Source organism: Natrix helvetica, assembly GCF_964273705.1.
Source record: "Natrix helvetica genome assembly, chromosome: 4".
In the NCBI taxonomy this organism is placed as follows: Eukaryota; Metazoa; Chordata; class Lepidosauria; order Squamata; family Natricidae; genus Natrix; species Natrix helvetica.
Window position 1 is genome coordinate 58,775,000 of NC_138550.1, and position 121,896 is coordinate 58,896,895.

Sequence of the window (121,896 nt, forward strand, 5' to 3'; positions counted from 1 at the left end):
CCCTGAAGGCTCCAGAGGGATAAAACCGCCCCTATGAGCAAACCGGAAGTCCATTCCTGAGCTTCTGATTTGCCCGTAGGGCCGGGTTTTTTTGCACTCCGGAGGCTTCAGGGAAGCTCCTTAAGTCTCTAGAGGGCGTCCTGGGGGAGGGAGGCTGTTTTCGCCCTCCCCAGGCTCCTATAAAGCCTCTGGAGCCTGGACGGGGCGAAAAATGGCCTCAAAAAAAGGCTGAAGTTAGCTGGCCAGCTGACAGGACAATGCCTCGTGTGCCCTGACAAATGGCTCTGCGTACCACCTGTGGCACACGTGCCATAGATTCGCCATCCCGGACCTAGGGGTTATGGCATCTTTTCCATAACACATCTTTGCCAGTGCAGCAATTCACTCAATTGTATAGTAGAGCAGAGTAGGAAAATCCCCAACACTTTCCAGATTTGGTTGTAGGGCCTCTGTACCTGGTTTCTGAATGTTCCTGTTATAATCCTGCCACCCCTGAAGAGCTCTGTACACCTTGCATGGATGCAGCCATCTTTATCAATGCTAGACACTGTTCTGAGGGCTCTTTTCTCTATACCTGAAGGAATTGTGCATGTATAAATAGGGTAGGTGAGTTCAAGCACATGTATGGTTTGATGTATACTGGCTTGGGATGTTCGTGTTCCCATTTATTTTAGGATATGGCCTTCTGTGGCATAGAGTCTCCAATGCACTTGCCTAAAATTGAGGCAGCCCATTACTTTCAATAATTAATGTTATTCATTACCTAAATTAATGCAGCCTTTGGAATAGAAAAAGTTTTCCATCCCAGCTGTAAAGAAACATTGTGATTCTGCCAAAGAGCCTTCTATAGACTGGAAAGATCAGGTACAAAAGGTTTATGAGATTAAAATAAACGGAATGAGTACCATTGTTCCTAAATTCTACCCTTTACAACAATGTGTGGAATTAAAACACAGGATTCAAAACAATTTAAGACTCACTGAGATGTTTATTATATGAGCAGTATGTACTGGCGCAGACCCCACCAAAAGATAGATAGATAGATAGATAGATAGATAGATAGATAGATAGATAGATAGATAGGTGGGTGCACATATATCATACTTCCTGCCTTTCTACCATTATTGTCTTTAAAAAGACAGCAATTGTCTAAGTGAAAAGAAACAGGTCAAAGGGTTGTCATGGGAATATCCTGGTAAGACATACCAGGCTGGTTCCAAGGCTAGATTCCTTGTTTTCTATTTTATTAACACGGTCCCATTCATTTGAAAATTCACTCTTTCCACAAATGTTTAGATGCATGTATTGCAATTCTACTTTTTGGTTTTGTACTGATTAATCATTGTCTCACATGGTCCTGTTCTTATTCTTATTAATTCTTATAATAATATTATTCTTTAATATTCCAGTGTGTGACAGGGAGATTCAACAGAATACCTTACATCATAAAAATGGCATACAAATCATGAATTGTGCAATGAAACCTGTACTTGGCTAATCTTCAGGACATTTAAACACATATCTTACCTAAGTAAGGTACAGGTGAAACTCAAAAAATTAGAATATTGTGCAAAAGTTCATTTATTTCAGTAATGCAACTTAAAAGGTGAAACTAATATATGAGATAGACTCATTACATGCAAAGCAAGATAGTTCAAGCTGTGATTTGTCATAATTGTGATGATAATGGCTTACAGCTCACGAAAACCACAAATCCACAATCTCAGAAAATTAGAATATTGTGAAAAGGTGCAATATTCTAGGCTCAAAGTGTCCCACTCTAATCAGCTAATTAAGCCATAACACCTGCAAAGGGTTCCTGAGCCTTTAAATGGTCTCTCTGTCTGGTACAGTAGGAATCACACTCATGGGAAAGACTGCTGACCTGACAGTTGTGCAGAAAACCATCATTGACACCCTCCATAAGGAGGGAAATCCTCAAAAGGCAATTGCAAAAAAAGTTGGATGTTCCCAAAGTGCTGTATCAAAGCACATTAATAGAAAGTTATGTGGCAGGGAAAAGTGTGGAAGAAAAAGGTGCACAAGCTGCAGGGATGACCGCAGCCTGTAGAGGATTGTCAGCAAAAGGCCATTCAAAAGTGTTGGGGACTTTCACAAGGAGTGGACTGAGGCTGGAGTCAGTGCATCAAGCGCCACCACACACAGACGGATCCTGGACATGGGCTTCAAATGTCGTATTCCTCTTGTCAAGCCACTCCTGAACAACAAACAATGTCAGAAGCATCTTACCTGGGCTAAAGAAAAATGAACCTGGTCTGTTGCTCAGTGGTCCAAGATCCTCTTTTCTGATGAAAGCAACTTTTGCATCTCATTTGGAAACCATTTGGACCCAGAGTATGGAGGAAGAATGGAGAGGCACATACTGCAAGATGCTTGAAGTCCAGTGTGAAGTTTCCAGTCTGTGTTGATTTGGGGAGCCATGTCATCTGCTGGTGTTCGTCCACTGTGCTTCATTAAGTCCAGGGTCAATGCAGCCGTCTACCAGGAGATTTTGGAGCACTTCATGCTTCCTTCTGCAGACAAGCTTTATGGGGATGCTGACTTCATTTTCCAGCAGGACTTGGCACCTGCCCACACTGCCAAAAGCACTAAAACCTGGTTCAATGACCGTGGGATTACAGCGCCTGATTGGCCAGCAAACTCGCCTGACCTGAACCCCATAGAGAATCTATGTGGCATTTCCAAGAGAAAGATGAGAGACATAAGACCAAACAATGCATAAGAGCTGACGGCTGCTATTGAAGCATCCTGGTCTTCCATAACACCTCAGCAGTGCCACAGGCTGATAGCTTCCATGCCACGCCGCATTGAGGCAGTGATTGCTGCAAAAGGGGCCCAAATCAAGTACTGAATACGTATGCATGCTTATATTTTTCAGAGGTTCGATATTGTTCTATGTACAATCCTTGTTTTATTGATTGCAAGTAATATTCTAATTTCTGAGATTGTGGATTTGGGGTTTTCATGAGCTGTAAGCCATAATAAATCACAATTATGACAAATCACGGCTTGAACTATCTTGCTTTGCATGTAATGAGTCTATCTCATGTATTAGTTTCACCTTTTAAGTTGCACTACTGAAATAAATGAACTTTTGCACGATATTCTAATTTTTTGAGTTTCACCTGTACTATTACCACTGACCTCCATCATGTCTACTCAACCTTCTAGTTGTGCCTAGATTAAAAGTTCTATTTCCTAGTGCAGAATCCTATTGGGAAACTCAAACTATCTACTCTTCATTCAACAGATTAATTCTACAGATTATATTCCAGCAGAAACATGAGCAGCAGAGCAAAGTTGATGACAAAGCCTTACTCACACTCAAGCCATTTATATTTCCATGTAGAACTTGCCTGTGCTAAGACAAGCATCTTCTATTAACAATGACTCTCTAATTTTAGAAGTAGCTTCCTATCGCTTCAAAGACTTTTGCTGTACTCTGCAAATCCGCAGCCAAAAAACTCATAAAAACAACCACCATGAACTGGATAAACTTTTCACTAATCCTGCATTCCTAAATGTGAAAGATGAATTACAAAATGTATTTTAATTTAGCGTACAATAGACACTGAAAACTGCTTACGGTGATTCCATAATTATATTTTAAAAAGCTATTTGCCAATAACAGTCTATCCTTTGTATTAGTTTCAGATCTTCTGGGTTCATGTCAAATATGAGATACTTCAGAAGTGTCTTAACTTTAAAATTATCTGCCAATTAAAACAATTACAGAGTATGAGTTCTACAACTGATATGAATGCTCCTTACTAATGTTGACTAGCTTCAATTTTTCCAATCTGTCATTCCAGAAGGGATGGAACTTTAATTCCAGGATTTCCAATTAGCATAAAGTAGGTAATCCTAACCCATTTGGAAGATACTGTAGCAGGTTGGGGAAGCCTGGTTTAACTGGTTTAACATTAATTTGGAAGCAAGGAAGGCAGGTGCAATTAATCAATTTGTTTTTGTATCCTGCTTCTATGTGCCTGGAAACATCTCTCTAGCCACAGTTGCGAAAAGAATGCTAGATTAGTTAGTTATTTGACCTGCAGAAGGAGGAGTCTATTTATATTCTGATCAAGAGAAAAAGTGCAAAGTACAGTACAGTATTACTGTGGCTGGCTGTGGTTGATTAAATTTAACCGAATGGGATTGCACTAAGCCAAACAAATTACACTTTTGATTAAACCTCAATCTCTTTGCAATTTGTTTTTAAAGGTGCATGTTTCCTGAATTAGCTGTCTCCATTAATTTACCCAAACCAGCTCTTAAAATTCAGCCTTTATTCATAGCTATTACACTTCATTGTGTATTCCTATTATCTTTTTTTTACTTTCATTTAACAATTAGTCAAATACAAAAGCTCATTGTGTGGTCAAACTAATTTGACAAAATGTTCCTGGGAAAACCAAATTCTATTTCACTGTAAGCCGCTCTTACCAAATCCCATAGCTGCCGTAATAAAAACTCTCCATTCAGTGCTTCCTATGAATGCGAGCAAAAGAAATAGTCTAACAGCCAAAACATTGATGCATAATGGAAAGGTTATGAGTCAGAGATATCTGAGATTAAGTGGAATGAAATACTTTAGAAAAGATGACCAATGTGATTTCGACATGCACTGGGTGCCTGTACTAAACCATTACCCATAGCCCCCAGAGCAGAACCTTGTCCTACCACAGGCACAATGACCTAATTGGTGGCACTTTTGTTGTTTCTCCCCACTCAGACCAAAATTATATCCTCTCAGTAAGTTAACACTGTCAATCATTATCCTTAAGGGACTGAGGCGGCGGCAAATGTTGACTCAGGTGGCTAGCCTGTTGTGCTTACGCATTTTTCCAAACCTACTCCAGGTGTTCAGTCCAGACAGCTGACAAACACTATGATGAAGCTGCAATGGGAACGGGTGAGGGCAACTGGTCAGGGTTCTTTTGAAGATGGGTTTAGTGTTCTTTTGGAAGAGCCCTAAGCCAACTTCCAGAGGAACCTGAGAGGTTGCACCCAGTGGCCAATTGGGAGACAATAGACCAGGGTGAAATGCCAATACAAAATTTATTAAATAACTATAGGAGAGTTACAGAGAAAGTTGTACCGATTTCCATCTCTTTAGCTTACCAGAAACCACAACGAAGATAGCGGACCACTTTTGAAGATGGTCAATGATTGCATAGAACCTCTTCTTCTTACAGGTGAAAGTGATATACAATATAATAATGCAACCCACAATGATTGCTAAGTAACTTTTTAAATGGGTATCTTGGGGAATTGACAAGTTGCAGATATATTGCCTCAGCTGGCTAAATCTTATAGGTGCAAAAGGAAAGATGAGTTGTTATCATTCTGTCTCCAGCAATCTTCTGGGATGCCAGTAGGACAGGCTAATCTCCTATTTGGCTGCTCCAAGAGCCTGAGAGATTGCATTGTTCTCCAAGCTCCTCCAATTCTTAAGGCAAGTTTTTTTAACAGCCAACAACATGATTCTTAGCTTTCTTTAAAAATTCTGTCAGCTTTCTCTTAATCCGTTTTCTTTTCCTTGTTAGAAGTCTGTATTTAGATTTGTTTTGCACTAACTGGTAGGTAAACAAATACAAACATGTAATTTCAACCAAAGAAACACAAGTGACAATATTGCTGCTAATATTTATCCCCTAATAAATATTCATGGCCACATGTATAAGAAATTCCAGCAACTTAGAGCTCCCTAGGTTTGATTAAAAATCCACAGTTGATCTTTTGAGTAAAGACACCAAATTTGTCTTTCATGCCATGGTTCAGCTAAAGAAATGAAGACTGAAAGATTTAAGAAGGTAATCTTCAAATGCAATTCTAAAATTGTCCTGAAAGCATGGTACAAATTAAAAGGCAGACCAAAATATTTTTCTTGATAGGATGTAAGGTGGGGTATTTTCAGCCTAGACCTAATTATAGTCTTTAATAAGCTTTGTTGTTGCAAGTTTATTCAAATTTTCCTAGACATAATTGTATTTTATTAGAGACTAATCCTAAAATAGGTGAATGTTACCTGGCCTCATTGTTTAATTCAAATTCTATCTACAGACACAGATGTACATAAATGGGAACAGCTTTCTGATAAAACAGAAGTGAAGATTGAATGATATTTGTCATTTGTTATTATAATGACATAATTTGTCATTATTGTTCATTGATAACATACCTGAACATTGATACTAATTATAAGATGAAATCAATCAAAATTATTTCAATACCCAAACAGACAGATCATATACACTGAGAAATCAGACACATTTCAGACCCAGATGTGACTAAATGTTACCAGTGAGAAATAAGGAATACCGATCTTATAATAACAGGAAAATCATTCTTAATATGACAAATCAGATTTGAGTCATTATCTCTTAGCATTCAAAACTTAATTTTAACCTTTTTCAAAGAACAAATTATTTTACAGCAGTAATTATTTATTCCTACAGCTACTACATTTGTTGTTCTTCATATGTATGTATATTGACATAAATGTGTCCATTTAAGGCTATTTTCCTAATCATACTTGCTTGGCAATTAATACTATTAAATGCATAAGGTTACTTGTGAATAGGCGTGCAGAAAAGCAATTGTTCAAAGTCTTGCACTTAAAGACTGAATAGAAGAGTGTCTTTACCAGCCTACAGTGGCAGGACCTGCTGGGCTGATCCCAACCCGAAAACCAAATAGTTTACAGAATTACATCAGATGGCAGAGAAAAAATAACTTCAACATCAGGAGAGACAGGGAAAACGTACAACTACTGTTATTATCAGATGAAGATGAAGTCATAACAACACAGCGACAACAATTAATTAATTAACAAGCAACAATTAACAATCACAGGATTCTTCTGTTCAATATAGGAATCTTAAAATAGCTCTGATAAATAGCAGCCTGGTACCTGCTTGAGGATATCCAATAGAGGAAAGTATCTGCTCTGTAGGGAGAACCAGGCAGACAAGGACTGAGGCCAGATAGGTTTTTAATAACAATAGTCTTTATTTGGCTAACAGCTAATAGCAACAGGGAACTTTCCATCTGACAGCTCTTTATATAGCAGCTGTCAAACAGGGTGGCCAATCACAAGGCTTCATTCTCCCGCGGATGGCTGTCAAATGATTAGTCAAACAGAGGAGTCTCTGCGTCAGCACATTAGTGAAACAAGGACATAACACTCCTTTCTCCTTGATGGTGCATGCATACTCTTGTAAGTACGCAGGGCGCCTGCGGCAGATTTGGTAGGAGGATGTTGCTGCCCATCCTCTGGAACTCCCAGCAACTGCGCGACAACTTCAACTGGAGACTCCACTCTCAGCGGAAGGCCCGATTCCAGGAGTGAGTCAGGTAAGAAGACAGTTTCTGTTGTCGGGGCGTAGTGCGGATTGCATGGACTGGAGTTGTTGGGGAGGCTGCAGCTTCTGCTGGGTCTGGTTGGGGCCAGCCGTGCTGCGGCTTGTTCTTTCAAGGAGGGGGGGCGGGTTCTCGAAAAGTAAGCTATTGGGGCTTCCGCCCCATTGGGCAGCCAGTGACTTAGGACGGCACCAATACCATAAGGCCAGGCATTGCACGCTAATGTCAGGGGTAGGCAATCACTGTATTGAACCAGTACCGCATTTGAAGTAAGCAGGTTCTTCACTGCCGCAAAAGCATTGGCTTCTCTGGTGCCCCATTTCCATGCTGTTTTATTATCCAAAAGCCTGTGGAGTGGCTCAGCCACTGAGGCTTTATGGGGTAAGAAAACAGCATAAAAATTCAATAGCCCTAAGAACACCTGCTGTTTGGTTTTATTTGTGGGAGTTGGCGCCTTTTTAATGGCTTCCATCTTTGATGGCATTGGGTGAAGGCTATGAGAATCAGTGAGGTACCCCAGGAATTCTACAGTGGGCACTCCTTTTTTACATTTCGACTGCTTAGGTTTGAGGCCAACCTGTTTAAAATGGATTAGCACAGTCCATAGTTTGCTGATCAATTCTGACTGGCTTTTAGCAGAAATCAACATGTCATTGAAATAAAGGGCAACACCAGGGATGTCTTGGAACAAACACTCCATTCGGCCCTGGAATATGCCAGGGGCTACGTTCACCCCGAATTGGAGGCGGCGGCATTTGAAAACTCCCCGATGCGTGACAATTGTTTGGGCCACATCTGTGGCATCGTCAACGGGGAGTTGCTGGTACGCTTGTGCTAAATCTAACTTTGCAAAGAAGGCACCCTGACCTAGAGAGTGCAACAGGTGTTGGACCACTGGGACAGGGTAGGGGTTAGCTTTTAAGGCTTTATTGAGGGAGCACATATAATCAGCACATATTCTAATAGAGCTATCAGGTTTGTTGGGAATCACAATAGGTGTTTCCCATCTTGCATGGTCAATGGGTTTGAAGATGCCCTGGAATATTAATTTATCCAATTCAGTATCCACTTTTGGACAGAGTGCAAGGGGCACCTTTCTAGGTTTGAGGCAGATTGGAGTGACCTGAGGGTCCAAGTTAAAAGAAATGGGATTCCCTTTATATTTACCTAAGGCAGTGATGGCGAACCTTTTTTGGCTCGCGTGCCAAAAGCGGGGGGAGCGCAGGGGGTTGGGCGTGGGCGTGCCACACCCATAATGCTTTGCGCACGACCCCAGCGTACATGCACGCACGACCAGCGCTCCCCCCATTTTTGGCATCCTTTTTTCGCCCTCCCAAGGTTCCAGAGGCTTTATAGGAGCCTGGGAAGGGTGAAAACACCCCCCCGCACCTGGCTAACAGCAATATGTGAGACAACTCCAGAACCGGTAACAGGGAACTTTCCATCTGACAGCTCTTTATATAGCAGCTGTTAAATGGGGCGGCCAATCACAAGGCTTCATTCTCCCACCAATGGCTGTCAAACAATTAGCCAATCAGAGGAGTCTCTGCATCAGCACGTTAGTGAAACAATGACATAACAATATCCTAACCCTAACCCACCCCAAGGTAAATTGCTCCTCTCAAATCACTTTTACTTACAGAATCCCCCCCCCCCCCGCCTCATCCCTTACATACAGACTTTTACTTACATAATCCCCCCCCCCCCCCGCCTCATCCCTTACATACAGTACATTCAGAATCTGCCTTCTGGTAACTTAAATCCATTACTTTGTGCCCTTTACTCAAGAATGATAAGAAAACAGCTCCTGACCTTCTTCCGTGTGTTCTACTTTCAGTATTTGAAGTGCTATCATGTTCCCTTTAGCTATCTTGATGTTACGGATGTCTTTTTATGGACTTTAAGTATCAAGTTCTTATGGGCATTGTGAATACGCAGAATTCTCCTCTACCAAGATCCTTGACAAGGTTAAAGTTTTCATGTCCAGAAGCTCTAGACATTTGTAGTTCATATTCATAGTTTACATAAAAATGCAGGCACTAGAAAAACATTTCTTTGCAGAGTGTAAGTAGAAAATTAAACAGCTTATTCACATGGTCAATTCACTGAATATATGAACGGAACAAATGTTTAGAGATGTCCCATTTTGATTTCTGCATAACTCACAGTATGAAATGCAGCTTACACTTGTTCAAACTTATGTATCTGTGTAGACAGCAAACAAAACCAAGTTTTGTTAGTTGATAAGATTGCGGACTAGTAAGCCTAGGGTTGTGTTCATACAAATTGGTAGCGGAAAGAACAGGGAAAAAGCCACTATCCCTCCATATTCTACATTGATTCAGTTACTGATGATTTTGCACTAACCTCCAAACCCAGGAGTCAAGTCTATTGAGTAGAATGAGATGTGTGAATGTTAATTGGGTCAAGTAAGCCACTAGCGGATAACTGACAATGTTGGCTGCTTTATACAACATACAAAACTAATGTTTAATATGGCCTATTGACTCATTGCACTAAACTAATGTTTAATATGGCCTATTGACTCATTGCACTAAGTCATAATTTATCATAATGCAAATGTGTGTACTTATTGCTATCAATTTAAACCACAAGATTAATAATATTTCAATGGCCTCCGTACTTCCATTTTTTATTCTTAATATTGTGACCACCCTGAAAATAGACTAGGTACCATCAAGTTAGTGTCAAATCTAAAAACAGCATGTAAATCTATGAAATAAGTAGTGACCAATATAAACCTACAAGATTCATAAACTTCAATATCTTGGAGGGGGGGGTAAGTAAAAACTATAAACGAGAAGGCTGTCTCTCATGCTTTCAGATATTCACGGAGGGGCGTGCAAATAGTGCCTATTGGAAGTTGAGGGTGGCACCCATGGTCCTTCCTCCTCTATTTCATTTTTCAGCTGCCAAACAAACCTAGTCGAGGTACATACTGAAAACCTCATATTAATTTTTATTCTATTCTAACCGAGATGTTCTTGACCCTCACCTTAAATAAGAGAGCAAAAAGGCAAAGTAATCCATTTCCTCGCATGAATGGGCGATGCCTACGAGTAGCAGGACCGGCGAGGTGAAAAAATCACGTGAAATTAACCACGCCGACCGAAGGCACCGACGCCTGCAACCCTGCCGCTTCCCCTTCCCGCATTCCGCGAGCCAGGGAAGGAGCAGCTGAAGCCCTGCTGTGCAGTGCGCCCGCCAGCAGGCCGTCGGCGGGGCTTCTCGTCCCATCTCTTGAAAGCGGGACGCGGGAACCGGGCTGCGGAGATCGCGCCTTTCCATCCTCCGCGGGTCCAACTTCCAATGAGGAAAGAAGAGCGGCGCGGAGGAACGATGCTCGCGGCGGAGAGACGCCTTTAAGCCAAACTCGCCCCCCCCCCGGACAATCTGCAAAGGCTGGAGCGCTCTCGCTTCCCTCAGTGCGACCGCCACCATACTCCCCACCCCCACCCCCCTTTTTCAGCCGACAGCCCCGTTCCCCTGCCTCCTGGTTCGGGAGGAACTGAACTGTCGTTGCACAGGAAGTAGCGGCTGCTGGGAGCAGATACGGACGCACGGACGGACACCCCCCCCACACACACACGCCAGAGGCACACTCGAACAGGCAGAGGCAGCTGGTACTGCCGCACTCTGGGCACAAGGCTTCATCCCGGCGCCGCTACAACAGGATTCCTTTGCGCCCTTCTCGGAGCGGCATCCCAGCTTCCGTAGAGGAGAGGAGAGGCGGCTGCTGCCCTGGTCGCTAGCGCCGAAGAAAAGTGTGGGCTGCTTAAACGGGGGAAGGACGAAGGGGCTGCGGCCGCGGGATCGAGGCTCTGGGAGCCGAGCTGGGGAGCAGCCGCGGAGCAGAAGTTCCGGGGGCGGCGAAGACTGCAGGTTTGTGCTGCTTCGGCAGGAACTCCTGATGCTGCAGCGAGGCCGGGCGGGCTGGTGGGAGCTCGCCTCTTTCCCTCTTTCCCCCAACCCCACCTCATCGGGAGATGGGCTTGACGGTCCCCCCGCCCCCTCCTCTGAGCGCTGGAGCCTCCTTTCTTCCTGCAAAGCCCTTCCACGCCGCCGTCTCTTTGCTGCAGTCCTCCCAGGATCCCCGCTCCCTACCCGGTCCGGTCCTTTCGCCCAGCTGCTGGCTCCCGTCGCACGCTTTTTCTTTGCGCGTGACCTTAATGGATTAATCCGCTTTTCCATCCTTCGCAAAACGGCGTGAGAGCTCCGCGTTTCGCTTCGGTGCGTTAAGGGCAGCGAGCGTCGCCTCCTCCCATAGTTGCGTCCCTTTCTACACCAGCTTCCACTCGGTGGGCGTATGTGGCTGCCTCTGAGGGGTGCGTGTATGTGTGTAAGGATGTGTGTTACTTTTGTATTGAGTTTTCCATTTAATTTGACGCGTCTGTCTTTAATTTGCGCAAACCCAGCGCTTCCTATGGTTTTACGCGCCACGCCTTGATCCTACAGCCGTCGTTCAACGCGTCTTCGTTTGCTGCCTCTGAAGCTATGCGTTTTATTTCTGCCCTTATTCGCTGCACGGCTGGCTTGAGTTTGCTGCTGCCAAGGGGCAGGCTTTTTGAGAGCTAGTTGGGACCATTACTTTGCATCTGATCTGTTTGCAGCCAAGGGCTGCACTGTGGAGAGAATACAATTACTGTAGGGAAAATGAGTGTTTTAGAATAATTAATGGCAAACTGAAAAAGATTGTCATCCTTCATTTGATCCTGGCAGACTCTCATTGTGTTCAGATGACATACATTATTAAATTAACCCAGTTGCTTTTGTTCACACAATACACTGAACTGAAAATTAATTATGTAGGCTAGAATCAAATGATACATTAAAACATTAACTAGCATGTAGTATGAACCCATCTATATAGATAATTTGTGGTTCCATATGTGCAACTCCCCCCCCCCCCCAGCTTCTGGTTTAACTTTAATGAATACCACAATAGCAATAGCACTTAGACTTATATACTGCTTCACAGTGCTTTACAGCCCTCTCTAAGCGGTTTACAGAGTCTGCATATTGCTTCCAACGATCTGGGTCTTCGTTTTACTGACCTTGGAAGGATGGGTGCATTTGTAATTAAAATTTTCATCTATGTCAATCAGCTGTGCTATACTAGGGTAGCCTTGTGGCCTGTACTATAGAACTAAGAGTTCTTGGAAGTGATTATACTTAGTACAGTAGTTGCTGATTTCTCTTACACACACACACACTCCGAGGATTAGGTGCTACTGTATTTTCCAACTTTCAGCCTTTTATGTAGACAGAAAATTTCTAAATAAATATAGTAAGTCATTCAGTGTTATCAGTAGCATAAACAAAGTTCTTTGATTACAATGTGTACCCAAAGATAGGGAATTCACATGAAGGCCTTGGTGTTACAACATACTTGCTTTCCAATTCTCTTTATGATAGAGAATCTTGTAATCAAATGCCATTCCACCCAAAATAAAAATAAAAATACACATGGAAATATAATATCTGAAAAAAAGGGATAGGACAATCTAGTTCTCTAATATTTAATTTTCTAAATGAAACAGTTTATGTGACAGGTGTTCTTATTTTTTTTTCATATTTAGCATGGCCAACTTGGATGGAAAACTGTCCATTCTGGACTCTGAAGTTGTGAGGATGCTCACAGATAGGGAGCTGATGTGAAGGACTACAGTGAGGTGGCAGTTTCCTAGGAAGTAGGGAGCATGTTAAAAAGAGAGGGGTGGTATATATTTTTACATTTTTTTCTTGAATGTTACTAGGGGTGTACATTTTATCCCGTGAGGCTCATGCAGCTAGAATTTTGGCCTAAAAATTTACTTCAGCAATTTTGAAGAAATTGTGGATTTTCAAGTTTTGATTTTAATTTAGTTCAATATGCTAACAAAAATGATATTTTCTATTTCTGAATTTCTAATTCTGAATTATCATTTGTGTACTCTAATTCATTTGACTTTCCAGATGATGTGTATGTGATTGCACTTTTTGCTTGCTACTAATGGATGCAATAGTTGCAGGCAATTCAATAAATCACATAAGAAATCTTCCAGAATCCTTACATAATTATATATTTCTCACTGTCGGAGATTAAAGTGTAATTAAAAAGTTCTGGGAAAGGAGTATTGGGAACACATTGACTGACATAACAACAACAATAATAACAACAACAACATGAGAGCCAGTTTAGTTTGTTGGTTTAAGGCACCAGGCTAGAAACCAGTAGACTGTGTTTTCTGTTCCTGCCTTAGACATGAAAGCTGGTTGATGACTTTGGGCCCAGTCATTCTCTCTGAGCCCATGATGTCAGGCTCTGGCGACAAGTCAGTCAGCCAGTTGCTGTTGCAACCAATGGATCAACACTTGGTTGACCTCCCCCATCCAAAAACAACAATAACAAAAAAACAGTGGCCCCTGCTTTTGTGGGGAAATGCTAGGAAGAAAGATGTGTGTATATTTGGAGTGTATTCCTCTATAGAGATAGCCTTATGAAGAAAGCTCTTTAAAGCTGCTGTATATCATTACTGAACTTTGGACATGACACAAGTAGTTAGCTAACTAAACATCTTGGATCAGATTGGTCACTGCATGGACAAATACCATTCAAACATCTATGACAATATGTAGTTCTTCTAGGATCAATCCTATAATCTCTTGGGTCCTAGCTATCTGTTCCTATTATCTCTTTGTTTTATTTTTATTTACTTTTCTGTTACAAATTTCTGTGTTTCCTTGTGTTTTTACAGTAGATTCTCATTCACTAAAGAGTCCTCAAAAATCAGATATCTAAGCATTCCTGTTAGCCTTAATAAATAATAATAATAATAATAAATTTAAATTTATTAGCCGCTCCCTTTCCAGACAGGACTCGGGGCGGCGTACAGTGGAGCATATAAAACATATACAACACATAAACATACATATATACAGGACATACATACATGGAGGAGGTAACAAATTTCATCACATTGGACAATTAAAAGTCACCATTAAAAATACCCCAATTGTAAAACACAATTTAAAATTTAAGGTTTTTAAAATTTAAAAGAACTGTCAGGAGGAGTAAGAAAAGTTTACGGTTGAGCCAGGCCAGATAATTGAAAGAGGTGGGTCTTCAGCTGTACACGGAAATTCTTCATTTGGGCATAAAATGAATAAAGCAAAATTAACATTTTTTCCTATCTTAGGTTAGCAATTTGATCTTGTATTCTTCTGCCTTTTCTGAAATTTGCCTGTTAATTTGACATCTCTATCTCTCCCCCCTCTCTCTCTTATGCTATTCTTTGTAAAATCTTAAGCAAAACCTTGATGAGAGAAATTAGTGCCGTGGTTTGATTATTCACACATTTTTCTTTCATTTTGGTTTTTGAGTATAGAATATATTTAATATACTTGAATGTTTTCATTCTCTATCCACGCAATCTTTATGCGTGTTTGTTGAAATAAAGCTATTAGTTTAACTTCTATGGCTTTAAACAATATTTCAGTGTTTTCTCATGTAACAACTTATTTATGTCCTGTTGTAAAGTTCTTTTAAATCATCTTTCCTGAACCTATTATCTCTATATAGTAATAATAATACCACCTCTACTACTTATTATTGCATTGATTCCTCTGAACAATACTGATCAAGTCAGGTTATGGTTAATGAACATTAAAAAAAAACTTCTGCAGGACTCTCCCGCATCCTTTACGTACATGATGATTTAAAGCTGAATAGATAACGCCATCTGAATTGGAATCTGTCTGAATATACAGCCAACATATTGCAGTGGAATTTGGACTGGACAAATGTGCCACCCTTACAATAAACGGGGGAAATAGTGAAAACTGAAGGAATCAATATACACTATGGAAATAAAATCAAGAGTCTGGATGAAGACGATCATTACCAATACTTGGTTATTCTTCAGGCTAAAGCATCAAGCAGATTGAAGTCAAAAAGAAGGTTATAAGTAAATACCGTATTTTTCACTCGATAAGATGCATCTGACCATAAGATACACCTAGGTTTAGAGGAGGAAAAAAAGAAAAAAATATATATCAGACACAGCCTGAGAGGACCACAGATAGGTATCCTCCCATGTGCCAGCTCTGCCTATTGACTTCTGCACTGAGGAAAAGGGACAGAAGAGATGGGCAATGACAAAGACAGAAGAGGCGGGGTTCAGCTCTGTAAAAGGACTCTACCACAGTGGCCCGGCTGCTATTCACGAAAGGATGGCACAGACGCACAGACATTTCCACACACTTTTTTTTTGGGGGGTGTGCATCTGATGGAGCAAAAAATACAGTACATAATGAGAGTGAAGATTTCAAAGTTCAAAGTTGATGAAGGAAGTACTATCAAAGCAATTAACACCTGGACAGTTCCAGTCCTTAGGTATACAGCTGGAATAACGGACTGGCCTCAAGCAGAATTAAAAGCCCTGAATAAGAAACCAACAAAAATGGCAATCACATCATTCATTCACACAATGATGTACTTACCAAGGAGCGGAGGTGGAGATAAAGTAGTACAAGTATACCAGACAACTTAAGTAAATATATATATAGGAAGAAAATTTGAAGGACAGTGAAGAAGAGGTACTGAAATTAGTACACCAAAAAGGTGTACCAGAGAGACTGGCTTACAGGAAAGACTTAAGTGAAGAATAGAAAAGAGTTATGGCAAGGCAAAGTATTCCATAACCAGTACACAAACACACACACACACACACACACACACACGCAGAGGAGATGACAAGATGATATGGCAATGGCTCTAAGAGCAGGAAAGAGACGGGGTTAATTCTGGCTGCACAAGAGAAAGCCTTAAGAACAAATTCATATAAAGCCAAAATTGAGAATACAGCAACAGACAGTAAATGCTGCCTCTGCAAAGAAGCTGAAGAAACAGTGGATCACCTAGTTAGCTGTTGCGAGAAGATCACAAAGACTAACTCCAAATAATGACATGACAAAGTAGCAACAATGGTTCATTGGAATATTTGCATAGTATTGTTATTAAATAATTGTAATATTTATTTAATATTATTAAACAAGAATATCTGCCTATCCCAGGTCATTGGGGAAGACTTGATAAGTGGCAAAAAATACCAAATTCCATCAAAAATCTGACTGACTGTTTGACCAGTCTTAATAATAGTATGCTGCCTTACTCCCAGTAAGACAAGGTGGTTTACAATTGTTAAAAAACTTAAAACCAAAAATAGTTTCAATAACACACAAGACAAATCAACAAGGATGGTAAAGAAAATAACCCCTGAGGGAAACAGAAAGAAAGAAAGAAAAGGGCATCAGTCATCCTCTCCAAAGGCCTGGGTGAAGAGCGAAATCTTCAGGACTCTTTGAAGTAGGGTGGGATCCATTCGTAACTTGGAAACCTTATTCAAGAAGGCAGGCTTCTCTCTGCTACAGAGCGTTGCCAAGGTCCAGAAAATGACATTGTTTAATTGATGGAACTTAGAATGGGTCAACTGGTATTCAGCAGGTTCTGACCAGTTCTGGAGAACCAGTAGCGGAAATTTTGATAGTTCAGAGAACCGGTAAAGACCACCATTGACTAGCCCTGTCCCCACCTATTCTCTGCCTCCCGAGTCCCAGCTGATCTGGAGGGAATGGGCATTTTGCAGTAACCTTCCCCTGGAGTGGGGAGGGGATGTAGATTTTACAGTGTCCTTCCCCTGCCACTCCCAAAAAGCCATGCCCACCAAGCCATGCCCACAGAACTGGTAGTAAAAAAATTTGAATCCCACCACTGATCAACTCAGTTCAAACCAACCAGTTACTAGATACAGATATCTATATTACTATTCATACAGGTTTCAGTATATTTCTATCTCTTACTGATTTTTCATCTGAATCTTTCAGTGGTTTCTGTTGAATCTTCATATAAGGAATGAAACTAAGGAGACAGGAACAGTGGTTCCCAGGATAGAGAGAAATGATGTGTCAACATAGACTAGGTGGCTTCCAAAGCCATAAAGAGATTTAAAGTTTGTATATTGTAGAGGGCAACTTTTCTTTGTGTGTCTGTCTGTCTAATCTATGTCTAATCTATCTCGTATAATGTATGTAACATATTATTCGGAGTATAAGACGCACTGGAGTGTAAGACGTACCAAGGTTTTGAAGAGGCAGATTTTTTTTAAAAAAGGGTTTTGCCCTCTGCAAACCTCCCAAAAACGGGCCGTTTTTCACAAAAACGGAACGTTTCCCCCCCCCCCCCAAAAAGGCATGAATAGCCTTTAGGGGGCTTGCAGAGTGCTCCTGGGGGTGCCCCTCCAAAACTGAGCAGAAAACGGCTGTTTTTCATTTTAAAAAATGCATGCATAGCCTTTAGGAGGCTTATAGAGTACTCCTAGGGGCTGGGGGGGCAACATTGAGCCAAAAAACGCCAATTTTCACTCATTTCTGCCCTCCCCAGCCCCCAGGAACTCTCTGAAAGCCTTCCACAGACTCTGCATGGCCATTTGGTGAAGGGGGCGGGGCTTCGGGAGGCAAAATTTTTTGCTATATTCAGTGTATAAGACGCACCCAGATTTTCAGCCTCTTTTTTGAGGGAAAAGGGTGCCTCTTATACTCCGAAAAATACAGTGTGTGTGTGTGTGTGTGTGTGTGTGTGTGTGTGTATGATATAATGTGTAATGTATACATTATATAATGTATATCTTGTCAGCAGTAAGAAGATTAATTTAGATTAATTTACTTCCTTGAGGTGTATCTGGGAGATTCTGTTGAATAAAAGTTGATCATCACAACTTTTTTGGGGGGGAGTGAGAAAACAAATCTCACATAGCCCCTTTTTGGAAGTCTTTAAAACAGCTGTATTTTCTTACAGGCTCTCACAACTGATCTTTTGCAGAGGCAATACAGTCTCAAACAGTGCTACATGTATGCATGTATATCTCACTCATACTGAAACAGCTAATTACCTTTGAATCTTAAGGGCTGTCAGCTCTCCTGCTAAACCAGATAGGGAATAAGATCAGATGAGCTCAATTGGTAAGGCTATATTAACAGAATCTTGCAAAACTGAAAGTACAGACTTCCAACCTGTCACTTTTAACTGCTAGATCCATTAGGATGAATCCTTTCTCAGTTTGTTTATTTGATGGTTAACTGACTGGGGGGCTACGACCTCCCTTGTCTGATAGTTTCCTAGACAGCATCTCCTTTTTCTTTTCTTCAAGATTATCCATGTATTCCATTACAATGACTGCACAACCCTAAAGACTGCTCTGATTTTCTAAGTTTAACCCACGTATACAACACCATACATTAAGGTTTGTTCTACAATATGTACTTTTAAGTATCTTATCTAGTTGGATTGTACAATCTTCACCTTCTGTTTCCTTTACTGTGCTACTCTACGTATATCTTTTTACAGACTGCTTCATAATCCAATCCTGGTTGCCTTTGGGAACAGCTTTTAAACTTGAACACTAAAAGATGTAGCTGTAGCTGCTTCAGTGAAAGGTGCTTTGTATAGGATTTTGTGCATTATGAAGCACCTCCTTTGAAAGGTTTGCACAAACCTATCACCATATATTCCATTTGATTTCAGTATTGTTTAACATAAAAATAGTAGTAAGCATGCTAATTTAATAGTTCTTATGTAACTGTATAAAAAGTGTTAAGTCAGTACTGTATGTCTATGGAGATTCTCAGTGATTCATGTCGTGATTGTCCCAAAGGTGCTTTTTCAAGAGGCAACTGGACTTTCTGGTCCAGTTGCCTCTTTAAAAAAGCACCTTGGGGTCAGTACTGTATGCTTTTGCCCTGGTTGCTATTAGAGTAGCCAATAGGTAAGAGATGATATTTGTTAAAGAGTATTGTTAAAGTTATCTATTTCAGTAATGTAATGTTAAGGCATCCTACAATATTTTACAATCCCCTGAACCTTAGTAATTGTGGGTTTTGATACATTATATATTTCTGAAAATGGACTCAATTTTCAGGAGTTGGTCTTTGTTTAGATTCCTTTATTACTTGGCAGGTACTGTTATTTATTATTGTATATCTATTTCCTGAGTAGCCCACACACTGAAACTGCCTTTGAAAGCCCACGCTACCTAAAGGGCAAAGATGATGAGGCTCTCTTTAGGAAAATGTTTCTAAAGAACCTTCATGTACAGAATTTTAAGTTCTTCCCAGTCTTGGGTGGTTCTCTTTGTGAAATTGGAGCACAGCCAGTGGCATAAAAAGGTGTATGGCATTCTTGCTTTTGAAAATACTATGCTCTCAGAACAGCTGAGACACTGGCACCAGGACAGAAGCTCTTGGCAGGGGACTTGGTGAGGGAATTGGGAGAGCTGAAAAGGAAGTGTTTGACCCTTACTTTGCTATGTATGCTTCTCTATAAATGTGCCTCTTTTTCCCTTTGAAAGAAAGATTATAGGGATTATAGGGAAAGTTTATAGTGTAGTCCTGCTCCTTCCAGAAACTAAAAGATCAATCAAACAGAACCCTCTATAACTTTTCTTTAGTGGTGGCAAACTTTTAAAAAGTAACTGACTTATCCTGGGGGGGGGATCATTTGCTTTCATTTAGATTAACAAAGTTGGAAGGGACCTTGTAGATCCTCTAGTTCACCACCACCCTGCCCAAGCAGGAGACCCTACACCATTTCTGTCAAATGGCAGCCCAATCTCTTCTTGAAAGCCTCCAGTGATGAAGCTCTCACAACTTCTTGAAGCAAGCTGTTCCATTGGTTGATTGTTCTCATTGTCAGAAAATTTTCCCCTATTTCTAGGTTGAATATCTCCTTGATCAGCTCCATCCATTATTTCTTGTCTGGCCTTCAGGTGCCTTGGAAAATAGCTTGGACCGTTCCTCTCTGTGGCAGCCCCTCAAATATTGGAACACTGCTATAATGTCTCCCCTGGTCCTTCTGTTCCCTAGATTAGCCATGCCCAGTCCCTGTAACTGTTCTTCAAGTTTTAGTCTCCTGTCCCCTAATCATCCTGGTTGCTCTTCTCTGCACTTTTTCTAGAATCTCGACATCTTTTTTATAGTGTGGTGAGCAAAATTGGATGCAGTACTCTAGGTATGGTCTTACTAAGGCTTTATAGAGTGGTATTAGTACTTCACTTGATCTTGATTGCATCCCTCTGTTAATGCAATTTAGGATTGCATTGGCTTTTTTGGCTGCTGCTGCACACTGCTGGTTCATATTTAGCTGGTTGTCCACTAAGACTCCCAAAATCCCTCTCACAGTTACTGCTATTAAGCCTAGTTTCACCCAATCTATATTTGTATTTTCAGATTTTCTTGCATAAGTCTAAGACTTTACTTTTCTCTACATTGAATTTCATTTTGTTACATAGGGCCCAGTGTTCAAATCTGTCAAGATCCATCTAGATATTGAGCCTATCTTATTGGGTGTTAGCTATTCCTGCCAGCTTAGTAACACCTGCAAATTTGGTAAGTTCCCCTTTTCTTTCCTCATCTGAGTCATTTACGAAGATATTGAAGAGTCTAATATGGAACCTTGTGGTACCCCACTGCTTACTTCCCTCCATGTAGATGTAGACCTAATTAGGACTACTATGGTTTGTCAGTCAGTTACTTTACTTTCATTTTAGTGTTGTTATAGCATTGTGATTAATTGTTGAATAATATTGAATTTGAATTTCTTGAAATGTAGATTTTAGATGCTTTCATCAAAACATTCAACATGCCTGTCCTTTTGCTTTCCCTAAGAAAATTAAAATGCCTTTGGTATATGCCCAAATACCAGACTTTGGCAACCTGATATCTTGCACATGTTGTAAAATACAACTCTCTCAACCTGATTCCTGACTAGTTTTGAACATTGCAGCTGGGAAAAAATGGAAATTGTAGTTGAAAGACTGGCTCTGGAACAACTATTATATAGTTAAGGTGTTGGAAATTAATGCCATTGATGTCAGTGATATTTACCTATGACAAAAATTTAGAATGGTTTTGTTGCATTTACAGAAACTGCTGTTAGGACTTTTAAAAAAACACAAATACTTTTTCTGCAAGCCATAATGGCTGTGGTACCATATGTTATTAAAGACAATATGCATGTATTTGCATGTCATACTAGGCCAAATACAAGCAAAGTGCATTAGATGTGAAGATATTAGGATTTTAAAAATAAACCATGGTTTACTAAATGACCAAATGGATAGAGTTCACATACCTGTTAAGCCAGAAGCTATGGTTTTCAAACCAATCTAGCAGAACTCACACAACACATTAAGCTAAAAAAAAAAAAACCTTCATTATTGTGTGAAAACACCCTATGGTGTATGCATTACAAGCCAGATATTTATTCATTTAATAGGTTTAAAGCCCACCTTTCATTTAGGAATTCAAGGCTGTGTACATAACACTCCTCTGCTACTATTCCAAAATCTTAAAACCTACATCATGCTGGCATGGTGAATATTTTATTTGAATCAGGCCTTTGACATCTAGGGAGATTAATAGTGGTGGGTAAGGGATTTCATCCTAATACCAGCAAGCAGATAACAGTGGCTATTCATTGTGGGCAGGTAGTTAAGCTCATGGCTACAAGATCATTAAATTCTTTCCTTCTTCCTTTATTAATATTCATATTATCTTTGAATGTCAGGAAACTTGGGACACGAATTTGGAAAATAGAGAGTCAACATATCTACAGTGAAGAAGAATAGTAATGTGTTCTTACGCTCCAACAATTCTTGAAAAGAGATTTTGAGAAGCAGTAAGAATATATACAAACTTGGAAAATATATGCATAGAACTGCATCCAATTTCTACAGTAAGTGTTTCAGGGCCGTTTAAAAATATACCCACCTCCCCACAAAGAAAATCAAGAGCTAGAAGAATGTTTTGAATATAATTTTGATCGTTTCTTTGCTATGATGTGGTTTTCAATGAAAAAAATCCATTTCAACTGTCAGCATAGTTGCTGACACAGGAATCTTGTTCTACATGTCATTGCCTTTTTAAACCACATACGTCCCTGCGACCTATCCGCTCACACAGGGAGGGGCTCCTCCTGGTGCCGTCTGCTAGGCAATGCCAGCGGGCGACACCTAGGAGTAGATCCTTCTCTGTGATGGGCCCAACCCTCTGGAATGACCTCCCCCCAGACATTCGAACTACCACCGACCTCCGTTCCTTCCGGCAAAAGTTAAAGACTCACCTATTTCAATCAGCTGGCCTGGCACTTTCTTAGCTTTACCTCCCAGGGATTTATTTTATTTTAGGGTTTGGGGTTTTAATTGTGATGTTTTTAGGTATTTATTTCTTAGTACAGCCTATCTCCCCCTCCAAATGTATTTTAAATGTAGCTTAAATGTATTTAATTATTATGATTGGTTTTATTGTATTGACTGTACACCGCCCCGAGTCCCTTTTTGGGAGAGGGGCGGTCTAAAAATCTAAGAAATAAAATAAATAAATAAACACTGTCTGTTGACTCATGCTTTCCTAGAAGTGAAAGGCTTAAGATAAAACTAGAAAGAGTTTCCATCTAATTTTTGTATAGATTGGTAGACTGAAGCTTCTCATGTAACTTATTCATATATCAGACTTATTAACCACCCATCTCACAGAAGGGCTTTGGGCAGTGTACAATTTAATCAATACATTAAAACCAAAGAATTTAAGATTAAAAATGCAAAACAACATTATAAAATTGCAACAGATAGAAAGATTTAAAATTGGGAGATAAAGAGTTGTTAATATGGGCAGGGGAGTTATGGGGCTAACCAGCCCCATGGCTAGGTGGACCCTTATGTCCCCACATGCAAGGCTACATAGCCAGGTTTTGACCCCTTTGTGGAAGGCCAAAAGGTTGAAGGCTTTCCTCACCTCTGGAGGCAAAATGTTCCACAAAGCAGGAGCAGCAGCCGAAAAGGACCTCCTCCCTGTCCCCACCAGTCAGAATTCTCCGACTGACAAGGTTAGTAGCATGCCCTTCCCTGCCTGCATGAGTAGGATAGGGTGATGGGATGGGGCGAAGCCGGTTCCATAGGCAACCTGGCCCATGTCATGTAGGGCTTTATATGTAATGATCAGCACTTTGAACTAGATGTGGAAGCAAACCAGCACCCAGTGCAGTTCGCAGAGAAGAAGTGTTATATGTGCCCTGTCACTGCATTAATTTGTTTGCCAACTTGAGCTTATATTCTGAGTTATACTGTACAAATGTTTTCTTATCTGACAATGATTTACTGCACATGTTTTTCATAATACGTCACACATTCTTGTACTTTCCTTCTGATCTTCCGTTTGCCTGCCGGAGGAGGTGGGCAACAATTGCTCTTGCCAGAATGTAAGAATTAGATAGTAAGATTTATTTTTATTTCATATTAAAAGTTGTTTTCATTAGAACATGTTCTCAGGTTTTATTTACTGCTTATTTAGAGATATGCTTCTTGGAAGGGCTGGCGATCCGCACCTTGTTAATCGAAGGTGGGGGGAAAACTTCCCCTCCTTCACATGCCCATCTTTGGCACATATCTCTCACACAGCCAATATATATGCATCAGTTGAAGTTTCCAGATTCTTTTCAAGGGTAGCCTCATGCAGAGCACATTGCAGTAGTCCAACCAGGAGATGATCACAGCTCTAGTGACCAAATGGAGGGCACATGTAATGATTTACATGTCTTTTATATGCTCAAAGATAATGCCAGGGATACTTTTGGAAATGTGAATCTTATAAACTAACATTTCAGTCATGCAATGGAACATCTATGCTGATACATTTTACTTCTAAGAGTCTTTTGATCCAAAGTTTGAATTAGACCCTGCTTTTAATTGCACATGGCAGTTTACATGCTACATTTATTTGTATGGGTGCATGCAGAGTGTGCAAGCATATCTTACAGGACATTTATTATGTGAATTGGAACATTTAGAAGCTCTTCATAGAATGTAAGTAGGAAAAAAACAACAACCTGCAAATAGTAAAATTATACAGTTTTTCCTCATTTACGTAGCTTATTGTTTTATGCAAAATTGACTATTAGTGAGCTGATATTTTAATTATTTAACAAATGAAGCTTTTACTTTTAACTCTTTACACTTTAGGTAGAAGGATACAGAGAGAGGTATAATATTATCTGAGAATAAATCTTATTGAATTTAGTAAATCCTACAGGATTGGATTTAGTCAGATAACAAATTTCATCAGCTAATTGGGAGAATCCTGAATGTCTGCAACAGGTGTACCATGATTTGGACTGTACTCTCAAGAGCAGAAAAATTACAGATGGATAGAGATTACTTTGAAAGTATACCAGTAGAATATTGTTTTGTACCCTTAGGCTCTTTACAATGGAATGAATGGGATCATCTTTTGTTTTGTTTTAAATTAGAATGGATTGCCTGATTGTTTCTGAAAATAAGATGAAAGATCTCTAGATGTTTGCAAAAAAAACAACCACCTTTGTTTAGTTGAGTAAACTGCCTTTCTGGCCCAGATATGTGATTTCCCTTGATAATTCTGAACCCCAAAAGAAGAAGCAATTAAAACCTGTAATCAAAGATAGGAAATTTGCTGTTTTCCAAATGTTGCTGTATTACTGCTCCAATAGTTCCACCCACCGTGACCAAGGTTGTGCATCCTGGAAATTGTCATTTGGCAAATGTAAGGGTCACCGCTTCCTCATCCCAGTATTTTTATTTATTTTCTTTACTTATTGGATGTTTAAGGCTGGCCAACTCGGAAAAGACTGGGTGGTTCACAATAATTTAAAACAATAATTTGAATAAAACAATAATATTAACAAATGTTCAGCCTCAACAGCAGTCAAACAAGCACTTTAACTCCCAGCCCCCTGTCAAGGATATAATTTAAACCCTTTGTAATTAATGATGATGGATCGTGGCTTCTCCTCAAAGTATACTTCTTGAATAAGCAAAAATAAACCCGAGGCATGATCTAATAAAAAAAACATTTTAATATAAAATAAAGTAAAAATACAAACTTGCTAACTGAATTAATCACATCTTGTCAAAGCTCTATGCCTACCTCTCTTGGCAGGTGAACAAAAGATCAGAAGTGAAAGTTAAAGAAAGAATGTGTGACCTGCGCAGTAAATCATTGCAGATAAGAAACAGTTCAATCTATCCTATAAGTCAGAATGCAGGTACAGCTGGCAAACCAAAATAAACGCAGTGACACCCCCAAACCAGAACCAGGTCATAAGAGACTTCTAAAACGTGACAGAAGGGTAGAATATGGTCTGTCGTGTTTCATATACACATGGAACAAACTGCTTTCATTCTCTTCTAGCTTTGTTTAACAGACCAGACCTCTCTTTTGCTACACTTTTATACACAAAAATGCTGCAATGTCTTGCTAATACATTTCTTAAATTACTAAATTTGTGTTTAAAATGGCTTTTTTATTAGAAGATTAGTAATCTGCTTATTAGGTGTGTGATGTGCATTAGTAACTGCTTAGAAAGGCATTTTCCCATCATTATCATTCTCTCTGTCTCAGTCTCTCGGTCTCTACCTCTGTTTCTGTCGCTGTCTCTCTTTGTCGCCTTCAAGTCAGCACTGATTCCTGGTGACTGCCTGGACATGTCTCTGCAGTTTTCTTGGCAAAGTTTTTCAGAAGTGGTTTGCCACTGCTTTTTTCATAGGGTGAGAAAGAGTGACTGGCACAAGAACACCTGGTTACTTTGTGCCTACGGCAGGACTAGAACTTACAGTCTCTTGGTTTCTAGCCTGATGCCTTAATCACTACACCAAAGTGGCTCCCTTCTTTCTTTATTCTTAAAATGTTGTGTTTCTGCTATTTAAGCCACAGATGGATGGCATCTTCAACTTTTGTTTTCTACCATTTGAATGGTATATTGACATACGTAACTATTCAACTCTTGCATCCAGTAAGTTTCTGTTGCAGCAAATTCATTAACATGAATCCTCTTTGAATGGTTTGCAACCATTATTCCCAGACTTCTCTCCTGGGCCTTATTTTGTAGTTCTAACGGACTCTTCTTCTACGTGTTGATGTTTTTTGTCTTTTTTCCCTTATATTATTTCCTCAGCCTCCTGATAATCTCTCACAGCAGCCCTGAGTACTTCTCAGTCCTTCCTGAGACCCCTAATAATGTATTTTTTTTAAATAAGGCTGTATTTGCATTACGTAAGATTTACCTATAGATAATTTCATGTGTTTTGTTCAGAAAAATCCAATCTTTTATATTTGTATTTATATAACAAACTGAACTATAAATAACTACTTGGATTGAATTTCTACAACTCTGCTAAAATGTGATTGGTTAATTTTTGTTATCTAACTATGGCTATATTACATCATGATTTGATGTTTAGTACAAGACGCTTGCTCTCCCACTATATTTATTTGCCCTATAGTGTTCAGAAAATTATGTAGCAAAAATATATCAGAACAAAATTGGTTCTAGGGGCTCATTTGGAATTTAAGAAGCATATAATGGGCACAGGCTCAAAATGTAATTGGAAATTAACATTTTCATAAAACTTGCCCAGATGAGCATGATCAATCACAAAATAACAAATTAATAGAAAGCATTTATCCCCAGGAATGCTCCTACAGTCCCAGTGTGATTTTTGTGAGTTCCAGATACATTACTGAGAACAAATATGACAGATGCTGATGCTTTGTTTTGCAACCTTGTTTGACTGTGTGAATCTTTTATTAAAAAGTCAGATTAATTAGATAGGTTAGATGGACAGGTTAGATGGTGAATGACTTCCCAGTGCTGGTAACGGAATATAAATTATCTTTGCTGAAACCTGATTGAATTCAGAACAATGCACATTCCTAGTTTTTTAGTACTTCTTTAACAGTCATTTGAAAGATTTTAAGATCTTTTGATTAAAGAGCTCCCAAACGTCTCATGTTGGGAAGGAGTAAATATAAATATGTAATCTTACACCGTATCCTAAATATTTCATAAAACATTTCATTGAATTTATTAATCGATTAAACAAACAAATAATGTTAAATAATAAATTAAATACTTTATTATATTGAAGATGATTTAGACAGGTAAAATCTTTCAGCTGCAGTCTACTGCTGGTGACTGCATGAACCAGTACTTGTTATCAATAAAATGGAATTGATTTATGTTGCCTTTTCCTGAAACTTTATTTTTAACCTCTTAGCTTCCCTCTGTCTTTGCTAATTTCTTGTAGTCTGTCATCCAAAAGATAACTGGGCAATATCCTGCTTAACTTTTTGAGCCAACTGGCTCGTTGCTGTTTCTAAATAAATGCAAGGTTGCACTGAACTAATTTTAAACATGGAAAACTAATCTGAAATTAAATCCAATTGTAAAAGACAAAATTTGCATTATTCTGCAACTGCAATACCTCTCTGATACTTACTGTATGGCATCATTATATCCTCTTGCCAATCTGGCACAGCAGCATAGTTGGATAGTACTTTCCTTTTTTCCTGTTCTCTCTCAGCATTGCCAAGAACATTTTCATCCTTTGCTTTGCAGCTGATGATACAAAAGAACAACTTCATGCAAGTCAAAATCTAGGGCTTTTTTGAAGAGAAAGAAAAGAGTGAAGACTGGATATTTAGAAATAAACTTAATTGCTGTTAGATAGGGCAAAACAATCTTCAGTTTTGAGGGCAAAACAATCTTCAGTTTACCTTGAAATAATAGTATTGACTTGTAATGTTGCTAGAAATTCACTCTTCACAGTTATTTGAAGTGTGGGATACTGTCATTCTTTTCTGTAATGTTTCAGAGATTGTTTGATAATGTGCCTCAGTTCCATTTCATAGATCTTGTTAAGTTACTATCTAAAAATTGTGATGAGGTGAAGGTGTTTTGGTTTTTTAATTTTACTTTGCTGTTGCTTCTTTCAAAAAGGGCAGTGGTTTTGAGTGTAAACTGTTTATAGTGATGATCTGCAAGTGAGGAGATTTTAAGGGCTTGTTTGAGAGCGGGGTTAGGAAACCAAATGCCAAACTTTGCATATTAACAGGTAGCCTCTCAGTTCCATTTTCATCATACCCTTCTGCTCATTTCTGCATCATCTTTCACATTGATGCTGGCAACAGGGTAAATTTTCTTAAGGACCAGTATGGCCCAGATCACCCTCCTTAATCCTCATGCAACCATTCTGCCAACTTTGCTTTAACTGGCATTTGCAGTGGAGGTATTATCTGCAGGAATATGCATGTATAGACCATTATGAATCAATTTGATTTTGAAGCAACTGTTTAAGCCTTCTGTGGGAAGCATATTCGCTTTAATACTTCAAGTGCCAGTTCACTTTCCAAAGTCCCTCTTTTGATATTTTCTACAGCTGTAATAGAATCAAGCAACTCTATGTCCACCTTTGATACATAAAAAAAGCCAGCTCAGTTACTTGTAAGCCAATCTCTGTTTAGTTGAGATGGCTCTATACAAGTATACAGTGCTCTTGGGGTGTCGAAAAGTCAGACCAGACCAAGAGTCAGCTAATATTTCAGAGAGATGAAAAAATAGACTTTTAATAAAGGAGAATCTCAAAGAACTCAACTATACAATAGACTTAACATGCTCCGAGCATGGAAGATTGAGATAGAAGATATTTTATGGAAGATTGAGTGATTTTGGAGGGCTAGAAATGGGAATTTTTAAAAAAAGGAACAGAATCCACTTTGAAATGGAAAAATCATTCTTTTGGTTGTAGATCTGTTACTAGGTTGATAACAGATGCTATTTAGGTCCATACTTGTCTATGTTTTGATGCTTATCTAAGTTCCTGTAGGATTCTTGGGCCTCACGAAATTTTGGATCTTGTCATTCCCAAGGTGCTGTAATTTTATAGGTTTGGGCTTTTGCCTTCATTTTTGTAAAATTTCTGCTTTCTTGTATGAAACTTCCTATAATTTGACTTTCTAATAAAAATACAAATACAAATATAAATATAAAGTTTATTACATAATTACTCTTTGAAAGAGATGGGTGGTTCAGAAATATAAAAAATAAAGTCTGCAAATGCAAGCACATCATGAGTTTTCACAATCTCAAATTGCAAATTTATTATTTTTATTTGATTGTGTGTCCCCATCAATATCATCCTCAGGAATTATGTATTATCTGACAATATTAAATGCCATGCTAGTATAGGTATAAATCTTTATTACGGTCAAAGACCAGCAATACACATTATTTTTTACAATATATTTAAAAAGTACTGACATTAAAATATATTTAAAAAGTATTGACTAAAAGTGGATAATAACATACATGTTCTCAAACTGTTCGGGTCACTCCCTAATTTATGTGGATGAAAAGCCGATAGGTATGGGAGTAAATACAATGGTCCAGAAATTGTTAGAGATATGTCCAAATAATTGGTGCAAGATGACAACTATAATTCTGCAACCATTTTTTTTTCTTATGGACATTGTAGCAACACAGAATTTTGCCACTGCATACGTAGTAGCCAGGTTTGTGTCCTGGAGGATAAAGTCTACATAAAAATTGTATACAAACCTGTTCTGCTGTTGGTGTTCTTTTATACCTGCCCTGGAGGAGTGCTGAAGGAAGAATGTTAAATCTGGCTCTGAAGAAAGCTATTATTTGTTTTGGGAAGATCAGGTCATTTAGATATCTTTCCGATTCCCACACACCCTGTTTGATTCTGTCCCTAATATTGAGAGGCAACCTATTTAGTTCTTGGAACTCCATGTCCTTCATTCTATTGATTACTACTTGCTTTGATTGATCAAAGCCTAGGGACATTCAGAATACCGGTGAGAGCCCATAAGAGCCCAGCTTGTGATCAATTGCCTGTTTCCAGGGGGAGGGGAAGTTGTCAATCAACACTAGTGGGGACAGTCCCTCTGGAAAGAAATGCATTTTAAGCCAATGATCATCATCTTCCAGGTTCTTACCTGAATTTGAGACATGCCTGTTTCAATTCTTAACAGGGCATTTGGAGTTCCTTTGGGTGCAGCTAAGATGGTTCCCAGGAATTTGGTTTGTATGGTTTCTAGCAAGTCTTCCTTTGCAAGGATTCCTGTTTGTGCCCCATATAGAATTTGTGCCAATGTTTTGGCCTCGAAAAGTTTTAAGGCAGCAAGTACTAACTGCCCTCTGCCTGTGTAAAAGAAGTGTTTAATTGCATTTGAGGAATATTGGCTGCTTGCAATATATGATCCAGGTGTGCCTTCCATGTCCCTTGCAAGTGGAAAACCACCCCAAGGTATCTAAATGTTTTCCATTGTGGGAGGGGGAGTGGTCACCTGTGGGTATTCTCATAGCCTGATTGGTCCAAAAGACTGAGAGCAAACGCTTAAATACTCCTGGCTTTCCTTTCCTTCCCAGTTCCTCTCAGTCTTTTTGGTCCAATCACACAGAATCTGGTATAGGTAGGAAAATTATTGGATATTTACTTTGATTTGGTCTGTTTTGGCTAATTGGGCATTTTAAATTGTTTCCCAACAACTTTAAATTTGCAGCTGTGGCCCAAAGGGACAGCGTCTGCCCCTAAACGTTGGGGAGGACCTCTTGGGGGCTCCTGCCTCCCTTCTGAGGGCGCGGAGCCTAGCCCGACTCCCGGGGCTGCGGGGGTGCCGGCTCTAGCCAGCTACAGCCGCGCCGAGGCTTTTCTTTACAATCCGAGCTTTCGGCGCCACGTGGACTCAGCAGCGGCTGGAGAAGCCGCTGCTTGCCGGAACGAGCGGTTTTTCGCTCGGGGAGGCGTTTTGGCTTCTGTGGTGTGCAGGCGAGTGGGGGGAGTGCGTGCGGGCCTGCCGCGAGGCCCCTGGGTGCCGCTGAGCCTGTTTTGCAGCTGGAGGCCGGAGACTTGAAAGTGAGTTTTTCGGCCGTTTTCTTTGCCGCGTGTGTTCCGGCAGCCATTTTGAATCGCGCCACGTGCGCGCAGCTTCCATTGGCCTTGAGGAGCACTGAGGCCTAGGCACAGGCGGGCAGCCTGTTGGAGGCCTTGCTGCAACAAGGGTCCAGGCTCCGAAAGGGCCTACAGCGGCCTTCTGATCGCTGTCTCCAGTCTCCTGGACACGTGAGTAAGGCGATGGAAAAGGGCGCGATTCTTCCCCAGGGCCAGGCCGAGGGCCCGGCAGGAGGGGGGCAAAGGCAGGAGGCCGGGGATCCCTCGGGTGCCCCAGGGACGGCCCAGAGACCATCCAGGGCCTCCACTAGGGAGGAGGCAAGGAGGCATAGGGCATTGGAAAAGACCTTTGCCAGGGCCGAAAGGCAGGCCAGGTCTACAGGGCGGGCCTCAGCCAGCAGGTCTCGTTCGCCCATCAGGCCTAGATCGTGCCAATCCTCTCCCAGAGGATTCAGCCCCTCATCTCCCTCTGTGTCTCCACCCAGGTCCCACAGATATTCCAGGCGGAGGGGGTCTCCCTCTCCTTCCCACTCTATCTCACCAAGGTTGGCGAGGGGGGAGGAGGAGGATCCCTTGGAGGGAACTTCCAGGGGACCTGTTTCCTCACGTAGGTTGGCCCCCCAAGGACCTAGCTCTTCTTACGGAGGGGGGGAGGATTTGGAGCATCTCCCAGAGAACATTAAAAGGCTTATTTCGACTGCTATTACTAGGGGCATTGCACAGAGAGACAGGGGCTCCTTCTCTGCTAGGTCTCAGTACAGGGCATCGTCTCCGTCTATGGTAAGCGAGGCCTCAGCCCTGGGAGAGGAGACTCCCCATGGAATGGGGTTCTCTGAGGATGAGGAGACTGCTAGGCCCGAGAGTCCTCCGCCCAAAGGTCTTTTTCACCCGGCCATGTTCAAGATCCTTCTAAGCAAGGCTAGGAAGACCACCAAGGTGGGCACAGGTGACCCCACGGTTCCTCCTCCAAGGGACCCGGATATGGCCATGTTTTCAAACACGGCCACTAACAAGGCTGAGATTCCGGCACCCCCTTTGTTCATGGAGGTTCTGACCAATCAGTGGTCTCGCCCTTCCAATTTCCCTAACCCCGGGAGCAATGACCGTCGCTTCTATAATGTGGAGCAGACTTTTACGAAGGCCATTCAGCTGCCTTCCATTGACGCCCCGGTGGCCGCCCTAGTGTCTTCTTCCCCAGTGGTGTCTGGGGACGCGGCGGATAAGTTGAAGCCCGAGGACAAACGGGCGGAACTTACCTTGCGGAAAAACTTTAACGCCACAGCGTGGGCCATTAAGGCGGCAGCTGCTGCGTCTTACTTCAACAGGGCTACGGTCATGTGGCTACACCAGCTCCAGGATCGCATCCTGATCCAGGACGAACGGTTGCACCAAGATCTGTTCAAGATAGTTGCGGCTGCCGAATTTTCCGCTGACGTGACTTTGGACGCAGTGAAGTTCGCGTCCAGCGCCCTGGCCACTTCGGTGACCTCTCGCCGTCTCCTGTGGCTGCGTAATTGGCAGATAGATAATAAGGCTAAATGGGATCTGGCGGCCGCCCCGTTCAAGAGCCCCTCCCTCTTTGGGGAGGCTCTCGACCCGATTCTTGTCGAAAATAAGGACAAGAAAAAGGTCCTCCCATCTTCTACCAAAAAGTCAGAGAATAGGTCTCATCCTTACCGCAGGCAGTCTTATAGAGCATCTGAGTTTGATCACCAACAACGCTTTTCTTCTTTCAGGTCGGACAGACAGTTTTCGCGACAGCCCTATCAGGACAGGAATAGGTTCCAGCATCAGTCCCGGCGGCCCTTTCGGGGGGGCGGCGGTCGCCCGTACCGTAAGGGGAAGTGACTCGAACCCGAGTCGTCCCATAGGCGGCCGCCTGTCCCTCTACGCGGATCGTTGGGACGACATCACGTCAGACGCATGGGTGAGGTCCACAGTTCGCCAAGGACTCAGGTTAGAATTTCTCTCCACACCCCCGAACTCATTCAGGTCGTTCCCTCCGTCTCGGAGCCTGGAGCGCCGCCGCCTGATGGAGCAGGCAATCAAACATCTCCTGGACATTCAGGCGGTGGAGTTAGTCCCCCGTTTGGAGAGGGGGCTGGGCCACTACTCCAACCTGTTCGTGGTTCTGAAGAGTTCGGGGGGTTGGCGAGCAATTCTGGACCTCAAACGTCTGAACCGTTTCCTAGTGTACAGACGTTTCAAAATGTCATCACTCAAGTCTATTCTTCAGGGCATCAGGAAAGGGGACTTCCTGGCATTGGTAGACCTCACAGAGGCCTATCTTCACATCCCAATCTTCCTGTCTCACCGCAGGTTCTTACGGTTCTCACACGGGAACCAACATTATCAGTACAGGGCTCTTCCGTTTGGCCTGGCCTCGGCCCCCCGCACCTTTACGAAGGTGCTGGCGGCAATGGCAGCGCACCTTCGGGCTGTCCCAGTGAGATTACAATGTTACCTGGACGATGTCTTGGTCCAGGCGGGGTCCCTTCCGCGGGCGATTTCAGACCTCCAGCTCACCATCCGGACTCTTCAGTCCCTGGGGTTCTCGGTGAACTTCCCCAAGAGCCATCTGTCTCCCTCCACTCGCATCCTTCATCTGGGGACGGTGATAGACTCGGAGGAGGGGGTGGTGCGTCTGTCTCAGGACCGTCAGGACGGGTTGCGCCAGCTGGCGGAAAGGGTCCGCGTAAGTTGGTCCATTTCTGTCCTCACGTTATCACAGTTGCTGGGCAAGATGGTGTCGTGCATTGGGATAGTTCCGTGGGCCAGGCTCCACCTCCGCCCTCTGCAGTGGGAGCTCATTCCGTTCCAGAGGGACCGGATGAGCAACTCACTTCGCACCCTTCGTCTTCCGGCGGGGGTGCGCGCTTCCCTTCGGTGGTGGACGTCACCGGCCATCCAGATGGGCTGTTCCTTCTGGGAACCGGACAGGGTGACAGTCACCACGGACGCGAGCTTGTTCGGGTGGGGAGCTCTAGTGGGTTCCCAGACAGACCTCCGCCACAATATAAATTGGTTAGAACTGAAGGCGGCCAGGCTCGCACTCCAACACTTCCGGTCCTCGGTGGAGGGCCGGCACGTGCTCCTTCTGATGGACAATGTGGCCACCAAGGCTCACATCAACCGTCGGGGGGGACGCAGTCTCGAGCACTCTGGCTGGAGGCTCTGAGGCTGGGCGCCTGGGGAGAGAGGCATCTCTTGTCCTTGGTCTCGGAACACATCTCCGGCCTCTCCAACCATCAGGCGGATTGGCTGAGTTGAGCCACTCTGGACAATGGCGAGTGGCAGATCCATCCGGACCTCTTCCGGAGGATTTGCCAGCGGTTTGGCGCGCCCCTGGTGGATCTCTTAGCGTCTCCGACGAATGCACATCTGCCCCGGTTCTTCACTCGCTTTCAGTCCCGGGGGGCAGAGGGGACGGACGCTCTCAGGAGCAGGTGGCCGGCGGGTCTCCTGTACGCCTTTCCCCCAATTCCGCTCATCCCGGGGGTTATCAGGAAGGTGGTGGCGGAGAAGGCTCTGGTCATAGTGGTGGCCCCCTTTTGGCCCAGGCGGCCTTGGTTTGCGGATCTCACCCAGCTATCGGTGGCTCCTCCGTGGAGGATTCCACGAGAGGAGGTGATCTTGCGCCAGGGGGTCCTGATCCATCCGGAGCCCCAGTGGCTTCATCTAACCGCATGGTTGTTGAACGGGGATTGCTGAGGGCGGCTCAGCTGTCCTCGGGGGTCATCCGCACCATCGAGGCTTCCAGGCGTCCGTCCACAAATCGTATCTACAACTCGACTTGGGACGCGTTCGTGAGGTGGTGCTCCCACAATCAGGTCTCCCCGACTAGAGCCACCATTCCTAATGTTTTAGATTTCTTGCAGAAGGGCTTAGAGAGCGGTCTGTCTCACAACACCTTGCGGCGCCAAGTGGCTGCTCTATCGTCAGTTCTGGGGGGAGTGGGTTCCTCTTCGCTAGCTCATCTTCCCCTAATCAAGAGGTTTCTCAAGGGGGCGGCTAATCTCCGGCCTCCCCCTATCCACAGGTTCCCCACGTGGGACCTGCCCCTGGTCCTCAAAGCCTTAACGGGGGCCCCGTTCGAGCCGCTTAGGTCGGTTCATCTCAGGTTCTTGTCCCTTAAGGTAGTTTTCCTTGTGGCGATTACGTCCGCCCGGCGTATCTCGGAGTTGGGCGGTCTATCATCCAAAGATGACCTCTGCCATTTTCATTCGGATAAGGTGGTGCTACGGCTTGACCCCACCTTTCTTCCAAAGGTAAACACTCTGTTTCACAGGGCCCAGGAGATTGTTCTGCCGGACTTTTGCCCGGGTCCGTCTTCGGATAGGGAACGGCTCTGGCATCGTCTTGATGTTCGTCGAGCCTTGCGCATTTACCTCCGGCGGACGGCTGAGTTCCGCAGGTCGGAGGCCTTATTTGTGTCCTTTCAACCCAGGACCTTGGGCGCTAGGGTGTCTTCGGCCACTATTGGCCGTTGGCTGCGTCAGGCCATCCAAGAGGCGTATGCGGCAGCAGGGCGTCCCGTTCCCTCGGGGATAACGGCCCACTCCACTAGAAGTGCCGCGACTACGGCAGCGTGGGCCACTAGGGCCCCCCTTGAGGACATCTGCCGGGCCGCCACTTGGGCGTCCCCGACACCGTTTATCAGACATTATCGTCTGGATTTGTTCGCTTCGGCGGATGCTGCCTTTGGGAGAAGAGTGTTACAGAGGGTGGTAGCAGACACTCCCCTTGGGCCATAGTTGTTGGTTAAGTATCCCTCCCTTGGGACTGGGCTTTGGTATGTCCCACAGGTGACCACTCCCCCTCCCACAATGGAAAAAGAACGTTGGTCTTACCTGAACGTGTCTTTTCATTGTGGTAGGGGGAGTGGTCACGACCCACCCTGTTGAGGTTGGGGCCAAGGGGAGCCCGGGGTCCCTCCGGGGAGGGAGGTTGTGTTGTTTATGTTTATTGTTTCAGTTCGACTATTCGCCTTCGAGGAACTGGGAAGGAAAGGAAAGCCAGGAGTATTTAAGCGTTTGCTCTCAGTCTTTTGGACCAATCAGGCTATGAGAATACCCACAGGTGACCACTCCCCCTACCACAATGAAAAGACACGTTCAGGTAAGACCAACGTTCTTTCTAACCTATTCCAAACTATGTCCTTCTATTTTCCAGGAGTATTGGCTAAGTCTTTTAGCAAAAACTAAAATTTTTGATTTATCAAAGTTAAGGACCAGCTTGTTTTGCCTGCAATAGCCAAGTGTTGCCCTAATTGCTCTCTTCAGTCCTACAGGAGTTTGTGAAATAATAGCCGCATCATCAGCATATAGGAGAAATGGAATTTTGTGTTGTGCTAGGTTAGGAGGATGGAGATTAGGGTTCTGTAAGAGATCAATCAGGGGATTGATATAGAAGTTAAAGAAGGAGGGGGACAGGATGCAACCCTGCCGTACCCCTTTTTGTACCCTTACTGGGCCGGTTAAAGTCTCTTGGGGATTGTACCTCACTTTCAAGGTGGAATTTGCATACAATTTTTGTATGAGGAAGAGGAGGCGTTTATTGACAGTAGTGCATTTAATTTCTCCCATAGGGTGTTCCTGGATATTGAATCAAAGGCCTGCTTAAAATCAAGGAAAGACACAAAAAGAGAGGATTTTTTTTATACGTGTATTTTTGTACTAAATGGTGGAGTACCAAGATATGATCCACCGTTGATCTTCCTTCTCTAAAACCGGCTTGTTCGTCTTTGATTATCCCCCCTGAAATTAGCCAATCCTGAAGTTTATATAGTAAACATACAGTTTACTAATAACACTTAGAAGACTAATGGGTATATAATTGCCTGGGTCATTTCTGTTACCTTTTTTATAAATTGGCATGATAATTGCTACTCCCCAATCTCTTGGTATATGGCCTGTTTTATCTATAAATGTAAACAGTGATGGTAAAAGTGGAGCCCACCAACTGGGGTTCTTTTTTATTATTTCTGGCAGGACATTATCAGCCCCAGGCGCCTCATTAGCCTTTAGGGCTCCAATCAACCGGTTCTGGTGTAACAGGGGCCAGTAAAGAGTTTGGTCCAAATTAATTTGGCTCTCCTTGGTTACATGGTCAGGGTCTGTATATAGCTCCCTAAAATATTCTTCCCAGGCATGAATCGGTACCTGATTAGTTGGGGGTAGGGGAGGTTTCCCCAATCCTCTGGGGATGTACCAAAAAAGGGATGTATTTTTTTGTCCTGACTGAAGTAATTAATCTATGCCAAGACACCTTCAGAGCTGCACTTCTCTTTTCTTTTAGAAGGGTCTTATATTGTGCTTTCAACTGCTTTAAGTAGTGAGTGTGATCCTCAAAGGGGGCATTTTTACTTTTCCTATACTCCATATTATATATCCTTTTTAGTTGCATGCAATCTCTATTAAACCATTTTTTATTCTTTGAGACCGGCCTTTTGGAGTGAACTAGTGTTCTGTTAGTGAGAACCGATTTAAAATTTAAAATTAAAGTTTCAAACCCCTCTAAGTAAGATCCTCCAAACTTTTTCCTTAGTAGAGATGTACGTAGCTCTATGGTTTCTGGAACTAACATCCATTTAGTAACTTCCTTAGCAAATGCCATGCTACTAATTTGTAATGTCGGAACAGAGCTAAATAGATCAAACAGTTTGCTCTGCTCCTGTAAAGGTAAAAGTAAAGGTTCCCCTTGCACATATGTGCTAGTCGTTCCCGACGCGCGGGGGGGAGGTGCTCATCTCCATTTCAGAGCTGTAGAGCTAGCGCTGTCCGAAGATGTCTCTGTGGTTATGTGGCTGGCATGATTAAATGCCAAAGGCACACAGAATGCTGTTACCTTCCCACCAAAGGTGGTCCCTATTTCTCTACTTGCATTTTTACATATTTTCGAACTGCTAGGTTGGCAGAAGCTGGGACAAGTAACGGGAGCTCACTCTGTTATGTGACGCTAGGAATTCAAACGACATTTCTGATCGACAAGCTCAGCGTCTTAGCCACTGAACCACCTTTCTGCTCCTGTACATTTTAAAAAATATGTCTAGATTTGGACTAACTTCCAGAATTGCAGTTAGCTTTTAATGATATGTTTATTTTTTACATTTCAGTATTTACCTTTGGTATATGAGAAATTTAGGGTAACAGCATGATTTATGTATCTTTTAAGTAGCATTACTTTGCTTTCCAGATTTATAATGTAGTGACTGCTATTTCAGTTACCTGAAGTTCCTCTAAAATGTGAATTTTATGATTTCTCCTGTGCGCTGCTTGGAGAATCCAAGCATGGGTTCAACTTCAGTTTGTCTGCCTTGTGACTGAGTTAATTTTAGAGTCTTTAGCCATGCCTCCTGGCTTGATTGCCTCAGTTTTTCTCAACTCAGTCAAGTCCATCGCAGTGACTTAGACTCTCTCCTCAGTCAATGAGCAGAGAAATTAAAGTTTATTACCTTGGATTCTTAATTGTTTTATTCATAGCAGCAGCATACAGCAAAATTATCTTGGGAATGTTTTGACAACTGTCAAAAGCCTTACGGTTCGGGCAGCGGCACCGGCTCCTCGAGGCCTCGCACGAGATTTGGAGTTGTCATTGCGGAGCTGTCAAAGCTCCATTTCAAGGTAAAAGTCCTCTGGAGCAGGATCGAAGCAGCTAGCAGATCGGCTAGCGAATCGGGCCAGGTGAGCCTTGGCTGAGGCTTCAGCTGCTGTTGCGACAATAGTGGGAGACCTTACATCAGAGAAGCATTTTGGACATAGTTTCGAGGCGGCCGCCATTTTGAATTGCCGTATTGGTGGTCTGATTGCCTCAGACTGTCAGCCTAAAGGCCCCAGTCTACCACAGCTCTTTGCAGTCTGAAGGTCCCAGTCTACCACAGCTCTTTGCAGCCTGAAAGTCCCGGTCTACCACAGCTGCAAAGACTTTAAGTCAGTTGCAGAAACAAGAAGTGGTGCCAGCGCCAGAGGCCTTGAATGAGGCTGCCCGAGTGTTCCAATCAACCCAGCCTGGGCTATTCCCTGTCCAAGTACCTGGTCAAAGGTCCGGTGAAGCTGTGGCAGGATTTCATCTCTGCAGTTGATCGATCAGACCTGGTCCTGAGGTGGTAAGTGGGGCGTTCACGGTTCCATCCTAGATAACCACAGAAATGGCTGATTTGTGTCAAGGGGAGGAAGAACCCTGCCCAGGCCCATCCTCCATCCTGTAGCCAGCCCCAAGGAGAAAGGCGGCTAATGTGCCATTCAACTCCTCCACCAAATCAGGCTGGTCTAAGACTTCCTCTCACAAGTCCTCTACAACAGTTAAGAGATGCCAGCAGGCACTTGAAGGCCTTAGAAAAACAATCTGCTAGGGTGCAAAAGGCACTGATGGTTAATTCATCTGAGGTACAAGATGCCTTTTCAATCTCACAGGGTTTCCAGGCACCTTGTTTCAAGGAGGATTTTGCTCCTTTGAAATGTCTTCCTGTGCCAGCTGAGGCCTCTCCTAATGATCCCAGGCAAGAGGAGGCCACACCCAACTCTAGGCCTACCACAGTGTGCTTTTCTGTAGAACAGCAGGAATTTATTTCCCAGGCCATAATGCAAGCCATGGACTTTGCCTTTCAGCGTGGGGTCATCTCCAGCAAGCAGACACCTCAGGCCCCAGTCCAGCAGGGTCAGAGTAAGCACAGTCCTATTCCCATTCAGGACCCTCCCTTTCCCAAACCTTCAGTGCGCAATGAGGATTCACTAGCAGCAGAGGAGGTGGCTGCTGAGCAAATCCACTCCGATGATGAGGATATGACCACTGAAAAGCAGGCCTTCACTGGCCTCTTCAAGCCTGCGTTCTTCAAATCACTTGTTCACAAGGCCACAGTAATCACTAGTTCCGAAATGGCCAGTACCTCGGATGAGTCTACTAAGGAACCAGCCAAGAAGGCTAAGAGCAGTGCCTTCTTTTCTGAAACACCTGTAAAACACGAGGAGGTTCCTACCCCTCAGCTCTTCCTCGACATTGCCAGTGGTCTCAACCTGGGTCTATCCCAGCTCCTATTGGTTGTGACAAATGGTTATATGTGGTGGCTCCTGAGATGGAGAATCTCTTGCAGTGACCCAAGGTTGATACCCCTGTGGCCGCTCTTACATCTTCGGCACTCATTCCCTCTGATCTCATGGAGAGACTGAAGGCAGAGGAAAAAAGGGCGGAATTCTTATTCAAGAAAGTTCACCAGGCTGTATCCTGGGCCATCAGGGCCTCGACATCAGCTTCCTTTTTCAACAGAGCCATACTCATGTGTCTAAGACAGCTATTAGACAAGATTCCGATAGAGGACACCAGGCTCTGCCAGGATTTAAACAAACTGGCAACAGCCATGGAATATTCAGTCAATGCTACCCTTAATGCCGCCAAGTTTGCCTCAAGGGCTATGGCAGCCAATGTGGCTTCCAGATGCCTGATTTGGCTTCGTCATTGGCAGGCAGATATGCACTCTAAATGGAGTCTGGCCTCTGCTCCTTTCAAAGGGGACAAACTCTTTGGAGAGGCTCTCGACCCAGTCTTGGTCGAGACCAAAGACAAGAAGGCGGCCATGCCAATCCAGCGTAAGAAATCTGACAACAGGGAATCTCCATACTCCCGCAGGCAGCCCTTTCAACAGGCAGACTCTGGAACGTCTTACTTCCCAGTTCCTGAGACCATATTCCCAGGAAGCAAATAGGTATCAGGACAGACCGTCCTTCAGAGACAGGGGCAGACAACAGCCCTATGGCAAGCGATCTTTCCGAGGGGCTAATACCAAGCTCTTCCGCAGAGCAAAGTGACTCTTGCCCCAACTTGCCGATTGGCGGCCATCTACAAGCCTTCCTATCCCAGTGGAAGGAGATGACTACCTATGCCTGGGTTATCCAGACGGCCTCACCATAGAATTCCTTTCCCCTCCACCCTGCCACTTTCTGAGTTGCTCCACTCCCAGGAATCCCTCCAAGTGGGAATCAATGGAAAGCGAGATTCTCCATCTCCTAGACATCAAGGCGATAGAACCGGTTCCATCGGGTCAGGAAGATCTAGGCTTCTATACTCTTCCTTGTGCCCAAGAGCTCGTGTGTGTGTGTGTGTGTGCAGAGCCATATTAGATCTCAAGAGGCGCAACTACCATGTAGCGTACAAACGCTTCAAAATGCAGTCCTTAAATTCCATCTTGGGCAGCATTCGGGAGGGGGATCTACTCACGTCCGTAGATCTCAGTGAGGCTTACCTACATGTACTCACCAGACCTGCACATTGAAAGTTCCTGCAGTTCCATTATGCGGGGCGGCACTTCCAGTATCGTGCCATGCCATTCGGTCTGTCATCGGCCCCCAGGACTTTCACAAAACTGTTGATGGCTGTAGCAGCACACCTCCGATCATGACCGGTGCGCATACACTGTTATCTGGACAACATCCTCATTCAATTGTCGTCCATCAGACAGGTGCACCGAGATGTGCGTACCACGATACTCTTCCTACGGAAACATGGCTTCTCCATGAACATGGAGAAAAGTCATCTCCAGCCTACCAACAGACTATTGCATTTAGGGGCTGTGATCAACACACCGACCTGTGAGGTGTTCCTATCTCCACACCGCCAAGCCAGTCTACGTCAGATGGTCCCATCCATTCAAGCACAATGCCAGGTACCACTGATACCACTTCCCTGCCTCCTAGGGAAGATGATCTCGTGCTTGTCGGTCTTGCCCTGGGCAAGGCTGCACGCACGACCATTACAGTGGCTCCTTCTTCCACATTAGCGAGCCAAAATGAGCAACTCCAACATCAGGGTGAGCATTCCTCCACAGATTCTCAGTTTGCTTCATTGGTGGACTTCTCCAGCGATAAACAAAGAGTCTCTCTTCAAGAAACCACATCAGGTGACAGTGTCATCAGATGCCAGCCTATTTGGTTGGGGGGGTCACATCTTCAGTCACAACTATCCCAAGGACGCTGGTCAGAGGAAGAGCAGGAGAGCAGCATCAATTGGCTGGAGCTGAGGGCCGCGTACCTATCCCTATGATGCTTCGAGAATCGAGTCACAAACCAACACTTCCTCCTGCCCATGGACAATGTGGCCACAAAGGCCCACATCAACCATCAGGGGGACACTCATTCCAAGGCCCTGATGCAGGGGGCGGAGAAACTGTGCCTGTGGGCGGAGACCCACCTCCTATCGCTCTTAGCCAAGCACATCTCAAGCACATTCAACACTCAGGTGGACTGGCTCAGCAGGTCCACCATTGACCACATGGAGTGGCGGCTTCACCTGCAACTGTTCCATAAACTCTCAGACATATTCGGCTGACCACAACTGGAGATGTTCGCCGAACCGGAGAATACTCACCTGCCGAGGTTTTTCCAGGTTTCTGACAAAGGGGACAAAAGGGACAGATATCCTGCGCAACCCTTGGCCACAGGGTCTTATGTATGCCTTTCCCCCACTCGCTCTTCTTCCATGTGTGGTCAGGAAGATTCTCACCAAGAGGGCAGAGGGGCTGTTGATTGCTCCATATTGACCCTGCCATCCATGGTTCGTCAGCCCTTTCGGTCTCCCGCCCATGGAGGATACCACAGGACAGGTTCTCTCTCAGCCAGGGGGTGCTGGACCACCCAGATCCTCAGTGGCTTCAGCTAACCATCTGGCACTTGAGAGGGACCTCCTAAAGAAACAGAAATTCTCCGGGCAGGTCATCCAGACCATACAGGCTTCCAGACGTGACTCCACGAATCGTATCTATCAGAATGGATTATGATAATAGAAGAAGAAGCTAAAGGTTGAGATTGGTAGGCAGCAAAGAAAATGCAGAAATGGAAGTAGAATGTGTCCTTGTCCTCTAGTTGCTTATCTCTCTGGAAATAAGCAGTTCTCCATGGATCTAGCAGGGCGGCTCAGAAGTGTGTATTCTCATGGCCTGATTGGTTGAGAGACTGTGTCAATCATTCTAAAGCCACGCCTATGACTCTCTTCTTCCTTGGCCCAGTTTAACTCAGTCTGATCTAAGAGAAGAAGTAAGGTAAGAGGCAAAGGAAAAAAAGTTTTGGAAGGCTCCAGCACCAGAAACGTCTTTCTAAGGGCCATGAGTGCAAAGCCTGGCATAGCCATGGTCAATGATAGCCCCATTAGGCAGCCAGGCACTTCCAGGGCTCAAAGCCAGGATAAGCCGCCCCCAGGAAAGCCAAGGCCAAATCCAAGGGAGGCAGGGCACCTGCAGTCCAATGCCAATCCAGGGCAGTGGAAAGGGATGAACAACGCAGGCAGAAAACAGAGCAGAGAAACAGCTAGCTTCTGCAGCCCATAGTGTCAACCCACCTGCTCACAGAACCAGATCTATTGACAAGGAAAGGAGCATCCATTCTATTTCTCCTTTTCCCCAACATTCAAGGAGGGGAAGAGAGGTTTCGTTGTCCCCTCCTTTGTCTGGTAGAGATGTGGGAACACTTCAGGGGGATCCTTCTGCTTTCTTGGTGTCCAGCATGATCCCTCATACCTCTTTGGCTCCACAAAGATCACCTAATCCCAGCATGTCCAGCATGATCCCTCATACCTCTTTGGCTCCACAAAGATCACCTAATCCCAGGGATGTTCCTCCCCCCAGGGATGAATTTCTCCCTGAGGATTTCATGCAGGATATTCCTGAGCGCATGCAACAACTGATTGCTCAGGCCATTTCACTTGGCATTGTTTCTGGCCTACGCCAGAAAGACAAAGCCCCAGCCAAACAACCTGTAGACAAGGGGCCTAGTTCTACTCACAGCAGGGAGACCACGGATTCCTAGGAAGGTCAGACATGCCTCACCCTCAGTAGCCAGTGAGGCATCCCTATTGGGGGAGGAGCCCCAGAGAGACCTAGATTTATCTGAAGATGAGGAATCATCTAAACCAGACCCTCCTGTCTTTTCTGGTTGTTTTCCTCCTTCGCTGTTTAGGTCATTCCTTCGCAAGGCCAGGGCTACAGCTGATTTAGAGTTACCTGCCCAGGTTCCTCCTACCCAAACTCCTACAGCTCAGCCCCAGCTGGCCAAGAAAGGTATCCTATTCTCTCAGCTCCAATCGGACAAGGAGGAGATACCTGCCCCACAGCTATTTTCCGAAGTAGTTAAAAATCAGTGGGCTTGTCCAGGGGCATTCTCCAACCCAGGGGGTACTGACCGCCGATTCTTTAACATGGATCAAGCATTCACTAACATCCTTCAGGTTCCAATTGTTGATGCGCTAGTGGTGGCCCTGGGTACATGTTCTGCCTTAGTGGCGGGAGATATTGCAGACAACCTCAAGCCGGAGGACAGGAAGGCAGAGCTCATCCTCCACAAAAACTTTCAGGCAACAGCCTGGGCAATTAAAGCTGCCTCGGCTGCCTCATTTTTCAATAGAACATCTTTGTTGTGGCTACAACAGGTCCAAGAAGGGATCTCCCCCCAGGACGCACACCTCCAGCAGGATTTTAATAAACTGCTGGCTGTAATTCAGTTCTCAGTGGATGCCACCCACTTCCTGAGCCTTGTCATCATCAGTTGCCACCAGACGACTGGTTTGGTTGCACAACTGGCAGGCAGACGGTAAATCCAAGTGGAGGTTAGCAGCTACACCTTATTCTGTGGGGTCCTTATTTGGCAAGTCTCTCAACCCAATATTGTTCAAGAACAAAGATAAAAAGAAAGTCCTTCCCACATCTGCCACCAAGTGCTCAGAACAACAGCCGGCGCCTTACTATCGCAGACCAGCCCATCACCCTCCAGAACACGAGACGCCATCTCATAGGTACTACCAACCTTGCTCAGATAGACAGGCAGATAGGGGGTTTAACAGGGACAGGCAGAGGTTTCAGCCTCATTACCCAACCCATTATCAGAAGGCTCTTTCGAGGGGGAGGTGGCCGTTCCTTCCACAGAGGGAAGTGATCCTTCAGGGGATCCTCCCATCAGCAGTCACCTCACCATATTCATGGGAAGCGGTCACCACGGATGCATGGATACTTAACATGGTATGTGAAGGTCTCAGGCTTGAATTCTTCTCCCCCTCCCAATTGTTTTAGGGTTTTCCCCATGTCCAAGGTCAGGAAAAAGAGTAAACTTATGAGACAGGCCATCACTCATGTCCTTGACATTCAGGCAATAGAACTGGTCCTGGAAATGGAGAAGGGGTTGGAATTTTATTCCAACCTCTTTATAGTCCCAAAAGCATCAGGGGGTTGGAGAGCTATACTAGACCTGAAGTCCCTCGACCGTCACTTGTTGTATCGCAGATTCAAGATGTCATCATTGAAATTGATTTTAGCAGGCATCAAGCAGGGCAACTACCTAGCATCCATTGACTTGACGGAAGCATATCTGCACAGTTCGATTTTCCCAACTCACAGGAAATTTCTTAGATTTCCATACACAGGTATACATTACCAATACAGAGCACTCCCATTTTGGTTTAGCATCGGCATCCTGGACCTTCACAAAGGTGTTGGCAGTGGCGGCGTCCTATCTTCGGACAGTCCCAGTGAGAATCCAGTGCTACCTGGACGACATCCTCGTTCAAGCGTCAACGGCGGCCCAAGCACGACACAACCTACAGCTGACAGTGCAGACATTGCAAGATCTGGGGTTCTCAGTGAACTTTCAAAAAAGCCACCTACACCTCATCATGAAACTTCAGGACCTGGGGGCGATCATTGACACTGTGCAGGGACAGGTATTTCTGTCACCGGATCGACAGGACAGCCTCATCCAACTGATACGCCAACTACGTGAAGCCCGCTCGACGGCTTGATGTAGTATTCACACTGTCCAGCCTCCTAGGAAAAATGATTTCCTGCAAAGGCATTGTGCCTTGGGCCCACTTACGTTCCAGAATCTTGCAATGGGCCCTGATTCCATTCCAGTGACAGGGCACCAGCGCATCGGCGGCAACAAATAAAAATGCAAAGTTGGATAACAGGACAATATTTTCTTAGACCAGTTAAACTTCCAAACTACATTATGAGCTGTGGTTATAAATAATATTTTTTGAAGGTGTGCTCATATAAATTCACAATTTATTTGTTTGTTTGTTTGTTTTATTATGCTGCCCATCTCACTGCTGAGCAACTCTGAGCTGCTTAGTTAGCTGGTAATTGTGAAGATTTTCATTTTAATTTGAGCTGCATTTGTTTTGATAATGAAAAACCAGAAACACTCTGATAGATGAAAATCTGCCGCTGATTTAATGGACTTGTTGATTTCTTTTTTCAAATTATCTTTAATACAATTATATATAGAAGTACAGAGGAATATATCATTTTATGTGAAACAATGTAGATCGTTACACTTAAAACAAATGTCAAGGTCAGTGTTTTGGTGCAAATATTAAACCGAAATACCCTTTGTTTCTTGGAAAGATGCATAATACATTTTTCAGAGATTAGGACAAAAGAGAACCCAGAAGCACTCATCCTCATAAGCGTATAGGGAAAAAATGGTCAATACAACTAGAGGTGTGGGTTTGTTTTTTTTGGAAAAAAAAGATAATTTGATTGAATAAAGACTGATCCTGAGAATATCTTTTCCAATCTAGTATTCTCCACGTGTATTGGATGAAGACCCCCCCCCCCCCATGCCAATGAATAAGTTGGTTGGAGATAACAGGAATTGTAATCTAGCACATCTAGAAGAGCACATAATTGTTGGAGTCACTTTGGATGATCATATATGAATTGGAATCTGGGGAAAGGAAACGTGGTTCATATCTAGCTTTTATTGAGACTGCAATATAAAAGGCCATAAAATATAGATAAGCGCAAACAGTTGTTCTTAACTACTGTTATTCTTCAGCTACTGCTGATAAACTTAGCTTAATGTGTCATTGGCATGTGTTTGGAAAAGCTTAATCAGTTTTCCAAAAGTTTTATTCTGGCTCAGGATTTTGGCCCATATGTGGCAGATTTTCTTACTGCTTTCCAGAACATTTCTATATTGCTCTCCCACTATTTATACACTATTAAGCAATTGTCTTTCAGTACTGTTTTCTGGATGGTACATGAGCAGACTCTTGCACTATGATGATGAGTTAACAATAACAATATTAGTCTATTAATTCAGACTATTATGATATCATTACTGTTCTAATCAGGAAAAAAACCACCTCGTGGGAAAGTCAACAGGACATTGTTGCTTTCAATTTAGGCATTTACAAAGAAAATTAGTTTGTTTCTCTTAAAAGTTGCCATTTTCTCCTTTCAGATATTTTTTTCTAAATTTGATGAATTATGATAGCAGCTTTAGTCCTCCCCAAAGAAGATACACCAAGAGAAGAAAATATGCACCAGTATCAGTGATGGGATCAAATAACTTAACAACCGGTTCTCTGCCCTACTCTGCCAGCTGAGTAGGTATGGCTTGATGGTCATGTGACTGGGTGGACGTGGCCAACTCAGCATCACTCAAGTTGATGGGTGCTTTGCCTTAGCTGTTACAATGTAATAAGGGTTAACTGGAGAGGCAGTTTCTGTAAGCAGGGCAATAAAGATTAGGGTAGAAACAACACCAGAATGTTTCCCTCCTGCCTTCCTTACAGGATTAGCCCTGTAAAGTGGAAAAAAACAAAATGAGATTTCTTCCAACAACCGGTTCTTCGAACTGCTTAGAAAGTTAACAACCAGTTCCCCCGAATAGGTGCGAACTGGCTGAATCCCACCACTGACCAGTATCCCTTTAAACAATGAAATGTCATAAACAGTCCTGGTAAAAATGGTGGATATTTCCTATGGGTATTCACTTATATATATTTCTACTAGGGAGACAGGAAAACATTCAAATTGTGCCCCATTCTTGAATATGGAAGTGTAAACCCAGCCAAGGACAGAAATTAAACATTCCCAAATCTGTGTGCCCTGAACACCCATAGCCACTTAGTTTTCCTTGGAGACAGATCCCTTCATCTAAACCTGCACACCCTCCAGGCATTGGGGAAAAACATGGCCAGTCTGGGGTGAAGATATATGATTGGGTATCATTTCTATACTGATGATAATCCTCACCCTGAAAAAGTAAATCTTCTTTCGTTTTCCTTAGGTATTCAGCTGTAAATTAATACTTGCAAATGTTTCCTTCTAAGTTGCTCGGAGTTAAAGCGTTGTCATTTAAGTAGGTCAGGTTATGTAAACTGGCTTAGAAATTGTTAATAGTTGTTTCAGCCGTTCCGCCTTTACTGCCCCGGCTATCAGCAAGCAATTAGCTTTCGTTTTCTGTAGGTTTTCAGCTATAAATCAACGCCATTTTGAATCCTTTGTTCTAAGCCCACGCCTCTAAAACTCAGCAGTAGCGTTCTTTTTTAAAAAAGGTTTTTTCCCCCAGTTAAAACTTAAAATACTTGCAAAAGTCTTCCTTCCTTCCTTCCTTCTTGAGATGTTGTTAGAAGTTAAGGCTGGTCCCGGCGACTGGTTCTGCTTATAGCAGAGGTTATCAAAAAGACAGGAGAATACAACAACTGCAAGGGGGGGCACACCTCGTCGCACTCCAGAGGCTATAAATCCTTCTGGAGGGCTACACGAGAGGCTCAACCCGACAGCTGAATCTCTCCCTCATAAATTCCAAGAATTTAAGAGTGTCCAAGGTGTTAAAGATCGTAAAAAAACACCTCTACTGTCTATTGATCTGACAAGCTCAGAAAAAGCCTGCCGACGGCGCCGAGGAACAACCCGGAAGCCCCTTCTAACTTCTGTCTTTTAGGTTCAACTATCAACAGTTGATCCAAGGAATTAGAAGTCAAGACATAAACTACAATACAGCATATTGTAAGGCAGCAATGAAAGCCATAAGAATTACATTTAGATACTGAGACATGTCTGTACCCATGATCAGTACTAGGCAGGTAACTGTTATCCTGTTGCATTCTATAGAAACAAAGGTTGGATGTAAAAGTAACCGATTAGAAAGGATATTAGTGATGTTGGACAATATTCCCGAATATACCATATACTATGGACAGCCAAGAAAAAAAAAAGGATGAAACACTAAATCTATCTAGAGTTCTCATTTGAGATACAAATTATTAGGCTGAAATTATAAAATTTGGGACACAATATTTGAAGACTTAGTTCTCTTGAGAAGACTGTAATGCTGGGAATGGTAGAAGGAAAGAGAAGAACAAGATTGTTACCAAGATTAATGGGCTTGACTACCATAGTGATGGATTAGCTGTTGGAAAGTGCCAGGCTGGAGACAGTTCATCCTGGAGAAGCCTTTTTTGAACGTCCATTTCTTTGGGCTGGTTTGAGGATTCCTGCCCTAGACAGGTAATTGGGCTAGTTACTAGAAGGTCTCTAATATCCCTTCTAACCAGCATGGATTTGATTGAAATCAAGTTGATTTAAATCACAATTTAAATCACTAGTAAAAAGGCTTGATTTAAATCAACTCGATTTAAATCATAATCTTTAAAGAGCAACTGTCATCTCTGTCCCACAGCGGCTCCTCCTCTGACCCACTGTTGAGTCACCAACAGTCCCATTCACTTAAATAAGACGGCTGGTTATGCAGCAGTGACACAACAAGGTAAGGGACATGGCAGGCAGCAGGTGAGTGGATGTCCGCTAACAGGCACTGCCATAATGGATCTGAAATGACAGGTGTTCTTTAATATTATATTTATAAGCTGCTTAGAAAGTTTCACTTTCATTTTTATTGCTTGCCCTTCCTCCTCATACTTAGAGCCTGGAGGTACATTCCTCTTCAAGCAATCATATTTTGTAGCGTACATAGATTTGCAAAACAATGGGATAAAGAAATATTCCGGAACTTTACTTTATGATTTATCTCATGGCTACTGTGAAAGTGTGTGAATGCATCAATGCAGTACATGTTATCTCAGCTTGCAGAGCTTGGATTCTTTGAATGAGTTTATCAAAAATGTAAATATTGCAGAATATACATCCTCATGCTACATAACTAAGCTCCATTTCATGCTGAATAAACTAAATTGTTAATGCATCTTAAATAGGAGACTATCTTTAGATAGATTTTTACTCCAAAAGCATTTTATTAAAATAAATTTGATTTTAAAAAATCCAATTTAAATTTTAAAATCCAATTTAAAATTTAAAAAATCTGATTTATTTTTTTAAAAAATTTTTTATCCACCCTGCTTCCAACCCTTTGATTCTTAAGTTTGTATATACAAAGACAGCTCCTTTCTCAGGACTGCTCTATGAATCTGATGAAGTAGATTATAATCCATGAAGGTTTATGATATGATATGTTAGTTACTGTCATGATCCTGTTGGGTGAGTCCTTCTCTAAAAATGAAAAGGGGAAAATATTCACAGAACCAGCCTCAGCTGTTCAGTTCTGAAGTCTGAACCCAACATTGGCACATACCTACAAGCTGGTGAGGGCATCAACCACTGCAGTAAAATGCCAAAGTGCCAGGAAGAAATGCTTTGGTTGAAAAAAGAGAGAGTGAGAGAGAGTGAGTAATACCAGCAGTCATTTTGTGGGTCCAGAAACTTCCAATAAAGTGTTTATTTGATTATTTCTTTTACAGTCATAATTTGTAGAAATCCTGGTCCTTGTGCAGACTTGACACAACTTGTCGGTTTGTCTGGAGTTTACGTGCTAACATTATTCTTTTTGCCTTGAGTCCTGAACTAGATCATGAAGATTATTTTTCTTCCTGATTGTACAGGATTTTTGACCTTCTTTATTTGCCTACTTTCAGGGTATTAGTTGAGACTGTGTGTACCCTATTTACTCTTTAAGTTGCCCCCATGCTCTTGATTTTTGCTGCTGTTGAGCAAGTAAAGATCCTTTCCTAATATGTCTAAATGGGCAGATCACTAATAAGGAAAGTAAGGTGGTAAATTACAATGTATGTGAGGATCTTCTGGGACAGGAAAGTGACCAGTCAACATTTTAAAAGAATTTTAAGGAATACAGTGACTTTATATTGGAAACAATGTAACATTGAATCATATAACAAAATGAGAAATGGACACGTGCTTATTAGTAGGCATCCCAGACTGCCTCCACGCATGTTTATGTGCAGATCCACTTCTTCATTAGCTATCCTAATTGCAATATCATTTGTGCATGCACAATGTACACAGACCTTCAGAAGATACGCTGCTTGGAGGAGGGCTATTATGTATGAAGAACAGTACATAGTTTTGGATGAAAGCATATAACAGAATATAGAAGATGCCTCTCAATCAGTGGCTGGTACGCTTTTTGGAAGTGTGGAGAAGTTATGGCATATGAAATAGTTGATGTGGCTAAGCAATATCAATAAATATATGGTTGTTAAACAGATTGTTTAACTCTTTGAAATCCTATGAAATCTTCACAGAGAATCAAGTTATGACATTTGGCTAATATTATCTCAAGATTTAATTGTGAAAAAACATTGCATTGGATAGTTTGCACAAATAATATTTAAAAATTTAGAATACATCTGGTTTAAACAAAGTAAGGAGCACATAAGAATCCTGATATTCTCATTGCTTAAAAATAATGAAACTGTACTACAATCTCAGCCTTGGTATCTGTTTCCCATGAGGGTGCTCCTTTAATTAACAGAGGTAAACACAATCTCAAATAGATCCCTAGAGAACTATTATAAAAATAAATATTGCAGTAGAGCTGCAGCTTGATCTGAGTCTATATGATCCTAGTTTAACTAACTTAGAATAATACTTGTCCCTTGGTTCTATCCAAGCCATTATATATTCAGGGCAGAACATTCATCCTACTCCCTATTTTTACGAAGAGACTGGGAAATGACTTTCTTTTTTTTTTTTTTTTGATTTTTTTTTTCTATCTCTTTTTTTTTTGACACTTCTTTTTTTTATTGAAAAGTTTTACACAAAACAAAAAAAAAATTTAAACATTTTTTCTCCCTCCCCTCCCCCTCCCCCCACCCACCCCCCCGTTTCCCCACCCTAACCCTCCCTAACCCAACCCCTGACTTCCCAGATAGAGACAGAAGCACAGTTACCAGCAAATCTGAAAAACAAATATCCCAATAATAATATGCATATATCAGAATAAGAACAAGATAATACAAAAAAGACAAAAAAGGAAAAAAACCATCATAACCTCCTTTCCAAAACCATTACTACATATTTATGAAACATTTCTCAACCAAATCCCATAGACACTTCCTTTGAACCGTACCTTAATTTTACAAAATCAATCCAGGGATACCAATCTATAATATACTTATCGTAAGAGTGATCTTTTAGATATACAGAAATTTTATCCATTTCGGCAAGATTTGCTACCTTAAGTATCCATTCTTCTATAGAGCATAATTCTGCTTTCTTCCAATATTGTGCTACCAGCAGTCTAGCTGCTGTAATCATATACAATATTAATTTAGTTTCAACAACAGTGCAGTCAGGTACTATGCCCAATAGAAAAAATTGGGGAGCAAATTTAATTTTTCTTTTAAGAATCTTCTTCTGCATTATCCACCATATTTTAATCCATAAAGCCTTAACTTTCTTACAGGACCACCAAATATGAAAATAAGAAGCGTTTGAACAGTCACACCTCCAGCACTTAGGATTGTGATTTGGATACATTTTAGACAGCTTAGCTGGATCTAAATGCCATCTATAAAACATCTTGTAAAAATTTTCCCTTAAATTCTGAGCTTGCGTAAACTTCACATTTCTAATCCAAATCTTCTCCCATGTATCTAGCATTATAGGCTCCTCTATATTCTGTGCCCACTTTACCATACAATCCTTAACTAACTCAGAAGCAGAGTCTCTCTTTATCAAAATATTATATATTCTTTTAATATGAAATTGTCCTTGGTCCCTAATTTGCTCAGTCAACTCATCATACGTATTCTCAATACCTATCCTCATATCTTCCTTAAACCTAAATTGTAACTGTTGATATTGAAACCAAGTCTGAACAATCTTTTTATCTTTTAGTTCATCTATCAACTTTAGCTCCCAATGATTATCTACCCAATCCAACAGTTGGGCATATGTAGTTTCATCGTGCCTCTGTGTTATACTAATATTTTCTATCATATGCCTTGGTATTACCCAGTCAGGAATCTTACATTGCATATTTGGCTGATACTTCTTCCAGACTCTTAACAACGCAGACCTGTATATATGCGTTCTAAAAACAAAATCCTGCTTTTTACCATACATTAAATACGCATGCCAACCATAAAGCAGATCATATCCTTCTAGATTAAGAATTCTCTCCTCCGTCATATTTATCCAGTTACTAATTGCTCCCAGGACAGCTGCATCATAATACAACATCAGATTAGGCATTTTCAATCTTCCTCTCTCCCGCACATCTTGTATAATCTTCAACTTAACTCTGGGTTTTTTCCCATCCCATATAAACTTATTTATATCCCCTTGCCACTCTAACAAGGTAGCCTCTCTTTTAATTATTGGTATCATCTGAAACAAAAATAAAAACCTCGGTAGTATATTCATCTTAACCGCAGCTATCCTTCCTAAGAAAGACAGCTTCAATTTCCTCCACGAGGCCATTTCTTGTTGAACCTTATGCCAAAGCAGCTCATAATTATTTTTATAAAGTTTTGTATTAGAGTTTGTTAAATAAACCCCCAGATATTTAACTTTTTTAACTACTTCAAAACCCGATAACTGCTGGAGTCGTTCAGCTTGAGTACTAGACATATTCTTAAGCAACATTTTTGTCTTAGAATAATTCACCTTAAACCCCGAAACCGCCCCATAATCCAAAATCTCATGTAATAACGGTTCAATAGATTGTATAGGTTTCGAGATAGTAAGAACTAAGTCATCAGCAAAAGCTCTCAATTTATATTCATGATGCCTAATCCGAACACCTTGAATCTCTGTAGATTGACATATCCTATTCAACAATATTTCCAATACTAATACAAATATAAGTGGAGATAGGGGACATCCTTGTCTAGTTCCTTTCTCTATTTTACAATCTGTAGTTAAAGTATTATTTATTATCAACCGAGCTGTCTGTTCTTGATATATAGCTCTAATAGCTTGTAAAAAATACCTACCCATACCTATCTTCTTCAATACCTCAATCAAAAATTGCCAGTGTACTTGATCAAAAGCTTTTTCAGCATCCAAAAATATCAAAGCCGCTGGGTATTGACTATTCTTTTCTAAATATTCCATAAGGTCCAGTACATATCTTACATTATACTTCATAAATCTACCTGATATAAATCCAGTCTGGTCTGGATGAATAATTTGCTGTAGTATCGGCATTAATCTATTAGCCAATACCTTTGCAAATATCTTATAGTCTACATTAAGTAAAGAAATAGGTCTATAATTCTTTGGTTGTGATCCCTCCTGACCTTCTTTAGGTATCAGAGAAATAAAAGCTGTTTTCCAAGATGGGGGAATCTTTCCATTGACCATCACTTCCATAAAAAGTTTTTTAAGAGGTTCCACCATCTCTGCCATTAAGGTCTTGTAATAAACAGCTGTAAGACCATCCGTCCCAGGCACCTTCCCAGTCTTCAATTGAGTAATAGCCTCCCTTATCTCCTCAGTTGTTATTGGCTGGTGTAACCCTTCCTTCTGTTCTAATGTAAGTTGTGGAACTTTAGCCCGTCCTAAATAGTTAACTATACCAGATAATGTAATCTTATCCTTAGCATATAACTTAGAATAAAAGTCTACGAACACCCTCTGAATATCTTTTTGTAGATAAACCATTGTTTAGGTGCCTTTATCCATGTTAAGCACAAAAAATTCTTTCAATTTTTTCTTACACTCCAGCACATTCACATCATATTTAAATAATCCCTCATTAAGCCTCCAAGATCTTCGTTGAGTCATCAAGTCCTGTATCTCCATCATCACCGGGCTGTGGTCTGAAATAGTTCTCGGGAAAATCTTAACATCTTTAATCCTAGAAAGCAAATCATTTGATATTAACATAAAATCAATTCTAGAGAAAGACTGATGTCTGTCCGAGAAAAACGTATAGTCTCTTTCCTTCTCATTGCGGAGCCTCCAGACATCCATTAATTCCAATTCATCCTTCAGATCAAAAAAAGCTGAAGGCAACCGCCCTCTACAAGTTGAGGTTGAAGCTCCAGATCTATCCATCTGTGTGTCTATAACCCCATTCCAATCCCCCATAAAGACAAATGATTTGTAGTCCAAATCCGATATTCTCCTCTGCAAATCCTTAAAGTACTTCATCTGCTGTTGATTAGGGGCATAAATCCCAACAAGTAATATTTTCTGATCCAATACCATAAGTTCCACTAAAATATATCTCCCTTGCAGATCTGCTTCCAATAAATTAGCTGACAAGTTTTTATTAACATACAGCACCAAACCATTCTTTTTTTCAGGAGCTGAGGCTACAAAGCATTGTCCCAATTTCTGATTGTCCAAAAATTTTTGATCACTAGACTTAATATGCGTCTCCTGAAGGCAAATTACATCATTTTTATGCTGTTTCAAATAATAGAAAACCTTTCTTCTTTTTTGTGGGGAATTAAGTCCATTAACATTCCAGGTCAGCAGCCTGACCATCGTCAAGCTTAGTTTGAAGCTTCTGAAGCATAGCCCTCATATCAGTAGGAAATCTCTTAGGCCTTGCTCCTCCCACGCCTTCAGATTGTATAGGTACATCAACAGAGATACTCGAAGTTTGCTGTATAGTCTTCTCCATTTTCTTTGCCGTTGCTCTAGTAATTCTCTGTTCTTTAAATTCCAATCCCAAGCCTACTGCTTCTTCCAGTCTCTCCACAAGCTGTTTATCAACTGACGCAAGTGCCGAGGCTGCTATCTCTATTGGCTCCTGCTGAACAGGCTGGGTCTTTTCCGATTCCAATCCTGGCTCGCCAGCATTCAGAACCTTGGAATAAAAATCTCTGGCCTTCTGAGTAGAATCCAGTCGATATCTTTTCCCAGAGTAAATCAAAGTAACGCCAATTGGCAACTCCCATCTAAATTGCAGGTTACGTTTCTTCAGCTCATCCGTCAAAAATTTAAACTCTTTGCGCAGCCTAAGCATTTTCAATGGTATTTCTTTCAAAACTTTCACCTCCTGATCTCGCACAGTACATCTCTGATGATATGCAGCCTGTACAATCTCATTACGCAGGTATCTCCTTTCCAGATGAACCACCACATCTCTTGGCAAGTTTCGCTGTCTTGCATACCAGGAGTTAACTCTGTAGGCTTTCTCAATCTGTTGGAGAATCTCTTTTGGATCCACTTGTAGAAGGGGGGCAAAAGCCTCCGCGCAAATCACCCTCAAATCTTCTCCTTTCCCGCTGTCTTTATCCTCTGGCAAACCCCTTACCCGCAAAACAGCCTCTAACTGCTTGTACTGGAATAGCAACTGCTCAAGCTCAATTCTATCCGCCCTCTCTTCCAACTTGTCTGCCCGGTATTCCAATTTTCCAACATCCTTCTGAGTCTCTTTAACCGCATCATCCAGGAATTCCAAATTTACAGCCAGTCCAGAGAGGGCAGAAACAACATCATTTCTAATATCTTGATTAGCCCGAGCTGCCTGATCCCTCATCTCTTCCATAGTTTGGTTCATTTGATCCATTTGGTCCTGTTGGCTTCTCATTTGTTGTTTCAAATCCAACATATTTTTCTCCATATTACCAAACTTAATGTTCAAAGTATCCAATATTTCTTTATTGGTAATTGCTGCAGGTGGTGGATTTTGGGATTGAGATTGAGGTTGTGCCAACAAGGACAGCTGAGATTGTTGTAAAGGAGAGGAGGTGCCCTTAGGCTTGGTACCTCTCTGTGCAGCCATAACTTGCCAAGGCGCCAAGCAAGTCCCCCCCCCCAAAAAAAGGAAAATCCTCTTTTCTTCCCCCCCCCTCTTTTTCAATTCCAACCACCAGATGGCACTGTTGTATAAGGTTTCAGTAAGAGTCAATTAAGGAGAACAAGCAGAGAAAGAAAAGTAGCCATTTTAAAAGGAAAAAGTTCTCCGTTTTTTTTCCCCCAAAGTGAAAGTCTTTGTTATAAAGCTGTAGAATAATAAGAGAAAGCAGAAAAAAAACCCAAAAATACTTGCAACCACCGCTTCAGTCTCAGTCTGTCCGTTACAATTCAGCGCCAATCAACAATGTAAACGGAGACGTGCCTTCCAGAGCTTGCCCTGCAAAGCAGGGGGATCCAGCTGTTGGAGCTTCCTCTCGGGCTACCTGGGGAGCACCGCTTCTACCTCCAGGAATTCCTTCCTGGAGGGTCCAAACGGGCTCAACCCAGCCCGAAAAAGCTCTCCTCCGCCTCCTTGCCCGAAGCAGAGGATTTTTGCCCCTGGGAATCGCCGATGTCCGCGATTCCCGGCGAAACAATCAGCTGTAGATCGGACGCTCTAAAGGGAGCGTCCTTTGCCCTGGTGGCATCCGCCGGAAGCCGGAAATGACTTTCTTTGACATGATTATGAAGCAGTGGCAGTGTTTTAATGTTTTAATAGTAAATTTGCTTGGACCAAATATGGTCATTAATTAAATTATTATATCAGTGACAGGCCCACCAGGTTGTTGAACTACAACTCATAATATTCTTCACTATTGGCCGAGCTGGTTAGAGCTGTGAAAAGGACCACTGCTTACCCACCTCATAGTTTATTCTGACAGGAACATCCTTTTGTGTTCGTGCTTTAAGAAAAGGCTTTTATTGAGAAATTATTCTCCTTTGTTCAGAAAACTACATGTAGGTCAAGCACCATTTATAAATTTTACTGCATTATTTCTATCACTGCTTTTATCCGGGAAAATTGTTAAGGTAACAAAAGAATAACTGCACAAAATCTTTTATGTTATTGGGAGTCTTCTAACTGAAAATATCCTGTATTTTCAAAGTCGATTAAAAATATTGAAATTGGCAAATATTTGTTGGTTAAGAGAATCATCAGCATAGTAGTTATTAATATTTTCTGAATTAAATGACTCAGGAAATAAAATACAATTTCTCTATATCAAGATATAGACGACCAAAACCAGCCAAAACTAGATGTTACTAATTGCAGTAAATCATATTGCAAACCAAAAAAGTAGAAAAAGACCATTTTCAACTATAGGTAGGCCTTGACTGATGATCACAGTTGGGACAAGAATTTCTGTCCTAAGTCTAGTGGGACTCCATTTTACAATAATTATTATGACAGTCATTAAGCAAATTACAGGTTGTTAAGTCACCAGTTTCCACAATGGGCACTTTTAAGCAGAAATTTTGCTTTTTCCCAGTTAAAAAAAGTTATAGATCACTATCACATGACTGCAGGATACTGCAACCAGTTGTAAATTGGAGCTGGTTACTGACCATGGAGTAGTGCAACATCATAACGGAGAGTAGAGGTCATGAGTCACTCTTTCTGAGGCTGTCATAACTTTAAGCCTTCATTAAATAAATGGTCATAAGTCTAGGATTATCTGTATTATTACTGTAATGCAGTATGTGAGGACACTTTCTATGGTGAACCGATAGAAAGAGGTCATCAGCTGTTGTTCCACCTGATTTTTTCACAGGACTCTAAGGAAATGAAGTCTCTGTTGGGCCTTGCTAATCACCAGGGACCTGTTGTTTTTCAGGTGAGATCTTGACTCATGAGCATTCCCAAGAATTTAAAAGAGGAAATCCTATCCACATAACCCCCCTCGATATACAGTGGAGCAGGTTCCTCTCTGCTTCTGGAAATCTAACACCATCTCCTTAGTCTTACTAGTATTTAGATGCAAGTTGTTTTTTAAGCACCATGCAGATACCTTCTGGACTTCTTCCCTGTATGCCGATTCGTTCCCTCCTATGCTATAGAGCATTTTGGGAACTATTACATACTTTGAGAGTAAAAGTCATGGTACATTCAGCATCCCAAACACAGATTTTTAAGCAAAACTGTCGTTAATTCAGAAATGTGTAAATAGTTTTTCTATGCAGTTTTCAAAAATCTAATTTATTCTTTATAATCTAAAACTGAGAGCTGTTTCTTACATTGGTGATGCATTTGAAAATGTTTGAGAGAATATTCAAGGGCAATAACTAAAAAAGAAGATAAGAATAAACCAGCTTGCCCATCTGTCTGCTTTGCAAGTCCTTTAAAGTTGATTTATTTCCAGAACTGGTATAAGTCAATAATGCCAGCTAATAGGGACAGGTGCATCTTCTGATCTTTGGCTTTTACCATGTTAATGAAAATGACATGCAAATTGCACTAATCTGTGGTTCATGAGATACACTATATTGCCAAAAGTATTTGCTCACAACTGAATCTGATTATGTGGATGGGTGAGTGAATACTTTTGGCAATATAATGTATTTCTAACTCTAGCCTTTGGCATGGAGCAAGAGGATCACATCTGCCTTAAAGGATTATGATACAGGATTACATTACATAAAATAAACAAGAGTAGTTGAGTGTATGATAGTACTTAAAAATACTTTAAAAACTACTGGAAAGCTTTTGTGCTACAGGAGACAGAAGTAATACATTAACAGCTGCACACTCTTGTTTGCTTAATTATCTTTTTTAGCCCTTCTACTTTTTACTAGCATTATATTCCAGAGAATAAGCTGATGTTACTTGTTTTTAGTGTTTTCACATCATCTTCACACTTTTTGGTCCACTATGCCAGATTAGAAATGGAAATGTAGCCTTTTGAAGGATAGAAAGGAGAGGGTATCTATGGATTCTAACACTACCCCTCCATTTGGAGCTGTTTGTGTTGAACGAGAAGGCCTTGAGTGCACATATAAACTCATATTCATATATATGTGTGTGTGTGTGTGTGTGTGTCTGTCTGTCTGTCTGTCTGTCTGTCTGTCTGTGTTGTATTTGTGCTGATAAATAAATAAAGGGAGACTAGTATAGATCTATTTCAAGCTATTTAGCTCTCATCAGCTAGCCATACCCTTACTGGGATTTGAACCTGGGCTGAATTACATATTAAGCAGATGTATTAGCCACTAAGCCACAGGCTCTATATTTGGGCATACCAGGGGTTATAACACAAATACATACCTATTTCCCTGGCTCAGCTGATAAGGAGGAGAGCCTGTGGCTTAGTGGCTAATACATCTGCCTAATATGTAATTCAGCCCAGGTTCAAATCCCAGTAAGGGTATGGCTAGCTGATGAGAGCTAAATAGCTTGAAATAGATCTATACTAGTCTCCCTTTATTTATTTATCAGCACAAATACAACACAAATATAATAAAGAAAACATTAAAAATATGGTTTTCTGTCTGGATGGTCTTCTGCAGTGAGCCGAAAGACAGAAAAGGGGGAGTAGTGAGTTCCCTCCCATATTTGGGCATACCAGGGGTTGTAACACAAATGCACACACACACACACACACACACACACACACACACCAGACCTTTCCTATTGAGAAGAGATTGATATGAGAGAGGAGAAGGACATATGGAACAATTGTTTAGCTCTCTTTTGCAACCACATTTGTAGCTACCTCACACTCCCTGATTATATAATTTATATTCATAATTATATTAATTGTTCCTCACATTTTTTCCTGTCAGTTTCCCCCAGGACAGGAAAGAAGAAAGAGGTAAGAAGAGGAGGATGGAAGGGAGAGGAAGAGAAGAAGAGAGGGTAGGGAGCGGAAGAGGAAGAATAGGAGTAGGAGAAAGGGAAGGAAAGAAGGAAGGGAAAGGAAAGGAGGAAGGAAGGAAGTGGAGAAGAGAGAGAGGGAGAAAAGAAAGGGAAAATAAGGTGGTGCTACAACAGGAGGAAGGGATGGTAAACAAAGCAACCCAAACTGTATATTATAACCTATTAAATGAAATAATAAATGTATAAGAATGATAAATGTAAAGAAGAAGAATCATTATGTGAATGTATACTTAAAACGGTATATAATAGAATAATTTTTTTTAAAATGAAAAAAAAAGATTCCCCCAGGATAAGTGGTCTTAATGTTAATTAGTCTTAATTAGTCTTAATGTTGGGAAGTAAAAGCATTTTGAATAATTCAGTAGGAACCCAGTATAATTACAAATGGTTATTTTATCACATCTCAAACTTTTAATACATATCTGACACATAATCCAGTACATATTAATAGCCCTTTTATATTTTAATTCTTTATTTCTATTAATCAAAGTTTGGTATTGTGGAAGGCTGATAATTTTACAGAGTTTTTCCTTGTGAGCCAACATGGGTTTGCTTTTTACCAATTGTGGGTGCTGCCTAAGGATTCCTGAAGAACTTTTCTTGCAGATAAGCAAGATCTTTCTTTTCGTGAAGATTGAAAATGTGGGCTTTCTTCATCACAAGTACTGTGTGTTCTTATGATTGAGCCCAAACTGAAAAAGAGCAGTGGAATAAATCTGTCTCTTTTTGCTTCTTATCCTCCAGATCAGGTTGCCTAAAGAAATTTGGGGAAAAGGGTGAGAGCAAGCAGTTCAACTCTTCCCTCTAAACCTGCAGATAGTCAGTTTGTGAAAACGGTAAAAGTCATTAATTAGCTGCTCATGTCACGATCGGAAAGCTATCACCTGGTTCACCCCCCAGCCCTGCAAGGTAGTCATATACAGTCATATACATAGTCATATACAGAGGGAAGCTGCAATATTCTGAACCAACAAAGTGGTGGGATTCAATTTTTTTTTACTATCGGTTCTGTGGGCATGGCTTGGTGGGCATGGCATGGTTTGGTGGCTGTTGCAGGGGAAGGACACTACAAAATCCCCATTTCCTTCTGACCACCTGGGACTCAGGAGGCAGAGAATAGATGGGGGTGAAGGCCAGTCAGAGGTGGTATTTACCAGTTCTCCAAACTACTGAAAATTTCCGCTACCGGTTCTCCAGAACTGGTCAGAACCTGCTGAATACCACATCTGCTACAAAGGCAGAAAGTTCAGTGTGTCTCTGAATCACTTCTGTATCTCTCTGATTGATTTGATGCTACAAATTAAATAACTAATTTAAAGCTTTGCACAATGGGTGCATGCCATACACATAAATACAGTAATTGAAGTAGCTATATGAACTGTATCCATATATATCTTTTTTATTCAACAGACTTGTATTGTTTGAGCTACTAGTAGCTATTAAACAATAGTTTAAAAATTATTTCTTCCGTTTTTATTCCAAAGCCTTAATTTTGTTATGTTGTATGCATTTTTTTTATGAATCTATTTTAAAGTAATAATTGTTCCTGTTTATACTGTGATTATAAATGCAAATGTTTTTAATAAAAAGCATAATATAAATAAATGTAAAGGTACACCCTAGATTTTTTAAAACAAAAGTTAATTCTATTATGAGTAAATTATAAAAATCTCCATATCTACACCACTCCATTTATTATCTTATCCTTTGCTGTCCCCACCCCCCACCCTCCATTGTGGAACACAAGATCTTGTGAAGCTTTGCATTGCAGTTTTCCTTAAGACAATTATTGGATTAAGTCAGTGACTCAATTGACCGTAACGTTTATTATAAGGTCTTTATGATTTTCTTTACTTTTATTGTGGTTCTTTAAATTTTATTTAAATATTTGGATTGTTTAACAATAATGCTATTGAGAAAAGAAATGATGCTGGGACAATAGACAGTTTCTGAGAAGGCAGTTTTAGTGGCCGCTGTGTTTTCAGATTTGCTACTCTGTATTTTTGTCATCATAATCCTCCTTTCATGTCAAGGATGATTTGTTCTTCAAGCAAGGACTACTAAAATCCTGGGTTCCCTGTTGCTTTTTCCTTGCCATTATCTGGAAAGGAAACAAAAATATATTTCAAATATGCTGACAAACCGATCAGGAATATTTTTGTTAACAGGTGTTTGTTCAATGCTGATTGTCCTGGCTCTTTCCTATTACTTATATTGGTAAGTACTGTAGCATCTTGCTCAGTAATTGCTTAAAAAGATTGGGGTTACATGGGTTTTAAACACTGTGCTTATAACTGATACGATTTAGTATAGTAGCTAATAATTTTATATGGATTTTCTTTTTTTCATGTTGGCACTCATTAGAGGAATCTTTTGGATGAAATAGAAGGAAATGCCTTATATCTTTAATTCTGCTTCAGCTGGGCATAAGTATTTTTACTTGTGAATATAGTTCAGGAATATCTGTTCCAAGAAACTGTAAAGTGCTTTAGAAATGCACAGAATTTTGATTTGTTTGTCAAGCTTTTCTTTTTGTCAAAGGTTCTTCAGAGTACTCTTTGAAATACTAGAGCTTATGTAATACAGAGGGGGTAGGAACAGACAGGAAATCCTGATGGAAGGATTCATTCTTTGGATGTGTGATGATGGGTGGTGATCACCATAAGTAGGCTGTCCTATGAACTCTAGGAAGCACCTCTGAATTCCAACATCCACAAACTGTTTTGTTTAATCCCCCCTTCCTTCTGTTATTAATTATCTATGTAATCGTGATAATTTTGGTAACTACAGACAAACAATAAGGGGTGCAGCAGCTGACTGTATAATCAAGGAATTATTTTTGAAGGAAATGTTAGGCAACATTACTACTCACAGAACTGCTGTAAAAGTATGTTGGCAAGGTGGAAACCAGCGCTCTTCAGACCAGAGAAAGTAGTCAAAGAAACACTGAGCAGATAAGTTGTGTGTGTGGTAAAATAAGAGGATCAATAATAAATAGTTGCTGAAGTCATACAAAAATGAATGACTAGTACAAAACCTGTGTTGATGTGATGGGTTAGATCAGGGGTGTCCAAACTTGGCAACTTTAAGACTTGTGGACTTCAACTCCCAGAATTCCCCAGCCAGCTCTGCTGGGAGTTGAAGTCCACAAGTCTTAAAGTTGCCAAGTTTAGACACCCCTGGGTTAGATAGAAAAAGGCAATGAGGATTCAATTGCAAAACACATCTATGAAGAAAGAGTGCCTGAATCAAGAGTATGGTGAAGACTGAGAAAATCACACTTGGATGGGGTTCATATGATCTTCAGATAGAGAAAATGAGAAGTTTAAAAAACTGCAATGAATGAAGCAATGGATAAACATGGTAGAGACAAGGATGTTTACAAGGATAGGTAGATGCAGTGCAATATAGTGAATACTATTGGAGTAACCTAGATTTAACAGTATTTCCTTTTCTTATTTCATCCCTTTAGTCAATTCAATTTACTATTTCTTTCTTCCATTCTGTATTTTACATAATATTACCCTGACAGAAAATAACATGAGGTATATATCCATATATGGATATCAAACATTTTTTTTTAAAAAAATGAACAGAGAATTGCATTTCTTAAAGCCTCTTTTTTTAAACAAAGCTGTTTCATTTTGAAGAATAAATCAAATGGAAATATTATTTTTATTCTAAAAGTATTCAAGTTCACATATATAACTTTTGTGCAGCATTACATAATATCGAAGTATGATGGGTTTGTTCAATTAAAGTTAGATCATATAAAATTCTTTACTGCTCTGTGTTCAGATATAAGAGGAATATAGAAATCTGTTACCAAGGTCTTTGTTATGCAAATGATAGCCTAAAATAGATGTGCAAAATAAGGTACTAAATCTAGCTTTTTCTGTAGCCGTAAACTTTTCTTACCATTTCATTTTAAAAATGAAAAAATATAACTAAAAATGCACAAGTTTATATTAAAAGTATGATAAACAACAGTGTTTTGGCCTAGGACATTTATACCTACAGGACATGCATGTCACTACAATGTAATGTAAGTTCTGAAATCTAATTGTAAGAGAAAGTAACATTGTACATTACTTAGTTCTATTCATATCTACCCTTATATTGAAAATTCATGTATCTATAAAGTAGATTAATATTATCTGTAGCAGGTATTAAAATCTCAGACAAATCTCAGCCTTTGCTGAAGGAAAATGGCTCAGCTTTTAAAAATACAGGTAGTCTTCACTTAACCACCACAGTTGGGACCAGGACCTAAGTCACTCAGTGATATGTTTAAGTAAAATCATGCTGGATTTAAGGCATTAGTCCCACTGCGGCCATTAAGCAAATCACCCGTGGTTGTTAAAGGGAAACATCATGTGGCCTCAACTTGCAATTTTTTTTATTGCCAGCTTCTACGTTTACTTGCTGGGCAGAAGCTAGCAGAAGAACCCAAATGGCGGTTACAGGTCAAGGACCAGCCATAAAATCAATTTTCCAGCACTGTTATATATTTGAACAGTCACTAAACAGGCCAGTTGTTAACCAAGGTTTCCCTGTAGTATCTTTAGACTCTGATGTATATGTCTACAAAAGCAATTATAGTCTAGGCCAGTGATGGCGAACCTATGGCACGCGTGCCACAGGTGGCACGCGGAGCCATTTGTCAGGGCGTGCTGGCCAGCTGAGTTTACCCTTTTTTAAAGCCATTTTTCGCTCTCCCCAGGCTCCAGAGGCTTTATAGGAGCCTGGGGAGGGCGAAAAGAGCCCCCCGCCCCCCGGAGGCCCTCCGGAGGCTTCATGAGCTTCCCTGAAGCCTCCGGAGCGCAAAAATCCAGCCCTACGGGCAAACTGAAAGTTTGGGAACGGACTTCCGATTTGCTTGGAGGGTCATTTTGACTGCTCCAGAGGCTTCAAGGAAGTATCCTAAAGGTCCCTGAAGCCTTCCGGTTTGCTCGGAGGTTTGTTTTGACTGCCTCCGGAGGGCTTCCGTGGGGACGGGGGAGGCTGTTTTCGCCCTCCGCTGGCTCCTATAAAGCCTCCGGAGCCTGGGGAGGGCAAAAAAAGCATGAAAAAAATGGGGGGAGCGCCTGTAATACACGCATGCGCACTGGGGGGTCGTGCATTGCATTATGGGTGCGGCACGCCCACACACTACCCCCCTGCGCTCCCCCCACTTATGGCACGCGAGCCAAAAACGGTTCGCCATTGCTGGTCTAGGCATTTTAAATAGCATATTTATTCTGCTTTTTGCTCTTATTTACTTTTATATATTTTATTTGTTGTAGTGATACTTGTGGTTTTTGTATTTTTATAAGCTTCATTTAAACTCAGGATAGATATAAATATTTGGAATAAAACATAAATACATTTTAGACAATAAAATGTCTTCCCCTGCCTTTATGCTTTGTAGATGTGTTGGATTTATTTTTTGGTGTACATAGCCTAATGGGCAGTTGCACAAACTGCACGGGCTTCAAGTTTTCTTTCGTCAAAATGTTGCTATTACTTTTAAAACCCTCCATGGCACAGGTGTAGGTTAGTTGTGGGATCACCTCTCCCAGAAGGTATCTGCCCTTTTCACCAGACCAGATAGCACATAGGCCAGCGATGGCGAACCTTTTTTGGCTCGCGTGCCACAAGTGGGGGGAGCGCAGGGTGGCCGTGTGCGGGTGTGCCGCACCCATAATGCAATGCACAACCCCCCCAGTGCGCATGCGTGCACAACAGTCGCTCCCCCCATTTTTACATGCTTTTTTCGCCCTCCCCAGGCTCCAAAGGCTTTATAGGACCCTGGGGAGGGCGAAAAGAGCCTCCCCCGCCCCCCGGAGACCCTCCAAGCAAACTGGTAGTGACAAACTGGAGGCCTGAAGCCTTCGGAACGCTTAAAATGACCCTCCGAGTCATTTCCGGTTTGCTCGGAGGGTCGTTTTAAGCATTCCGAAGGCTTCAGGGACGCCTCTGGACGGTCTTTGAAGCCTCCGGGTGGGCGGGGGGGGCTCTTTTTGCCCTCCCTAGGCTCCTATAAAGCCTCTGGAGCTTGGGGAGGGCAAAAAATGGCTTTTAAAAACAGTGAACTCAGCTGGCCAGCGTGTGCATGTGCGCTGGCCAGCTGACAGGGCAGCGCCTTGCGTGCCCTGACAAATGGCTACGCGTGCCATAGGTTCGCCATCACTGACATAGGCACTCTCCAGATTCCTTTCCTTAAATGTTGTCATATGACTGGACCTAGGAAGTGTATCCTTTTTGGGGTTGTCCCTGCTCAATGGAACATGCTTCCATTAAAATCTAGCAAGCCATTGGTCCTTCAACCTTCCAAAAAGCTGCGAAGAGTGTTGAGATATCTGAAGACAGGTTTGGAAGAGAGATTATTCTGGATTGCATCAGTTTTGTGCAAATTTGGATATGGCGCTATACAAATATCCCCTATCAGTTAATAAAATGAGTGAAGACTCATTTTAGTGGAATATGTGTTTAAGATCCAGGTTGCAATATTTTGGGGTCCATAAGTGTAGATACAATGCTTTCTGTGATACTAAACCATAGCTAGAGGTTTGTTTCTTTTTTATGTAGGATGATTGCTTGTCAGTGAAGCATGATTTATTTAGAACAGTCAATGAAGACTGTTTTCTAAAATCTCATAACTAGTCTGTTGACAGCTAAACACGCCTATACTGATACCTATTATCTATGCCTATACCTGCCCACACACTATATACATGTAGCCATAATATCTCCCTTTTGTAAATACTATCTTAATTTTTTCAACCTGCTGCTGCTACTACTACCACTTTTTAAATTTCTTCTTCTAAGCTTCTTGCATAGGTACTGCTTCTTTAAAAGTTATTCTTATATTTGATAGTCATTCAGCCTGGAGAATTATTAACCATGTATCAGTTAAACTTTTATCAGTTTACAGTATTCATTTGATAACAGTTCTCCTGTGCGCAGCTTGGAGAGTCCAAGCATGGGTTAACTTCTGTCTATCTGCCCAGAGACCAAGTTGTAAAGCTTTGGCCATGCCTTCTCTCCTTCACCGAGTCCAGTTTTCAATTCGATCTAGCGCAGGAGCAAACATATCCAAAACTTCTCTGCAGTCTCTAGGGAGATAGATAGCTTGGATTTTCAATTTTTTTTGTTTCTTTTTTGTTTTTTTCTTTTTCCTCTTTTTTTCCTTATTAAAGGCATCATTCTAGTTTCAGAGGCAGGTTTCTAGGAGGGGGTTTCCTTTGATGCCGCATGCTGCCTGGGCCTCCTTCCCGATAGCTTCTGGTGCGTGGTTGGCTTTACTGGGTTACCAGTGGGCCACCACCACCATAAACTCCCAAACACATCAGGCAGCCTTAGCACAATGCATCAGATCGACTCCAGCATTCCGGCAAATCGTTGTCAGTGCCAGGCATGTTGGATTTGACTTTCGCGCCCTTGCAAGCCTGCCTCTTAGCCTTGCTGCTTTTTGCCGCACATGTGTGGACTGGTCCCTTTCTGGTTGCCGGCAGGGCTGCCAACACCTCTTCAGGCTAGCACATCTGGAGGCTTTGGCCAGCACAGGTCATACTCTGTGGATTGAACACTTCCATTTTGGTGCCTCAGAGCCATTTGGGCGGTTCGCGCCATTTTTCTTTCTCCATGATTGCACCTTGTTGGTCAGTGGAACTCCAATCCATGGGCCCTCCCTCCTTCCCTGGGACTCATTCCAACTTCATCAAGGCCTGAAAAGGCTTCCCATCCATCAGCTTAGGCCTCATTTTCAGCCAGTTAACCTCGTGATCACAGGCCTGACTCCCCCTTTTTTCAAAATGGCAGAGAGAGACCTACCAGGGAGTGGCGATTTTGCTGAAGCCTCATCTAGCCTACACCCAGTTCAGATGCCCTCACTCAGAGGAACCAGTATTTCCACCAGGAAGGCCTTGAGCAGAGTTAGGCCTAACACTCTACGTTCCAGAGGCGAATCCACCACCCCTGATAGGAATTCCAGGAAGCCCTAAAAGGCCTTAGAAAAACATGTAGCAAAAGCTCAAAGACAGATCAGAACTCAAGATCATCAGGAATCTCCATCAAGGGAGCAGGAAATGGACTGTCCCCTGCAATCTGAACCTTCCCCATCTATAATGGAGGAAGAACATCAGGATTTGTAACCTGATGGCTCTGTAAGAACCCAGGAATCTAGAGTCCCTTTCCCTGTGGAATTGATCTCTTTCCTGCTCAGCACCTGCAAAGCCGGAGGTGACTGGTCCTATCAGGCATCCAGCCCTGGAGGTAAGATTCAACCCCACTGAGGCGGGATTCTGCTCAGTGGAGGATCAGGGGCCGGCCCTGTCACAGGAGATGCATAGTATCATCTCCCGGCCCATTTCTCAGGGGATTGCGGAAGGGCTCCAACAGCGAGACCAGCGCCCTGCCTGTTTTGCCCTTCGCCGCACACTGGTACAAGGTTCCCACAATAGGGAAATTATGCAGGGTCTCTATGCCCATCCCTGGACAGTGATGAGTCCATTTGGGGTGAAGAAGAGCAGGCTGATCAGGACCTGGTCTCATGCCAGATAAACCCTCATTCACTGGTCTTTTTAAGATGGCCTTGTTCAAATCCTTACTTTACAAGGCCAAGACCACCACCCACATGTGTGTGTTGGCCAAACCCGGGGAGGCGACTGCGGATCTTCAGGATCCCAGTGAGGGGTTGTTTAACGAACATGCTCCAGTGCAGAACATTATTCCCTCACCTAAACTGTTTGCAGACATAATCCAACATCAGTGGTTACAGCCAGGCTTCCTAGCAACACCCAGCGGGAATGATAAGAAGCTCTATATGGTGGACCCAAGCATGGAGGAGCTATTACAGTTGCCCTCTGTGGATGCCTCAGTGGCATCTCTTCAGCTTCAATTCTACTACCAGATCTAATGGAAGAACTAAAGGCAGATGATGAAAGTGCGGAAGACACATCAGGCAACAGCCTGGGCCATTTAAGTGGCCACCTCTGCCTCATTTTTCAATAGGGCTTCCCTCCTCTGGCTTAGCCAGATGCAATCTAGATTACACCCAGAGGGCACCAGGCTACGCCAGGACATTAATAAGCTATTGGCAGCAGCCGAATATTCTGCGGATGCTACCCTCAATGCGGCCAAATTTGCGTCCAGGGATTTAGCCGTCTTATGGCTTTGCCATTGGCAAATGGACATGAGGTCAAAGTGGAAGTTGACTTCTGCTCCCTTCAAGGGAGGTAACCTGTTCAGGGAGTCTCTGGATCCCATCCTAAATGAGAACAAGGATGTGAGGAAGGTTTTGCCCCATACCAATAGGAGAGTGGACCGAAGGACCCCCTCCTTATTTTCGTAGGCAGCCATTTCACTCCCCTGAGGCAGACCCTCATGCCCCTTTCTTCCACTGCCTCTATTTCTAGGGCAGTGATTGTTTCTAGGACAGACAGTCCTTTTGGGACAGGTGGAGACAGGAAGCTGCTCCCAGACGGCCATTTACAATATAATACAATACAATAGCAGAGTTGGAAGGGACCTTGGAAGTCTTCAACCCCCTGCCTAGGCAGGAAACCTTATACTGTTTCAGACAAATGGCTATCCAACATCTTCTTAAAGATTTCCAGTGTTGGGGCATTCACAACTTCTGGAGGAAAGCTGTTCCACTGATTAATTGTTCTAACTGTCAGCAAATTTCTCCTCCGTTCTAAGTTGCTTCTCTCCTTGATTAGTTTCCACCCATTTGGAAGGTCCGGCAACAGACCCTTTCATAGATCCAAGTGATGCCCTACATCAGTGATGGCGAACCTTTTTTGGCTCGCGTGCCACAAGTGGGGGGAGCACAGGGGGGTCGAGTGCGGGTGTGCCGCACCCATAATGCAACACGTGACCACCGCAGTGTGCCTGCGCGCAAAACGCGCGACCACCCCCCATTTTTACATGGTTTTTTTGCCCTCCCCAGGCTCCAGGGGCTTTATAGGAGCCTGGGGAGGGCGAAAAGAGCCTCCCCCGACCCCCCAGAGGCCCTCTGGAGGCTTCAGGGACTGTCCAGAGGCTTCCCTGAAGCCTTCGGAGCGCTTAAAACCACCCTCCGAGCAAACCGGAAGTGACTTCTGGGTTGCTCGGAGGGTCATTTTAAGCGCTCCAAAGGCATCAGGGAAGCCTCGGATGGTCCCTGAAGCCTTCGGAACGCTTAAAACCACCCTCCGAGCAAACTTCCGGGTTGCTCGGAGGGTCGTTTTAAGCGCTCCGAAGGCATCAGGGAAGCCTCGGACGGTCCCTGAAGCCTTCGGAACGCTTAAAACCACCCTCCAAGCAAACTGGGGAGGGTCGTTTTAAGCGCTCCGAAGGCATCAGGGAAGCCTCGGACGGTCCCTGAAGCCTTCGGAGCGCTTAAAACCACCCTCTGAGCAAACCGGAAGTGACTTCCGGGTTGCTCGGAGGGTCGTTTTAAGCGCTCCGAAGGCATCAGGGAAGCCTCGGACGGTCCCTGAAGCCTTTGGAGCACTTAAAACCACCCTCCGAGCAAACCGGAAGTGACTTCTGGTTTGCTCGGAGGGTGGTTTTAAGCGTTCCGAAGGCTTCAGGGACCTTCAGGGTGCTTCCTTGAAGCCTCCTAAGCAGTCAAAACGACCCTCCAAGCAAACCAGAAGTCCGTTCCCGAACCTTCGGTTTGCCTGTAGGGCTGGATTTTTGCGCTCCAGAGGCTTCAGGGAAGCTCATGAAGCCTCCGGGGGGGGAGGCTCTTTTCGCCCTCCCCAGGCTCCTATAAAGCCTCTGGAGCCTGGGGAAGGCGAAAAATAGCTTTTAAAAAGGTGAACTCAGCTGGCCAGCGCACGCATGTGCGCTGGCCAGCTGACAGGGCAGCGCCTCGCGTGCCCTGACAAATGGCTCCGCGTGCCACTTGTTGCACGCGTGCCATAGGTTCGCCATCATGGCCCTACATCCTCCTCTCATTGGAGGGTGGTTACAGCTTTTCGCTGTACAATGGGAGTTGATCACCACAGACATGTGGGTTCTGCAAACCATAAAGCTAGATCTTTTCTTAGATTTCATCTCCACCCCCCCCCCCAAGGCACTTCATTCGATATCCCACCCCAACCTGCATCACCAAAAAAGGTCTCATGGAGACTGAGATTTGGCATATCTTAAGAGATCAGGGCCATAGAACAGTTTCCTGTAGGGTAGGAGGGGCGGAGTTTTTACTCGATCCTTTCTCTAGTGCCAAAGAGCTTGGAGGGGTGGTGAGCTATCCTGGATCTGAAGAAGCTCAACGTACACCTGGCATACAAGTGCTTCAAAATGCAATCCATCCTGGGATGCATTCGAGAGGGCGACCTCTTAACGTCAATAGATCTACAGGAAGCTTACCTCCATGTACCAATTCGACCATCCCACAGAAGGTTCCTGATGTTCTATTTTGCAAGACACCATTACCAATACAGGGCCCTGCTGTTCTGCCTATCTTCAGCCTCCAGGACCTTCACCAAATTGTTAGCAGCATTCCTCAGATCAATACCTGTGAGGCTCCAATGTTACCTGGGCGACATCCTCATCCAGTTGTCATCCCTCATACAGGCCAGACTCGACCTCTGTCTTATAATACAAACCCTCCAGGATCACGGGTTCTCTGTAAACCGGAAAAAGAGCCATCTGATTCTCATCACCAGACTTCTCCACCTGGGAGCAGTGATAGACACAACATGTGGCGAGCTTCTCCTCTCCCAGGACCGTCTAGACCAGTGATGGCGAACCTATGCACGCGTGCCACAGGTGGCACGCGGAGCCATTTGTCAGGGCACGCAACAAATGGCAACCTATGGCTTGCACGCGCTGGCCAGCTGAGTTCACCATTTTTAAAAGCCATTTTTTCGCCCTCCCCAGGCTCCAGAGGCTTTATAGGAGCCTGGGGAGGGCGGAAAGAGCCTCCCCCGCCCCCTGGAGGCCCTCCGGAGGCTTCAGGGACCATTTGGAGGTTTCCCTGAAGCCTTCGGAACGCTTCAAATGACCCTCCGAGCAAACTGGAAATGACTTCCGTTTTGCTCAGAGGGTCGTTTTGAGCGCTCCGAAGGCGTCAGGGAAGCCTCCGGACGGTCCCTGAAGCCTTCGGAACGCTTAAAACGACCCTCCGAGCAAACCAGAAGTGACTTCCATTTTGCTCGGAGGGTCGTTTTGAGCGCTCCGAAGGCGTCAGGGAAGCCTCCAGATGGTCCATGAAGCCTTCGGAACGCTTAAAACGACCCTCCAAGCAAACTTCCGGTTTGCTCGGAGGGTCCTTTTAAGCACTCCGAAGGCTTCAGGGAAGCCTCCGGACCGTCCTTGAAGCCTTCGGAACGCTTAAAATGACCCTCCGAGCAAAACGGAAGTCACTTCCGGTGACTGAAGCCTCCAGAGGGCCTCCGGGGGGGGCGGGGGAGGCTCTTTTCACCCTCCCCAGGCTCCTATAAAGCCTCTGGAGCCTGGTGAGGATGAAAAAAGCATGTAAAAATGGGGGGGGCGCACATTGCATTATGGGTGCGGCACGCCCGTGCACGACCCCCCTGCGCTCCCCCCACTTGTGGCATGCGAGCCAAAAAAGGTTCGCCATCGCTGATCTAAGTCGTGCTTGTGGCTCCTTTGGAATCTAATTGTATCACAGTGCTGATGGCCTGTTGAGAGGTTTTGGTTGATTGTTGTTTTGGGTTGACTCTCAGTGACCACTGTAGGATTTTACTTTTTGTTAAAGTTATTTTTACATGTTGCTAGCCACCCAGTGTCACATTTGGAAGGAAGGAAGGTAGGTAGGTGAGGGTGGTAGTTTAATTGTTTTTTTAAATCATTCAGTCCCAATTAGGATGTCCAAACTGAATGTGAGCTTTTGAAAGAGTTCATTACACCTACTGTTTCACATAGATCTTCATGAAGGATTGATCTGTTTTCTGAAAAAGATAGTCTTTTGTATTATTAGAGAAATTTAAGTGGAGTTGAAGTTAAAATTTGGCATATTTGGTAATCTCAATTAAAATGCTTATGTTTTACTGCAGCATCACGGCTCGGATTCAGATCACAATTACTTTTGAATTGGTAATTTTTGGACCATTGCTTATCTCGTTTTCTGAAATGGATGTAATTTTTTGTTTGCTAATCTAGAATTAAATCCTATTAAACTCAGAACTGTTTAATAGGACCTGTTTAAACTCAGAACTTCTGAGTATCAGTGCATAGAAACCTGATGCATCAAACATTTATACCTTTCTGGAATGAAACTTGACATGAAAGGAATGTATAGCAAACCATTTAAGTATGTAATGTAGTAATGGCTCATAACCTGTGTTCATTTAAAATAAAGGAGCTTTACACATGGCAAAATGTCATTTTTTAAAATATAACTGGCACAATTAGAGACTTTCAATAGATGAACAGCTTTTTTGTTCATTTGGATTACAGGTAGACTTAATTCTTCCTCTTCTTGTTGTCCCATATCCGTCATTGGACATTGGCGATCATGTTGGCAATCCTATTTTTGTCAACAGCCACATGAAAAATGCTGCTGAGTTTTGTCCAAACCAGTCCCTTAGATTTTAAAGCCATGATGTTCTTCTTCTGCCTGGACCTCGTTTGCCTTCAATCTTTCCCTGGAGGATTAAGTGAAGGATGGCGTATTTTTTGGGTGTTGCATCACATGTCCAAAATATTCTAACTTTTACTTTTTAATGGCTTTGATGATTTCCCTTGCTTTCCTAGGCTGCTTAACCCAGTTTATATGTATATATGGCTTCTAGTTTCTTCAAGTGGTTTTCTGTCAAGAGAGCAAATCTGTACTCCGTAGAGCAGGATAGAAAAGATGTAACATCTGAAAAGCCTGATTTTCAGGCTTAGGCTTATGTTGTGACTGCAGAAGACCTTTTTCATTTTGAAGAATGCTATATGAGCTTTCTCTATCCTTGTCTTTACTTCACTTTTCATGTAAATTAAAACCGAGGTACGTGATCCTTTCAACTTTTTCTACTGATATTTCTTCTGAATTTATCAGTGGTAAATTAATGGGTTGTTTGCTGATGACCATGATCTTAGTTTTTGAGGTGTTAAGCTTCAAGCCAAATTTTTGCAGATACTTCTGAGACTCTTGATGAGGAGCTGAAGGTCTTCATGCTTACTGACAAGTAGAACTGTATCATTAGCATATCTTAAATTGTTGATCTGAACACCATTTACTTTGAGGCCAGCGTCAATGTTTTCCAGTGCTTCGTTGAAAATTGACTCAATAGATGTTAAACAACAGCGGAGACAGAATACAGCCCTGTCTGACCCCTCTTCATATTTTGGCATCATCTGAGTATTTTTGACCTAGTAGTCTTAATGCAGCTGTAAATTATCAAAGCTATTGCAACATCATTCTAAGGACTGTTCACTCAATACATTTGCTGGGAGCTTGAATGTTGAAAGATGCAGGAGCTTAAACTGAGTATTCTTCCATGCTGTCTTACACCTTGTTTTGGGTGACATAGCAAGTCTTCCAGGAGAATCCTGGGATTCCTGGTTATTTAGTGAATCCTATTATTGTGTTGCCTTTCTAAACTTTCAGATTACACATATGAACATTTTCAGAGACATCTGTAGGTGAGTTACTTGCATGCCTGCACTGCAAGAATCTTCCTCAGAGGACTTTTAAAACATGTTTAAATCATTTATGTAGAAGATTCTTGTAGCGGCAAGCATATGAGTTGGCATAAAAGGAAAGACAAGGGCTCTATATAGGTGACCTAATGAACATAAAAGGCATTCTGACTGTTTTCTCTAACAGGTTTTTCTTTATATAACAATAGAAAAATATTAGAGTTTGTTTTACATTTTTATTAGTTTATCAAAATATAAAATACAAAGAAAAATGAAAATAACAGGGATTTTGAAAAGCGAAGAGGAAAAACAACACATAAGGAAACACCATTCTGATAATCTAGCTAGTTTACATTGTATTACCAAATCTGTAACCAAATTACCAAAGCAGTGGAATTGCAGAAGTTAAGCCTTTTCTTATGCTTCCAGGTAAGAATAAAAAGAAAATTATTGTATCAACAGTAATGCTCCATCCTTGAAATCATATTATATTAAAGTGGAATTCTACAAGCTGGAAATACTTGGGCACTTAAAGAAAAGGAACCTCTTCAGTTTCCCATGCTAAAATTATACATACCGGTACATGTATTTATTGCTTGTTATGCTTTGAAGTATCTCTAAACAATGCCCTTCCCCATGTTTTTCTTTACATTTAAGTGGGGAATATCCAAAGTATTGATATCTAGAGATAACTTGAGTGTATCCTAATGTACTTTAGCTGATTTCATGAATCTTATTAGGTTTTATTAGTAGTAAGAACTTCTTTCACTGCTAAGAAGGCTAACATGACAGGAAGGTCTAAAAATAAGCTCTGAACGTTTGGAGTGTTCTAAATATGCAGTGTCTATTTCTAATTATAGAAATTAATTTAGTTATAGACCAAGGATCTCAACTTGCCTTAGACTGTGGTGTTCCTTAAAATTAGTGCAAAGAATGACAATAAATTAGTTGGATTTAAACTTAATTAAGTTTCAATATGTTTAATATAGGTAGTTCTTAACTTATCACTATAATTGAGCCCAAATTCTATTGTTAAGTGAGACAATTGTTAAGTGTGTTTTGCCCTATTTTACAACCTTTTTTGCCACAGTTGTTTAGTTAGTAATATGGTTGTAAAGTGAATCTGGCTTCCCCATTGACTTTGCTTGTCAGAAAGTTGCAAAAGGTAAATCACATAACCCCAGGACACAGCAAATATGAGTCAGTTGCCAAACATTTGAATTTTGATCATGTAACCATGGGAATGCTGTAACAATCGTTAAAAAATGGTAATAAGTCACTTTTTTCAGTGCAGTGAGTGGTAATTTCGACTGGGCACTAAAGGAAAGGTTGTAAGTTGAGAAATTTCTGTATCATTATTTGCCAATTGTGTTTGGTTATTTCCTTTGAATGTCATTAGAAATTGCAATTTGGTAATTGGCAGCTTCTCGGAAGCCTTTCATTCCTCTCCTTGAATCTCAAAGAGGAAAAATATTGTGTATTAGTACTGCCCCATTCATTCATTCATCCATTCTTCACATTTCTGAACTGCCCATCACCCTCCAGCTATTTACTCCCTCTGGTCATTCAACAGTGAGACACTGGTGAAACGGGCTCAGCAGCGCCTACATTTTCTGTGTCACGTGAGAAAAGTTCATCTTCCTTCCCTGGTCCTTACCACTTTCTATAGAGGGACAATTCAGAGCATCCTGTCTTATTGCATTACTGTCTAATTTGGAAGCATTACTGCTTCAGACAGGGAGACAGTGCAGAGAGTGGTGAGGATGGCAGAAAAGATCATTGGTAGTTCAATTCCTTCTATCCAGGATGTAGCGCATAAGCGATGGTTGAGCAGAGTCTGCAGGATTGTCTGGGACACAACACATCCTCTTCATGACCTGTTTTCTTTGTTACCTTCTGGGGAGAGGCCTTGTGTTATCTGAAGCAGAACATCTATATTGAGTCACAGTTTTGTTCCATATAGCATCAACCTTGTGGTCTCTCAAGTTACCTCTTTCCACTATGTATTCTAAATGGACAGTGATTAATATAAAATATATATGTATGGTGCAGGTATGTATGTATGTATATAGCATGTGTATATCAGTGGTGGGATTCAATTTTTTTACTACCGGTTCTGTGAGTGTGGCATGGTGGGCTTTGCATGGTTTGGTGGGCATGGCAGGGAAAGGATACTATAAAATTCCCACCCCACTCCAGGAGAAGGATACTGCAAAATCCCCATTTCCTCCTGATCAGTTGGGACTCAGGAGGCAGAGAATAGATGGGCATGGGGCCAGTCAGAGGTGGTATTTACCAGTTCTCCGAACTACTCAAAATTTCCACTACCAGTTCTCCAGAATTGATAAGAACCTGCTGAATACCACCTCTGGTGTATATGTGTGTTATGCATGTAATTGGGTAAGATATACACTTTCTCTTGAGAACAGGCAACAGAATTTCATTTTAAAGTGGGCTAGTGTGCTGACAGTAAAAAATGACACTAAAGTTATCTTATTTTATTGAAGGATTGGGTGGTGCATTTAATAACTTTAATAACCTATGTAAAGAGAGGGAAAACATATTGTGTAAGTAAATGGTTTGAATAAATAAAGATTGGTTTTGGTGGTCAGAAAAGCAATTTCTCAGCATTTCTTTTTAAATTTAAAGATTGGTGGGGAAGACTTCTTTGGGAGGAGTTAAAAAATATGAATGCAAGTCCAACCTGCAAAGAAGCTTGGTTGAGCACAGAAGAATGACTGCTAATTAAAAGCATAAATATTGAATATATGTCTAAGAAACGTACAATGTCTGGCAGAGAGATTTCCATGTTTAAATATAAGCTTTAAAAATAAGTAATTAAAGCAGTGTACAAAGTAGTGGGGCAACTGGGGAGTGAAGTGTACAAATATTTACGAAGTATTGAGCCAGATATGAAAAATGCCAACAACTTTAATGCTCCAAAGAGACACAGTAACTTTCTTTTGTCTACTGTTGTTTGTTTTCCCATAAATATAATAGAAAATATGTGAGATTTCTGGAAGAAATGTGCTCAAATGTATGTAAAGAAGCAAATTGTGTTCACATTTATATAAAGAAGCAAATCTATATTTATTTATACATCTATACATTAATAAGAGTAATAAGATAATAAAAAGAAATCAATCTGCAACATAACCAGACTTGATCAATACTATCATTCAATAAACAACACAAGTGGAAGTGTCACCACAATCTATAAATGCTCGATGAATGAACTTAAGTTTTATGTGATTTTCTGAGTGACATCAAGGAGGTAGCAAGGCAGATTTTAACTGGAATGATGTTCCAAAGAATACGTTCTGTCACTAAAACAGGACCATATTACATGTGTTTCATTAGAGAACTGCATTGACAGGGACAAGTCTAATTGGAGGAGACAGACTTTAAAGTACTTAGATGCCAAGCCATATGTGGTTTTCTAGATCTAAACCAACATTTTTGAATTATTAGTTGGAAGCCAGTGCATGGCCGATAGCATAGGAGTAACATCTGGAGTTAACACATGGGCCATTGGATAATGATGATGGATTTAAGAAGAGAAATTTTTTCAGAAGCATGATTGACAACCAAAGACAAGCTAATTTTAATAACAGCTGGAGGACAACGAGATTATCTGAGAGATCCTTCAAGCAACAAAGTGCGGAGAGAAGTCTATAAAAACCTTATAAAGGAGATAAAAAGAAGACTGACACCACAATTGGCAAGAGAGATAAGATTGTTTTGCTACTGGAAAGATACAGGTTGACAATGAAAGTTGATAATAAAAAAATAGTTAATTTTGGTGATTAATGAGTAGGAATTTAGTAATTCTTAGATTGTTTCAGATTGTTATTAAATGTTTATTCATCAACAAATAATTATAATAACAATGAAATGATAATGGATACAGCTTAATGATATATACATGTACTGGCAATCTAGTAAAAGAAATTTGGATATAAATTGCAAATTGCAATCTGGGAAAAAGACCTATAAATTTTATTAACAAACTTTTATTTAGATCTTGTCATAAAAGTGTAATGTTTTTTGGATTTGACGAGAGGAGGTGGGATATAAATAGTAAATGATTTTTAGCCAATTATAATAACAACAAGGAATGTCAATGAATATTGTTTAATAATATATACATGCCCTGGTATTGGCAAAAGCAATTTGGATACAAACTCTAAACAGAGAGTTGGGGGGGGGGAAGGGGGGGGAGGTTTAAAAATTTTATTAATTGACTTTTACTTAGAATATGTCATAAAGGTGTAATGTTATTGGAGTATTTTTGAAATAGCTAATGAATGCCATTATGTGGTTGTGTCTTTAAAGTATGAATGATTTCTTATTGCATTCTTTGATAATGTGACAAAATTAGTGGACCAGAGGAATGCCGTTGATATAGTTTACTTGGACTTCAGTAAGGCTTTTGATAAGGTAGACCATAACCTACTACTAGATAAAGTAGAAGAATGTGGGTTAGACAGCATCACCACCAGATGGATTGGTAACTGGCTGACCAACCGCACTCAACGTGTAGTTCTCAATGGAACTGCATCTACATGGAGGGAAGTATGCAGTGGAGTACCCCAAGGCTCTGTTTTAGGCCCAGTACTCTTCAACATCTTCATCAATGATTTGGATGAGGGAATAAATGGGGAACTCATCAAATTTGCAGATGATACCAAGCTGGCAGGAATAGCCAACACTCCAGAAGATAGGCTTAAGATACAGAAGGATCTTGACAAACTTGAACATTGGGCACTATCTAATAAAATGAAATTCAATGGTGAAAAGAGTAAGGTTCTACATTTAGGCAACAAAAACGGAATGCACAGGTACAGTATAGGTGATACCTTACTCAGTAGTAGTAACTGTGAAAGGGATCTTGGAGTCCTAGTGGACAACCATTTAAATATGAGCCAGCAGTGTGCAGCAGCTGCCAAAAAAGCCAACACAGTTCTAGGCTGCATCAACAGAGGGATAGAATCAAGATCACGTGAAGTGTTAATACCACTTTATAATGCCTTGGTAAGGCCACACTTGGAATACTGCATTCAGTTCTGGTCGCCACGATGTAAAAAAGATGTGGAGACTCTAGAAAGAGTGCAGAGAAGAGCAACAAAGATGATTAGGGGACTGGAGACTAAAACATATGAAGAACGGTTGCAGGAACTGGGTATGTTTAGCTTAAGAGAAAGAAGGACTAGGAGAGACATGATAGCATTATTCCAATATCTCAGAGGTTGCCACAAAGAAGAGGGAGTCAAACTATTCTCCAAAGCACCTGAGGGTAGAACAAGAAGCAATGGGTGGAAACTAATCAAGGAGAGAAGCAACTTAGAACTGAGGAGAAATTTCCTGACAGTGAGAACAATTAATCAGTGGAACAGCTTGCCTCCAGAAGTTGTGAATGCCCCAACACTGGAAGTCTTTAAGAAGATGTTGGATAGCTATTTGTCTGAAACGGTATAGGGTTTCCTGCCTAGGCAGGGGGTTGGACTAGAAGACCTCCAAGGTCCCTTCCAACTCTACTATTGTATTATTGTATTATTGTATTATTGATTTGAGGTAAAAGCACGTTCAAATAATTGTAGTCAAATGAGAATTGTGGTACATTGATAGTAAGATATACAAAGATTTTTGATTTAAAGTGTATAATCTAATATGAACTATAAGTAATGACTGTGGAAGAAATGCACGAAAGTTATCTGTAACCAATCAACACGCTTTCTGCAAGATGTAATGAAGGACGATTCTTTTTTTGTGTTTTTGTTTAAATTAAAATAAAAAAAAAATTTTCAAAAGAAGAAATTAATGTAGTTCAATCTAACTCTTCAGAATTTGAGAAGGGACTAACACTATTTCACCTGAATCCAGGATTACAGTAGAATGCATGTTTTATTAATTTGTCAGTATCAGAAGTGGAACCTCTAGCTTATGATGACAAAACATAAGCTATCTTCTTCATTATTTGAATGATGATATTGAAATGTTATTAAGTTAGTGAGGAACAGTGAAACCATTTAGGAATAAATGCAGGTATCTGTAAGGGTATCTTTATAGTATATATATTTATTTTTTCTTTACTATATTTTCATTTTATTTTCTATTTTCCTTTTTTCTTTTCTGCACTGTCTATGTTTTCATTCTTTCTTAGTTAATATTCGTTTTTATCCTTGTAATTTTTAATAAGATTATTTTAAAAAAAATTAAGAGCAGTTCCATGCACAGGGTTGGCGCCAGTAGTGCCCTACTGGCTCCCTGTGGTCTCTTAAAGACTATTTCAACGTAGTTTCTGTAAGGTATGGCAGGAGCAGTGGTGGGTTCCTACCAGTTCAGCCCAGTTTGGCCGATCCGGTAGTGGTTTGGCAGCCTGGGTCGCTGGAACTGGCAGTGACCCAGGCCTGCCATGCCCCCGAACCAGTTCTCTGGGTGGCGCCACAGGCACTTCCATCTTGTTTTTTTGCTTCTGTGCATGCGCAACACAACTTTTATTGCACTGCGCATGTGCACACAGCAGGAGGATTTAAGAGAGAAGAAGTTCTCGGTATTTTGTTTAGTTAGGCTTAAAGCCAGTATTTTAAGAAAACAGATTTAATGCAATAAAATAAAGCTAACAGCTAAACATACACAATTAAAACATCAAGCCAGAAAACTGGGTTGATGTATAATTTCAGACAATAATGTGTGAAATCATTTCGATAGAGAAAAACATTTAATTCCTTAATAAGTGCTTTTAGCTGGATTGATAAACTGACTGTTAACCTGACAATCTTGGCTCTGTGTTTATGATAGAAAATCAGTGGTGGGTTGCTGCCGGTTCGAACCGGTAGTGGCCTGGAGCAGCTGAAAGCGAATAGGTAGAGTGGCTCTTTTGGCCTGCCCGCCCACGCTCTATACCTCTTTTTATGGCAAAAGGCAAATTGCGCACGCACACACCGCATGCATGAGCCCTGACAATCAGCTAGTTGTGGCAGGGGCTGTGGTTTGCACACACGCATGCAGCGCAAGTCAAGCACAGGTGTGAATTGGAAGTGCGCGTGCATGATCAGCGAACCAGTAGTGAAGGTAAGTGCAACCTACCACTGTAGAAAATGTCACACTTCTTAGCATACTGATCACTTTCCAAAAAGCAATGTTATGTAGCTCATCTTGATGTGTCTTCCTGCTCTAAATGTTCATAACTCTTCATGTGTGTGAGTTGCAGAGGTACTTAATCCTAATCAATAGAATTGGCATCTTTTCCTGTTATTTGAATTGGGAAACCTGTTGCTAAAGTGCCTTGTGAAAAATCTTCTAATAGCAATAGTGATCAGGCAAGTAGATTAGATGTTTTAGAAAAAATATTACTATGAATCTGATTTCTGTAATGTAGACCTGGTAAAGTAAAGATCTGTCTATAATACAATTAAACAAAAAAAGATTACAGTGGTACCTCGGTACTCAACATTAATTGGTTCCAGGAGATGCGATGGGTACCAACAAAGATGAGTACCAAATAGATATTTCCCATAATGAGTAATGTAGTGAATCAAAAGGCAGCCAACACTGACAAGTTCTACGGTGTGTATTGAGTACCAAGTAAATGATGAGTACTGGGACTAAATTTTCATGTCAAAATGTGTTAAGTACCAAATTTGATGAATTTCGAAGCAATTGAGTACCAAGGTACTATTGTGGTTAGCTATTCAAGACGCGAGAGCTACGGTAGATATTAAGAACACTTTGCCTGTCTGTTTTCTTTCTTGCCTTTCCCAGTGAAATGAAGTTGCCTTCCTTCTTGTTCCAAACCTCACTATAATGTATGAAATCATTTGAATAGACAAAAAGATTTAATTCCTGAACATCCAATGTTTTTGAGTGAATCACAAAATGATTGACTAAATCAGGGAACTATTAAAGAACTTATTAGTTGCAGCAGAGATACTGCATTGCTCAGACAAGATGCTGTATGAAAGTAATCTTCCCTTCCCTCCTTTTTAGGACTTCTGGGCAACTAAATGTTATAATCATCCATACAAAAGGGTAATATGCCAATTTTTGCACAGCATTCCTATATATGTCTGTGGCTGAGTAATCAAATGAAGCAATCTCAGGGGACAGAAAGCGAGTACATGGGACAGAAGGAAAAGAAACTACTTATAGAATGCTTGTTATTGATGATATATAGATTCAATATAAAATGAGAATTAGACTTAATTTAATGTTTGTAAGAATAGCTTATACATATAAATGTGCTGACGAGAATTGTTTGCTCTAGCCAAATTGGTTGCTAAATTGTAGACTTGGGATGGGAACTTTATTTTCTTATCCCACTATGCCCGTGATGGCGAACCTATGGCACGCGTGCCACAAGTGGCACGCGGAGCCATTTGTCAGGGCACGCTAGGCGCTGCCCTGTTAGCTGGCCAGCGCGCATGTGCGCGCTGGCCAGCTGAGTTCACCTTTTTAAAAGCTATTTTTCGCCTTCCCCAGGCTCCAGAGGCTTTATAGGAGCCTGGGGAGGGCGAAAAGAGCCTCCCCCGCCCCCCCCCCGGAGGCTTCAGGGACCGTCCCTGAAGCCTTCGGAACGCTTAAAACCACCCTCCGAGCAAACCGGAAGTGACTTCCGGGTTGCTCGGAGCGTTATTTTAAACGTTCCAAAGGCTTCAGGGACCGTCTGGACGGCGGAGGGAGGGGGGACTCTATAGCCTTCCTGCCATGCGTCCCGCACAGGAATCCGTCCCCTCGGGGCTTTGCGCGGGCGTCGCAAGGATTAAGCCGAAAGTGGGGGGACGTGGAAAGCGAAGGGGGCTTTGTTGTCCTCCTTCTCCTTCTCCTCCTTTCCCCCTCTGGCTCGAACGTGGCGCCGGGGCCCGGAAGGCAGCGAACGAGTCGGAGCCTGCCGACTGGAGGAAGAGGGTGAGAGGCGGGTCCTGTGAACGGCGGCAGCAGCGGCGGCAATAGTCGCAACTCGGCGGCGGGCTGCCCCGGCTGAGAGACAAAGGAGGGGAAAGGCGGCAGGCAGCCGAGTTGTGACTATTGCCGCCGCTGCTGCCGCCGTTCACAGGACCCGCCTCTCACCCTCTTCCTCCAGTCGGCAGGCTCCGACTCGTTCACTGCCTGCTGGGCCCCGGCGCCGCGTTCGAGCCGGAGGGGGAAAGGAGGAGAAGGAGAAGGAGGACAACAAAGCCCCCTTCGCTTTCCCCGTCCCCCCCCCTTTCGGCTTAATCCTTGCGATGGCGCGGCTAGAGGAGGAGGAGGCGAGGGCGGCGCGGCTGAGGCCTGACGGACTTCCCTTCAACCGAGCCTGTCCTGGCGGCGGCGGCAGCAGCGATATGAAGGCCGGGCCCTGGTGAGCGCACAGAGGCTGGGCGGAGCCGCGCAAGGACGCCGGGCCTGAGGCGCCGCGCGGCGGAGGCGATCCGGGCCCGGGCGATGGAGACGCACGTCTCGTGCCTGTTCAGGGACCGTCCCGAGGCTTCCCTGAAGCCTTCAGAGCGCTTAAAACGACCATCCGAGCAACCCGGAAGTCAACCCGGAGGGCCTCCGGGGGCCAGGGGAGGCTCTTTTCACCCTCCCCAGGCTCCTATAAAGCCTCTGGAGCCTGGGGAGGGCGAAAAAAACATGCAAAAATGGGTGCGTTGTGCGCGCATGCGCACTGGGGGGCGCGTTGCATTATGGGTGCGGCACGCCCGCACACGACCCCCCCGCGCTCCCCCCACTTGTGGCACGCGAGCCAAAAAAGGTTCGCCATCGCTGCACTATGCTGTTTAGTAATATTCATCCCACTAACAAAAACATTTTTCAAATACCCGCTTTTAAAAACAGTTTTGGAATTTGCTTATATGGATTGAAATATTTTTAGATAGCCATTTTTAAAGTCCTTTCTTTACACAGTACAGCTACAAATTGAAAAAAAATATCTTGCTGCTCTTAACATACACAGCATAAAAAATGTACAAGGCCATCTTATTGACAACGCGACATCATTTCAATGCAAATGAAATTATTTCTAAAATCTTATTCTCAAAATGGATGTAGGTGGCTTTTGTTAAGGTAACTATCTGCAGTGGAAACTCTTTAGGTTATACAACTCTTTAGGTTATACAAAACCTTTAGGTGATACAAAAAATATACTGATCGTCGTAAGCACCTCTGCTCTTGTTTTTAATGGAAAAACAACTGTTCTGAATATCTTAGTGCTGAATGTGGAATGACTTTACAATTACAAATTTTGCTCACTTTTTTCTGCCTAGAATTAATGGAATTGCCATGAGTCAAAGAGCCAGGCTGTGATATTTTATAAATATATATATTTAAAAAATGTGCATGTGTTGTGTTTGCATGTATATAGGTGTACAAATAATCCTTCACACAAGTAATCCTTTATTGGTAAGAAAGTAGTGAAAGCACTATTGTGAGAGATCCCGTGTGAGATCTCTGGCAACTTCACGTTTTGTTTGCAGTGATTATATCTCCTATTTCTATCCGCTCACCATAGAAAAAGGAAAACTTCTGTTTTCCTTTTTCTATGGAATTTTTTTTCAAATGGTGTAAGTATTGTCAGAAAGCAAAGGCAATCTTTTGAAAACTCCACTTTTTGATAGAAAAGGTTTTGGGGAGATTTTCTCCCCCTTACTTGTTCTGATATGTTTTGGAAGCAGAGAACTTTGTCCTCATAAATTGGTATAGTTTAATCACTGCTTTCATGCTCCATGATTCACCTGCTTTATTCCTCTGGCTATTGGAAGCGAAATTTGCATTATGACTGTTTTCAAATAACCAACAACCTATTGTAGATAATTAGTAGAAATCTGTCTATGATTTGTCTTTGAAAAATCACCATGACAACTTTTTAAGCCATCCCAAGGTGACCTTTCCTGCTATTAAGTGTCATTTTCTCTTCCATGTTGCCTGGAAGCGAGAATGGACAACAACATTTTCTAGCCCATCTATCTGAGGTGCATTAACAGACATGAGAATTAAGTTGCTAATTACTGCTGTTGTATAAATGTAAGAGTATTCTTTTCTTATCAAATTGTTGTCTTGTTTACAGAGCACAATAGCAGAGTGAATATATCTGCTTGAAGACTATACTATTTACTAAGTAATTTTGTAACATTTCTAGACCTGATGATACTGGATAATTGTCATATGGTATTTTTTTGAAGAAGGTGATTGAGGTGATTCCTCCAGATGATCTTGGAGGAAATGGATTATCTAGATATTTTTTCAGTCAGGATTCAGACCAGGGTATAGCATGGTCATGGCATTGATCACACTTTTGCTTGATTTCTGGCATGGGCATGATGGGAATTATGTGTCCATCCTTGCCTTCTTTGATGTTTCGTTGACTTTTGATACTTTCAATCATGGTATCCTTCTGGATTGACTCAGAGGATGGGGCTAGGCAGCATGGTGTTCTGTTGGCTTGCCTCCTTTCTTCATGGTCAATTCCGATTGGTGATTGGGGAGAAGGGATCCTCTTCCTCAGGGTGTACTAAGTGGGGTGTCAGTGATTTTTCCTCTTTTCCCCTCATTTACATGAGCCTGCTAAGTGACCTCATCCATTGCCATGGAATGTGCATCATTAATATGCTGATGATAGCCAGTTGTACATCTCTGCCCTTTTGATAAACGTAAGCATTGTTGTGGACATCTTATCCCAACGTCTCGAGGCTATGAAAGTTTGAATGGGGAAAGACTGAATGGGTTTGGGATCCTTCCGTACTGGGATTATGCCATTTTTGATGCTGAATGGAGTTATACTGTCCTAATCAGACCCCATGCAAAATCTGGAGGTCCTCCTGGAATCTTGATTTCTGCTTGATGAGCAGGTAGCAACAGTGGCTAGAGGGGGTCTTTGCATAACTTCATATTGTGTGCCAGTTATGCCCATTCCTAAACTGGGGGTCTCTTAAAGTGACCAATGCCTTAGTAGCCTCTCCATGGGACCCTCCCAATAACACACTATACATTGGGCTGCCCTTGAAGTGTATCTGGGAGCTTCAATTAGTGCCAAATGCAATGATACAACCAATTAAGTTTCTTGTAGAACACACATTAGATCTCTTCTTCGGGAGCCCAACGTGGCAGGAGACCAGGTTATCTGAGCAATTGTTTCTTTCCAATTACATGTGCCCACTCCATCAGATCCAGTAGAGAGGACATTTAGGAAGCTACTATATATTTGGCAGGCTCTAGGGGGGCTTTCTCAGCTGTTACACCCATTTTGTGGAATGTTCTTCCCCTGGAGGTGAGGCTTGCACATTGCTCTTAACTTTCTGAAGGTCCCACAAGACCTGATAGTTGCATCAGGCCTGTGGACCCCAGGGAATTGGTGAACTAGTGAGATTGCTCCATTATCATTAACATTCCTTCATCCATTATTTTTTTAGCTGTGTTATTTAATGGTTTTTAACACTTAAAAATAATTATAATAGCTGCTCAATACTGTCTGTATATCAACATGGGAAAATAGCAAAATCTGAAGGAATCAAGATGTCTAATGGAAATAACAGCAAGAGTCTGGATGATGACAGTCACTACAGATATTTCAAGTTGACCTCATCAAGGACACTGAAGTCAAGAAGATTAAAAGTGAATATATCACAAGAATGAAGAAGATCTTAAAGTCCAAAATCAGGGGAGGAAATACCATTGAGGCAAGTATACCAGAAAACTGAAGAAGAAAAAAGAGCATTGGAATATCTCAAGTACAATGAAGATGTACTGAAGGTAGTTCACCATGAAGGCTTACTGAATATTGGAGAGGCCAGACTGCCTACATGGAAAGCTAAATGAAGAATAGAAAAGAGACATGACAAGGCAAAGTATTGCATTATGTGACCAGTATGTTAAAAAAAATAGCAGGCAAACAAATAATAAGACCTGGCAATTGCTAAGTGCAGGGAAATTGAAGGAGGAGGCGGAGAGACTAATTCTGGCTACAGAAGCCCAAACTTTAAAAACAAATGCATACAAAGCCAGAATTGAGAAGACAGCAATAAACAGCAAGTGTCTCTTCAGCAAATAGTTTGAAGAAACAGTGGACCGCTTGGTTAATTGCTGCAAGAAGATTTCACAGACTGACTCCATATAGTGGCATGATAGCATAGCAACAGTGATGCTTTTGAATATCTGCAAGAAAAAACTATTTGCCTGCAATTGGTAGGGCCACAAAATAGACAAAGTAATAGAAAATGAAAAAACTAAAGTGGACCAGAGCTTTAGAATTCTAAAGATAAGCACCTGTCATGTAGCAGCCCATACTTAGCAACTGTCAACAAGAAAAAGTCTGGAGAGTGGATATGGCAGAAGACTAAGTAAGGTGGTCTATACCATGGGTGTCAAACATTTCGCGATGTTTTTGCCCTTCACAGAGTTGGGGTGGGCATGGCTTGTGCATGATCCATTTGGCCCATGGGCTGCCAGTTTGACACCCTTGGTCTATACACATGGAAATGAAGAAGCTATAATTGTCCAGATGTGGCAGATTTTAGTTTTTAGCAGCCTTAATAGCTAATGTGACCAATCACAAGGGATCATGAGAGCTGCAATACATGTAATAAAGTCAACTCCTCTGCAAAACACAGAGAGAGGGAGGGAGGGAGGGAGGGAGACAGAGAGAGAGAGAGAGAAGCGCAAGATTTAAATCCTAAGCCTTTTTTCTCCCACCGTCTCCAGAAAGGGGGTTTTTCCCCCCCAGACTTAAGAGTCAAAAGACATCAGTTCCAAGTTTATACTTTACAATGATTCTGTCCGAACTGTACACTATTGGTTCCTGCCTCGTGAGCTCTAATCCTTAAAAGTGCTCAAAAACTAAATTTTAATGTATGGTTACAAGAGTTTAAGCTTTTAGATTTCTATCATAATTTGATTTGAGCAGTGTTGACATTAATGGAAATACTTTTAAGCTAACAGATTCTGTCCTATGAAAAAAATGTGGCACAGCAGAGATGTTGTATTAGCATTTGAAATGTCAAATCTTATTTCTGGAATAACAAAACATGTTAGGAGCTCTGCTCACTGGATTAGCTCCCTGATACAAATAAAATGGTTACTTCTTCTTCTTTATTGGCTTCTGCAACCCAAGAAAAAGATACTTTCCAGAGGAATGGTCATATTTTTGCAACAAAACCAGCAGGGAATTTTGTGGGAGTAATACAGAATTATTAATGTGTATACTTTTTGGGAGGGGCAGACTCCAGTCTGTTTAAAAATAGGTAAACTCTTACAGGATTTAATTTTTCTTGAGTCAAAAACTGGATTACCTTGGTTTATAATGTTATTTTGAAAAAAAAAAAGGTTACTTGCGAAGAAGTGGGCCAAGGCATCACCCATTAAGCCTATACTTATTTTTTCCTTACTCCCCTTGTTCAAAGAAGTTGCTATCCACTTGTACTTGAGTCAGAAGAAGACCGCATTCATATGAAATATGCTGACTACACAATTTTGCTGACCTATTCTTTCTCTGTTATCTTTGTCATCTGGTTTCTCTCCACTACCAATTATGACAAAGCCTAATATATTTTACATGCTATGAGATGGTCCTTGAATGGTGTTGGAATAGAATACAAACCAGAGATAACTTAAGATTCAGTGGTGGGTTCCGGATCCCGTTGCAACCGGTACAGTTGCAACTGGGCCCAGCGTCCTCCATATGAGCATGTGCAGCACACACGCACGCACATGCGTGCATGCGTCCTACCCTCCAGCAATGCCTCCGCGAGCCTCCGCAATGCTCCAGCTGCTCGGTGGAGTGTCGCGCAGGCGATGTACGCGCCGTGCGTGGAAGCACCAAAGAGTTTAAAGACAGGTAAGGACGATGGGTGGACGAGTGGGCCCTCCAGAGCACAGTACCGGAACGGTACCTGGTGCTCTGGGCGTACTGCCTGCAACTCATCACTGTTAAGATTGCTCCACTCATGAGCAAGAGGCAAGATGAAGTCTGTGGTAGAAAGTACATGTTGCCGGAATCTTTCTATGTAAGTTGGGGACACCTCTATCTGGGGCTAAGGAAGAAATACTGATAGTCCATTCCTTTTTAAGGAACTGAAATTAGTATTTCAGTGCAGGCCAAAAGCTAAAATGTCCTTGAAATTAGGCCAGTTCTGTATATTTTTAATGTGAGCCAATGTGAAACATTTACAGTCTTTTAAGATCAGGGTCTGTGTATAAAAATAAAGTATTTTTATTTTCTTGTTCATACTTAGGCGTTTTAAAAAAAATACTGTGGCCTCAGAGGCTAGGCCTTTTGGAAAACCATTTTGCTATACAGTATATTACAACTGGGTTGTCATTTAATAGCAAGAGCTCCTATATTGCTTGGGAATGAATCAGTAACATAGAGTGCTAACCAATTCTTGACCCACAGCCAGAGAGAACCTGAATGGAATTGGCCTGTGGACAAAAATGTCTTTTATGGTTCCCAAGCTGCTACATGAAGTAGAAGAGCTCTCTGTGTCTTTTTTCCTTTCTCTCCCCACTTACTCCCTAGATTACAAACAATTTATTTGCTAAGCAATATTTCTCTTTCCTTTCTGTAGGATTGTTATTCTGAGTGAAGGACCTTGCAAACGCTACTAAGGGACTATCATGGGCAGACTTGCATTTCTGAAGACCCAATTTATAGTTCACCTCCTAATTGGATTTGTCTTTGTTGTGAGTGGCTTCATCATTAACTTCATCCAACTATGCACGCTAATCCTCTGGCCTCTAAACAAGCAGTTTTATCGACGAGTAAACTGTCGCCTTTCCTATTCATTGTGGAGCCGTGAGTATACTACAATTTCTTTGCATTAGCTTGGAATGTGATTTATTCAGATTGTTGGTTTCTTCTCAAACTGAAGAACAGAGGTGAAAAACTATGGCCCCTTTATGACTTGTGGACATCAACTCCCAGAATTCCTGAACCTGCATGACTCAATCAGGAATTCTGGGAATTGAAGCCCACTAGTCATAAAAGGCCCATAGTTCTCCACCCCTGCTGTAGAAGATTCTTTTTTGGAGCAAAATAAAGGATTGTGCTTTAGAAATGTATTTGCACACACAAGTATTAGACCTCAGGGATTATCTATGGTTTATCTCAAGAAGTGGTGTCTGAATTATTTATGCATGGACATAAACACAAAATACCTCTTTCTGATTTTCCAAGTCTTGTAGTTGTAGGTATGGAAGCTGCTGGGATGTATAGGAAATAGTAGGTGGAGAAGGAACTCAGAATTCCCACTCTTTCAATACCTAAAAAGCACCCCTTGTGGAGTGGTTAGCGTCTTCCCTTTCTCACCCGTTTTCAATCCCCCCCTCCACACATAATACCTCATCTGCCCTGATAGCCTAGATATTTTATGTTGCCATTCAGGAGATTTTTCAAGGGAGTATCAGAAATTCCTTCTCTTATGCTGCTTTTAATTCCATCCACTATCATCCTTGGTAATCACTGGAGAAGAAAATATGTTTCTTTCTGAAGTTATTAAAAATTTAAAATCCATTTATCTTATTAGCTTTCCCCTCTTGGCATCAGTGTCCGTTCCCGCAACCTTTTGGATTACTAGTATATTTTTAGTATTTATCCTACTAATTGTTTTCTCCCAGACTTTATTGCAAAAAGTAATAAATAGATTCGATTTCTCCCCAGTTGGTGGAGATAGCAGCCAGGATGGGTTGTCTCTGTCCAATGACCAATAGGTCTACAGCTGTGACATCACACTACCTCTGGTGACTCCTCCCAGCTTTAGACTCAGTCCGATCGGGACTGGATGCATTTCTTTAACTCTCCTCCAATTTAGTTAGATAATCAGGTTTAATTCTGAATTTCTTTTTTTTAAAAAAAGAATTTTATTAATTTTTAAACATTTATGGGAAAGGGTAAGTGAATAGACAAAAATTTTGGCAGCTCCATCGTGCTAGAGGTAGAAGTCTCTCTAAATCTCACAACTTTTACAGAAAAGAAAAAAAAAGATAAAAGATAAGCAGAAACAGTGTCTTGTTATACATTGTATCAACCATGTGTTCAATCATCTCTTTTGCCACTTTCTAATATATCAACAATTACAATGATATTTCAAATACATTTATTTTTGTGACCTGAGTCTTAGATCCATATCCCACCACAACTGTTCTTTATCTCTCTTAATATATTCTGCTAAAATTGTACTCATAGTATCCTTAAGATCTTCATCTTCTTTCTCCGGTAGGTTCTGGAATCTGAGAAAAAAGGACATTCTTTCAAGTTCTATCTTTACCATAACATTTTCCAATTCTCTATTCCCCTTCTGAACTGCCGTACCTCCTCCCCCAGCCCAACCGCACCCTCCTCCAGCACACCGATTCTTTGTTTATTTTCTGTTGTTTGTTGCTGTACACCTCTGAGCTCTTCTTTAAAATCTGCCACCTCTTTTTTCAACTCATTTTGTCCTTTCATAAGAGCCTGGAGCATTTGGATAACAGATAAATCTTTTGAACTCTCTCCAGTCCCTTCTTGTTGTAAAAATGATGGAATTTTTGTCTGTTGAGTTGTTGCGTTGGATGTAGAGGAGGCAGGTGCCGAGGCTGCCTTGCCTGAAGGTGGTTTTCTGGGCCCCATTTGTCTGAGTTCAGAGATGACTGTAAATCTTTTGCAAAAGAAATGGCGTCTGTGGAGCGTGCAGCTGGATGAGTCCGAGAAGATAGGCAAGTCCAAAAGTGAAAGTTAATCCTCAATCACAGTTCCAAGCAAAAAAAAAGAAAAAAGAAGAAAATCAAATATTCCAAATCCAGAAAGACCACATAACAGGAGGAGCTCCAGGAGTCCTTCAGGGGAAGTAGTAATATAAAGTCAGGAATTTCTTCAAAGGTAGTTTCAAAAGGCAAATTTCATTTATTAGTGCGAAGAAGAAGATGGAAGCAGGCCATCTTGGCTCCCCCTTTCATAGGGAACCAGGGAGCAAAACATCAAAAGTTTACATAAAGTTTTAAAAACAGCTCAGCAATCACCTCTTGCAGTTGTGATATAAATCTTTCTCACATAGTTAGTGCAAGTGACTGATTCAACTTTTGCTCTCTCTCTCCATTCCGAGATTGAGAGATAGTCCAAATGGCGCTTTAACCGAGGGGGGATGAAAGAACCCCCCTCCAATCTTCCAACTTCAAATAGATTGAATCCACAACTTACAAAAGGCTGCTGCTCATCAGTTAAAGAGGATTAGAGAGATTGAAGCAAACTTCTCACCTCCAGCACTTCAGCTGCTACTTCTGATTAATTGCTTCCTTCCGGAATCCATTCAGTGAAGGTGCAGGTAGCTGATTGCTGCACTATGCACCCCCCTTGCTCCCCAGCTCCTGAGGCGAGGCTGGAAACCCCCCCCCCCCATGGCTGCTACCGATTTCAATTTAAATTGACTTCAGTTTTTCTCCATCAGAACTCCATTTTTTTTTTCAATTGGCTAAAATTTCATTCCCTGCCTCTCTTGGGACTGCGGGCGCCACGAGTGTGTTCCGGAATGCTCTGCGGCATCAAATCAGCCATGGGCGGTAACCCAATGGCCTCTGTCCTCTCCGCAGCTACTGCTGGGCTGAATTTTGCCACTGGCGCCTGCAAACCACTGTAACCTTCAAATTAGCACACACACAAAAAAAGCTTCAGTGGCCATTTTGAATCACCCAGCGCTCCGGTGGCCATTTTGGTTCATGCCAAAAGTTCCGGTGGCCATTTTATGAGTCGAAGACATTCGTTTTGGCACCATGCACAGCAGAGGCTTTGCAAACGGTTCAAATGGGGTGAGTCCCTGAACCACCAATTACTATGGCATCACTGGCAAGGGGGGATCTGGACCAGGTGAGCCCACACTTATCCCCTCCTGACAGTCCAAAAATAGGGCCCTCTGGCATACCAGCAGCCAGGAAAAGGGCAGTGCCTGAGTCCTGTCCAAAGGGCCAACCAAGGCCCTTTGGACAGGCGGAGGATCGCAGCCAGCACCAGCTGGACAAGGAATTTGCCAAAGCGCAACGCCTGGCAGCCAATCAATAGGCACAGACCACTCCAGTGCACCCAGTCAGCCCTCATCTTTTTCTGCCAGGCCCATTGCCTATAGACAGTCCCAGGCCTACTGACCTGTCCACGGACAGTGAAGGGGAGTCACAGGAGTCACCTAACCAACCCAGCTCAGGACCTGTGGAACCATCTCCTGAACTACCAGCTACTCAGCTTCACCTGAGGTTGGGCCCCCTCTTGCATTAGCACAGGGCCCTTTGCCAGCAGTAGGGTTGGACATGGCCTCCATTATATCTGAGGCTATCAGGCAGGGGATTGTGGCTGGCCTCCAACAACGACCTGCTGCCCCACCTACCCCAACTGTTCCATCACCAAGGCAATCTCAGACCAGCAAGAGCCCATCCTTGCAATCTGCTCCCACCTGCTCTGACCAGGCCTCAATGGGGGTAGAAGAAGAAGAGGTGGTCAGACTCTGACTTGTTGGAAGCTGAAGACCTAACCCCAGATCAACCTACCTTTGTGGGCTTGTTCAAACCAGCAGTATTTAAGCCTCTCCTTAAGGTTAAAAAGATCGCTAAAGTAGGATTAACTCCCCCTCACGTTTCAGACCTGGAGAAAGGGGTTCTGGTGCATCCCCTCTTTCTGGAGCCCACAGTAGAGAAGGAAGTCATTCCTTCTACTAAACTTTTTGTAGATTTGGTCCAAAGCCAATGGGGATCCCTGGGATTCCCCCCCCCCCCCATTCTCTGGACAAGAGACTTTACAATGTAGGGCCAGAGCTAGCAAAGCTACTAGAGACCCTACAGTGGCTGCCTTGTCCTCTCCTTCGGCAGTGACTGGGGCCCCGGAGGAAGTCTTGAAACCCAAAGACATCAGGTGGCCTCCTGGGTGGTCAGAACCTCTACCTGTGCTTCCTTTTTTAGCAGAGCTGCTATCCTTTGGAGCAAACAGACCCAGGAACAGCTTCCTCCTTCAGACTCTAGATCTCACAGGGACCTCAATAAGATTAAAGCCAGAGTGGAATTCATGGCAGACGCATCCCTTAATTCAGTCAGGTTCGCTTCCAAGGCCATGGCTTCCTCAGTTTCCACTAGAAGCTTGCTCTGGCTGAAACAATGGCAAGCGGACGCCAGAGCTAAATGGAAACTGGCATCAGCTCCATTTGCAGGGGGAAAACTTTTTGGGGCTCCGCTAGAACACCTACTGGTCGAATCACACAACAAACTCAGAAGTCTGCCTTCCCTTTTTTGCAAATCAGAACCCAGACCTTCTCCGTTCTACCGTCAGTCTGTCTTTTGGGGATCAGATGGGGAGTTCTATGCTTCCCATCCTCAATGCCAATCAGCCCCTAGGCAATCCTATCAGTCGCAGGACAGATTCGGGAGGGAAGGTCAGCGTTTCCCCCCTAAGAAGCCCTTCAAGGGTGCAGGAAACTGCCCGTTCAGACGTCAGAAGTGACTGTCTGGACCATCTCCTGATTGAGGGTCGTCTCTCAGCCTTTGCCGATCACTGGGGGGCCTGTGGGTATTAAACACAGTCAAATTCGGCCTGTCATTAGAATTCCTCTCCATTCCCCCGATGTTCTTTCTACCTTGCCCCATCTCTCGGGAGCCGCCTCACAGACTCTTGATGGAACAAGCGTTCCAATACCTGCTAGAAATCCAGGCAATCCAACCAGTCTCTCCAGATCAGGTAGGTCAGGGGTTTTACTCATGGCTGTCATCCCAAAGGCATCGGGGGACTGGAGAGCAATTCTCAACCTAAAAACCTTGAACCAGTATGTAAAATTGCAGGTTCAAGGTGCATTCCCTCCAAACCATCCTAGAGGGGATCAGGGAGGGAGACCACCTGACATCTGTGGACTTGACGGAGACATACCTCCACGTTCCCATATTACCTGCCCACAGACAATTCCTATGGTTTTGCTACAACACAGCATTACCAGTACAGGGACCTCTCACTTGGCCTGTCGTCCACACTGAGGGTATTTACAAAGGTCCCTGTGGCATTGGCAGCCCACCTTCGCGCCCTGCCCATCAGACTGCAATGCTACCTGGATGACATCTTAATACAGTCCAGGTCAGCAAATCAGGCACGCAAGGATCTCAAGGCCACTCTCTCAGCCCTCAGGGACCATGGCTTCTCCATCAACGTGGAAAAAAGCCACCTTGTTCCCACGACACGACTGTTTACACCTAGGCGCAATAATTGACATGGTGCAGGGCACAGTCTTTCTTTCTCCAGACTGTGTCTCTAGCTTACAGGAAATGGCCTAACAAGTGAAGCGGAGCCGCAGAACATCCATTCTCTGACTTTCCCAATTTCTGGGCAAAAAGATCTCCTGTTTCGGCATTGTCCCATGGTCCTGGCTGCACAATCAAAGCCTGCAGTGATACCTATTTCCACACCAGAGAGCCAACAGGAGCTGCTCCACAAGGTGAGACACCATTCCAAAAGAGGTAATCCGGTCCCTGGGGTGATGGCTCTCGTCAGCGGTTGCCAGGGGATTCTCCTTCAGGGAACTAGACCGCATAACGATATCGACGGACACCAGGGTCGTGGGTTGGGGGGCCCACCTCCACACTCAGATAGCACAGGGCACCTGGTCTCCTCAGGAGACAAAACACAACATCAACTGACTCGAACTGTGAGCTTTCCGCCTTGCACTCAAGCAGTTCCGAGCACTAGTAACAGACTCCCATGTACTGGTCCTCATGGAAAACATAATTACAAAGGCACATATCAACCGCCAAGGGGGCACGCGGTCCCGCGCTCTGATGGATGAGGTGAATTGCCTGGGCACCTGCTGATCTTCCGTGCGGAACACATCAGCGGAATGGGCAACGTTCAAGTGGATTGGCTAAGCCGCTCCCAAATGGATCATGCGGAATGGAGTATAACACCAGAACTGTTCCTCGAACTGACCAACAGGTTCGGTGTTTCAGTGATAGACCTGTTCTTGACTCACCTCAACAACAAGCTGCCCACCTTCTTCACCAAGTATGCAGGCCCGTGGTCAGTGGGGGTGGATACTCTCCATTGCAGGTGGACAGAGGGTCTCCTCTATGCATTCCCCCTCCTTCCATTGGTCCAGAAGGTAATCTGCAAGATGATCGAGGAGCGGGCGGAGTTCGTTCTCCTGCCCCCCCTCCTGGCTGTGCAGACCGTGGTTCGCGGACTTAGTGAATCTATCCGTAGTAGATCCCCGTACTCAGGGCCATCCTAACACAGGGCTATCTCATCCACCTGGACCCACACTGGTTGCAGTTGACCGCCTGGAGATTGAGCGGATGGCCCTAGCAGCGGCCAACCTCTTTCCAGGGGTCATACAAACTCTTCAAGCCTCCAGGCATGCCTCCACCAACCATATATACGACGCTACCTGAAGGACCTTCAACAACTGGTGCGTCAGCCGTGACATCATTCCAGCCATGGCATCGGTCCCTTCAATTTTGGACTTCCTCCAACAAGGGGTGGACACTGGTCTTTCTGTCAACACCCTAAAAAGGCAAGTGTCAGCACTGACGTCGGTCCTAATATCACTGTCTTTTGAGACTCTCTCCTGCCACCCCTTAGTGGCTTGCTTCCTCCGGGGGGCGGCCAACATCAGTCCACCCACCATACACAGATTCCCCACATGGGACCTGGGCAAGGTCCTGAACGCTCTCACCAGACCTCCCTTTGAGCCTCTTTGCACTATCTGCATGAGATACTTGTGCCTAAAGGTCGTCTTTTTGGTGGCAATCACCTCAGTGCATCGCATCTCTGAAATTGCAGCCCTGTCCATTAGGCAAGACCTTTGTATTTTCCACGAGGACAGGGTGGTGCTTCGTCTTGATCCGGCATTCATCCCGAAAGTCAACAGTAGGTTTCACAGGGCCCAGAAAATTGTCCTGCCCTATTTCTGTCCCTCCCCGAGCCACAGACCTGAGCATAAATGGCACAAGCATGACATGCGCCGTGCACTCCACATCTACATTTCTTGAACTGCATCTTTCAGACACTCAGAGGCTTTGTTTGTTTCTTTTCATCAAACTAACATGGGTGCCAGAGTTTCCTCTAGGTCTGTTGGACGTTGGATCAGGTCCTGCATCTTAAAGGTCTATGGATCCCATGGTTTACCGCTCCATCCTCATGTGACAGCGCATTCAACAAGAAGCACAGCCACCTCGGCAGCATGGTCTACTCAAGCCTCAGTTGAGGAAATATGAAAGGCGGCTACGTGGTCTTCACCATCTCTTATTTGTGAACCATTATAGACTAGACAGCTAGCCGACACTGCCTTTGGAAGTGGGGTACTCCAACAGGTCAGGACAGAATGAAGGGCCTTGATCCAGTCATCTACCCACCCTTAAAAACATGGACAAGCTTTGGTATGTCCCATCCTGGCTGCTGTCTCCACCAACTTGGGAGAATGGGAGTTGGTTCTTACCTGATACGCCCGTTCTCCAGACGGTGGAGACAGCAGCCAGCCCCGCCCCATAGATGACTAGCCTCAGAGAGGATTCTACCGCTTAGTTACCTACAGAATAGTTCAGGGTATGCTGGAGGAGAGTGTGTTTATCGGGATTTCGTGATTAACACAATGCATCAGTCTACAGATCTACCTTCGTTAAAGCTGGGAGGAGTCACCAGAGGTAGCGTGATGTCACAGCTGTAGACTCAGTCCTATTGGTCACTGAACAGAGACAACTCATCCTGGCTGCTGTCTCCACCGTCCGGAGAATGGGCGTATCAGATAAGAACCAACGCTCATTTTAAATAAGTCATATATGCCTTTGAATCACAGTTTTCAGCCATAAGAACCACAGCAATGTATAACAAACATATGAAAAATATTGTGTATGTTACTGTATCAATAGTTTAAAAACCTTTTTGAGGACTCCTATGCCTTTCATTTTTTTGAAAAATGTTGAGAAAAGCAGCATGCTTTTTCAATATGCCAAAAACAAAACTACTCTTGAATTGTAATATATTTAACTAGGTAATCCAAGAAACAATTTAATTGTGACACTACTTGTCCTTCAACCTTGACCTCCCCCTGGTGCCTATCTCAGATCTTTATACAATATATTTGTACTGCAGTGCTAGCTTAAAAGGTTCTGATTACCCTGACCTTATTCTGAAAAATGTTTAAGCAGAAGTTGTATCTTCACATTTAAACAAATGAAGCTGAAACAATTATGGCAAACCTCAAATTTTCTAACCCTCTTGTTCATTTTTTTAAATAGCAAATCTACTTTGTGTATCTGAATTGCTAAGTGATTATTTGTTGCAGATATTCATTAAGACGGAGAGGTAATTAATAGTGGTCTCCTTATATGCTATCAAGTATTAGTTAAGGTACAAGTTTCTCCTTTAGATCCAAACTTCCAAATAAATAGAGAAAAGACCTTCAGGATATCTCACTAAAGTAGGAACTAGTGGGCTGTATCCATTTCAACTCAAATTTTAAAAGAAGGCAATCATAATACCTTTAAGAAGTATCAGTTAAAGCAATGTTGAAGTCCTGTTTCATGGCTTTTGAGATCCATAGCACTGAAAACAAAAAGCTTTGCCTAGGCAGACAACTAAATAATTCTGTTTTAGGCTTGCCAATCAGCAGATTGAACAAAGTTAAATCTATTAATATTTAAACAAAGTATTAAAATGAAGAAGCTTAAAGGTTGACCTTAATAACAGTGTACCTTAATTGTACTCTATTAAAACATTAGCTGGCTAATTCTTGTAGAACATAATGTACCATTTATTCAATTTACAACCAACAATGACCAATGTTTAGTACTGGAAAAATATTGTAAGAATTATGATTAAGTAGGCTAAAACACACACACACACACACACACACACACACACACACACATGCATACATTATTTTCTCTAATCCTAGGGAAGTCAGCATTTCAGCTTTGCTTCTCATTTTTGCTGCAAGTATATTATGTTAGTAAGAAATGTCAAGAGAGTAAACATTTTGCTGCAGAATGGAAAGAAGGAAGGATAGAATAAAGGTATAGTCCTATGCAAAAGCCAGAATGGATTTAACTGTGTTTAATAGCTGGCAAGTTGCCAACGTTATGCCTCTGGTGTTACAAGAGCTTTTGAAAAACGATATTCTTCCTATTAATAAAAATGATGCTCTTGTTTAGGGCTAAAATGTATTGGAAACCTTGGTCAATTTTATTCAATTAAAATGTTCAAGCATTGCTGAAATTAAGAAAACATACTGTTCTAAAATATGCACCTATGTCTGCACAAGGATAAATCAGGATTTGTAGACTACATGTTGCTTTCTTCTATCCTCTGTAAGTAATGCAATTGTAGAATTAATATCTACTAACCAAGCAAAGACCAAGTTGGAATATAGGCTTTGTCATACCTAATATTCTTGATATTGTTTTTTCTCCCGTGATCTAGAGTTAGTGATGTTGCTGGAATGGTGGTCTGGAACAGACTGCACTTTATTCACAGATCAGGCCACAATTGATAAGTTTGGAAAAGAACACGTCATCATTATTCTCAACCACAACTTTGAAATAGATTTTCTGTGTGGCTGGACCATGACAGAACGGTTTGGTGTGTTAGGGGTGAGTAGTCTTAACGTATGGTTTTGTTCTTTGGAATTGGGGAATTTGACATTTTGTGTTTTTCCTTTTTAAATCCAAGAGTAGGAAGCTGTTAGGCTAGATGTATTTATTTTGTGCTAACTTATTGAATTAAATTAAAATAGATTGTATTTAAGAGAGCCAATGTAGTTAAGTTAAAAGGTAAAGGTTCCCCCCCGCACATATGTGCTAGTCGTTCCCGACTCTAGGGGGCGGTGCTCATCTCCGTTTCAAATCCGGAAAGCCAGCGCTTTCCAAAGATGACTCCGTGGTCATGTGGCTGGCATGACTAAACACCGAAGGTGCACAGAACGCTGTTACCTTACCACCAGGATGGTCCCTATTGTTCTACTTGCATTTTTATATGCTTTAGAACTGCTAGGTTGGCAGTTCTGGGACAAGTAACAGGAGCTCACTCCATTAGGAGGCGCTAGGTATCAAACTGCCGAACCGCCAACCTTTCTGATTGACAAGCTCAGCGTCTTAGCCACTGAGCCATCACGTCCCTTGTAGTTAAGTTAAGGAGGCGCAATTTCCAAGTCACACCTTGTTATGAATTTGTTGGGTGCTCTTGGGACAGTTATTAGCTCAACCTGACCTTCACTACAGGCTTTTGGACAGGAAATAGATAATTTCATAGAAATTATTTAGGCTATTTCAGAACACGTTTGAAAGCATTTCAATTTGCCAATGATATATTTCAGATGAACAAACAATGTTTGTGTTTATTTTAGAGTTCAAAAGTTCTTGCAAAGAAAGAGCTATTGTTTGTGCCCATAATTGGCTGGACATGGTACTTCTTAGAGATTGTTTTTTGCAAAAGAAAATGGGAAGAAGATAGAGACACTGTTATGGAAGGGCTGAAACGTCTAGCCGATTATCCCGAGTATATGTGGGTAAGTGAAGTTCTGCACATCAACTCTTTTAATGGATGGTGAAAAATATTGATTTGTATAGATATGTGTAGTATATTTTCATAAAATCTAACATTGGCCTTATACCAATCTGTTTTTATTTATTTGTTTATTTATTTATTTATTTAGATTTCTAGACCGCCCCCTCTCCCCAAAGGGACTCGGGGCGGTGTACAGGTATAAAATTAAAAAACCATACAAACAATAGTATACATAGCTAAAATTAGATTAAATAGCCCCTGTACAAATTTATAAAAATTAAAAACTTCGACCATAAAACCAATCAGAAAAATTTAAAAATAAAACTGAGGTGGGAAAGCTGGGATTAGGCCAGGCCGGCTAGCTGAAACAGGTGGGTTTTAAGTTTCTGACGGAAGGAGCGGAGGTCCGTAGTCATTCTAATGTCAGGGGAAGGTCATTCCAGAGGGTTTTTCCCATCATACATAGATGTATAATATTACTAAATTAAATCCATAGCTTTTAGAAGATATATCATTTACATTTAGTTGTTAGTCATTTACAGACAGACGTAATGTACAGTATATGCAGATCAGTCATAACTGAAGCAAACTATAACTTATTGGTACAATAAGTGCACTTTTAAGATGCAATAAGACACTGGGTCTCAACCTTCCTAATGCCGTGATCCTTTAATACAGTTCCTCATCTTGTGGGGACCTCCAACCATAAAATTATTTTATGTTTTCCGTTTTTTTTTTTTTTTTGAAAATATGTGTTTTCCAATGGTTTAAGGGGATCCCTGTGAAAAGGTCGTTTGACCCCCAAAAGGGTCCCGACCCACAGGTTGAGAATCACTGCAATAAGAGCACTCTAAAAAGAGTAATAGGGCCATTTTTGGCCAAACCATCTCCATGGCTTTCAGAGGCTCAAGCTTGCATTGTCCTTTCTTTTAATACAAAGAATTTTGTGTGCTATTTGGGGCCCCTGTCCAAATGAGGACCCTATTCACAGGACGGCTTCTGGCTTCAAGGCAACCCAAGCAGAACCCTGCTTCAGAACACTTAACAACAGGAGCAGGGACATTTAGTTCATATATGGGCTCGAAAAATCAGACAACCATAGCACAAAACTTTGCTTTCATGCAATTCTCATTTGAACTGTTGCAAAACAGACCAGTGATGGTAGCACTAATTTATGAATAATATAGTGATTTTGAGGAATAAAATATTGTTGGCTTTGAAACAACACTGCAGAGCAAGTTTGTGTTCTGATTCCAATATATATGCTTGGGACAAACTGCTGCTACTTTGCTGCTGGTTTTGGGAGTGATAGTTTAATGAAGGTGGATTTCTAGAAATAAGGGGAGCTCTGGAGATGAGATGCCTTCAACATCTACAGCAGTGTTCCTCAACCGTAGCAATTTAAAGATATGAGTACTTTAATTACCAGAGTTCCCTAGCCAGTATTCTGGCTAGGAAATTCTGGAAGTCCACACATCTTGGAAGTTGTCAAAATTGAGAAACTTTAATCTGCAGAGATATTTGCAGCAGGATTGTTTTTTTTTTCCCAAGGAGAAACTTTCAGGGTAAAAGGCTGTACGCTATGCTTGTTCTCTAATCTTTATTCTAAGGCAAAAGACTTTGGACCCAGATTTAAACCCATATTTATTTTAGTTGTCTTCATTCCCTAAAACTTTCTGTAAAACAATTTAACAGTACTATAATGCAAGATTTCTCCATCCACCTACCCCCTTCTGTGCTACAGTTTCTATTATACTGTGAAGGAACTCGATTTACAGAAACGAAGCATCGTATCAGTATGGAAGTGGCTGAATCCAAAGGATTGCCTAAACTCAAACATCACTTGTTGCCCAGGACCAAAGGTTTTACGACTGCTGTCCAATGTCTCAGGGGAACAGGTACCTTGGCTTCACTTACACTCTTTGTGAATATTCCATATTATGTTTCTTAGCGTAATTGTTGTGATAGTCATTAAATTTTTCAACATGCAATGTCTGTATTGATACAATGTTTAGTATTTGAATGGTGAACTGATAATATAAATAAATCTCAATACTTCTATTAGTTTTCTTTTTTAATTCAGAGAAATTAATAGTTCTACTTAGCATTTTACGTTTCTAAGCTGGTGTTCAAACATTGCGTAATTTGCACTTGCAGCATGCATGTGAGATATAAGTTCATGTTGTACCACATAGGAAAAGGTGTTAAATAGGAAATATGGCTGGTTAAATACTCCGGTTGGTTTAAATGTTTAACTTCATTCTTCCAGCCAGCAGCATTAAGGGAGTACTGTGGATCGTGAAGCTAAATGGGTTTAGAAATTCACTTCATTTCTTTTCTCTGATAGAGAACCAATTATATTATTTTACATTAGTCTTTCACATTGAAAAGTAAAGACAGGTTGACATCAGTGAGTCCAAATACGATGTTTGAATATACATTTCAACATATTGTATTAAAGTATTTTTCTTCCTAACACTCACCCCAAGTGCTTTCTGATTTGGTTTTATTTGAGGCCAAAGCAATACATGAGAAACTGGAATCTTTCTTGCTAAGGCATAAGCATACAATAGAAGCTATTAAGCGTTCTTAAGGACATTGATTTTAAATGACATTTGATGTAACTCCCAAAAGACTTTATTTTTAAATAGGCTTCACGTCCCTTTCAGACCTGCTACATATTCAAATCAAATTGCCATCCCCAAACTTAGGAGGGCCTTTAACCAGTGGGGTAGGGTGCTGCTAAACGGCTCTGTTGGCTCCATAGCAGCCATTGAAACCACCAGATACATCTTACTATTCAGTTTGATTCATGCTAATATCAACCACGAGTTGTTAACTTCACATTTAATTAAATTTCCTGGTCATTTAGATCATTTTTATTTACAACATTTGCTTTTGGACTCAAGTGGTTCTGGCCAAATTCTATCAAATATTATGTAAGATGTGCTCCATTTTGTTCAATATGCTTACCTAATTAATCAGCTTGTTTTGTGTACGTAGTGGATTTTATGGACTAATTATTGACTGTACACATACACACACATAGTAGATGCATCAGTGGGGGAGACTTACCCCAGCAACTTGCGACATTCCCTGCCAACTTTCCTAATGACTTTCTCGGGAAGCCAACAAGGAAGGTTGCAAATGGCAATCATGTGGTCATGGAGCACTGCAACTGGTTGTAAGTGTGAACTAGTTGCCAAATGCCCATAATCATGTCACCATGGGGTTATAGGGACATCATCATGGACTTTTTGTGGCGTGCTGGAACTCTGAGGGCCAACAATAATACCAACATTCTTCAGTGCTGTCATAATTTTGGTCACTGAACAAATGGCCATAAATCAAGGATTACTCTATAGTCTGCATCCAAATCAAAGTTTGAAATTACCTTCAGACCTCTTACTGTAGACAGATGTGGTTTTGATATTACCGTGTTTCCCTGAAAATAAGACCCCTCCCTGGATAATAAGCCTAATCAGGCTTTTGAGCACATGCGCTAAAATAAGCCACACACCCCACATTCCCTTACCTAATGGCCACCCTCACAACCCTAGCCATCATGCCCCTTCTATCATGCTAATGGCCACCATAAAAAGAGTGGGAGGCCCACCGATGCACCTTGAGCTCCACTCCTTACCTACTGCTGTTTATTCCTGCAGATGAGCGATGCTTGGATGGAAAAGCATCCTCGGGCAGCGAATGTCCTCTCTGCGAGATTTAAAACTTCCCCGGAGGACCCTCTTCAATCATGCTCCACTCTGCTTGTGTGTGCCGTCCCGGCCCCGAAACAGCTAGTCAGGGGGGCGCATGAGGTTGTCTTCGGGAAAGCCACAGAGGTGGATCATGCTCCTCCAGGCCCGACTTGCTGAGGAGGAGGGAGCAGTCCTGATGCCTCCCCCCCCCCCAAATCCAGTGCTGCCCGGCTTCCTCAAAGGCGCAACACATTTCAAAGGCGAAAGCTTGTGGCAGTGTTGTCTTTGGGGAAGAAAGGATAAGTGAAGAGCCACAAGGAGACAGAGAGAAAGAGAAGAAGGAGAGAGAGAGAGAGAGAGAGAAATGAGAAAATGATGGAGGGAGAGGATGAGTGAGAGGAAAAAGAGAGGGAGGAGCCAAAAGCAGAAGCAATATAAGTCTTTCTTTCTCTTCCCCCAAACTCTGCCAGAAATGAGAAGCAAAACAAGGCGGGCGCAGGGCCAGGGTGGACGCTTATGCTCAGTTGTATGTTTGGAAACCACACGGCTCTCCATTATAGCCACTCACACTTTTCATGAATGGAAGCGAAAAGTCCACAAGGCACACACACCTCTCTGCCCGGGTCCAATCAGAAGCGGCTGCTCTAAGGCCAGTGTTTTGGTCACATGAGCATTTGTAGTTGCTGAGTCCCCCGGCTCTAGTCAGGTGGGCTCTTTTTATCACTTGCCCCGCCTGCCTTGCGGTACCTACCCTTTCCTCTGCTTTCCCCCCTCCCCTCTGCTACTACTACTACCCTTTCCCCCCCGAGCCCCCCACACGCTCAGTTGCCTCAGAGCCACTGTTGGACAATGTAGTTTGTGTGCTACTGAAAAGTTGTGATCCTGAGGAGGCGGGGCTGATGTCGCTACAACATGACAGGATTGCTGTCGATGTTGCTGGACGGTCCTTTTGGACCTAAACAATCCCGAAGAGACGGTGATAGAGAAGGCCACGTCCTGCTGATCTCAGGGGCATCGCAAAGCCCCTGATTGATCCAGGAGAAGCTCTTTCCTCCGGCTATAAGAGAAGCAGCTATTGAGGCTGCACAAGATTGGGACAGACCCCTGAAACAGAAGCAGAGCAGGAAAAAGAGTGTGTCGAAATTGGTGAGATAATTTTTACTATTGGAGAAGAGAACACCCAAAAAGATTTAGAGCAAAATTTAAATTCAAGACAGAAGAGAGCAAGCGGTGGATTAAACATGTATTAAAATTAGAGTGTTATCTTTCTTTCCTTTGTTTTATTTTTTTGGATGGAATTCTTACAAATGACTCTGACTTTTTAAATTGGACTTTAAATTGGATTTACTTTTTAAATCTCTTCCTTCTTCTTCTATTTTTCCTCACTTTTTGTATTTGTGGAGCAAGAATCTCTTTCTTTTTGGTAATGTTCAGGTGGATTTTCCCTTTAAAAATTTTTCTCTCTGAAGCTCGGAACAAAGAAAGGGCTAAAAGCAGGAGAAAAAGAAGTAACACTGCCACTTAGAGGCTGGAGACTTGGAAACACTAATTCCTATGAACATTTGATTTATATTTTATATCTTGAAGTCCTTGACTTGGTTTACTGAAAGGAACAGTAGGAAGAGCACAATTATGTTTATACAGGTGCTCTTTTGGAGTATTATCACTACCTGGACTGGAGTAAAGAGAAAGCCTGGACTTGAAAGATTATAGTGAATTTGTTTGAAATTTAACAATAAGCCTTGGATGGTTTAGTGGCAGTGCTTACAACCTGGAAAAATGGTGCAACATGAAGAAGAAAAGGAATTAACATTGCAAATAATTATGTTAGAAATTCAAAAAGTTCTAATAAGCACAAAGAGAATTGATAAGAGATTTGAGATTATAGAACAAAAAATAGAAAGAATGGAGGGAAGAGTTGAGAATATTTACAAAACGATGAAATTTGAGGACAGAGTTCAAAAACCTGCAGAGAAATATGAATAAAGTGATAAGGAAATTGTTGACATTGATAGCAAACCAAGAGTGGAGGGAAAAGATATGTGTGAATTACTGAAAGGAGAGATCGACGAACTCGAACTCTATCCCAGACTTCAAAATATAGATGAAGAAAGGGGAGAAAATTTGGCAGAAACAATGAGAGCAATTTTGGCAGAAGACCAGTGATAACCAAAGGCAAGATGATGGAAGGAACAGATGGAGGGTTTCAACTCTCTATAAGATATGGAATGAACAACAAGTTGCTAAGAGTAGTCCACATAAGACGTATCAAGAAAACACTTAGAATACAGATTCTACAAATGGCAAGAGATATTGGACTGCACTACTACTGGAAGGATACAGGATGATATGAAATGTTATAATAAAATCAAGTTAAATTTAGTTAAACTTTGAGTATTATGTATAAGATAAAGTAATAATAGTTATAGTCAAATAAATGATTAACAATGATAATAATGCATTTATATATACTAGATTGATAATATGAAATTTTATATAAAATTGCAAGTGGGACTATGGAGATGAGGTTGAAAAGCTTTTTATAAAAGATAAACAATTTTATATAGAATAGAATAGAAAGATATAATATCATTGGATGATTTTAGGACGATGTAATGAAATGCCATAATATAGATTTACTTATAATTTAGTTATACCTCACATAAAAAGAATGTAATAATAGCTATACTCAATGAATAATAATTAATTATATTTATAATAATTATAATAATTGTATACATATATATTGATGATATTAATAATGGGGAAAAACATGGAATTGGAAATTATTAGAGAATGTTACCAATACTAAAATAATAGAATGATTTAAAATAGGATGTTAAAAATACTTTATTATTGGATATATTGAAGATGATATATAATGAACTATTATAAATGAATTTATATTTAAAATACCTTGTTTAAAATGAAGCAACAATAGTGATAATCAAACAAATGAAGTACTATAATAATAATGTATACAAATATATTTGATTGATGACATGTGACTTTAGATAAAGTTTAAGCTGATGACTATGGAAAGGACGCACAAAAACCTTGTAACCAATCGACACACTGTACATAATTGAAGATGTTTTTATGTTATATGTCTTGTTTGTTTATAAATAAAAATGTTATTTAAAAAAAAAGTCGTGATCCTGGAATACCGCTTGGTCTGCACTCTGCCTGGGCGGGGGTGGTGGTTGTCCGCTGGGCAGGCACCACATGGCAAGAGGTGCCGAGCGGCTGCTCTCTTGCAAGCAGGCTCCTGGAGAGCCGGGAGCAGGGCTGGGAGAACGTAGACGTGGAGAGTTGATGGAAGTTCTGCAGGGAACAAAGGGAGCGCTGTGGAAAAGGGAGCTGGATGGGCATGGGCTTTGGGCACACATCAAAGCAATGACTGGGAGGAAAAAGGGTGGGGGGAGCGAGGAAAAGGGTGGTAGGTTTGCACCATTCCTTGAGTGCAGCAAGTCTGGAGGGTGATGAGCACGGTGTCTGGGGTTCCCAGGGGTTGCCCAGCGGAGAGGCGGGAGCAGGGCAGGAGTTTGCAGGTGAGGGAGATGGATGGATGGATGGATGGGAGGTGGGCAAGTGCCAAGAATACCAGGGAGATTCCCACCTTTGGTTGCTCCAGATGCTGGGCAGCAGCACAGCGCGAAGAGCAACAGGTCGCGTCTGTGAAGTCATGGAAGTTGCCAGAAATGAGTCTTTGTGAGACTCATCACGCCGCCACTGCCTCTTGAAGCAGGACTCTGCAAGGCTTGTTGTGCTGTTGCATGCACAAATGGCAGCACCGCCGTGAGGTTTGACAAACTGGCGCAGCCGTGAGCGGCAGGACACCAGCTGTGCCGGTATGATGAAGCTCGCAGTGGTGCTGCCGTTTGTGCATGCAGTGGCACAACAAGCCTTGCAGAGTTCTGCTCCAAGAGGCGGCAGGACACATCAGGTAGCGCTGGCCAGCTGCTCCTCAGCAAGCCACTCTCCTGACTAGGTCTGGCCACGAGCATCACGGGCAGGCAATGAGGTACGCAGCCGGCATGAAAAACTGGGAGGCGATGGTTGCAACGGCATGGCTGGGCCAATGCCATGGTGCAGAGTCCCGGGAAGCATGGCTGGAAGTGAATGCACGGTCTCAGGGGCGAACAGCTGACAAGCGGCTGTGTTGCACTGCCGCAGCACCGCAGCACAGCAGCAGCCATGAGGTGACCATGCTTGCCACCTCCTGCACCTCAAAAATAATAAGACCTCCCCGAAAATAAGGCCAAGTGCTTATTTTGGGGGTCAAAAGAAAATAAGAACCTGTCTTATTTTGGGGGAAACATGGTATCTGAATCTAGTAAAAGAACAGGAACTAATACATAAGTTATTACATTGTAGATACCCTGGAATCTATAACCATAACACTAACCTTGTGTTGAGATGATTATGCAAGATTTTACATAATCTGCCTGACACAATCTGTCCACGCTACATTTAGAGCATGGTGGGCTTCCAGATTCAGGTATACCCACGGATGTAATTCTAGAGCTATCACAGCTGGGTTGCATGATCACTAAAACACTTTGCTGCCACTAGCAGCCATTATTCTGAAATATAGATATACTAGTCCTAATATATATTTGTGTGCCTTTTAATATAATGAATAACGGTTGAATTCCAGCTATTTGAATGTTGAAGCAATAATGTTATCTTTCTTGTGTTAGTTTCAGCAGTGTATGATGTAACATTAAACTTCCGAGGAAACAAAAATCCATCCTTGTTAGGAATTCTTTATGGAAAGAAATATGAAGCAGATATGTGTGTCAGGTGAGTGCGTGAGCATGGTTTGCAGCTGAGAGCTGCCACTGTGTCCAATGATTGCAATAAAATGGACACCCACCTCTATACTTTCCCATCTTTAGATTTTCAGATTTAGTTTGGAACAGACTTGTTTGACTATTAATATTAGTGGATAGAAGCAAATATGTGGCTCTTTAAAATGTGGTAATTTACTCTCTGTTGTTTCACTTGACTTCAGGTTTAATATGAAAACTCATGGTCCCTAGATATACAACTTTCAAAACTTCAAAAATATGTCATATAAAATAAACATCTTGGAAAAATGGAAGAGGCCTTCTCCGGTGTTGTTCCCAATCTGTAGAATACACTCCCTTGCAACCATATTCAGCCTCCATTTTTTTTCTTTCTTTCTATTTTTAAGAAAGCAATAAGGAGCTTAGTTAAGTCTTTGAATTCATTTGAATGAGATGAACATCTGGCAGATGTTGCCTGTGCTGCCATAGATTAGGGAAATTTAAATCAATGCAATCCATTTTACAGAAAACACATTTCACATTGCTGCATGAGGCAAATGCTGTTTTCCATGTTCAGGATTGGCTTCAGATAAGAAAAATGTTCCTTATATGATCTTTGCTATCGGCTCCATCTAGTGGCAAATCTATTGCAGGATGTGACCACACAGTTTGCACTGAGAGATCATTTAGAGAGCTCTAAATAGCTCTCTCTATTTAGAGAGTAGGAGTAGGATCAGTATTGTCCAGCAAGGGAAAACTAATAGTGTAGCCATATATCATACTGAAGATTACAGATGTATGCCACTTTTGTAGCCATTTAGGTTCAGTGTGGATATTCTACAAGCAAAATATTCAATGGATGGCCATGCTCAGACTTGTACAACCTTTCGGCAACCTTCTACATAACTATGAATAAACAGTGCAATCCTATATATGTTTACCCAGTAGTAAGTTCCATTCTGTTCAGAGGGTTTTATTCCCAGGTAAGTATGCATAGGGTTGCAGCCTAAGTACATTTTTGTAAGGTTAATTTAATACATAAAATGTTACAGAGGCTGTGCAGAAAATTTAGCAAAATGGTCACTCGGTTTCACTCCATAGGGCCACTCTGCCAGGAGCATTTCAAGCACAAGACCACATGCAATGATTGGAAGTTCACCTAAACAGGTTTGGGAGGGTGGTATCCCAGATTACTTCATTGTTGGGGTTCTTTGTTATGCAAATTGTTCTTATTTGCTGCTTGTGCAAGAATTCATGGTAAAGTCAAGATTTCAACGCTGCTTAGAACTCAGTTTTGTACCCATGGCATTTCATCTTCCGATGTTAGATTGTCAGTAAAATCAGAGGACATAGGTTCTTGGCATAGGAGATATAAAACATTACTTCATCAATTCAGTAAATATAATTCACTTGTTTTCATTTTTGAAATGAGAATTTCTGAGGTTAAGCCATTGTTTCAGATTTTACAGTTATTGCTCAAGAGTGTAAGAATGGCATTTTTGCCCATCTGCAAAAACGTTTTTTTTATTTTGAAGATACACAAAAAGAAAAAAGTTAATATATACTCAAGTGCAATCTAAGCGATGGCTATATTGAATTACTGCTACATTTTTCATATGTCACGTGTTCTACCTATTTACAATGCAAGGGTACAGTCATAAAATGCATTATTATAGGATATAAAGGTCTGGTAAGGAGAGAACAATGTTAACATCTTTTAATTCTGAAGATATTTTCATATTGTAATTATTGTCACTCTAATAAAAAATCTTTATTGAACCTTTTTTTCTGTAACCTAGGAGGTTTCCTTTAGAAGATATTCCTTCGGATGAAAAAGAAGCAGCCAAGTGGCTTCATACACTTTATCAGGAAAAGGTAGATAGCAATAGCACTTAGACTTTTATACTGCTTCACAGTGCTGCTGGTAGCCAGCAGTCGCAGAAGTAGCCTGCAGTACTGCATTCTAATCACTCTGCCACCATGGCTTATGGGTTGTTTGCATAAATGAGGTTTTTTGCATTTAAAAACTTGCAGAGATATGTGCTAATAGAACAACTATTTTAGAATAAATAGTATTGATAAATCCAAGCATTTTTCTCTTTTAAGTGCAATGGGAGAGCTCTGTAATAAAGATCTTACATGATTATTTATGAAGTTATGAAAGAGAGTTAATAAAATTGTTCTGCTATCATATCTGTGTATTTCCTTAGAAAGATGCTCCTAAACTGATTTGCTCCAATGACTACAGTTAGCTTTAAAAAATATTTTAAAAGCTGGAATTGCACCTGTTACTTTTCTTCTTTTTTGATGTTTCAGTATCTAAGCCTATATCTAATTTGGGACAGTTTATCTTCAGTTTTAAGTAGAAAAGTGTTGGAGAAAAATGATTCTCCAAACATATTCCTGTGTGTTGGATGTTCATACTCTTTGTCTAGACTTCCTGAAATCATTTGATTGCTGCTGGTGGCAGAATGTTTGTTTATAAATTGAATTGGGAGGGAGGGAGGGAGGGAGGGAGAGAGAGGGAGAGGGAGAGGGAGAGGGAGGGAGGGAGGGAGGGAGGGAGAGAGAGAGAGAGAGAGAGAGAGAGAGAGAGAGAGAGAGAGAGAGAGAGAGAGAGAGAGAGAGAGAGATGTCTGTAGAGTTTCTCATTCATCCAAGTCATGGTTGTCCCAAAGGTGCTTTTTCAAAAGAAAACAGAACTGAAGAAGCTTCTTGGATGATAAATGAAACATCTTCAAGCAAAAACAAAGAAAGTCCAGTTGCCTTTTGAAAAGGCACCTTTGGGACAGAGAGAAAGATCTTTTGTCTTCACTTGTTCTCCTTTTGGGGGAACAGTCCTTGCCATTCTATCAACAACATTTACCGATATGCAGAAGAAAGCATAAGTAATTAGAACATTAAACAAAACTTCTTTCTCTCCTCAAGGATGCCTTACAAGAGAAGTATAATCAAGAAGGCTTATTTCCTGGGCAACAATTTAAACCTCCCAGAAGACCATGGACACTCCTCAACTTTCTCTTCTGGGCTGCTGTTCTTCTGTCTCCTCTTTTCAAGTTTGGCTTTGGAATTTTTGCAAGTGGATCCCCTCTTCTGATTCTTGCATTCCTCTGCTTTGTTGGGGCAGGTAATAGAATTGGCTAGAGTGGCTTATAAAAGCGGAATTGAAAATGTTCATGTAGCCAGTTGTCTGGATTTTATTAAGTGGCCAATTCCTTCAAAAGTTACTTGTACAAGTCAGCTCAGTGACAGGATGGGGAAGAATGCTGTTTACAGAATTGAATGCATTTAATATTTGCCCAGCTACCTTGATACTTTCCAGCTGCATAGCCATAGAATTCTGGCTTAAAATCCTGAGAATTTTAATTGCAAATTATCTTGAGAAAAGGAGGCTTTTCACTAGAGCACAGCAGTTGCTATATTTGTAACTGACTACTTTATTCCTTATTTTATCTTTTATTTCTTACATCAAATTCACGTGCAATATATAGTTCACATTTATTCTGAACATACAGTACATGTTAAAGGCTACTCCCTAATCCAGACGTGTCAAACTCAAGGCCCGCGAACCAGACCTGCCCCACAATGGGGTTAGATCTGGCCCATGGGGCCGTCCTGGAGATGGCGAGAGGCCCTGGCGCAGCCCAGCTGGGCACTCCCCCTGGATGTCTGCACAGGAGGCGGTGAGTGCACGGGGGCTGGTGCGCAGCTGATCTGTGATGAGCACTGTCTGCCCTGCAAGCTGACCGTGTTCCAGTTGTAGTAGAGCAGTGTGTAGAGCCCCAGCAGCAGCTGCCATCAGTGCCCCTGCCACCTCCATGGCCCACTTGCCTCCTGGCCTCACCTGCTGACCCTGGAGCCTGCAAACACTTCCCTTTCACTGGAATGGTTCCCATCCCCTGCCCCATATGAGAAAGCCACCAGCTGTGCTGCCATCCTCCCCTCCTCCCCTCCTCCCCTCGACCCTTCCTGAGGTGGGGGAGGAAGGAAGGAGAGCGGATAGACAATAGATAGATGAAGGGTTGGGTGGGTGGGTAGAAGGAAAGAAGGAGATGAAATTAGAAGAAAGAAGGAAGGAAGGGAGGAGATTAAATGAGAAGGAGGAGGGAGGGAGGGAGGAAGGAAGGGGGGAGAGAGATTAGAATGAGAATGAGAGGGAGGGAATATCTGAGGGAAGTCCTGCCTTAGCACTTCCCCACCAGCAGCCCTGTGCTTTCACGCCATCCCCTTGCCCCCCCCCCTCGGGCCTGGCTTTTCCTGGTGGTCTCCCATCCTATCACTGAGGATGCTTTGCTTACAAAGCCCGGTCTCCTTGCATGGAGAGGGAATGGATCTCCCTCTGACACATGCACTCTGCCCTCCTGCACCCACTATGAGCAAACTGGCCAAGGACAGCTAGCTCAGCAGCAGCCTCCAGGAGGAGGTAAGCATGGCTGGGCGCCCCCTCAGGGAAGCGGAGCTGGGCTGGGCTGCATGGTCCTGTACCCTGGGAGCTTGAGGGCCAGGTTCAGCACTTGCCGTCTGCTGCCCAGGGCTCTGGGCACCCCACACCACTAACTGGGGGTCCTCCGTGTGGGCTGAGAGGGACAGTGATGCTCCTCTGATAGCTGAGGCTTTGGTGCTCAGCTTGGTCTCACATTCCTCCCCTGGAGACCTCCAGATCCCCCCTCCCAGCCTTCTTTGCCCCCCCCCCAAGGTGGAGGACGACGCAGCTGCGTGTGGAAGCGCAGAGGAGCAAGTTTGCAGGAAGCAGTTTCCTCCGAGTCCAACCTCTGTCTTGACAGATCTCAGGAGAGGAGGACGTGGTGGTGGGGGAGCTGCCTAAAGGAAGGCATTCTTACCATGCACGATTGGAAACAGGGATTCTCCTTTTGAGAAGGGCCAGCCTCCCTTGTGCAGGATCAGGGAGTGCTGCTCCCCTGCCTCCTCCTCTTACGCTCCAGAGATCTATCAAGGCAGGAGTTGGACTCGGAGGAAACTGCTTCCTGCAAACTTGCTCCTACGTGCTTCCACACGCAGCAGCATCACCGTCCTCCTCCTGCTTTGCTGGGAGGGGGCACTGGACAGGGAAATATCAATGGTATCTGGGTTTGGCAGATGAATGTCTCCTTTGGCATGCTGTGCGCGCGCGGGCGCGCGCACACACACACACCATTCCAGACTTGGAGACTTTATTCACAGCTGAGCATGCAAACTGCCAATCATACCAGGGCTTGGGGAGAATGACCTCTCCTTCCTCTGGGATAAAAGTCCCCAACCTTGTAATGTGGTGTGGGGGGGGGGGGCACATGTGCATACACACACACACACGATTGGCTGCCAGCAGTTTGGGGAAGTGAGCTTGTGGTGCACCGAGTTGTCCCTACGTCGAGTCACCGGCCACGCTCACCTAGTCACCACCACCCAGCTGTGACCACTCAGCCAAATCCACCTGGCTGCTGTGAGTCAACTGGCCCTTTGAGGGCAACCATAATGCCTTCAATGAAACTGAGTTTGACACCCCTGCCCTGACTCCTTTCACCCCATGAAGCGACATTACACATCAGTCTCCAAATCGTACATTTTCTGATAGGTATTTGTTCTCTTCTGCAAGGATGGGTAAAAAATATGTTGGAACCGAATTTCAGTTTTCTGGATGGTTTGCAGTAGATCTGAAAAGCCTATTCTTTCCTAATTTTTACTAGTATGTAAATAATAAATGGATGGACCGGGTTATGCTGTTGTAAAGAAGAAACCCTGGATTAATCAAGAGTGGATTCCATGGAATCCCATTAATATTTAAGCCATAATACAAGTATTATTTATTTATTATTTATTTATTTTATTTTATTGAATTTATAGACCGCCCCCTCTCCCCGAAGGGACTTGGGGCGGTGTACAGACAGCAGTTAAAAGACCATATACAAAATAGAAAATCTTAAATACCCCTAAAAACAGATTAAATATAAAGCTGTACAATAATAATAAAAATTAAAAAGCAGCCTAAGAAGCCTACCCCAAAAAATTTAAAATACAGGCCAGAAAGATTGAAGATTAAAGCTACGGTTAGGCCAGGCCAGCTAAGTGGAACAGGTGGGTCTTAAGTTTCTTGCGGAAGGAGCGGAGATCGGTGGTTGTTCTCATGTCGGGGGGGGGGGGTAGTGTTCGTTTTTCAGATGATTATGAGATTCTTTTGCTTTTGTTGCAAGCGAATCATCCATGTTTTTGAGATTTAGTTTCAAAAGAATGCTTTTTTGTCCAAACGATGTTGGGGGGGCGGGGGTTTCAGGACTTACTTTGTTTTTTAAATAGACCCTACACATTGAACAATCTCTGTTTTAGATCACAGAGGAACACAGCTTTAAGATCAGTTCAAATAAATAGTACCTGTTAAGATTATTTCTGTTTTGAACTGGCACTTTAACAAAAAAATTAGCTAATCATTTGTGATAGATTTTCTAATCTTTTAGGCTAATTTCAGAGCAATCATTCAAATTTTGTGTGAGTCCCTTCCTCTCAGAATTTTAAGAGATGAAATTCACTGTAGTATTTATGCAGAATATTTTTGTAGTAGTATGCAGTATTTTGTATATTGCATTACTAGCATTTAGAATTTTTTATAACCCATTCATTACAACTGAAATAGCGTTTGTAACTATTTTGTCTGTTTTACTTTTATTCTCTGGCTGGCTGCCCTAGAACTATTACAAATTCATATTAGTGCAAGTTTCCACTGAAAAAAAATAAAAGGAAAGCAAAAATGTGCTAATTATAGAATTCGACAGATGAAATCAATTTAGCAAGAGAAAGGAAAAATCCAGGAGATTTGTTTCTGTTAATGATACTAAAAGATGCAAACGTAGCATCTGTAACCTATGTATAAGATATATATCAAAGATGATAATTTCCTTTTTCCCAGTTTCAGTTGCTTGGTCCTGTTGAGTCTCTACTTTGCATGTATCTTAATTCAAATATAACATCGTACATATAGATAGTCCTTGACTTATAGCTATAATTGGGGCTGCAATTTCAGTCATAAGTAGGTACAATTGTAAAGTGGGTCATCATCCAACTTGATTTTAGTACCATTTTTATTGCAGTCATTAAGGGAATCTGGCATTCCCAGTTGACTTTGCTTGTTGGGAGCCAGTTGGAAAGGCTGCAAATCATTAACGGGTGACTGTCAGATACTGCAACCGTTGTAAATGCAAGCGGGTTGCCAAACCCCCAAATTGCAATCATACAATCATAAGGGTGGTGTCACAATCATAACTTTGAGGATGGCTTGTAAGTCACTTCTTTCAAGACCATTATAACTTTGAACTATTGCTAAACAAATAGTGGTAAATTGAGGACTACCTGTATTCTATCATTCTGTGAAGTCACAGAAAATACGGTGCAAGATAAAAGGTTATAAGCCTTTTATCAGTTTTGTATTACATTGAGAAAGTTCTGACTCTCAAGTGAACCACCAAGTATTTGGCAATGCCAAAAGAGGGAGGAAGAAATCTAAAATTTAAAGTCTGGAATATAGATACATAAAATCTCTTAACATCTTTGCATGATTGTGCTTGAGGTTTCATTTTTTTCCTGAAATAAACAGTTAAAACCAGCTGAATATTTCCTAGGAGCCAAGACTAAATCTAAATTTAGAACCAAATGGCTGAGATCTGTGGCTGAGTCAAAGTTTGACACTTAACGAATACTCATTTAAGCCTGATCTAATTGCAAAACCATTTAGCCTATTGAATTATCCTGCCTTAGTGCAGCTGACACTCAACAAGCTGATCTGACTGCAAGTCATTCTTGCATGTTAAGAATTTCAAAGATGTTCTTCCTTGCAAGCGAGCAATGCAATACCTCTCTACCTTTTGATATTCAGCTTAACATTGGACACTCTTTTATGGGGGCTTAGCTGTACTGGTGAATCTGGGAAGAGGCCCCTTAGTTAATAGGAATGATTCTGACTCAAATTTTGAGCAAGGGTCTATCTCAACCATTGTAGAAGTTTGGGATTTATTGACCATTTTTCTTCCTTTGAAGAATTGTTCTCAGATAAAAAGTGGCAGTAGAATTGCTTTTCCTTTTCCTAATACCTAATAGAAACCCCATACATTTTACAAAAAGTTGAATGTATGGCTAAATAATGTGTATGTATATAAAAAATTACAGATGTTATCTTGATGTAAGAGTTACTTTAAAACAATTCATAGAGAAGATCCAATCTGGAGTATTTGGATTGTGTTTGAATCTGTATGTGTACCTAAATTTTGCTACCAAATGTTGAAATTACTCCTGGAATAATGCAATCTTTTTTCCCTCCTATATAAAGTATCCTTTGGCGGCCGCAGACTGATAGGAGTAACGGAAATAGAAAAGGGCTCCAGCTATGGCAACCAAGAATTCAAGAAAAAGAAATAATTTTACAAATGCATTTTGACTATAAAAGACAGTGGTATCAAATTAACTTCATTGGAAAGAAAGACACTTAGAAAACTTACCTTCTTTTCTTATTAACTGCTAACTAACAATACTTGAGCCAAGACTGAAGAATTTGGAAGATTCAAGAGACGTGGAAAAAGTTGACTACTTACCTGACCAAGGATCCTTGTAATTGTAGTTTTGAGAGAAATTTGGGCTAACCTCATAGGTTCTTTTGTTTGTTTTTGATTTGTGGCAGATAGGAAGATGAATTAAGAGAGAGAAATACAAACATCTTCAGATAATTTTATCTTTCAAGAGTGTCACATTTGCATTGCAAGAGAAATTATGGAATGTTTCTTCTTGCTACCGAAAAATATAATGTCTAGTTTATTTACAAATGTTTCTTGTGGAAGATTTCACTTGACAAAAAAAGCTGCATCATTCTCCAAGCATTTTATTTTAAAGGTATTTTTATTTTAATAATGATTACCTTCCACAGAAACAGTGGTATTTTGATAATAGCATCATCCAACAGATAAATGCATATTTTCAACCAAAACTTCCTAAAACTTAATGCAATTCTATTCTCTTTCATTTTTGCACATCTTTCTACTCAATGTTGTCCTAATTAAAACTGAAACATGTTTGGCTCAATTGCTTATATAGATATTGCTTTGCTTTGTCCTTTCTTTGAAAAAAATAAGTGACATGATGAGCCAGTAATCTACATCTGCATATCTCAGAGTGGTCAGTCTCTGGGTCTTGAGAGTTTCTTCAAAAAGTCTCTTCTGCTAAAACTCTTCTGCATGGTGTGTTATGAAACACATGAAAAAACCAGCAAGGCAGTATGGAAAGATCTTGCATTGAGAACTAGGGGACAAGACGGTACCTTTAGCACTCAAACCTGATATATGCTTACTTGAAAATATTTTAAGCTGCAATCAGAAGAGATGTTTTCCAAGTAAACATGTTGATGGGGCAGGATCTAAGTTGGCTGGTTATCCATATATGTTGCCATGTAAACCAACAGTTGCTTTAATACCTAAACATTGGAGGTTGGGGTAAGGTTATACCTTTTTTTACAAATTTTCTGCCATGCTAATGTTACAATAATGTTTTTTTTACTCTCTCTGGCTTGGAAATATACTTAGAGGAGCTAAATAGCTTTATGTGGCATCCATATCCAATTCCAGTGCATGGGCGGTGCCTCCATTTAGAAAGCTATGAGGCTGAAGTGGACTGCATGCCAGCCAAATTTAGACTTATACGGCAGCTCTTTAATGGATCTTGTATGTAAATAGTTTACCACCAGGAAGAAACCTCATAGAATCTGCCAGCGGATATCTTTAATCTATAGCTGTGCTGACTGATGTTTGCAAATACTTAGAAAGGAAGTATTCATTTATTAGCATGTGGCCATGGTTGTTTCCTTTTTTCAGTGTTGGAAAGAAATTTGACATCAGCTCCATCCATCTATCGGTACATATATACAGAATCTGACTCAGCTTTATAACTAAAATTCTTCATAAACTTAGACCCTTATCTGATTTATATTATTTGAATAATTCTACTAAATAATTATTCTTTTTACCACCAAAGGTAAATGTCATATTTTACCTTCAAACACTAACAACACACTTAAGGTTCTCTGTCTTTTGGAGCTCATTTTAAGTGTTTTCATAGTGTTTTGATTTTGCAGCTTTGTAACTCATCTCTAGCGGTGGGAACTACTACAGCAAAGTTTGATGCACAATCATTCATTCTCTGCATGAATACATGCATCTTTAGAGTACTACTTTTTGCTGCATCGTTCCCCTTTGCACTACCAGACCCAGAATAAACAGAATAAACAGTAATATTTCCTACAAAGAATCATATTCACCTTGTCTCTTGAGGACTGAAAACTTTGATTCATTTCATTGTAAGCTGAATAAGGTGATTTGGGGGGAAGGGGCAGAATCCATACATGATGGATTTATTCACTCAATAAATAGTTCTGTTTGTGTTTGTTTTCAAAACATTAAGAATTATTCTGTTTTCTGACCAGGCAAACAATTTTTTTTTAAGCTTGATAAATAAATTTTGCTTGTTGGAAGTTTTTTTTACCCTTTGGCAGATGGTATAGAATTGCTTTCTGGCAAAGCTGTTGAAAACACTTTAACAAAAGGCAAGTAGAAAGGCCTCATGTTTTGTGTTGCGATTATAAAGAATTCTGTGCTGATAGATTAAAAACCAGATACTTTGACAGAAATAAATGGGACAGGGTGGGATCAGAGGGAGGGTCATTGAGAATATTGCTGCTAGGAAGAATAAGCAGGAGTCCACTTTCTGCTTAGGGCAGGTAATGGAAGGTAGTAGTGCATGCCTATTATGGGGAGGACTAACATATGTCACACTTGTGTTTTATTTTCATATCCTAACATACTGATCACACTTTGTTTTAAAACCATAGTAAATTTTGTTTGATGTCTTGAAAAACACCTCTACTTTGACAACTAACGTGTACAACACTGCACAATGATCGCTCATCTTTTGGGTTTATCTTTCAAACAAAATAACAAATAAGCAGAGTGTATGTGAAAGAATATTTCTTAAAATAGCAGTGTATGGCATAAAGAATATCAGTTTCTTTGGATTGGAACAGCAAGAATAGATTTTATACTTTCCACTATTTTGTTCTTGTTTAATAGAACATAGCCTGTATATTTGACTATCAAGCCCTTTGAGAGCAATAATAAACAAAATATATCATAATTTTCTTTTCTTTTTTCTTCCTGGTCTTGATTATTACATTTTGACCATCATTTAAAGATGGCAATCTTTCTGGCTTCTTCCTTTTCATTTTCAATGTTCTGCTTGGGGTTTGGATATATTGGATTAAGTGGTAGATATAAAAATAATAATAATGAGGATTCAAAGAGCTACTTGAGGTAAATGGAAGTACTTAAGCATGAATGTGAGGATTTTCTTTTTTTTTCTTCCTATGACCCAGTTGGCTGTTTGGTTGGATGTTTAGTTAGTGGATTTATTGAGTTACGCTTGGTAACGTCCCGGTAGCTTGTTCATCAAGAAACCCAGCTCACTTTATCCACTGTCTATACATTGTATGCCTATACCAGCGATGGGAAACCTTTTCGGCACCGAGTGCCCAAACTAAAATGCAAG

At 41.9% G+C, this 121,896-nt stretch overlaps 1 protein-coding gene across 4 annotated transcripts; it reads left to right on the forward strand.

Moving 5' to 3' along the window:
* Positions 1 to 10,872: 10,872 nt before the first annotated feature.
* Positions 10,873 to 121,485, forward strand: AGPAT3 (1-acylglycerol-3-phosphate O-acyltransferase 3). 4 transcript variants are annotated; one of them, XM_081951342.1, is made up of 9 exons: positions 10,873 to 11,286; positions 90,916 to 91,142; positions 100,755 to 100,924; positions 101,677 to 101,838; positions 103,582 to 103,735; positions 110,239 to 110,341; positions 112,128 to 112,203; positions 113,257 to 113,455; positions 118,640 to 121,485. In XM_081951342.1, exons 2-9 carry the CDS (start codon positions 90,965 to 90,967, stop codon positions 118,726 to 118,728), a joined length of 1,131 nt encoding a protein of 376 aa, XP_081807468.1. In that variant the 5' UTR covers positions 10,873 to 11,286; positions 90,916 to 90,964; the 3' UTR covers positions 118,729 to 121,485. The 4 variants fall into 4 exon arrangements, with proteins under 4 accessions (XP_081807468.1, XP_081807470.1, XP_081807469.1 ...); XM_081951344.1 differs by lacking the exon at positions 10,873 to 11,286 and adding an exon at positions 11,499 to 11,634; XM_081951343.1 differs by lacking the exon at positions 10,873 to 11,286 and adding an exon at positions 11,556 to 11,702.
* The last annotated feature ends 411 nt before the right edge of the window (positions 121,486 to 121,896 follow it).

Coding starts and splice junctions, on each gene's coding strand:
- AGPAT3 (XM_081951342.1), top strand. CDS start 90,965: ATGGGCAGACTTGCATTTCTGAAGACCCAATTTATAGTTCACCTCCTA. Junction 100,925..101,676: donor AACGGTTTGGTGTGTTAGGG/GTGAGTAGTCTT, acceptor TGTTTATTTTAG/AGTTCAAAAGTTCTTGCAAA. Junction 112,204..113,256: donor ATACACTTTATCAGGAAAAG/GTAGATAGCAAT, acceptor TCTCTCCTCAAG/GATGCCTTACAAGAGAAGTA.